This window comes from Schistocerca americana, chromosome 8 (assembly GCF_021461395.2).
Source record: "Schistocerca americana isolate TAMUIC-IGC-003095 chromosome 8, iqSchAmer2.1, whole genome shotgun sequence".
Taxonomy (NCBI): domain Eukaryota; kingdom Metazoa; phylum Arthropoda; class Insecta; order Orthoptera; family Acrididae; genus Schistocerca; species Schistocerca americana.
The window spans coordinates 60,202,549-60,346,727 of record NC_060126.1 but is presented as its reverse complement, the minus strand read 5'-3'; the positions used below and the strand labels follow the sequence as shown (position 1 = coordinate 60,346,727).

Below are 144,179 nucleotides of genomic sequence, written 5' to 3'. Positions count from 1 at the left end.
CCATCTTGGACTCGTCGTTGAAGGTCGTCCTTGTCTTCCATATCTGGGAGGCACCACCTGTCCGACACCTGGGGACGCGCCTTCAAGGGGTTACATGCGCTGCCGAGGGGATTCGGGCCTCCTATGGAGCGCCTAAATAACTCTTCTCACTTCCAATTTCATTCGATCAGAATACTGCTTCCAAACTTCTGACCACTTTTCCCCAGTTTTCATTTCCTTTTTCTTTTCTCTGGAGATTGGAATCTAATATAGCTTCTTTCGAGGCGGATCTCCGATCAGAATTTCACGTTCTTCAGTCTTTATAGCTATCAGATCACTTCCGATTTCGTGTTCATATGCTTAAAAATTCACATCCTTTCATCGGTTATATTCTTTTATTTTTTCTTCACGACATTAATGTGAACGTTTCACAATGCCCTAGCCGGTTTGACAAGCCAGTGGTCATCTTCGGACCAGAGACACGCACTGCAAGCGGTGTCCGTTTGACATGGACTAATTCGCCACCAGTTGCCCACATAGAGCACGCTGCATGGATTGACTCAAAAACTTCTCGTTGCCGCCTCTTTCTTCGTTGTTTAATTCTTAGAAGTTGTACTCAGTCTTTCGCATGAGAAAGTTTGGATTCATTTTCTTGAGTGTTCGTTGGCCAAACTGATGATGCCATGCCCCCACTCCTCCGCGCGCATACACCTTTTTCCCCCATATGCGTACGTGTGTGTGTGTGTGTGTGTGTGTGTGTGTGTGTGTGTGTGTGTGTGTGTGTGTGTAGAGGTTTACGAACGACTGCTTATGGCGCAGCGTAGTTGGTGTAGATGACTACAAATAAAAGGAAAGAAGATGATTAGCAAAGCCAGCACATAGTTCAATAGTTCACTTCTCATGGATACACGAGTTACTGCTATGGTTGAGACATTGGACTCTCATCTTTATACAGCGGTGTTCAAATTCGCATCTGCCCATCGAGATGTAGGTTCTACATACTTTCCGTGAACCAGTCAGTGCGAATGCCGGTATTTGTCGGTTGAAATATATAGGCAGAAGTTATATCCAAGATAACCAGTACCGAATCTTGGGAAAATAATTGTGTGTTAGCGGACTTTCCCCATGTAACTGCACAGAGTTTGTATTTTCGACTGAATATGATTCACGCTTTGAATACAGGTAAATCCGTGGAGAATCAAATATATAATATTCATTCTCAAAACTGAGAGTTATTGAACCAGTGAATCCAGAGAGGGGCATAAAGAATCTCTTCGACTGTAACATACTTTTCCTAAAAACATAAAACACTGGAATTATTTTTTTTACCATAACGGTAGGGTATCAACCCCTTGGATCACATCCAGTGACAGCCAAGCTGGATACATGAGGCCTTTTTGCATTCATGCCGAACTGAGCTTGTGTTAGTCCATAATATCCCCTACGTCGGCAAGACAAATTACAACCTGTCTTCCTTTCGAGTACCATTTCTGAAATCCCGATATCCAACTGAAAACGTTGTGAAATGAACACATTTTCTTCAGAGTTTTCTCCACAGAGCACCGGACGATCTTTCACTTCCCAGAACACTTCTTGTACCGTAGCTGGTGACAAGTGTGCACAACTGCGATTCCAAGTACCGCCGCGTGAGAGATTTGATTTCTCGGAAACAGGCCTTTATCAATAACTGTTTATACATGTTCCACTTGTCAAGTTTATCGCATTTATTTCCAAGAACGCCTCATCGCGTTGTTTGGTGATATTCAAAGAGGGATTTGTAAACATTGTTTGCAAATACACTCCTGGAAATGGAAAAAAGAACACATTGACACCGGTGTGTCAGACCCACCATACTTGCTCCGGACACTGCGAGAGGGCTGTACAAGCAATGATCACACGCACGGCACAGCGGACACATCAGGAACCGCGGTGTTGGCCGTCGAATGGCGCTAGCTGCGCAGCATTTGTGTACCGCCGCCGTCAGTGTCAGCCAGTTTGCCGTGGCATACGGAGCTCCATCGCAGTCTTTAACACTGGTAGCATGCCTCGACAGCGTGGACGTGAACCGTATGTGCAGTTGACGGACTTTGAGCGAGGGCGTATAGTGGGCATGCGGGAGGCCGGGTGGACGTACCGCCGAATTGCTCAACACATGGGGCGTGAGGTCTCCACAGTACATCGATGTTGTCGCCAGTGGTCGGTGGAAGGTGCACGTGCCCGTCGACCTGGGACCGGACCGCAGCGACGCACGGATGCACGCCAAGACCGTAGGATCCTACGCAGTGCCGTAGGGGACCGCACCGCCACTTCCCAGCAAATTAGGGACACTGTTGCTCCTGGGGTATCGGCGAGGACCATTCGCAACCGTCTCCATGAAGTTGGGCTAGGGTCCCGCACACCGTTAGGCCGTCTTCCGCTCACGCCCCAACATCGTGCAGCCCGCCTCCAGTGGTGTCGCGACAGGTGTGAATGGAGGGACGAATGGAAACGTGTCGTCTTCAGCGATGAGAGTCGCTTCTGCCTTGGTGCCAATGCTGGTCGTATGCGTGTTTGGCGCCGTGCAGGTGAGCGCCACAATCAGGACTGCATACGACCGAGGCACACAGGGCCAACACCCGGCGTCATGGTGTGGGGAGCGATCTCCTACACTGGCCGTACACCACTGGTGATCGTCGAGGGGACACTGAATAGTGCACGGTACATCCAAACCGTCATCGAACCCATCGTTCTACCATTCCTAGACCGGCAAGGGAACTTGCTATTCCAACAGGACAATGCACGTCCGCATGTATCCCGTGCCACCCAACGTGCTCTAGAAGGTGTAAGTCAACTACCCTGGCCAGCAAGATCTCCGGATCTGTCCCCCATTGAGCATGTTTGGGACTGGATGAAGCGTCGTCTCACGCGGTCTGCACGTCCAGCACGAACGCTGGTCCAACTGAGGCGCCAGGTGGAAATGGCATGGCAAGCCGTTCCACAGGACTACATCCAGCATCTCTACGATCGTCTCCATAGGAGAATAGCAGCCTGCATTGCTGCGAAAGGTGGATATACACTGTACTAGTGCCGACATTGTGCATGCTCTGTTGCCTGTGTCTATGTGCCTGTGGTTCTGTCAGTGTGATCATGTGATGTATCTGACCCCAGGAATGTGTCAATAAAGTTTCCCCTTCCTGGGACAATGAATTCACGGTGTTCTTATTTCAATTTCCAGGAGTGTAGTAGCACACAATAGTCGTTTATTTACTGCAATATGATTTGAAGCCATGATATTGGAAGCACAGGAATTTTTAATTTGGTCAAAAATTCAACGATGGAGAAGGCACGATGAGTGGGAGCATTGCCGTGGTGTAGCACCCGACTCATGTCTTTCCACGAGGCAGGCCTTTTTTTCCGCACCTTTCCGCGCAAACGCTCAAGGACACATGTGTAGTATTCCTGGTTAACTGTCTGTCCTCCTGGGGTAAATTCATGATGCACAATACCGGTAGAATCGAAAAAAATCACCAACATTGTCTTCACTTTCGACCGATTGTGCCGTGCTTTTTCCGGTCGTGGTGAACCTGGAGTCTTCCACCGCGAAGACTGCACTTTGGTTTCAGGGTCATATACCCACGAGTCGTCACCTGTAATTACCCTATTTACCAAATCTGGATCATTTTAGTCCGATTAATCAGTTCTTGGAACTCTTCGAGTCGGTATTTTCTCTGGTCACTTGACAAAGCTTCTGGAATGAATTTTGCGGACACTCGATGCATGTTCAAATCCTCAGTTAAAATTGACTGAACTGCATAGAAACTTAAATTAAGTTCATCAGCCATCTCCCTAATTGTAAGTCTACGATCAGAGCGCACTGAGTCGCGAACTTTCACAACATTTTAATCCGTTTCTGAGGCGGAAGGACGGCCGGACCGTGGTTCATCTTCAAATCATTCGCGGCCGTTTTTAAATCTGTTGAGCCAGAGAAAAACATTTGACTGGCCCATTAAAATTATCTCCAAAGGCTGTTTTTAATAGTTCGTAAGTCTCAGCTGATTTCCCGGTTTTAAAACATAAGTCCTAACACACCAGCTGCGACAATGAACTGAATAAAGGAAACGCAGTTCCCTGTCAGAGGGCGTTCAGGGACAAGGCAATGACTCACTCCCCACCCTCCGTCTACCTGCCAGCCAAACCAGAGTAAGCAGTAGCGAATCCATTCTTAAAGCTTTCCAGTAACACCTCGTATGGCCACCCGCTGACTTTTGTGATTTTGGCTCAGAGCATACGGCGCCCATGGACCAGATTTTCTTTAAGGTTTCCCATTGCATAAACGTCGTACGATGGTGGAATGATCACAGTTCTCCACATTTGCCAATTCTCGTCTACACTGACGTGGTTCGTTGTGGATTAATGTGTTTAAATTGTCTTCATCAAACATGAGAAGTCTTCTTGAACGTAGAGAGTCACTAATCTCAAAATGATCCGTCTTAAAACCATTTTCTTGCCCGCTCTCTCCAGTGGCAATATCGCAATGCACAACGCGAATGTTCCTGGCTGCTGCCTCCGCTGGTGTCACCCCTCTACTGAACACAAACATACATGTCGGAAATGTTCAGATTGCTTCGCCTGGCACTCCATTTTCTAGCGTCCACAGCTCTACTCACTATCTGCAAATGACAACCTTTAAACTAACATAGTAAAAGTGAAATACAAATAAAAAATGACAAACGATAAATAAACCCTTAGCAACCTGTATACCAACATGCGAAACAAAAACGCTATGAACTTATGCCCCTTTAATAACATAGGTTTGAAATATGGGTCTTAGCTAATGGAGCAGCAGTAGAGTAGTTCAGTATAAAAGTCTTACAACGTCGGTTATTAATGTGGGCGATCTATTTACAAAGAGATCAGTCGTTAGTTTGTTGCACCGGTCTTCTTGTGTGTGCCTCAGCGAGAGCGTGAGCGCCCCCCTCCTTATTTTTCTTTTTTTGTTCCATTAGTGACCCCAGCTGATAGTGCTCTGATACACATTTGTAAACAAACAACGTGTCCCAGCGGCTATCGTGGTCGGTCGTCGTCTCGTACTGTAAACACACACACACACACACACACACACACACACACACAGTGTTACAAAAAGGTACGGCCAAACTTTCAGGAAACATTCCTCACACACAAATAAAGAAAAGATGTTATGTGGACATGTGTCCGAAAACGCTTAATTTCCATGTTAGAGCTCATTTTAGTTTCGTCAGGCACCTACGCTCAATGGAGCACGTGTAATGTTGCATTAATTTGTTCTGAAAGCGGTGCTGATGTTCAAGACCATAAAAATGGGTTAAAAGCTGTGAGCTGTCTGGGGAAGTTAACCTTGCATTACTGAGCAACTGTTTCACCGGGTATCCAGTCTAGCTTACCAAATTCCCAACCAGACTAACATTAATTATAATCTTTTAATAGTCATACGACAACCGGTGATTTTATATATATATATATATATATATATATATATATATATATATATATAAAAGAGAATTTAAATAAAAAGAAATAAATCAGTTTATACTTGGAAATTTATTTCAACATTGATCATTGAAATTTCAGCATATTAAACTTGAGTCATAACTAAGCTGGTGCCTTATTTAGGACTGTGAAAATGTGAGTTTGTAATCTTACGGAACACATCAAATATGGAGCCAAGATTGGGAGACTGCATACAACACTGAATTCATAAAAACACACGAAGAACGTTGAAACATATGCAAGAGGAAATTAACCACAACCAACCGATTCAATTTTCACCCAAAGAAGTTACGTTCGTAGCGCAATCGTGTGCGTCATGTAATTACCACACACTGGTGTACTAAATTCATACTAACTCTCTGTGAAATCTTCCCGAAAAGAATAGCTGAGGGCTACTTTGATGATTACACCACATGCTTCACTTGGTCAACTTGGTTTACACAAAGAGCGTAACACCACAATAATTTTGATAATTAAAATAAATTATATCGAAAAGCAATTTACAAAAGAAAAACCTCGAACTGGTTACTATCGTCTTACTATTAACCTGATGGGTCAAACAATTGTATAAGCACGTGGTACTGGTCTCACAAAGTACACCCCACGTGGGTTGAACATAAAGAAAAGTTGCTATATTGAAAAATATTGCCAAGACGAGACGTTATAATCTCACGCACATTCGCATTTAAGATTGATGATCTTAGTTAGAGTTACTGATCAACACGTGGTTCCACTTTACTCACAAAGTAGTGACTGGAAGATATTCTGAACTTCACACTCGAAATACACTGCGTTGCGATTTAAGATAACATTAGATATTTTAGATCCAAACCTGAAATAAAGGTGATTAAATTTTCAGTTAGGCTGAACTTAAGAAATCCATTGTCCTACGGACTTAGCAGACACGCGCTTAGCCGGAGATCTTACCACTTCATACGCTCGCCGCGGACAGACCGCCGTGGTCCCTTCCTGAGGGGTGGCTCACAAATACAAACGGAGGTGACCAGAGAGGCAGCTCCCTGTACCAACATGACAAGGGACGGACAGGACCATACTAAGAATAGAAACCTCTTTGCTTCTAGAAAGCGTAGCTACCTGTTCCGACGTTGGTCCTTCTGTTCCCTAGCAGACAGGCTTGTCTGCTACCATCAAGCATGCAACTACAAATACATTTGATCATTCATCCTCTCACACAGAAGGGAAGGGGGATGACAGTATCCTATCATATACAGTATATAAAAGAAAGCGGATGTAGGTTCCGTATGAGACTGTGTGACATGAATTACATATATGAATTACATATAAACTGTGCTTTAAAGTGTAGTAGTGTGACAGATCGTTCTTGTTTATGTGTAAAAGTAACACGTTCCACTGCTCAGTCTCCTCCCAGATAGAAACACCACAGTAAATTTAGAAGAGGAATAAATGACAACATATTTAAGAAATTAACATGAAAGGAATCCAACAGAGACCTTTCACACGTTATCATGATTTCGTACGGGATACTCTACCTGTGCTGCTAGAACATGTGCCTTTACAAGTACGACACAACATGTGAATCATGCACGGTAGAGCTCCTGTACATTTGAGTCGAAGTGTTCGTACGCTTCTCAACAACAGATTCGGTGACCGATGGATTGGTAGAGGCGGACCAATTCCATGGCCTCCACGCTCTCCTGACCTCAACCCTCTTGACTTTCATTTATGGGGGCATTTGAAAGCTCTTGTCTACACAGCCCCGGTACCAAATGTAGAGACTCTTCGTGCTCGTATTGTGGACGGCTGTGATACAATACGCCATTCTCCAGGGCTGCATCAGCGCATCAGGGATTCCATGCGACGGAGGGTGGATGCATGTATCCTCGCTAAGGGAGGACATTTTGAACATTTCCTGTAACAAAGTGTTTGAAGTCACGCTGGTACGTTCTGTTGCTGTGTGTTTCCATTCCATGATTAATGTGATTTGAAGAGAAGTAATAAAATGAGCTCTAACATGGAAGGTAAGCGTTTCCGGACACATGTCCACGTAACATAATTTCTTTCTTTGTGTGTGAGGAATGTTTTCTGAAAGTTTGGCCGTCTTTTAGTGTCTTATTTCCTAAAGTACTGCCATCAGCGTCACACGATTTAATTCGACTACATTGTATTATCCTCATTTTTCTTTTGTTGATGTTGAACTTATTACCTCTTATGAAGAAACTACCTGTTTCTTTCAACTGCTCTTCCGAGTCCTTTGGGATGGGTATACGTAAAGCTGTAGCACTTGTGTTTCCCGGTCACGACAGCTGTCCGCCGTTTATTGGATAGCAGAAGAGCGGAGCAAGCACTCCAGTGTGTAAGCAGCGCTGACGGCGCAGCGACTTTGAAAGCAGGCTAGTTAAGTGCCGCCTCCACAGAGGGTGTTGCAAAAGCTGGGGCCGCCAAGCAATGGAGGCCGCGAATTGAATGCTGCTCGTTCCACACGCGCCCTGTCTGACGCCGGGGCGACACCGGGCTCGCTTTACGGTCTGCATACACTGCACGTCTCACAGGACAGCAAGGCGCTGCGGTTCAAACGTGTGTGAAATCTTATGGGACTTAACTGCTAAGGTCATCAGTCCCTAAGCTTACACACTACTTAACCTAAATTATCCGAAGGACAAACACACACACACACACACACACACCCATGCCCGAGGGAGGACTCTAACCTCCGCCGGGACCAGCCGCACAGTCCATGACTGCAGCGCCAGAGACCGCTCGGCTAATCCCGCGCGGTAGCGCTGCGGTATTCCATGTGTGGGCCACTTTCAGTGCTACAGCCAACGGTGCGTAGCAAAGCGAGCAGATTCATTTTTACTGAGAAAGGGCAGGACAGTAACGAGACGGTGTCCCTTGTAAATCGGTATGTACGGGCCGAGGAATAACGTCGGAGACTCCGCTAGACTAGTGGAAATAATTAACATACGGATGCGACGCAGCTCTGTACTGTGTTCTGGGACGATTAAGTTGTCATTGCATGCACACTGTCCATTTGCGGGCACACGTGCCTTGTCGTGAAGCAACGGCGCTGCTCCTCGTAGTTTAATTTCCACAACGGCGGTTTTTGACAGACACAGGCGTCGTGAGCACGGTGCTGAACGCTCTGCACTTCAGGAGCTGGTTCAGTAAACTCGGCGCCGTTGAGATGCCACAGAGGTAAAAGTCCAAGTGGTGACCTAGCAGACCACTGCCTCTGCGTCCTATCCAGTGTCCGGGGAAGGTGTCGTTGAGGTGTCGGCGAACTGTAATGCGGAAGTCAGGTGGTCCTCCGTCATGCAGAAACGACGTAACCTGTCGTACTGCCAAAGGCACGTTGTCAAGCAGCCCGGGCAGGGTATTCCGCAAGGAGCGGCGCAAAAACCATCGACAAAACTCTTCCCGTAGAGGGAAATCCGCTGCTGATAATCGTTGTACTCATAGTACGTGATAGGGATAGTAGCGGTTATCGTGGAGGGTACTCGTAATCGTACTTTGGCTTACACCATGTTGGTGGGCCACTTGCATCGAGCTCATAGTAGGGTTCATCTCAATATTGTGTAGAACCCGGTCCTTTAAGTCTGGTGTACGCACAGTCCGCCGCTTCCCTGTAGGTAAGTCTACCTGAAGGGACCCTTGGTAGTGTAAACGCCCAAAGATGGCTTGCAGTGTTGTGTCAAGTGGTTGGTGTCTGTGAAGATTGTTTCGGTATAGCCGTGCTGCCTCCCGGCCGTTTCCGTCTGCTTAGCCGTACACAAACACCATCTCGGCTTGTTTCCGACATGAATACCAGACAGTTCATCTACTTACAGTACTGTCAGTCACACACCCTGTAACGCACAAGGAACACACGGCCCGTGGTAGGAGGAGCTTTCATTCATCAGCGTTACCTACCGTGGCTGTGATGCGTTTCCAGACACATGTTCACAGTACCTTTTTGCCCCATTTCCAGTCAGGAATCCGTCCCTAAAGTTTGTCTGTTTTATTAATCTTTGTTCTGTATACAGAAGCAAAATAAGTAGTGTCAGAGTTCTGTTCTATGTATTTGTGAGTGGCTCATGCTTCCTGCCACATTATCATTACATTACGGGTCAAATCTGCCATATGGTATTGGTGGTTTCACTCAACGAGGCTGTTATTTTACGGATGATGTTGTTGTGTATGGGAAAATCAGAAGTACCATAAAATTTTAGCAAAATGTAAGAAGAGCTGCAGAAGATCACGTTTGATGGCAGATACTGCCAATTGACATTCAGAACGCAAAAATGTAACCTATTGAGGATAGGTAATTGTCTTCAAAGTGGAATTTCCAGTACCCTTGCAAATAGTGGTATAGGAAATATCGGTGTACAAGTGCCGCATTTTCAGCATTTACGTAGCGATATTAGTTATGAATATGAAAACGTCACTAATAAATTAAATAACTTTAAATATGTTTGTGAAGATGGTGCCAAACTGGTCGTGAGTATTTCGAGAACATCATAGTTCACTGCTAACAGCTCGTCATAAATACTTCTTTATTACAAGCAGTCTGAGTCCCCGACCATCAGCAGGTACCCTGTATAGCAAAGGTGAGAATACATGAAGTGCATTTCATATTTGTCAGTACAACGCTATCTGTTGTCAATGCTCACAACAGATTGCTTTATATTCACGGTTAAATGTGAAGTGCATTTCACGTCTTTTCTTCTTCACTATACAGTGTACCTGCTGCTAAAATTTTACAAGCGAATCTTAGACATTAAGTAAGAAAGACATAAAAATAATACAGTCAGATGAAAAGAAATTTGTAAGGAAAGCTGAAGAATAAACACGCAGTTATAAATAAAAAAAGTAGGGTCGAGCGAATATGATCAAGAGAATGGAAGAGGACAGATTAGTTAGAAAAGTTTTCGATCATAAACCAATAAGAAAGACCGAGAAACAGACGGGGTTAATCTATACGGGACAGGCTGTAAGACGCAGCTTCATGGGGTGAAGAAGACATATTGAGCACACACAGGTGGAGGATGCATTATTGTTAGATTACACGACTGTCGATGATTTCTTGGACACAGAACCATAATATATCTATGAGTACGTACACACAGTGAGCTGAAGTAGAACGATCAAATAAAACTGGTTTTAGGAAAAGTAGATGTCATTCAGCAGAAAAATCCTAGAGCAGTGTGATCACCCACGAATGAGCTGCCTCACAAAAAACTTGTTCAACCATATTTTTAGTACTGCTCATCAGTGTGAGATCTCTATCTCGCTGAATTAATACTAATTGCAAAACAATCATGACGCCAAGTCCGGAAAATTCGAACTGATACGAAGGCCTTTCGACGATGGTTCTGCCCATGTATCAGTCTCACACGAAAAATGGGAAAGGGGTAGATATTTAATAGTGATACCAGAAATATCCTTCACCACACATGATGTAGAGTTAAACATAGAGTTGATAAGCTAATAAACATGATTCCTTCAATTTTCTGTAACCTTTATCTATGTAAACATATTAATTTTTTACAATTGTGTTTAGTGTTATTAAAAACTTCCACTGCAAGTTTCAACAGTTCCTGTCATTAAGAGAGGGCAACATACACATCAGAGGCCGGAAAACCATTTCCTGCTCCTGACATATAGTCTACCATGCAAAACATGTTGATAAGGTGGGCCAATATTATGCCTTCAAAACACATCTGTCGTTCAGGGCAACATACATGGCAGGGGCTAAAAAATGTGTGTGTGCCCATATCACTGCCACAATTGAATCTAGGAAGTTATAAAGCTCACAGTGCCACTACTAGTGAAGTTTGCTGTTTGTGTGATAAATTTCATTGAACTCGATCCAGAGGTCGGGGAGGAGATCCTTGACATAAATTCATGCATGCATACATGCATATATACATACATACATAAACAACCTACTTTATATATAATGTGTTGGCAGAAGAGCCAACACCGTGTTGCTAGAGGAGGCCGAAATGCACGCTTTTAAGCTCATGCAGGCTGGCGTGAGGTCTGGAACAGTTAAGGGAATTTTTAGTAGCAAATAAAGTACGAAGATCTTGAAATACTTAACTTTAATCCATAATTGGAGAATATCGCTCTTGATGGTACATGTTTTATAATTTCAATATTAACTGGTAATGACGCCTTGCTAGGTCGTAGCAAATGACGTAGCTGAAGGCTATGCTAACTATCGTCTCGGCAAATGAGAGCGTATTTGTCAGTGAACCATTGCTATTAACGTCGGCTGTACAACTGGGGCGAGTGCTAGTAAGTCTCTCTAGACCTGCCGTGTGGTGGCGCTCGGTCTGCAATCACTGACAGTGGCGACACGCGGGTCCGACGTATACTGCCGGACAGCGGCCGATTTAAAGGCTACCACCTAGCAAGTGTGGTGTCTGGCGGTGACGCCACAATATATATGTTGATTATTATTAGTCTATTAAAAACTGTCACTGCATTAGTTACGGTTGAGGACTATTTTGAACTTCTCAGGTCCGCCAGGGGTCGACGGAGACCAGATTAAGCACCATTGGATAGCGCAGACACAGTAGTTCACTCACAGATCCAAAACAAACTGCTACGTACGTCATGTACTGTGCCAGAGACGGGCCCGCCAAGACTACCCGCTGCCAGGTACAGTGTGGTGGCATAGCGTGCTACTGTCCAAAGGCTGGGAAATCTTAGTGGTTGGGTGAGGTACTGTACGAACTTGACATGTACTCATGTGTAGATAAGTCATATGTCCATGATTTCCATCCAGCGATCCAGAGTTTCGCAGTGGTTTCCCTAAACAGCTTAAGACGAATGCTGAAATGGTTGCTGTGAAAGGGCACAGCCTACCTCCTGTCCCATTCTTCTTCAATACTGGTTCGTTCTCCTAATGATCTCGGCGTCGACGAGCTGTTAAATCCCAGTGTTTTTTTCCTTTGGATTTACCGAATACAATTGCCATAACTAATTGTAGTTGGTCGTGCTACTGCCGCAAAATAATCATGTACATATATAAGTTATGCTTTAAAATAGTTTGTATTCGAATAGACGACGTTCCATTTTTACGCGCGTTACTTGCTGGTGATCAAAATTATAAAAAAATTTTATCCTGGCAAGATTAGGGACATGAAGCCTTGTTTTACAGATAACGAGGTGTTCTACGTGTTTAGTACATGTTGTAGTAGGTCTTACGTCTGATGTGGAACCCAACACAAAAAAATAATTGTGACATAAATGGTGTGAGCAGGAGCAGCAATATGTGAAAAAAAATATCGCAGTTATAGCCGTTCATGAAAAGCTCTCATGACCATACTGTTAACCATTGTTTAAACACATGAGTAACATCTCTCACATAGATAACAATCAAAATTTCATTGACGTTACAGCAAAAGAAGTTAATAGCAAAAGAAGTATAAATTTTGTAAAACTGGTGTTTATACCATATACAGGGTGTTACAAAAAGGTACGGCCAAGCTTTCAGGAAACATTCCTCACACACAAATAAAGAGAAGATGTTATGTGGACATGTGTCCGGAAACACTTAATTTCCATGTTAGAGCTCATTTTAGTTTCGTCAGTCACCTACGCTCAATGGAGCACGTTATCATGATTTCATACGGGATACTCTACCTGTGCTGCTAGAACACGTGCCTTTACAAGTACGACACAACATGTGGTTCATGCACGATGGAGCTCCTGCACATTTCAGTCGAAGTGTTCGTACGCTTCTCAACAACAGATTCGGTGACCGATGGATCGGTAGAGGCGGACCAATTCCATGGCCTCCACGCTCTCCTGACCTCAACCCTCTTGACTTTCATTTATGGTGGCATTTGAAAGCTCTTGTCTACACAGCCCCGGTACCAAATGTAGAGATTCTTCGTGCTCGTATTGTGGACGGCTGTGATACAATACGCCATTCTCCAAGGCTGCATCAGCGCATCAGGGATTCCATGCGACGGAGGGTGGATGCATGTATCCTCGCTAAGGGAGGACATTTTGAACATTTCCTGTAACAAAGTGTTTGAAGTCATGCTGGTATGTTCTGTTGCTGTGTGTTTCCATTTCATTATTAATGTAATTTGAAGAGAAGTAATAAAATGAGCTCTAACATGGAAAGTAAGCATTTCTGGACACATGTCCTCATAACATATTTTCTTTCTTTGAGAGTGAGGAATGTTTCCTGAAAGTTTGGCCGTACCTTTTTGTAACACCCTGTATAGCTTATCTTTGTGCAAAATTTAAAGTCAGTTGCAACCAAAGGTGAGTTATTTTAACGAAATGTCCGCCTCCCTAGCGTACAGGTAGCGTTTCCGCTTATCACGCATGGGGCCCGGGTTCGATTCACGGCAGGGGACTGCGTGTTGTGTGTCCTTCATCATCATTTTCATCATCATTGAACCGCAAGTCGCCGAAGTGGCGTCAACTAAAATTACGGCCCCCGCATGGGGGCTTCCGGCCAACAATGCCGTACGCTCATTTCATTTTTTAACGAAATAATTGTGTGCAATTACACTTGATGTGTACGATATGCCTTCTGATGTACCGGGTGACTGGGATCCGCCCTCCTCTGCTCCCTCGGAGTGACCGCTGTCGCCTGTGGTTCTTATGTTGCCGGCCTTCTCCTCCTCCTCCTCCCCCCCCCCAACCCCCCCACCCTCCCTGCCGTATTCGCAGGGTCGGGATTTTGACGTGGCTGATTACATGGACACTCCTAATTCCTTGAGAGCTGTGTGTATGGTTTTATACATGCTAATGTTTGCTCTTGTCGAAAGTCTGCTACTTTTCGCGTCGCACCTCATTCGTATCGCCCTTTTAAATCGGCGAATGAAGTCCGTGTGCTGTCCCGTTGGATAACATGGAGTTCCTGAAGGTGCGTCTTGTTCAGCCAGCCGGCCGATGTGACTTAGCGGTTCTAGGCGCTTCAGTCTGGAACCACGCTACCGCTACGGCCGCAGGTTCGAATATTGCCTCGGGCATGGATGTGTATGATGTCCTTAGGTTAGTTAGGTTTAAGTAGTTCTAAGTTCTAGGGGACTGATGATCTCAGATGTTAAGTCCCATAGTGCTCGGAACCATTTGAACCATTTTTTGCGCACCTTATACCATTAGGCATAAAAACAAATTCTCTATATGACTCCCTAAACTGACGAATTAAATCATCAAGGTTCGGCTTATAATACCACAGTTTTTCTAACACAATAACAGCAGCAGAATAATTTATTTTGTTGCCATAAAAGGTAATAGCTAGTTCATCAATCCTCTGTTGATTGTTGGGAACTAGGAATGCCAGGCGCAGGTCGTCCGGATAATTTCGGATATGGTCCCAGTTGGCATAAAAAAACTCCAACGCAGACATTAGCTGTAAACAATAACCTTTATTCAGAAAGTAACAGTACCCTTCCTCTTACAAAATGTCATATACACTCTATTTCTTACAACATATGTTACATATTTAACTTCACTCTGAACATTATCACTTTTCTCAGGTTCATCACCAGCAATTTGTAATCCAATGTAAAACGGGTTACTACCTTGAAACAAACGATTCTTTGCTTTACACTGCGTTTCCAAATCAGTCCATGATTTAACCTTGTCTATATCAGCACTTGTTTCTGGTTTCGAATTTGTTACAAACTTAAATCTATTCCTCCTACTATATTTACGCCATGGAACACCTGCAGAGCGCTCCGGATTAAGATCAAATGAACCGATTTTATTAGTACAAGCTATACGAACTTTCTCAAGAGCACCTTGATCCTCAAATATTTTTTTGTCAGTCCTTTCATCCAAAGTCAAACGTTCTATTCTAACATTAATTCTATAAAAATACGTGACTACTTTATTAATTATTACTGAAGCATATTTATTAGAAAAAAACTTGAATTCATCCGTTATATCATAATGCTGCAATTTTGCAAAGTTCTTCGCCTTTTCGTCATGCTTCTCACTAATACCCATTTTACCATACTCGAATCTTACACCATCCGTTTGCGTAAATTCTGTACGCCATCTACACATACGACCAAAGTATGGCCTACTCAGATTCGTCCGTCGGCGTATCCAACACCTCGGGCTAGCAGCGCGAAACTTGCGGATCATCCTCATCCGACGATATACAAATGACCTCCTGCGGGGTCTCCACATCCGACCTGTCCGACGCATCCAGTTCCGCCTTCAAAGGACGACAATGCAAAATGTGACAGTCTGCGTGAACAACATTCAAACGTGAAATAAGAGCTTCGTCACCGATATTAAACTCGTTCGATACAAATATGACCAGTCCACGATGATTTGCCGCGGATGCCACTGTGGCTTTTGCCCAAGATCAGTGTTACTTCTTTTAGCCGAATTAGTAGCCTCTTGACATGCTGCGTAATTACATAAACGACTGGGTTTTTCCGAGATTATGACTGTTGCTCCGGAGTCGGTTAAGGTAATAATCTTGCCGTCAGTGCGTTTTCCTTCGTAGTAGGCAGGTAAGTTCCAACTTACTGTAAGCAGTGCACGTGTGAGGAAGGGGAGGGAGAGAAAGATTATCGCCATAGAACACAAGTGACGAAGAGAGGACGAGAGAGTGTAGCGCGGCTGAGAAGCCGAAAGAGGACCGAGAGAGACTGGCGGTAGAAGTGACAGTTGAGCTTGTTCGTAAATTTAAGGAGAAAGAGTTGGAGCAGCCCAAAAGACGGCCGCGATGTCTCATTCCCGTGCCCGCAATTCACGCCTCGGTGATTGCTGCAACACGTGGCAGACGGGCAGGTGCGCGCAGCGCAGCCAATCAGCCCGGGCGGGGGGTTCCCCCTGGTGGCTTTATCTGCCTGACCGCTGGACCCGCCACCTTTCCGACTATCCTCTCGCCCGTTCCCAGAAGTGGTCGGCGGCAGCAGATAACGTCCCATCTGTTGCAATTCCTCTCGCCGCACACAGTCACTTCTTAAAAATTTTCTGGACGTCTCCCTGTAAATTGCCCTAAATTGCATATATACGTAATCGTTTCAGAGAGGAGGCAACGACAGAGTACGCTGTCGCGGTGCCTGCTTGCTTCGTGGCAGCGTAATCATACTATGAAACAAATTAAACCTGTTGTAATTGTGTGGGCTCCCGCGGATACGTCTACATCTACATCCACAGGCCACTGTGCAAATCACACTTACGTGCCTGCCAGAGGGTTCATCGAACCACCTTCGCAATAATTCTCTGTTATTCCACTCTCGATCAGAGCGCGGAAAAAACGAACTCTGATTTCCCTTATTTTATTATTATTATTGTTGGCGAATTTTCCCTAAAAGGAAATCGTTAAGCTTATGACTTTGAAGGCTTGTTCTTCTTGTCCTTCCAGTACTCCTTCATTCTCTTGGAGAGGGCCTCTTTTCTCTCCTCAGACCATTCTTGTTTGGTCCGCTGTTTTAGCGCTTCTGACTTTACTTCCCAATTGTCTATGTGTTTTCGGAAGGTGCTTCTGTCTGTGGTGTTTGTGGTGCCAACTGCTTGTAGGTCTTTTCGGACTCCTTCCATCCAGGGTGTCGAGACTTTAAGTGTCTTGATGTGTTCTAGAATTTTCTTGGTGAGTCTTGTTTCAGGGAGTCTATCTAAATGTCCGTAGGATTTAAGGCGCCTTTTTCTCATATCGTTCTCGGTGTTCGAATATGCTTCTACTGTTGAGTTCTTCTGTAGTCTGTAGCCATCTGGTGTGGGTCTTCCTCCTAAAATTTTCCTCATGATTTTGCGTTCTTCTTTTTTGATTTCTTCAATTTTGATTTTCCTGTTGAGTGCTAGTGTTTCGCTGGCATACAGTACGGCGGGTTTGATCACTGTGTTATAGTGTCTGATCTTGGTGTTTCTGGAAATGCATTGTTTGTTGTAGACGTTTCGTACCATGCCTAGTGATTTCCGTGCCTTCTGTTGTCTGTCTTCGTAAGCCAGTTTCTCTGTTCCGGTCGGTTCGATGATTTCGCCTAGGTATCTGAAGTGTGTGACCCCTTTAATTTTGCCGTACTTGGTTGTGATGTCGTCGCCTTCTCTTGTTAGGACTTGCGTTTTTTCAAAAGAGATTTGTAGGCCGACTTTATTTTATTATGATCGTTTCTTCCTGCGTTGGTCGGAGTCAGCAAAATACTTTCTCATTGAAATTTCGTCAGAAGATCTCATCGCAACAACAAACGCCTTTGTTTCAATGATGTCCACACCGAATCCTGTATCATATACGTGACCCTATCTCCCCTATTTCCCGATAATACAAAACGTGCTGCTCTTCGTTGAACTTTCTCTATGTACTCAGTTAAACATACCTGGTAAGGATGCCACACTACGCTGCATTACTCCAAAAGAGGACGCACAGGCGTAGTGTAGGCAGTCTCTTTAGTAGATCTGTTGCATCTTCTAGGTGTTCTACTAATAAAAAGCAGCTTGGTTCGCCTTTCCCACAATATTTTCTATGTGTTATTTCCAATTTAAGTTGTTCGTAACTGTAATTCCTACGTATTTAGTTGAATTTAAGGCCTTTAAACTACCTCCCCGTGGTCTAGGAATAATGACTTCGATTAGAAATCAAAACTTAGCCGGTCCTGCGTTCGAAACCCGCCACCGCTTACATTTTGATTAATTACCATCATTGGCGGCCGTATTCCGGCATAAGAAGTCCGGCATTCTGCTAATGCCCTTGTCAGAGTGGGCGGAGGAGCTGACAGAGGTTCAGAGCACTCTTGTTCTTGGCGCGGGAAACTGCCCCTAAAGGCGGAAGAATCAGCAATGATCAACGGCGTGAGGATGCAGAACGCAATGGAAATATAACGTATACCCACAGGACATGTGGCCTGTAATTCAACAAGTGTCATGATGATCTCTCCATTGGCAAAGGATTCCGGAATAGTTCCCCATTCGAATCTCCGAGAGGGGACTACGAAGGGGGAGGTGACAATGATAAAAAGATTGAATAATCAACGAAAGGATAACTTTCTGTGAGTCGGGGCGTGGAACGTCAGAAGCTTTAATGTCGTAGGGAATCTAAAAATCTGAAAAGAGAAATGCAAAGGCTCAATATAGATGTAGTAGCGGTCAGTGAAGTTAATCGGAAAGAAGCAAGGATTTCTGGTCAGATCACTTTGGGTAATGTGAACAGCAGCAGAAAATGGTATAACGGGAGTAGGATTCGTTATGAATAGGAAGGTAGGGCAGGGAGTGTTCAAATGGCTCTGAGCACTATGGGACTTAACATCTGTGGTCATCAGTCCCCTAGAACTTAGAACTACTTAAACCTAACTAACCTAAGGACATCACACACATCCATGCCCGAGGCAGGATTCGAACCTGCGACCGTAGCAGTCGCGCCGTTCCGGACTGCGCTCCTAGAACCGCTAGACCACCGCGGCCGGCGCGCAGGGAGTGTGTTACAGTTCAGTGATAGGATTATTCTTATCAGAATCTACAGCAAACCGACAGCGACGACGACAATTCAGTATGCTTGCCGACATAGCAACCTGAAGATGAGGAGGTGCAGAAAGTATATGAGGATATTGAAAGGGTAATACAGCACGTAAAGGGAGATGAAAATCTAATAGTCATGCGGCACTGGAATGCAGTTGAAGGGGAAAGAGTAGAAGAGAAAGTTACAGGAGAATATGGGCTTGGGACAAAGAATGAGAGAGGAAAAAGATTAATGGAGCTCTGTATCAAGTTTCAGCTAGTAATGGCGAATACTCTGTTCAAGAATCACAAGAGGAGGAGGTATACTTCGAAAAGGCCGGGCGATACGGGAAGATTTCAGTCACATTAAATTAAGTCATGGTCAAACAGAGATTCCGAAATCAGATACTGGAATGTAAGACGTACTCAGGAGCAGATATAGACTCAGATCACAATATACTAGTGATGAAGAGGAGGTTGAAGTTTAAGAGATTAGCCACGAAGAATCAATATGCAAAGAAGTGGTATACGGAAATACTAAGGAATGACGAGATATGCTTGAACTTCTCTAAGCCTATGGATGTAGCAATAAGCAATAGTTCAGTAGCCAGAAGAGTAATGGATATCTCTAAAAAGGGCAATCACAGAAGTTGGAAAGAGAAACATAGGTACGAAGATGGTAACTGTGAAGGAACCATGGATAACAGAAGAAATATTTCAGTCGATTGATGAAAGAAGGAAGTAAAAAAATACTCAGGTAAATTCAGGAATACAGAAATACAAGTCACCGAGGAATTGAAATAAATAGTAAGTGTAGAGAAGCTACCACAAAATGGCTGCATGAAAAATGTGAAGAAATTGGAAAAGACATGATTGTCGGAAGGACTGACTCTGCATATACGATACTCCATACAACCTTCGGTGAAGTTAAAAACAAGGGTGGTAACATCAAGAGTGCAACTGGAATTCCTTTGTTAAATGCAGAGGAGAGAGCAGATAGTAGGAAACAGTACATTCAAGGTCACTATGAGGGGGAAGCTTTGTCTGATGTGATAGAAGAAGAAAGAGGAGTCGATTTAGAAGAGCTGGGGGGTCCACTTTTAGAATCAGAATTTAAAAGAGCTTTGGAGGACTTAAGGTCAAATAAGGCAGATGGAATAAATAACATTCTATCAGAATTCCTAAAGTCATTGGTGGAAGTGGCAACAAAACGACTATCCACCGCAATGTACGTGTCTGGCAACATATCATCTCTTTAGGAAAAATATCATCCACGCAATTCCGAAGACTGCAAGAGCTGACAAGAGTGAGAATCATCAAACAATGAGTTATCTAGCCACGGATTTGCCAAGCAAGCCTGTACACGTTCAAGACAACGTCTGTCAGTTTAACCTCACTTATGCAGACGCTACCCGTCTTCGTAAGTGTTTTGACAGTAGTGAGAACGGCCACAAATACAAACAAACCAATCCTGGCATTGATTCATCAGTGTGTTTAAAGAAGCAAAAAGCAAGACCCTGGTCCAGGGAATGGCTTAAAATGAGAGATTTGCCCATTAATATATGCTAAAGGAAATATTACTCTCAGAACTCGATGATTACGTCAACTTTCTTCGAATGGATAACTACAACAAAGCTTGTCAAATTAGCCTTACTTTCGAAGCAGTTTCGTGTATTCTATGTGTTGGCATTAGGGAGAATGGCTAAAAATACAGATAAAGCATTGTGTGAAGGAAGTCACAACTATGCAAAAATTTATTCTCTTCTACTCATTCCTCTAAGATAGTTCATTAAAATATCACAGCGTAGGAAAAATGGCTCAAATGGCTCTGAGCACTATGGGACTTAACTGCTGAGGTCATCAGTCCCCTAGAACTTAGAACTACTTAAACCTAACTGACCTAAGGACATCACACACATCCATGCCCGAGGCAGGATTCGAACCTGCGACCGTTGCGGTCGTGCGGTTCTAGACTGTAGCGCCTAGAACCGCCCGGCCACTCCGGCCGGCCACAGCGTAGGAACATGTAGTCCACATCATCTGTAGAAGAACCGGAGAAGTTCGATTTCTTTTGTCTCATTCCACTTGTGTGTGACTGTATGCATAAAATACTGATTTTGTTCATAACCTTTTCATTCGTAATATGTGGCTGGGAAAGATGCTATACCTTTACAATTTTAGTAATTGTCAGTGCTATTTTGTTTTTATACTGGACCGCAGTTTCCGTGGTTGTGGAAACTCACTATATAATGAGATAAATTGTAATAAAACAGTTTTGCTGTAAACATATGCGGCGAAACATCGCCAGAAATAACGTCCGCTACCTTGCCAAACTTTCTGTCAATCAAACTTCCTGGCAAACACGTAAAACACGACCCATGCTTGAGAAACACGTGAAACAGCACCGTACACGGTCAAATGTTTGGCAAGCATAGTTAACTTTGACAATAATGTTTGATCGTGTATGGGGCCTTAAGACAGGATGTAGTCTTCCGGTCCCACTGTTCAGTCTGTACATCGAAGAAGCAGTGATGGAAATAAAAGAAGGTTCAGGAGTGGAATTAAAATTCAAGGTGAATGGATATCAGTGATACGGTTCGCTATGAAATTGTTATCCTGAGAGAAAGTGAAGAAGAATTACAGGATCTCCTGAATCAATAAAGAGTCTAATGAGTACAGAATATGGATTTGAGAGTAAATCGAAGAAAGACGAAAGTGGTGAGAAGTAGCAGAAATGGGAACTGCAAGAAACTCAACATCAGGTTTGGTGGCCACGAAATAGATGAAGTTAAGCACTTCTAGTATCTCGGCAGCAAAATGACTAATGACTAACGGAGCAAGGAGGACATCAAAAGCACACTAGTACTGGCAAAAAGGGCATTATTGGCCATGAGAAGTCAACTAGTATCAAATACAGGCCTTAATTTGAGAAAGAAATTTCTGAGAATTTGCGTTTGGAGCACAAAACTATAGAAGGCAAAAACTGTAGAGGACGACAAGAGATTGGGATACATCCAGCAAGTAATTGAGGACGTAGGTTGCAAGTGCTGCGCTGAGATGAAGAGGTTGGCTCAGGAGAGGAATCCGTGGCCGGGCTCATCAAACTAGTCGGAAGGCTGATGGCTCAAAAAACACTTGATTGATTTATCTTGTAACCCAAGTTTGACGGATTCCTTTTAACATTCATGTGGATGACCTCATACTTTTCATTATTTACGGTCAATTGCCGATTTTCGCACCATACCGAAATCTTATCTAAATCCTTTTGTAATTCTGATGACTTGACTAGACGACAGTCACTTAACATAAACTTTTTCGGGGTGTGGTACCGCGTCAGTAGTTAAAATAACTGTAACCGAATAAAGCTTACGTTTCGACCACGGTTGCAGTGGCCTTCCGTCAACGGGGGACGTCTTCGAGGGTCGAAGGAGTTTACACCCTCACTAGCCATTCGTGGAAACTACTCTCCCACCCCAACCCCCTTTCCCCTGAATACATCCTCCGTAGATAGAGACTAAACGCTGGGTTTCATGTTTTTAAGCGCCTGAACCATTCGATATTCTGAACGTCCCCCCACCCCAACCCACTCACCCTTTGCCAATCTCATGCAAAATGCACGGGTCGCCGACCACCTACTGTCATCGGCTGTTCCATTTTTTAATTCCGGTCTTACAAACAGACCTCACGGCAATTGAATTTTTGTGATTTTTTTAAAATATTTGTAGTACATGAAGTCCAGTACTCACAAATATCAATCCACCAAAGCCTTCCGATGCAATTCCCAAAAATTCTCGAGAAAATCGGTTTGGAAAGTTGTCCGATTGTCATTAATACCCTAAAACATTGACCTTTTTTCCGACAGACCGTATGGCGCTGTGGTGGATCGCTCGCCTGCCATGTGTGGGGTCTGGGTTCGATAACTGACCAGTGCACACAAGATACATCAAGATGGGAAAAAATCAGTAGCTCTCGCGATTCTTGATAGCTAGATAGCTGATTTATAAAAGACTGTTTCGATTAAAGAATTTTTTTTCATGTATATGTATTTTACGCATCATACAAATGCTCGTGGAACAAGCAGGTTTGTTTGAACATTTGCCATTGCAGAGAATCGAATCCATGCCAACCACATGGCAGGCAAACATTCTGCCACAGAGGCATACAGTACCTTCGAGGAAAAAACGTTGTTTTATAGTATTAAAGACGCACTGAGAACTTCAAAGTCAATTTTCTCAAGAATTATTGAGAGTTGCGTTGAAGTGGTTTGGCTGATTGATATTTTAGTTTCGAAATTCACGTATCATAAACATGAAAAACACACAAAACGCTATTGTCTTGTGGGCTCTTCACTAAGATTTGAAGCGAATGTTTTTATTTTTATTTATTCATTTATTTTCTATAGTCAATTTTCTTGATTATAACGATGGACCGTTACATGTGGAATTACATGGACGTGACTTTTCATGATATTCTAGTTACTTTCATTTCACTTTTTCTCCGTTTTTCTGTTTTTATGCGACATGCAGAACTGGAGTGCGCACCCGTAAGGGTCGTCGAACCACTTGCACGTTTATCACTGGGGCGACACGATACGGAATGCGATTTGCAATACGACGCGGAAGCAACCCGCATCGGTGGAGCACATAAAAAGCTTAGTCGAAGCGACTCAGCTGCTTCAGCATGGGACAACAGCGACGCGACACAGACACGTTATCTCTGTCGTATCGCCCGGTGCGACACGCATTTGGTGGTCGCACCACACAACTTGTCTCGTACGGTACACGGCAAGGGAAAGTTCAAGTCATCCCATCTGATGTCCCTTTAAAAAACTGTTTAACTTAGATGAAGCAAAGCTACAGCAGCTTCTGTGCGCAGGTCGCCCATTGTGGCGTCGAATGTAATAAGACCTGCGCCAAGGCGGCCGGACCTGCCCCGCAAGGGGCCTCCCGGCCAATGACGCCAAACGCTCATTTCCATTTCAATTATTCTGATACTTGGCAAGTAAGTAAATCGACGGGTATGTTTTGAAACGTTTGCACTGATGTTATGGTTATGTTTATGGTTATGGCTATACGGAGTGTGGTGCAGTCTTGTATTTCTCTTCTTAGTATGCGGACGATACATACAGGGACTGCAAATGAAAATTGCTGAAATGAAAAGACACCTGGAGGCATCAGCCGATGATGCTGACTAGATATTTTTTTCAATCTATGCTCCCTGAAACTTCCTGGCAGATTAAAACTGTGTGCCGTACCGAGACTCGAACTCGGGACCTGTACCTTTCGCGGGCTGTGGCTAAGCCATGTCTCCGCAATATCCTTTCTTTCAGGAGTGCTAGTTCTGCAAGGTTCGCAGGAGAGCTTCTGTAAAGTTTGGAAGGTAGGAGATGAGGTACTGGCAGAAGTAAAGCTGTGAGTACCAGGTGTGGGTCGTGCTTCGGTAGCTCAGATGGTAGAGCACTTGCCCGCGAAAGGCAAAGGTCCCGAGTTCGAGTCTCGGTCCGGCACACAGTTTTAATCTGCCAGGAAGTTTCATATCAGCGCACACTCCGCTGCAGAGTGAAAATCTCACTCTATGCTCCCTGATCTTGGGAAACTTTGAGACAGTCATAAAACAGGTCTGAAAACTAAACTCCTGTTACTTCTGAATGAGGAGCAGGACGAAGCCGAGGGGGACACATCGGAATTTTTCTTACCATCAACGTCTTCTTCCATTTCTTCAAACGCATTGTGTGCTCCTATGCAGAGTTCACCACACAATGCTACGCCATCGATGATGAATGATCCAGCAACAGTTCTTCTGAATATTCCTCAAGCGTAATCGTATACTACTTTCCGAAATGGAACAGCTGTAGAAGTGTTGCTCTAGTCCTATTAATTAGTAACCGTTATTTATATATGTATTACATTGAATAAAGTACCATACTAGGAGGCCGTACAAGAAAAGAAACTTTTCATGGTGGCATTTTTAACGTTGGTCACGTGCTTGAAGCAACTTAATCTTATTGTAATGAATAGTTTTTCATCAGGAGAAACAGAAAATCGGAAGTTCGACCCTACTTTGTCAGAGAAGCTGAATAGTTGCTCCAGAAAGTGGGAACTGTTTGGGCTCATTCTGTAGAATTCGTGTAATTTCTCGTGTTGAGAAACCTCACGAGAAACCACAGCCTAACTGTTTGATATTTACAGCATTGTGCGACTGCTCCCAGTACTTATTTTTATTTTTCAGCTTTTTAACTTTAAATAACGGTCAGCAACAATAGGTCCTCATCAGAAAAGCCCATGATTGAAACTGAAACGTGATTCGTGCTGTCTTGGTTTTTGTCGTAAGGCGGGCGCGTTTGCAGGGTATATCGTATCATCCTAGTGTGATCCACGTCTACGTGTCATGGACTTTAGTTGGACTACCATTGTACTCTCTCAGATTGATGGTAATATCCTTAACAAGGGTCTTAAATTTAACATCCAACCAACATACGGGTCAGTGAGGATGAAAGACCCTTACAAGCAACACTAAAGTGTCACTTACGGGTCGGTTGACAGTTGAGCAACAGAGTGGAATTAGAAGTAAAGGGCGAACGATTATTTACAGAACAGCTAGAGCACGATGGGACTACTGGACAAAAAAGGGAGATAATGTGAACAGTGCTGTACGGCATTCCAACAGTAACTTGAGACTACATGAAGGTAACACATTACTCTGTGTGGACAGACAAGAGTATAATAACCAGTTACACGATTTTTTTTTTTTTTTTTTTTTTTTTTTTTTTTTTTTTTTTTTTTTTTTTTTTTTTTGCTAAGACTAATGTTGCACAGCTGTAAATAACACAATAATTAAATTTAAAGGTGTGTTTAGCAAAGCATGTGAAAACTGAGATTATGTTTCTGAATTTATTTTTCATGTTCAGCAGATTTTTCCTAACCATCGCAACTAACTTCCGAGAACCCAAAAGCAAAATACGTTTCTCCTCACAGACGTAAAGTTTCCTACTTCTGTGCTCCTTAAGTAACAAGTACGACACTCCAGCCAGAAACCTTCGTTCAAAATTATTTAATTCCTTAGTACCTCGTAACTTTTTTACTATTACGACTCAGTTCCATAGCTTCGAGGCCACAATACACACATTACATACACTCTTCGGTCAGAATGTGGCAGGCACGACCTTCACCTGTGGTTGGCTATGCACTGTTTTCGATTACTCCACTGGCGACTATCGATGTCAATTATGTACAGTTGTAATCCTGCGGGTTTTGGCACCCTTCCCTGCCTGCAATCGACTGTTACTGACTGTTTGACTGCAATTACGTAACATTGGATATTATGTTTCGAGGCATACTTGCGTTCGTAATTAATGGTTCAGACATGTTTATGTTAATGTGAATACTCAGGAACAAACACAATTTTCTAGCAGAAGTATTCGTCACTGTTTATGTGCGTTTCGCAACTAGTTTGTTCCTGTGCCATTCCCGTTTAAAGTTATTTACCTTGTTGTTGAGCAAAGCGATTTCGCGGAAAGAAAAAAATCACCAGGGTATGGCAAATTATGGTACTTGCAAACCCAAGAAAATGGAAGTACAGGATGGGAAAAACGGCAAAGCATGAAATAACAAGAAAAGCTGGGACAAGCCTTCCTTTGTTGTATACAGGCGTGTAGTTCTGGACAGGTAACTTCAGCGTGATATATAGTTTGGCTGAAGGTGCACTTAGTTGTATAGAGAATAAAATAATCATAGGTAATATACAGAAAGATGAAACTTCTTACATGGTGCCAAAGCTCATCTCGTGTACGTAAATTATCGGGAACGTAGGATTAAATATTGAAAAGAGAATACTATTGAAACTAAATTCAGCAGTGAGAAAATACTCTTCAACAGATTTGTGTTGATATGGTGATCGTTGCATTTTCAAAAAAGGAAATTGACAATAGGTTGCTATCTGATGCACAAAGAAAGAAAAACTTGCACATAAATGAGAAGAAAAGTATTTTACACACTTTCCTAACATTTCATGTCTCACAACCGTCATATTGCATCAGAACCCCAGAAGCTTGACCTCACAGACCTCGAAATGCCTACTGAAATACGATAAAAAAGAACATTCGTGAATAACGGCAAGTTTTTTTAATCATAGCTCGTATGTGAGACAGAATGTCGTCCGGCAGTAGTACTTGATCGCAATAATCTTCGAAGAAGGAGGAGGACCCGGGAACGGTTTCGTCACAAAGAGGCGGCGACTGTCCGCTATTGTAATTGTGTTTACGAGGCCGTGTCGCGACGCAGAAGAGAGATATGCAGTGTCCGGGGAATCACCGGGCAGTGCGGCGCGCGGCGTTGCCGCGTCGGCGGCCGCGTCTGCGCATGCGCGCCGCCCGCAGCTGCTCGAACCGGCCAGCTCATACCGCGTAAAGGCGGCGCATTTCTCGAAACTGGCCGGCTGTCCCCAAGGCCAGGGGCGGAGCCACCGTGCTGCTGCGTTATCAGCGGAGCTCGCTCCCAACTAGAACAGGACTTGTCTCTGTTTACCTGGGGAAGCAGCAGGACCCGCTGCGGCGTTGCTCTCCTCCTGCTCCAGCTGTCTGACAAATCGATCGATATTAAGCTTATGGGTGAGGAAGCACCGCTGCTGACGCAAGCGTTCGTGGCCTGCTTATATGGTTTTTAAAAAGAAAGGCCGATATATCGGTTTAGGTAAGTCGACTCCAGTATTCCTGTTAACGTACTATACTGTTCCGATACTGCGGTAATGTCCTATTATTTTAATTTTTAGAGCGAGCATCGTTGAATGAAGGAGCGATGGGCGGCAAATCACAATTAAAGGAACGTGTACTGCTAATCTCGTTTAAAACGAATATACTACATTAATGATGCAGATTTAATCGTTTCGAATGTGCCTGGGAACGTGTGCGCGACGGTTCGGGGGGGGGGGGGGGGGGAGGATTCGTAACATTACTAGTGGAAGAGAAGTCTATAAAATTTATTGCAGTCTAACATAAGAGAAATAATTGATCCGTGAACGGAGACAAGACTGTGCAAGGTATTTATACCGTTAGAAAGTAAAACAGAAATGGCTGCGTATGTTCCAGTTAGATAGAAAAACCGTTCTTTCCACTATCGTGTTGTATTCGCGTACTATTTTATGCTTCCAGGAACGGTACCAGGTTACTCGGCTAGAAGAGAGATACGCGAATGGTCATCTGATTTTCTATACGAAGTTTTGATGAGACCGGATTTCCAAAGGACTTCTTAAACAGAACGTCGGTAAACGGAAAGTAAACCGTTAGTTATTGAGTACAGAGTTACTGGACTAATCTATATTACTTAAATATGTGGATCGACGTTTCGAAACCATGTGTCGTAGAAGGCGGGCGGGCGCGCACACACACACACACACACACACACACACACACACACTCTGTCACTTGTATCAGTTTCAAATGGAGGAATGAGATCTAGTAGTGACAGAATTTAGAAATTCAGCTTATCTGCAAGGGTTAGGGTACGTACAATATCAAGATCCTTGTGGGGTAATACAATTACCGCTGTGATTGTAACCAGTGAAAATTAATTGTAACTTTGTCGGATTCCTCAGGAGAGTAGAAGCAATTCAGTTGGCGTGCTTGTTGGAGTGTTCTGCCAGTTAATGTTAAGAGGCTATGGGGGAATTACGTGGGATAGACGAGTGTGGATGAAATTACGAACATAGGCGTAACTCTACTCTTAGCTTTCGCAGTGGAGCTACGTTTTCCACTGAACTTGGTATTGCGTGGAATCCGGTGGAAACGTGGAGAAACAAAGTAAACTGCAAATGGGTAAGTTGGTACGAAATTGCATCGTAGATAGAGCTCTTAAAGCTCAGCACTATCCTTGGTAAAAGCGTTTGGTGTTTACACAGAACAGTTATAAAAACCAGACTGGCGCTGCGAATCGAGCTACGCTTACCAGGCGAAACAAATTCTACAGCGGTATTGATGCGTTCAGTGCTATAGCAAGTAAAAGGTCAGAAAAATCATCAAACAAACGTCGGCCGAAGAACCAGAGACAGAAACCAATAGGCGTTCCGTCAAGACACTAATTATTATATTTCCAGTTTTAATTAAACATGCTTTTTCCCGTATTAGCAATAGAATTCATTATTATTAACTTGAGTTAATAGTGAATCCCCCTCAGCACGTACTAGACACCGTGTAGTATCTCGACAATTGATGACTACCTGCCACGTTTACCAAAGTCGTGCATTATCTATCGTTGAACGCTTATAGATTCACTGAAATTTCCTTTCCGAAAATTAATCAAACTGCAATTTTACAAGACATCTGTCTATTCCCCTCTGCGTAATTTACCACCCATCGAAAATATTTTTTAAGCATGCCATCATAATATTCTAACGACATACTAAGAAATTTTCGAAACAAAAAATGTTCAATTTTCACTGCTATATTCGATGACAATTTTCTAGAAATTTCCAGTTTGAAGATTGTCACTTCCAGTTTCTAGCAGATCCTGGGGATTAGCAGATATATTATTCAGTATATCATTAAAAACTCATTTCGCTCGAGTAATGTTGATAGTACTGCGGTCGAGGTGGAGATAATGGTACGGACTGTCTGAATATGTGGATGTTATCGTTCGTCACAAATTGAGAGGGCTGCCAACTGCGATCAGAGTTGGCAGGCACCTGGGGAAGAATTGACTATGTTCTTCTCCATGGAAAAAAAAAAAAAAATCTTTGCTTCGATATGCTGTATGGAAAGCACGAGATTGTGTGACGGACATGAGAACTTGTCTGCTCCCCTACTAGCGGTCGTAGTGTCAGCCTTTGATCCGCTTCGCAAGGAGCCTTCCTGCGTTGTGTTCCCAGACAGCAACAACTGCCTGCTTTATAATTTACCTAACGGACAGCCTCAATATTATCTATACCGAATTTATGCGCAAATCTGTGGTCCATGCCGTTTGTGGCGGACATCGTGCACGTGTTGAAAACAGACGATTGGTAAGTGCGAAAATGGCATCAGATAAATATTTTAATGTTTGTGATGCTGTTATGGTGTTGAATCCTAACACTGATTTGGTGCAGCTCGCCGTGCTATCCTCATTTCTGTACAACTACCGCAACCTACATCCAGTGGAAGCTGCTTACCCTATTCGAACCATGATCTAGTCCTGCATTTTGTGCCCCACGAACTCATTTTCGTTACTAAATTGACGGTGCTTTGGTACTGGATTCGCATTCGTAGCACGACGTGCCAAATCCCCTCACGGCCCTAGTAATGTAGGTTTTCCGTGGTTTCCTTCAATCGCACAAGCTGCATGTCGGGGTAATTTCTTTGGAGAGGTAGAAAACGTGTCGAATGTCTTCCTCCATCTCGATCTTGTGCTCCGTCCTTAAATATTTCCTTGTCGTCCTACTTTGACCTACCATCTTCCTTTTGTATTAACTTAGTAAATAATCTTTCTCGTATTTCTGAAACGTGATGGTTAATTGGATGCGAAGATTCACGAGCAAAAATATTTTTTATGACATACTAAAACGGTGAATATCTAAGTTCCGTAAATATTACAAACTCAAATGAACAGGGAACGTGTAACTAATCCTTGCTTAAAAGCGAAAAGTAAGAATTCGAGTTGAGATAAGTGTGCAGCGAGAATAGGAATCGTATTGTACGGGCGTGTTTCAATTTGATGGCAGTGTCCAACACACAGCTGCTGCTAATAAAATGAAGAAATATAGCTTTGTCGTTATATACTCCTGCATACGATTGGCAGAATTGCTACCCTACATTAGTCTAATACCACATATTGCCAGTAATATTTTATCACATTTACTGTTCGACTAACGGAAGTAATCTGTAAAGAATCGTGCGGAGGTCAAAAGGCATACCGTAGACCCGTCGAAAACATATAATAGCGGGAGGACAGTCACACGCGATTATGTCTCCCTGTGAACAATCCTCTGAAGCTCACTAATTTTTATGTTTATCGTACTATCTGTGAACGTGAAACAAATATTGTCTGTGGTTGTTTTCCATATTTGTTACATATTTCCTTGCACGACTACATAAAATAAACGAACAATTCAATCTATGCCGGTTAACAGTATTTATAATCATGTCTAATGTTGTGAATTAAATTGATTTTCATGCTACATAGTACGGGCGTTTTTTATAAGTTTTCATCGCATTTTATCTGTTCCGCTCTGAGCGTAAATATCTGAACATTTAATAGTCATTGCAAAAGTTTGGTGACTGAGAAACTTGTGTGTGTCGGATGCTATATACTCTCACAACTGTGACGCCATTTTGGGAAATAGCGAATAACGCAAACAACCCAATTTCTTTCTTTATCGCCTTCGGTGTCGCTATCAGCTCTTCTTGCTATCGGCGGCAATGCTAAGAATTACCGCGGTTACACCTAATCATTGCAATTGCCGAAAAGTGCAGGTTGCTCATGCAACATATGCGCGTCATTGCAGAGGCGACGGTACATCTTTTTCTTCGTATTATTATTATTATTATTATTATTACTATTTTTGTTGCTAAACAGAAGTAACGCAAAGTCTGTGCTGCTACTTTAATAATATTTCGTGCAACTTGCCTCCCTCCACGATAGTTTTTACAATTGGCAAATGTCATCAATTTAAAAGTCTTGCTCCACAGTATTCGCCGGCCGGAGTGGCCGTGCGGTTCTAGGGGCTACAGTCTGGAACCGCATGACTGCTACGGTCGCAGGTTCGAATCCTGCCTCGGGCATGTATGTGTGTGATGTCCTTAGGTTAGTTAGGTTTAAGTAGTTCTAAGTTTTAGGGGACTGATGACCACAGCAGTTAAGTCCCATAGTGCTCAGAGCCATTTTTTTGAACCACAGTATTTAAGTCTGATTTTTGGACGTCCCAGTGATCTTTTCTCCCTTCTGAAGAATCTTCTTCTACCACTGTCTTGATTATTTTTCTTTCTTACGATCTCGTTATGTGATCGTTCTTCTTGCTTTTATCAATTTTACAATGTGTGTTTTTTTTTAAATACGTCAGATAATTCATTTTTTCTTTAAAGGGCACTTGCCTTGTGATAGGTTGACATAATCTCCGTGTATATTTTGAATAGATAACACAGCGTACCGATTCTGAACAATAATGTATTTTACTTTCTTCAGGTTTATAGAATGCTTTCAGCATTGCGGAAAGTAAAATACGATGCATTTTCGGCGTACATGAGGTCTAACAAAGTTCACCAATTCTTTATAAGATTCCACGTTCTTCCTTAAAGAAATTCCGATAGTTATCTGGCTCTCCTGCAACGTCTTACCGTGTCGCTACGGTAGTCTGTTTAGTTCATTTGACTGCCCGTTTTATTTAATTTTCTCGTTGCTGTAAAAAAAAAAAAAAAAAAGCAAAACAAAAACGTTGGCAGTTTCCTATCAAGTACTACATTTCCAGTTGGCTACTCGCATTACTGTATGATTACTGATCTTGTTTCACCTTACACAAAATTTCGTCCATGTTAATTTTCTTGGCGCAATCTCAATTGCATAGACTGCGGTGTAGTCTTGGTGACTGTCATCAGAGCACTGTAGCCCATCAACTGACGTCACGGACTAGTCGACACGACAATCAACTCTCAAGTAGAAGACAGCAGGTGGCATGCGGCAGTCCGACCGCTGTGGCCGAGCGGTTGTAGGCCCTTCAGTCCGGAACCGCGCTGCTGCTACGATCGCAGGTTCGAATCCTGCCTCGGGCATGGATGTGTGTGATGTCCTTAGATCAGTTAGGTTTAAAGTAGTTCTACGTCTAGGGGACTGATGGCTTCAGATGTTAAGTCCCATAATGCTTAGAGCCATTTGAACCATTTAGCATTCTGCAGGAAGATGTCTCTGGAAAACATATGTGTAGACAGGGCGTTAGTAGTCGGTCGGTACGGACGGAAGTAGATTTTCTCTCCAACTCGCCTTCTAAGAATAACCGAAGACATTGGTGCTCTTCTTAAAGGAAGTGCGGTGCGCTTCCCTACAATCGCGTTCATCGATCGCATGTAATATAACTGCCGGCCGCGGTGGCCGAGCGGTTCTAGGCGCTACAGTCTGGAACCGCGCGACCGCTACGGTCGCAGGCTCGAAACCTGCCTCGGGCATGGATGTGTGTGATGTCCTTAGATCAGTTAGGTTTAAAGTAGTTCTAAGTTCTAGGGGACTGATGACCTGAGATGTTAAGTCCCATAGTGCTCAGAGCCATTTGAACCATTTTGTAATAAAACTAAAAAAATATCGTATTGTAATACAGACATTGTTTCAACTGTTGACCACAAAGTTACCACTGCGGATATCCGCAGTAACCGCCATTAATGTAAGTATGACAGCAATATTTGTAAAGTCTCTCTCCAGCACAGCAAATTTCCTCATACAGGAACATCGTCTTGTAACATATGGTTCAAATGGCTCTGAGCACAATGGGACTCAACTGCTGCGGTCATAAGTCCCCTAGAACTTAGAAGTACTTAAACCTAACTAACCTAAGGACATCACAAACATCCATACCCGAGACAGGATTCGAACCTGCGACCGTAGCAGTCGCACGGTTCCGGACTGCGCGCCTAGAACCGCGAGACCACCGCGGCCGGCTCTTGTAACATAGCGGGACTGAATACCCTCATATTCGGCAACATCGCCTGCCTTCGTCAGGTAGAAAGTATGCTGCGAATCACAGCTACACCAGTGAGTCCAAATCTCTGGCAGCCCAAACAGCTCCCAAAATAAGGTGCGGAAACTGTTAGGATGGCTCATTCGCGAAGGACAGAGCCGGTTTCGTTTCCCAGTCGGAGATTGAGCTTCGTCCCTAATGACCTCGTCGTCGATAGATCATTAAACCCTAATCAGCCTAAACGTACAAAGTGTATGGCAGAGGTCAGAGTATCTCGGTCTGCGAAACGGTGAAAAAAGTTAATAGTATTCTTAACAGCCTGAAACAGTTTGATTTATGCGCTGCATGTTCTCAGCTGAGTCTGACAGTGAGACTGAAATTAACGCCAATACCAGATTTTTATTACGATAGACGTTTGTATTATTTTGCCTAAAGTAAAGGTTGCTCGTTTTCTGACCTATGAAGATGAAATGATTCCGGTTTCAGCGTAGGGATAAATCTGCGTGTTCTCAACGTAGGGATAAGTCTCCACAGTTTTGCGACAAGTTCTCGTTTGCTTCCTGCTCATTCGTCTCATAACAAGGAAGAAAGTACATGTTTATACAGAAATGTAAAGAAGTAACGCGCTACGCCGTTTTGCTACTCAGCAACGATTTCGCATTTAACGGGGGCAGACAGAAAAATCACTAACAGGGAACGAGGTATTTGGAAAAAAACAGTAAGGTTCTCGTTACACGATGAATGAAGAAGTAAACTTTTGACTGGCCCGCAAAAGAATAATATTCTAACTGGAATAAATAATTCAAGCTTCTGAAACGAACAAATAGGGCCTAAGCATCTGCAGTATTATTTCTCCGCACTTAAACACTGGGGTTGAATCTTTCTGTTGCTAATTGCTGAATAAATCCTAAATATGTGATCAACAACACATGATTCCTTTCTTCTATCTTTCCTGATGTGTTTGTGTTAATATGGCTTCGTTGTATCAGTTGTTTGTATGTCCGTATTTCTCTTGGTCTCGGCAATAACTGCCTTGTATTGCACAATATCACCCTTATATGGTACAATATATTGCGCAATATTGTGAGTGAACGTAAATAAAGATCTGCAGTAGTCTCAGTATATTGCGCAAACCGTCAATACGGTTTGCAGATGGTCTATATTATTGTCCAATACTCGTGTATACGGCGACGTATCGTTCTCTAAGTAGTGTAAGTATTAACGTAAATTGTTTCAAGAAAAATGTTTAGTTTTTTTGCCAGATAATACGTCATTTATGACTCTGCTGATGGAATTGTCTCCGTATTCTTTCTTCGAGGACTTATGCTTTCATAGTATTAGGAGTAATTGAGTTTCAAACTTCGATTATGCACAATGCACATCATTTTTATTCGCTTTCAGACCTCCTGGCACTTGTAGATTGCATCGGAAGGGGTTCTAGAACACATAATATGGAATTTGTATACTATGTATTCGGAGGAATCTTTTACGCAGTCGCAAACATGCAGCGGAAAGTGGTTGAGATTCCCCAGTTAAATGCTGGGCCACGGACGGTCTCGTGGCTGGTGGCCGCTTTGATACTCAGTGCACAGCTGCCAGATTTGCGCAGCAAGCAGCGCACCTAGACGAGCTCAACCCATATCTGCTGGTCGAAAAATACCGTCACCGTATGCGTTCCTCCCTCGCTCCTGAATGAGTAGCTGCTGCATCGGAATCTTCCACGGTGCGAACCTATCTGATTAGACAGTACACGTTAATTTCCCTGGTGGTACGTAACTGACGCAATAACTCATTTACGACGGACCGCGTGGAGGAGAGTGGAGGTTTGTACCGTACCCTGGTGACTCACTTGCCGAGCTCTTTGACCACAAGAGACAGGAAGTTTGACGGCAGTTGTAACCCCTTCTCGAACTGAATGGCTCATTCGGTAAGAGGATGGTCGGTTTTTGCGATGGGGCTTGCAACGTCCCACGCTACGCTTCCATAAAACTGGTTTCGTGAGCGATCGGCGCTGCTGATTAGTACTGGATACGCTTTCCGCAGTTCACTGGCGAAAAATTACTGCGATTTGATGCAGCTTCTGTTTCTTCCAAATTTTGCTTCGTATCAGAGATACATGCTAGCAAATCTTTTTTTGAAGGTATTTGTCTGGAGCGCAGCCTCGTATGGAAGTGAAACGCGAACGGACAAGACGAGAACAGAGCTTTTGAAATGCGGTGCTACAGAGGAATGCTGAACACTATGTGGTTGGATAGGATAACTAATCAGGAGGTACCGAATCACCTTGTGTAGAAACGTAATTTTGCGGCACAACTTGCATAAACGGATCGTCAATTTGGTAATGGAGGAAATTGGGGCAAGGGGCGGGGTAACAAGTGTAGAGGGCGACGACGGCTTCTCTGGAGTAAGCAGGCTGAAATGATGGATGTAGGTTGCGTTAGTAACAGATAAAGCGCCTTGTATAGGCTAGTGTAGTCTTTTTGCAAAAAAATGGCTGTGATCACTATGGGACTTAACTTTTGCGGTCATCAGTCCCCTGGCACTTAGGACTACTTAAACCTAACTAACCTAAGGACATCACGCACATCCCTGCCCGATGCAGGATTCGAACCTGCGACCGTAGCGGTCGCGCTGTTCCAGACTATAGCGCCTAGAACCGCTCGGCCACCCCGGCCAGCAGTCTTTTTGCATCAGATCGATTTTGGGACTGAAAATCACAACAGAGGCAGAGCAAGTATCTTTGTTGAATGGGTAGACAGATCCAATATCAAATAAACTCTCTCCTGACGTATCAAGAAGCGTCCCATCCCCCTTTTTTCAAAGTTTTACCGTAAAGTTATTTCTTCTCCAGTTCCATTTAGTTACTCGATCTAGCCATAGAATCTTCAGCGTTCTCCACACCACATATATTGAATTTTCGCCACCCCTTCCCCCTCCTCTCTCTCTCTCTCTCTCTCTCTCTCTCTCTCTCTCTCTCACACACACACACACACACACACACACACACACACACACATGCGTGTCATATCAACCTACCAGATAATGTAGCCGAATTCTGCCACAAAACTGATTTAAAACTCCCAGATTCAACTCAGTATCACTCCATTGAGTGTCCGATTTGCCCGTCCAATCTGCAGCATTGTTTCGTAAAAGGTATTTCGAAACTTTAATTTTCCTACCTCTGTAGAGTGTGTTGTATAATGGGATTCCCTCTCAGTACTCTCGATTGTAATGCTATGTCCTTACGAAAAGAAGCTGAGCACAAGGTAAGTGTGTTGCCATGTACGTGTGCTATGTGACGCAGAGCTCTTCCCGCCCTGCTCCCCTTCCTTCCCCTGGGGCAGGCAGCGGTGTCGTGCTCGCAGGCACGTGGTGACTCCCGTCCCAGTGCGTCGTGGAGTGGCGAACGTGCGCGTGGACAGGAATCTGGGCGCCAGCGTTGTCAGTTGCCGCCGCCTCTGCTCTCGGGGTCGCTTTGCTTCAAGCGGCATCGTCGCGGCTGTGCGCGGTCTCTCGACCCTACTGTTGCCAAGCGTCGTCTCCCCGTCTTATTCGAGGTCCGGTCAAAAAACTCCGTAACTTTGCCCACAAAATTTTTCTATGCGTGCCTTCTCCTTCGAAATACTCTCCACAATTGATATACCGGTCCCAACGCCATTCCCACTTCCGGAAGCAGTTTTGGTACGGCTCTTGCTGGATCGTGCGAGGCGCCGTTTGGGAATTTTCTTTTATCTCGCCTGTTGTAGCAAATCTTCGTCCTTTGAACTTTGGAAATTTAAAATATAGGTCATCTCTGGACAGTACGGATGATGAGGCAGCACAGTGATTTCGTTCTTGTGTAAGTCACGCACCAACAAGGACTTGGTTGGTGGGTTGATTGGTTGATTCGGGGGAGGGAATCAAACATCGGATTAAGTAAGGATGGGCAAGGAATTCGACCGTGCCCTTTCAAAGGAACCACCTCGGCGTTTGCCTCAAGCGATTTAGGGAAATAACGCAAAACCTAAATCAGGATGGCCGTACGTCGGTTTGAATCGTCTTCCCGAATGCGAGCCCAGTGTGTTAACTACTGTGCCACGTCGCTGGGTCTAACAGGGATGAATGTGCGGGTGCGTTATCGTGATGCAAGAGCCACGAATTGTCTCGACGTATTTCAGGCCGTTTCCTTCTTACATTTTCTCGCAGGTGTCCCAACACGTCCCTGTAGTACAGGGCTATTACAAATGATTGAAGCGATTTCATAAATTCACTGTATCTCCATTCATTGACATATAGTCACGACACACTACAGATACGTAGAAAAACTCATAAAGTCTTGTTCCGCTGAAGCCGCACTTCAGGTTTCCGCCGAGAGCGCAGTGAGACAAAATGGCGACAGGAGCCGAGAAAGCGTATGTCGTGCTTGAAATGCACTCTCATCAGTCAGTCATAACAGTGCAACGACACTTCAGGACGAAGTTCAACGAAGATCCACCAACTGCTAACTCCATTCGGCGATGGTATGCGCAGTTTAAAGCTTCTGTAAGGGGAAATCAACGGGTCGGCCTGCAGTGAGCGAAGAAACGGTTGAACGCGTGCGGGCAAGTTTCACGCGTAGGACGCGGAAGTCGACGAATAAAGCAAACAGGGAGCTAAACGTACCAAAGCCGACGGTTTGGAAAATCTTACGGAAAAGGCTAAAGCAGAAGCCTTACCGTTTACAATTGCTACAAGCCCTGACACCCGATGACGCTTTGAATTTTCGGCGCGGTTGCAACAGCTCATGGAAGAGGATGCGTTCAGTGCGAAACTTGTTTTCAGTGATGAAGCAACATTTGTTCTTAATGGTGAAGTGAACAGACACAATGTGCGAATCTGGGCGGTAGAGAATCCTCACGCATTCGTGCAGCAAATTCGCAATTCACCAAAAGTTAACATGTTTTGTGCAATCTCACGGTTTAAAGTTTACGGCCCCTTTTTCTTCTGCGAAAAAAACGTTACAGGACACGTGTATCTGGACATGCTGGAAAATTGGCTCATGCCACAACTGCAGACCGACAGCGCCGACTTCATCTTTCAACAGGATGGTGCTCCACCGCACTTCCATCATGATGTTCGGCATTTCTTAAACAGGAGATTGGAAAACCGATGGATCGGTCGTGGTGGAGATCATGATCAGCAATTCATGTCATGGTCTCCACGCTCTCCCGACTTAACCCCATGCGATTTCTTTCTGTGGGGTTATGTGAAAGATTCAGTGTTTAAACCTCCTCTACCAAGAAACGTGCCAGAACTGCGAGCTCGCATCAACGATGCTTTCGAACTCATTGATGGGGACATGCTGCGCCGAGTGTGGGAGGAACTTGATTATCGGCTTGATGTCTGCCGAATCACTAAAGGGGCACATATCGAACATTTGTGAATGGCTATAAAAGCTTTTTTTGCGTTTTTGTATGTGTGTGCATAGCATTGTGAAAATATCTCAAATAATAAAGTTATTGTAGAGCTGTGAAATCGCTTCAATCATTTGTAATAACACTGTACTATCGATTAACAATTTGTCCCTGTGGCGCGAAGTCGTGATGAACTAATCCTTCAAAGTGAGACAGACAATTATTAGCATTGCTTAACGTTTGACCTGAACTCACGAGCTTTCATTTTTTGCCTTGGAGAACCTTCCCTGACTCATTGTGAAGATTGAACCTTGGCCTCAACATCTTAACCCTAGATCCACGTCTCATCACCAGTTATGATTCTCGTAAGGAATATCTCGTTCTCGTTTCCCCGATCAAAAGCTCGTCACTGATTGCGAGACAGAAGTCTTTCTGACCAGAGACATAAAGCCGAGGGACGAGCTTCGCGGCAACACGATGCATTCCAAGATGCTGTGTCAGGATTTCATGACCTGATCCAACTGGAAGGTTACATTCTTCTGCAGTTTCTCGGACAGCCTGTCTTCGATTGGCAGGCAGAATTACGTTCACGTTCCTGACATGAGCGACCTCGGTATACGTCGAAAAGCGTCCTGAACGAGGATAATCTTTAACTTCCGTCCGGCCATTGTTAAACCGCGTGAACCGTACGTAAGGCAGAGTACGGCTTAAGCACACGTCACCGTAGACTTCATCCATCATTTGGTCTGTCTCTGTAAAGGTTTTCTTGAGTTTTACCAAAATTTACTGCAGGCGCGTTCCTCCTCTAACTCTACCATCTCGTAATTCGCAAACTGTAAGGCGCAACATTCTCCTGCCAACACCTTTGGCGCGAAATTATGAATATTCCGGAATTTTTTGAACAGGCCTTGTACAAGCGAGACGACAGGCGCTCTCTACTCGGCATATCACAATGTGGTTATTTTGAGTAGTCCAAGAGGCGTAAAGCTTTAAACATGGCTGCGTTAATTTTAATTTTCCCACTACTCGATTTATATTTTTTTCTCTTCCTGTACATCAAGCAAGCAGTTAAGGAAACCAAGGAGAAATTTGGAAAGGAGAGGACAAATAAAAACTTGTGACGTTTGTCGATAACATTGTAATTGTGCAGTAAACGTCAAAGAACGTGGAAGATAAGTGGAACGGAATGGATAGTCTCTTGGAAAGAGGTTATTAAGATGAACACCAATCCAGGGTAATAACGATGTAATCAGTTTAAATTAGAAATTGGATTAGGAAATGACACTGAAAGATCAGTTTCGCTGTTGTGAATTATAGTGGCCAAAGAAGGGGGGATATAAAGTGCAGAGTGGCGATAGCAAAAAAAAAAAAAAAAAAAAAGAGAAATTTTGTAACGTCGAATATAATTCGGAGTCTTATTTGAACGTGTCTCTCTGCAGTTTAGCCTTTTGCATTAAAGCCGACTCGATTCTTTGCTGCCCAGAGCTCTGAAGTTCTGTGCACGCCGCTTGATTTTTTTTCCCTGTAACATTTGAAATGATCGGTCATCTGCACAGTCGCTATGTCACCTGCACAGATGTCGACACGAGTTCGCGGTATCTCCGGTACGTCTGCGGTATGCAGTTTGATTCACAATTCCTGTTACAGGCTTCCAGGGGCTGTACGCGGGACTTGGTAAAGTAATTTTTGATAAGGAATCCGTATCCGGAAACGTACAGTTTGAATACAAAATAAGTTTGAAGATTGGGTTACTTTAAAATCTCCCGCGTCACCGTACGCTCACTGAGAAGAGCGCGCCGTCGTCAGTCACTGTTGTAATTAAGCCGTCACATACAATTTTTGTCCGATTAGAACGTTCGGAATTATGTTAGGAGGTCTGACTGTTGTGCTCAAAGGACGCGCCGCATTATCCTTCGTCATATAGAAGAGTTTTCAACGACGAGTTCTCGAAACAAAGTCGATGGCAACAACTGCTGTACAGCACACTGTTCAGAGCTCAGCTGTGTACTAATCGTGAAGCGGGAGATTTGAAAACGATCTCATCTTGAACCTTAACGTTACATTTCCAGACATGGGTCTGAGATCAAAATTTTGTCTACAGAGTCCCTTCCTCAACCTCTGGAAGAATGTAACACATCGGTGGAGAGGTAGTCCGTCAGTCGCTCACCGAAGGTGCGTCCTCGGAGTTTGCCATTAGTTTGACGAACGCACCTGAGATACCACATTCGTGTAGTTGATGGCATACGCCATCAAAAGCATCCAGAAGGGCGATGTAAGAATATCCTCCCCGCTTGAACGCTAAATAAGCTCCACCGTGTCTGTTGAGTGTTGATCATACGTAACCACATTCGTGGGGCGGATAAAATAGATATAGCGCCGTTCCCCTCTTCTCCTGATGTCACAGGAAGAGGGGGTCACCGTTTTATCAGTTTCCGCCGCATCAAGGTGGCAGGAGGCAAGGCGCATCCGCCAGTGAATGAGCGCCGGCTGGCAGTGGGGAGCCGGGGGGCGTGGCCTTCCGCGTCGACGAACTTGCAGCTCGGTCGGCGCGTCGCTCTAGGCACAGGGCGGGAGGCATCTGGCGCCCTGTCCGCAGCTGCCGCCTCACTACGTTCATCTTAAGAATAAACCTGAGACTAAACAAACACAAACGCGATGATTGGTCAGAAGCCGTAGCCCTCGCACCACTGGTGGTGTTCCGCTCTTGGAAGTAGGTCCATATTATGTATCAGCTATCAATTTTAACACGTTCTGATGTATTAACAACCATCAACATTTTTCTTAATCATACTTTAGCTACGTAATTTTCATTTCAAAAATCGTGTAGTCACAGCTTCTGTAAGCGCTACGTGTGCTCTGGTTGTCTCGCAGTTCATATGTACCGTAGAAATGGATGAGACCGCTTCCTACTTGGTAGTGAAACACGCGCGCGGAACACCGTTAATGGCTAGGAACACGTTGCTGTTATTGTTTTTTACAAGATTACAGACGGAAAAAACAGCTTTTACGGTTTTTGAGAAGATGTTACAAATGTAATGAGGAGTATTTTGATTATCTTCGTAGTAGCGTGGTAGATGTATAAACGAGAAATAACAAGACATTTAAGCTGCCAAACGTACTAGAACTAATACACGAAACTTTGTGACGCGTCACTGCCGAATGATGGCGAAATGCAGAACACCACCATGCATTTTTTCCTTCTGTTTAAAAATGAAATGACCTTCAAAGCTATATTATTCTCTGCTCATCGGTTTTTACATATCTACTGCAACTCTTCACATCATTGCAGATTAGTTGGTTCACTTGCCAGGCCCGTACTGTCCAAGTTAAATGCGCCGGAAAAGCTGTTGCCCCGTATTATCGCTGAGTCGATGTAACGCACAGCATAAAACGTATCCTCATTTCCGTACTTGCTGTACTCAGCTTGATTTTCTCTCCACGTGAAACTAAATCCAACCAGGTTCCAGCGAACGCGGAAGAATACATAGTGTAACGTTTACATGAGGTTTATTCTTACGATGAACGGAATACAGCTAAGGGGGGCACGCTTCCTCTCCACTGTAAGCAGCCAAGAGCCGATGTAGTGGCAACAACACACGGCAACCGAAGTCGTCGTCTTATATTTGGTCGCACGAGGGCTCTTAGTCGTCTGTAGACGGGTGAAACTAATCGGCAAATGGAAACCGCGTCGTAATAGTGCAAGGATACTGAGCTCTGAACCTGTCTTCTAATCAGTTACACGCGCGCGCTCGTGTGCGTCTGTAGTGTAACAATTTCTACAAGGATATGAAATGTGGAATGGATAGCTTCAGTTGTAGGTAAAGCAGGTGGCTAACTTCGGTTCAGTGGTAGAAAACTAAAGAAATGTTTGGGATAGAAATGAGACTGCGTTAAAAACACGGATATTAACGACACACTACAAGAATGCAAACTCCTTGTAGATAAAACTTAGAGCAGGACCGTGAATTTGTTCAAAAATATTTCCCAAGTCCAAAAGTACGCATCTGAGTCGAAATATCAGTTTAAACAACAAAAAAATGGTTCAGATGGCTCTGAGCACTATGGGACTTAACTTCTCAGGTCATCAGTCCCCTAGAACTTAGAACTACTTAAACCTAACTAACCGAAGGACATCACAAACATCCATGCCCGAGGCAGGATTCGAACCTGCGACTGTAGCGGTCGCGCGGTTCCAGACTGTAGCGCTTAGAACCGCTCGAAACAATAAATGTGACATTTTTTAATAACGTGTATCTAGAAGTTGATGGAATATAGGTAAGAATCTTTGTCCAGGCCTAGTAAATGCACAGAACAAAGTTCTAAACCAATAATTTGGTTCACAGTGTATTCCAAATGGATTATGTACGAAGACTGGTTTGGCGCAGCTCTATCCTGTGCTAACCTCCTCATCCTCGCACAACTTTCACAATCTACCGCCATTTCAAGCTGCCTACTGTAATCGAACACTGGTATACCTCTACGTTTTTTACCGATTGCCTAATGCCTCACAGTGTCTCCACCAACCCCTGCCTTTTCTCAGGTTGTGCCACAAAATATTTTTTCCCCCTATTCAATTTAGCACCTCCTTAGTAGATATTCGTACTACCATTATAATCTTCAACATTCTTTTGTAACACCACATTTCAAAACCATCTACTCTCTTCTTCTCGGCAATGCTTATTATCCGCATTAGCTTTAATGCAAAAGCCAAGCTGTCGTATGCACCTCAAGACGGCTACGAAACTTTTGGGAGGTGGGATGTCAAGTGGGACAACTTGGAGCAGGAAAGGCACCACAGGACATTTTAATTTCCAAATAAATTCACAAAACTTTGTCAGCATGACCAGAAGGATTCAGGATTCACACTTATAGCAGTGGAAATTCAGAAACATAACAAAATGAATATTTTTACATGTGAAATTCCATCATTTCACTTACTATTGGCTGCGTTTGTTCCTTAGGTACACTTTTCTTCATAAGTAAGAGAGAATCTTTGATGAATTTTGCACAGCATACAAACCATACTTGCAATTGTATGAAATTCTGGAATTCATTTAATTTATGAAAAGATGAATGAGCTGTTACATTTTAAACTTCATGTTTACAAAATACTCAAATTCTATAGTTAATTATCTCAATTTTTACCACAGTTCTTAATAGTTTTGGAAAATTCTGGATTTTCTTACACTTGTAGGTATGGTTTGTATGCTGTGCAAAGTTCATAGACGAATCTCTCTTACTTAAGAAGAAAAGTGTACGTGTAGCAACAAACGCAGCCAAATAGTAAGTAAAAAAATAATGAAATTTCACGTGTAAAAAAAATTATCTATTGAACTTCCACTGTTATGTGTGCGACTCCTGAACCCTTCCTGATCATGCTGACAAAGTTTGATGAATTTATTTGTATAAGTACAGACAGTGGACATTGAAATGTCCTGTGGTGCCTCTCCTGCTCCAAGTCTGCCCGTTTGACGACCTACCCCCCTTAAACTCTTCACTGCAGACGTACGATAAACTACCTCAGCGAAATACTGCTTAATTACTATACTTTCTCTGGATCTCAGCGAAGTATTTACGGGTAACAGTCGATCCAGGGCTTACTTTGAGACTACATATTCAACATCCTTCGTGTAAAACTTCACAAAGCCGCACCATTCATTCGTCTCATTATGGACGGTCTGCCCAGTCTGGAGAAATTCACTCGAAATCAACATTCACAAGGAGCAAAAAACTGCAAGAAAACACACGTCGTGGTGTCTTTCACGCCTTACGGCATTCCCTGCGACATACTTACACGACGCAGCACAAGAATCTGCAGTTGTAGAGAGATTATGCAAGTTAGCTGCGAACTTGTACAGATAAGTCGTGGGTTTGTTTAAGCCGCTCATCAACCAGCTAGGACAGACCAGCGAATATGAAGACTACTACAAAAGGCCATTGACACTCCTGAAGCTGTAACAGCAACGCCACCTGAAGAGAACCACACAGAAACCACAATGAGCAGATTAACAGGATAAACCCTGCAGGCTTGTCACTAGGCTACATTCAGGTACTCACGTCATCAGAGGCTGCCGAATCTTCTCTGCACGTTACACCGTCGGAGGTTTCGCGGCGTAAGTTTCCATACGACTCTCCGGTGGTCTAGCCACAATGTTGCATCTAACGAGATAAAAATCTGCCAAGGTAATTATTCGGGCCCAGAATACAGTGCCAAGACAGCATGATATGAGAGCTCGTGAAATTCTCCAAACACTGCGTTAGTGATGTTTATTACGAAATTCTTCTATTTTATTTTAGTAGCTGCGGGTCACACACATTGTATCTTAACCGGTCTCGGCATCTTAGTCATCAAGTGCGTTTTGCCAAAGTGTTTCAGTAGACTTGACTGTGACAATTATTAATATCAAATCAAGATTACAGTAACCAGTCATGTGTATTGTTTTCCCATCACCGATTTGATTTATGTATAATTAATAAAGAATAGGCGATTTATATGTACCAATTTTTGTGGCAAACCTGTGGCGCTGCCTGGTTGCAGGAACAAACAAAATATTGTAGGGACAAGGCTAAAATTTATATGGTTTGTGTTATTGTATAGGGTACAGTAATGTCATTGTAAACAAATTTCACTGGACATTGCTGCTTTTCATTTCATTAACTTGCTTCAGAAATGTCGGTGACTGCTAGACAAAAATATGTAAACACCACGGAAATGCATGTCTGAAGATAAATAAAGACTCTAGCCTAGCCTGTAGGCTGAGCTGTTGTAGTTGAGCAGGAACAACACGTTTACAGTGTTCTCAGTACGGTGTGTAAGTCGCGGTCAGAACAGTGCTTTTTGCAGTTGTGAGCGCTTTATGTCGGGGCTAACCGAATTCGAAAGTGGACAAATTGTAAGTGCTAATATGGTGTTAGCTGTTTCAAGAGGTACCCTATCGAAGATTTATACCGCAAACAGGGAAAGCGGAAGATCGTCATATGCTAAGTAACAACGCAGAAGAAAGTGTTTGTTGAGTGCTCGTGAGGGACGGTGATTGAAGAGAATTGTGACGAAAAGTAAAAGGATGGCAGCTGCAAAAGTCACTGCAGAAGGGAATTTCGCACTCGGAAACCCTGTCAGAACCAAAACAGAAAGGGTGCTCCATAAGCTGGAAATTGCATGAAGAGCTGCAATTCCGGAATTACTCACCAGTGACGCAAATCCCCGTAACAGGAAAATGTGTGCTTAAGCTGTAAAACGTGGACTGGAGCAATCGGAGAAAGTCGTTTGGTCGGACGAGTTTGTTTCACTCCGTCTCCAGAGTGGCAGCGTTTACGTCCCAAGATTGACGCACGGGGGAGGTTTGGTGGTGATTTGCACGCATATATACCGTGGTATTCCCAGGGCCCCATGGTTACACTGTGAGGTCGCCTTACTATCAAGTATTATGTGATTAGTTTGGCCGATCAGCTAAATCCCCTGTTCCCATTTGTTCCCCAATGGTGGTGCTGCATTTCAAGACGACAGGGTCACTCTTGACACAGCCCGCGCCACCGAGAACCGATTTTGTGTGCACATGAATGAATTGCCCCTTCTCCCCTGGTCACCATAATCACCACAACTCAATATCATTGATCTCTTGTGGTTTACATTGGAGACAAGGTTTCGTGATCGCTATCCATCTCCATCATCGGCACCTGGACTGTGAACTCGCCTGTGGCTCTTCACCTGATTCGCTTCGATGACCAATGAATCCGCAGTTACATTTACGTTCGGCCTCCTGTGGAAATCTGAAATTAGCTGGCACGGAGGACACGGACGAGGACTGCAGGTAGGTGGCGCTGTGTGGACATGTGAGACGGCTGGGGAGCGAGGCGACGTAATCCGCACACCGTATCTGGCTGGCGCAGTGGTTAACGCAGCAGCGTAGTAATCAGGAGATTTTTGGTCCGAGTCCAGGTCTGGCACTCGTCGCCGCTGATTTCGCACAAGGTCCCGACGCAACTGACATCGTTACCTCCCTTTTTTTTCCTCTCGCCCTCCCCCTTCTCCTTTTAATTTACGTAATATTCTGCTTTGGACTGGACAGTAATTATCAGTAGTAATGATACTTAGGCTGCACCAAAATAAGTCGTCCGTCATTATACAATTTACTAACATACTGTGAGACGTAGGCTAAGAATCATTCCATGGCTCATTGAAAATTACTAGGCTTAACCGGAATAGTCACGGAAATATTTACAGAACTTTTGAGTGTAGTGAAATTTATTTTTCGAAGGTTTCCTCCCAGCTTCCCTACGGTCCCAAATATACAAACCTGTTTTGAGGTGAACGCATGCAGCATCACCTTCATGCATATTAAACGAATCTTAAATATTTTCAGCCTTGTGACACAGATTACGAGAAAGCTTTCAACTCGTTTTCAGCAAATTTTCTTACGCTGAAAATGAATCCTTGACAAAACCGTCATTATTCTGTACTCATTGCACCATTCTTAAATTTGCTGCACGGCTTGCAGATTATTGGTTGTACTATATCCACTTCTACAACCGGCTTGTTCCTTTGACTGCTTAAATTCAATGCTATTTGTTTACGGTTCGTGATAAATAGTGAATAGAGAGGATTTTGATAGATCTTTAGTTTTTATCTCTCTCCTTTCTTGTCAAAAAGTAGTAGTACAGCACTGTTCCAGTTTTCTTTTCCGCGAATACTGTTGAGAGTTCCTTTTGCAGTGCTTTCCGTTTGATTTTAAACCATTTCTACTGAAAAAGCCTCATCTCCAGACGCACTTCATTTCTTCATACACAAAATCTAGAACTACTTGCGGAATGTCAATTTCTCATTATTAACAGCCTACGTTTTAGATTAATCTTTTGAACTGTACGTGTATATATAATAAACTTTGAATCGCTTCTACACGTTTGTGTTTTCAATAAGTTACAGTGGCAAATGCCGTCTTAACTGATGAACTGTGATATCTGTACTACATTATATTCTGTTATGTTTTCTTCATACTCTTATTGTTCTCAGCTGTTATTCTTCCCTAATTTTCATTGTTTCTTCACACGTTCTTTTGAAGACATATCCAAATTGTTGCTGGTTGGGACTTGTACCCAATTTCTCCCACGCTTCACTTAGTCGCTCACTTTTAAGGAAGCTATAATAGTCTGTGGATGATTTTTATTGCCTCTTTATTTGAGGGTAGTTTCCACCACTTCCTCCGCACCTTATTTGCTGCGATCACTATTTCGGATGTAAATGTAATGATTTGTGTTATCAGGATATCTCGATACTGGGAGATTATTCTTTACAATTCCCTAGAGATGGCTTACACCTTATTGGAAGGAACAGTGGAATATTGTGCCTTGTACGTGACGAGTTTATTACGAAAGAGAGAAAGATGAGGGTTTAACTACAAGCTCTGATCGAATAGGCATGCGGCAGAAGTCGGCCGTATACTTCTCTGAAGCGACCTCCGTGACATCCGCCTCAAGGGATTCAGGAAAACCATCGTATGTCAAAACTAACTGAAAAGGGCCCGCATTGCTTGGTCGCTTTTTCCATTTCTTTTCCGAGTTGCAAAAAAATTGTGCAGTAAATTAACTATTATGTTATGCTGTGTATTAGGTGTTGTGCTCTTAGATGCGGAGATGAATGAGTTTTGCGGTTGTTCACTACGCGAAACCCGACTCTTCCCCAATATTAGAATATTTGCCCTTGCGCTTTATTGGTAGACATACTGTGCGCTTATCTTAGCGGTAAGTGGAACCTTTCAAAGCTGAAGGGTAAGTTAGGGTTGCCAACCGTCCCGATGTATCGGGTCCGCCACCGTTATGGACCTTCTTGTTCAGACATCACTACAAAACCCAATTTCGTCCCAATTTTGCAAATTGCTGTTACGAACTTGGCTCAAGTACTGTAGTAACATCATCAACATGTAAATGCAGCCTCTGTTAGTTTTATTTATGTCAACAAATTCATGTTGACAAGGTCGTCTTACAGATGTTGTATGTCGCGTATCCTGCATCGACGATGATACAGCCACATTCCTGACCTAGCGCCATCACCAGACGTATCCAGTAGTACGGGGCTGGAACTACGTAAGCAGCGCCACGCGGAAGACTCGGGCAGTTCCCATTTGAACAGCGATCTGATAAGACTATTCTTTCAAAACGTAATACGAACAATGAATGCAAGTAATGTTTGGAGTGTAAACTGCGGATATATATGGCGTCAAGTGTGCAGTGACGTGTACTTCGATGACTGAATTGTTACTGTCTACTGTTGACTTATCTTGTCATAACTTACATTGTAATTGTGTCAGAGACAGCAAAGGACCTGGAAGAGCAGCTGAACGGAATGGACAGTGTCTTGAAAGGAGGGTATAAGACGAACATCAACAAAAGCAAACTGAGGATAATAGAATGTATTAAATCGGGTGATGCTGCGGGAATTAGATCAGGAAATGAGACGCTTAAAGTAGTAAATGAGTTTTGCTATTTGGGGAGCAAAATAACTGATGATGGTCGAAGTAGAGACGATATAAAATGTAGACTGGCAATGGCAAGGAAAGCGTTTTGGAAGAAAAGAAATTTATTAATATCGAGTGTAGATTTAAGTGTCAGGAAGTCGTTTCTGAAAGTATTTGTATGGAGTGTAGCCATTTATGGAAGTGAAACATGGACGATAAATAGTTTGGACAAGAAGAGAATAGAAGATTTCGAAATGTGGTGCCACAGAAGAATGCTGAAGATTAGATGGGTAGATCACATAACTAATGAGAAGGTATTGAATAGAATTGGAGAGAAGAGGAGTTTGTGCCACAGCTTGACTAGAAGAAGGGATCGGTTGGTAGGGCATATTCTGAGGCACCAAGGGATCACCAATTAAAGAATTGGAGGGCAGCTTGGAGGGTAAAAATCGTAGAGGGAGACCAAGAGATGAATACACGAAGCAGATTCAGAAGGATGTAGGTTGCAGTAGGTACTGGGAGATGAAGAAGCTTGCACAGGATAGAGTAGCATGGAGAGCTGCATCAAACCAATCTCTGGACTAAAGACCACAACTACTACTTACGAAAATGCGTAAGGATGGAAAGAGATAGTGTCACTTGTAGGGTGATTGCACAAAAGAAAGGTCTTCTATCAAGAAAGGACGTACGGATAATTGTGAGAGATTTGCAGCTGTTTCATCTCAGTAAGTCTTGGAAGTAAGGCAGATGTGAGGCATCTTATTCCTACTAAGAATCATTCTAATAGATTCGGGGGATCATCGACATCGAAGTCTATTTCTACATTCATGATTAAAGATCCCCAGGAAAAAATTGCTCGTAGCTGCTCCAGAACTAACAACAGCTTATAAAGTTGTCAAGCACCATCAATCCTTCAGATTGCACCGTAAAACTGAATGCCGCGCTGTATCCTGACTCTAAAGTCGCCGCAAAGCAGTCTACAGACAGGAACAAAATATTCTCTTACCACACTCCGTGTCCGAATTCATAAAACAATTGAAAGAAGTTCCATTTTGCGGCATAGGCAGAGACACATCGAACCACAAAGTTGAAAAGGAAGTTTCCTTTAGTTGTTCAATACTTACCTGAAACTGACGGAATGCAACAGAAATTGTTGAAGTTTGATTCGCTGAATAACGAAACATCGGAGACAATTGAAAAGGTCTGTGTAGGCACTTTCAAGATAACTTTAAATTCCATTAAATAAATTTTGTAGAGTCAGTAGTAATTCAAATACGAACATCGGAGTCCTTCATTGACGCGGCCAGTGGGACATTCGAAAACATTCAGGAATATTCCTAAAAACTTTAAAACAATCTCGAGTCTTTCCCTCGAGAAAAAAAAATACACTGATGCAAGAGCTAAAGGGACGTCCTTTTTACCTTATATTGATTTATTGATTTATCGAAATATTATAGCTGTTGCTTAGTTCTAACGGTCTCGGTAAGTGAGGAGAGGAGAAGACCATTACAGAATAGTTTAATTAAATAATTAGAGATTCGAGGAAAAATATACTTAATATTGCGCAAAAAAGTCATAATGTATAAGAGATTTCTATAGAATGAATTGTGAAGTGCATCATTTTACTGTTACTGAACTACTATTACTGAATCCGCTTTGAATTACATGATCCACTTTGAATTACATGTTGGGTAATACTTTGCGTTCTTCAGAAGTGTCGCTTAAACAGAAACGCAATGGAGATCTGTAGAACATTTCCATAGTTGTGTCACTTTTAGGTGTTGACTCGTTCGAGTGTTACAAGATTTGTACAAATGGATTATTGATTGGAGCGTGTTATCTGAACAAAGAGTTAATAGCTAACATCACAATATTAGGTATTCCCAACACAAATAACATAACGGGAGGATTGTTCAGCGGTCACGTGGAAGAGTCGTGGCCGGCTGACTCGCCACGATGTTGTCGCTGCCGGCCAACAATGTTGTCTGCTCGGCGCATCTTCCATTGTTGTGCAGGTCCTGACAGGATCCATTCGTTGCTCAAGTCTACCTTTTCTTTTTCCAGATTACCCCGCGCTGTGGGACAGCGACAACGTTGTTATCCGTAAGTGCTATTTATTTTTCGTTTCATACTTATTTTTCTTTCATGCTAATTTTTTGTTAACGCAGCTCAAACATTCTAAAGCAGAAATCAGCTAGAATAAAACTGTTTCTTCAATATTTAGATATACTTTTTGCAGTTATTTTGTTCTGTCCGTAAACCTAAATGGCTTCAGCGAAATTGGGCATTGTTTTGCTGGAAGCTCGATCGCACTGGTCTTTTCACAGAAATATTCGTGAAAAAAGAAGTGTTTCTAGAAAAATTTTCCACTGCGAAGCAGTCTCGCCTTGATTGGACTATGCTACGTGAAATACTGTACGTATGACTAGGCTTATGTTGTCTCGTCAACATTTTTTAGCTTTTGCTTAACTTCTCTTGACACTTTCTCTGCTCTAGTTTTTATATGGGAGAGAGGTAGGACCTTTGTTAAAAACTATTAAATGTGTTATTGCCTTAATTATAAGTAGTTCAGAGCTTGTTATAAACCGAATCAATGTTCTTCGCATTTATTATTCCAAACACAGGTGTATCTATATTTTAATGTGAAATGAATTACTATTTTTGGTGCGTGTTTCCACTTGACTCGAAATGTAGTAACTTGCATGGTGCGCTTTGCGTGTGGATTTCGTCAAAAACTCAAGTGTGCTCCCCCCTCACAACATATTACCAAGAGACGTAACGCTACTGAACTAAACTGAATTTTGGTGTTGAGCTACCGAAAGCATAAAGTAGGACTGCTGTTCGTGCTGTGAAAAACATGATCGGCGGCCTTCGTCTGATTCTACCAGTAATACTGACCAAGTGAAGAAGCAGTTGTAAAGGTAATGAAGATGCTCTCTTGTGTTAGTGCTGGTAAGTGGCGTGTACGTAATCGGCAGTAATCAACTCCTGGCTTAATTTTAATTATTTAGTTAAACATCAGTGGAGGTATTGGGGCCAATGACAAAGGTCGATGCATATGATGTATTTGATGCCTCAAGGAAGGCTAGTGACCAGCATAGAACGAACCCCTGGCTCAGTTGAAATGAGGACTGGGTCGGTGTGGGCATTATGAAACAAGTCATCCCTATATTCAGTTAAATTAATTTAGGGAAACCAAAGAGAACCTAATTGGTAACTGGACGGGGATGTGAAACGTTGTCCTTCCAAATATCGATTCCAATGCATTGTCTACCGCACCTATACACATGTGCCAAAAGATTATTGTTATTTTATATAAAACTCAATATGAATTAATTTGTTCGCTCGTTCCATTAAACACTGTTCAAAAGTGAGTAAGTAATCTGTTCGCTGTATTCTCATGCGGTGCAAAGATAATTAATTTTTCAACTTGTAATACTGTATTTTAAATTATTTCTACTCTGAGTTGAGTTGCGCCGCAGAGATTAATAGGGGCAACAATGCTTTCGTAATGCCTCTGGTACCGTGGGAAGTCTTACGTTACAAATGGACGAACTTGTTTCCTTACAACATTAAATAACGTACTGGTACTGCACATTACCTTACGTTTCAGTGTAAAACTATAATTTGTTGTAGAAGAAAACGCTGATTCGAACAAATCATCCCGCATTTAACTAATTAGGTAGGTATGCCTTGTGTGCTAATGAAACAGTTTGTGGTATGCGTCTTCTTGAAAATGTACAGTTAGAGGAATAGAAAGAATTGTCAGTTCGTCAATATCTGTTTGACAAACATACAGAAATTTGTTGAGTTGACTGGATCTGTGGTGGCTGTGAGGCAGTGTATCAATAGAAGATGTAAACACCTTTTTCTTACAGTAAGCTGCTGCTGTTTTTTAAAATAGACAGCTGTACTGCATTGCGTCGATGCGTCTAGTGAAGTGACAGAAATTAGGCTTGGGTAGTATTATGTTATTGTGAGCATATGGACTCTGTGCACTGTTTAATTATCGAGGCGTAGTATTAGTATGGAATATGTAAGCATGATAGATAGATTCTGGGCAAGTCTGTTAATTTAATCGTATACAAGACCGTAGAATTTTTCGGAGTCTGTATCAGATGGATGCGTTGCCAGGATTGTATCGTGTGAGATTCGCCAAAGTGAAAACGCTACACAAACGCTCAGGAAATACGCCGTCTTTGCGGCTAATTGGAAGGTGTTTCTTTGGTGTGCATTTTCACTGACGATTTTGTGAGATCATTTTCACATGTATGTCGCGATGGCGCTGTGGTTATTCTCTACAGGCAGGATGTCCTATACTTAACATTCAGTAGCTTAATTCACATATGTTGGCGTACATTGTGCCTTTCACAATTGGTTTTTACAGGTTGATAAACGAGTAAAAATACTAATTATATTTATGGATTCCTACCTGACGTCTCGGTAGAACAATGACATATTTAAGACTGGAAAACGGACAGACTGCTTTTTCGTTCTATTAATTTATTTCGATCCGATTTTTAGCATATTCATATTGGGCCATCGTCAGGAAACAACTGACTAGCATCCACAAGAGAGACTAGTGTGAAGGAAACCAAACATTAGAAACAAATACACTGTCAGCACGCACAGAATCTGTGGTCATGACATTGAGTAATGTCAAATAGAGCAATCATCACTCATGTTAAGTCTCACCGTTAAACTAGAATTTATAAGTGGTTAATATCAAAACACATACATAATCAAAACACATACATAATCAAAACACCAAATACTAAATATCCATCTTGTATGCACCTGTATTACCGAACCGTTGAAACTGTGAACTGCCACGATCTTACGGCTTCCAGGAGGAACAAAATAAATTTGATTTTCAGTATTTCACATAATTAATGGTTGAATTTAAAACGCTGCCGTAATCAGCTCTCATCAGATGTAATCGTACGTTAAACGTTTAACGCAAGTCAAGTATTAAAGTTAGAAACAATGTACGTATACGTTCTTGGCTGCGTAAGTGACGGTTTGCAAATTACTATGTACTACGGTCATGCACTATTTGAGAACGAGAGCACTTCGCGGCATCCAACAAACGTTACATATAATTTCATGTCATATCGAAACTTTTTCTCGCTGGCACTTTGAAATAACGAAAAGAAAAAGTTTGACGCTTACTTCATTTTTGCTGTTGCTCTATGAAACTTGAGCATCAGGCATGACGTTTTTATTTATTAGCACTACCCAGACCACATTTTGCAGACAATATGTACGTATGCCACTGATTGTACCTGCAAAAGTAAATCATTGTGTGACACACAGTTCAGGAGATATCATAAACATTGAGATGCGAGAAAAACTATATTTTCTTAAAACTGTCCGTGAGTTACGCATACTGTACTTAACGCAATTTTTCATAACGAGAGTACATAGCTATTTCCAACAAACTTTAAACATAAATTTAAGCTACTTCTAAAATACTACGGTATATTAATAATTTCTTCTAAAATTTTTCTCGCTTGTAGCCACACACAAAATTAGGGTTTTGAGTCTTCAGCCATAAATGCTTTACATGCTTAACGTCAAGTATTTAACTCATTAACTCATTTGTAAATTAGTCAGGCGTTTTTGAAGCTAATTTGTACATGGGCGTTTGTTTCTTCAAGATGTCGTAGGTGGGGGCGGGCATGGGAGGAGGAGTTACTGGTACGAATGTAATACTATAAAGGCAGTAGGAAAAATCGAAGTGCGGTATGTTACATGTCAAATGTTCATGCAAATTTCAAGAATAAGTGCAGAACCGTGACTTAATTTCGGCTGGAACTCGAAGGAACAAGTCGGCACCGGTAATTAAAATAATACGCCTGTATTAAATTGCAATGTAACTATAATTTGTCGCTGCGCATGCACCAGAGAACGTGACAATGGATGATCAGTGTTCTAAGATGAGGATGGGCCAGGTACTGTGTGTGTGTGTGTGTGTGTGTGTGTGTGTGTGTGTGTGTGTGTGTGTGTGTGTGTGTGCGTGTGCGCGCGCGCAGTATACCCAAGATAAGTTGAGTTTCGTTCCGGAATTGTGATCGGTACATATCGCCATTTGTTTACGACTGCCAGCAACTTTAGCTATCTATTAGCGCGACGAAGTTTCGTGTTACGTGTGTCAGTGAGAAATGAGCATCTGTATAAAGTGCTTTCATCAAATCCTTTTCCTTCTGTGATGCCATAGCTTCTGACAAATAACATTTAAAGCCTTTACTAAACATGTAACGCCGTGCCTCATGTCACATCGTGTTTTGTTTTTCCTAACACTTCGGGAAGTCGGATTTATAAGTGACCTCGAGGGGCCAGGAAAATATTCGTCGCCAAATCCTTTATTAATTAATTCGTTGATTAATACTGGACACTCGTTCACGTTCGCCGAGCAGTTAGCAACTGATTGAACGTGGCGGCTGGCAGCGCTTGAAAGTCACGACGACTACCGACGTGTGCCGATGTATATCGAGCAGAACCAGGGGCCAAAGTGACAGTGCTACGGCCATGAAGTGTAGCATCTGTTGTTCATATCAAAATTTTTAGTTTTAAGAAATTGTTGTAAAAACCTGTATTTCGGAACAGTATCTTGTAAAAGAAAATGATTTCTCATTGTAAATTTCGTCACAGATGTTCAGACTTCTAAATATGTGATTTTTATGGCTAAGGGGAGGGTTGGTTCTATGCTTTAAGAGGTGCGTGGCGGCACCTAAAATTTTAGAAATTATGCACAGTGCACAATCACAGTTACATTGCGATACATATGTGGAAAGCGCCACGTGAAGTCGCCTCTGGAGATGCTTCGAAGATGATAAAAGCTAAAGCCGAATATTTTCGTTCTGATAGATAACACAGTCGTACAAAATTTCTAAAATGACAGCATTGCAATCATTGACTGGCATCATTGTTTCATGTTCATTATTGGCCAGTGCACGAAAACAATCCACCCACTTTCTTCATGCATGCCAACTATCGCATGGAATGGCGTAATAGCCGAAATTGCCCAATTGTGGAAAATAAAGCACAATTACAGCCCAAGACGGAAATGTCATTTCAGAGCACAGATTCGTCTGTCAATCAGCCTTTGCCATGTCACTGATTGCGCCCCCCCCCCTTACCCCCCCCTCCCCCTCCCCTCCGCCTCCCTCCCGGAGGAGATTCGCTTCCTCCCTCGGGCGCGCGTGCGTGTGTGTGTGTGTGTGTGTGTGTGTGTGTGTGTGTGTGTGTGTTCTTAGCATAAGTTAGTTAAAGTAGTATGTATGTCTAGGAACCGGTGACTTCAGCAGTTTGGTCCCTTAGGAATTGACACACATTTGAACAATCAGCCTTTCACTTAATCGCAGAGACGGAATTTATACACAAGGCAGGTATTTGTTTAAAGGCTTCGTTTAAACGTATCCGAGAATAAGTTGCGAAACTTTTCCGGAACTGTGCTGCCAGCCACTGCGATTGATCGGCGTGCAGTGACGCATTGGCGAAAAAATTCAGTTTCGGGACCATCAGACAGTTAAGACAAGAAACTGTCAGTTGTCTGTGTTTTCAGGTTACTCCGCTCACAAGGGAAACTCCGCGTATACCCCCCCTCTCCCCCCCCCCCCCTCTCTCTCTCTCTCTCTCTCTCTCTCTCTCTCTCTCTCGCTCTCTCTCTCTCTCTCTCTCTGATTATTTAGGGCGAAGAGGGCACAGTGGAGCTGCCCGTCAAAACTGAACACAGAGCATTCATGAAAACGGGGAGATGGCGTACTGAACTGTGGAAAAAAAAAAGCAAAGTGGAAACGGTGAACGGTTCAAGGAGAAGAAGTGCAATATAGAGTAACCTGAAAGAACGACGGCGTCTTGGTTTAGTGGTCATGGTACTGGACTGTAAAGCGGGCGAACCGTGTTCAAGTCTCACTCGAGACAATTTTTTTCTCGCTGTTCACTGTATTCAGATTTGTGTCTGTGTCGTGATGTAACCTCCGTTTGCAACAACGAGGTAGAAGAAGGGATCTATAATGACAGTTGATTCCGCACACTACTGTTAGCAACCAAAAGGAAGTGGGTTTCGAATGGGAACCGCAAACGTTTGATGATGACAAGGCGACAAGCCAGCCGAATCCTCCACCGGAGAACACGTCTGGTGTGCCATACATGGCGTTACTGACAGCACGTGTATCATATGATAGGAATATCTTACCGGTACACCCAAATTGCACGCCTGGTGAGTAAGATATGCCTCCTTGCCCATTTAGGTGTTTGTGTGAATGTGATCACTCGTAAGGAAATTATGAAAACATAATAGTCCGTCACATAAGTTGCAACAAATGAACGCAACAGTTTCAGAATCACGCAGTTTCTCTGTGCTCTGTCAAAACATATGTTTCTAAAGTTTTTGGAGTTGCATTCCGCTTTGAAAGTTTTGACTCTCGAATTCATTTGTTGTAACATAATTAACACCTTTAATTTGTTGTTTTCATTTCTGTGAGACGTCTATGTGGTATGTCGCCTGCACTCACAATTCATGACGTCTACTTGCAACGGTAACGTATTATTACCGCAGGCCTCACTCATATGCTATAACCACTGCAGTATGACAACTGCCAAGACTACAGAAAGAGGAGAAACATTTCAGTGACCGGATGGGCAGTACATAATGTTGTGGGGGAGGAAAAAAAAAAGGCACGAGGTAGTCTGGAATAGCTCGGGCGCTCTAGAGTCCAACGCCGTGGCCAGTTATGTACGACGCCGTAGCTGCTCATCTTCCCTCAGTATTACACTTGTTAAGCTTGGTCCTTTTTTTTATTTTGTTTACAGTTCAGTTCACCGTTTTCCTGTTTTCATGCTTGATCCATGTTCAGTTTTTGGCGGGCTATCCACTGGGCCACTAAATCTGACAGAGGGTGTGCTGTGTGGAGTTTCCCTTGCCAGGTGGTTGCGGGAAGTAATAATAACGATCCTAGCCGAATAAAGCGCAACATTACTGTAGTTTACACTTCTTCGTGATATATATATCAGATGATTAATGATGCCGGAGTTAATGACCAAAACAGGTTATTGAAGAAATGATAAGATATTTATGAAGATCCAATCTGTAATTGGAAAATGTGGCGAGGCCAACCAGAAGATGCTAACGAAATGTCGAGCTTCGTCCCGTAAATACGAAAGTCATGGAGTTACGGCGAAAATAAATAAAAAGTACAAAGCGGGAAAACTTTGATATCTGAAAATAGGGTAAAAGGAACTTCCCAGATGGGCAATACCAGGGCACAAGGACCGTGCATTCTGACGTAGAGCGTGCCGAGCTTCTGACGTCATTGCGTGGAAAAGGGTAGTAGCCTATCCTCGAATTACTCTAACTGTACGTTGAGCAAGCAGTAAAGCAAACAAAAGCAATATTTGGAGTAGGAATTAAAGTTCTGGGAGATGAAATAAAAACTTTCAGGTGTGTCTGCAACATAGTAATTCAGCCAGGAATAGCGAAGAATTTGAAAGAGCAGCTGAAAGCAGCATGTACAGTGTCTTGGAAGGAGGATATAAGACGGACATCAACAAAAGCGAAACACTTATAATGGAATGGAATCGAATTAAATCAGATGAAGAGTTTTGTTACTGGGGCAGTAGAACAACTGGTGATGCTCGGAGTAGAGAGGAAATAAAATATAGACGCAATGATAAGAAAAGCGTTTCGGAAGAAGATATATTTTTTAGCATCGAGGCGTCAGGAAGTCTTTTCTCAAAGTACTTGTATGGAGTGTAGCCAGTTATAGAAGTGAAACATGGACAATCAACAATTCATACAAGAGAACAGAAGCGTCTGAATTGCGATGCTACAGACTACTGCGAAAGATCACATGGGTACATCACATAACCAGTGAGAGGGTACCGAATAGAACTCGGGAGAAAAGTAATTGGTGGCACAACCTGATCAGCAGAAGGGCTGGATTGATAGGACGCATTCTGAGCCATCAAGGGATCAATTTAGTACTGGATGTAAGTGTGGGAGGTAAAAATCGTACAGGGAGACCAAGAGATTAAGACAGTAAGCAGATACAGAAGGATGTAGGTTGCGGTAGTTAGAGATTGCCGGCCGGAGTGGCCGTGCAGTTCTAGGCGCTACAGTCTGGAGCCGAGCGACCGCTACGGTCGCAGGTTCGAATCCTGCCTCGGGTATGGATGTGTGTGATGTCCTTAGGTTAGTTAGGTTTAGTTAGTTTTAAGTTCTAGGCGGCTGATGACCTCAGAAGTTAAGTCACATAGTGCTCAGAGCCATTTGAACAGAGATTATGAGGCTTGCACAGGATAGAGTAGCATGGAGAGCGGCATCGAACCAGTCCTTGAACTGAAGACGACGACAACAACAACAGCGTGGGAAAAAGCACGTTGGCAAGTCTTTCCGAACGCGCAGTGCAGTATCTAGCATGTCACATGCTATGAACGTGTGTGTGAAAGCAGACCAATAACATGGAAGAACGCCACCTACATCCGTTGAAACCCATTTGTAATAAAGCGGTTTATAAGCACCAAAAAATTTCTGATGCCTCGAAAACTCGTCGTTAATTGCACTACTTGTTATAATAAAACGGCGGGAGACGTCATATTGGTGGTTAAAGAATTGTTTAACTTGCATATAATGAAAGCATGCCGTTTCAAGGCAATTAGATATTAAGGATCCACCAATAACGCATTGTACTTGGTAAAATATAACTAAACGTTAGTTAATATTGTATCTCCGATTAAAACTTTCGGGAGATGATAGCGTGTGAAGTGTGGGCGTTAATCGAGTACGGCAGACTTAGCATAATGCGTAGAGCTGCAGATTAGTACTGAAACCCATGATATGTCGCTGGTTCGTGTCCCACTGGATTCAACCTTCTTTTTTTCCCTAACCTCTGCGTTTTCTAATAGATTCCGACATTTTATTATTAGTTTAATAGGAGAATATTTTATAATATTCGATGTTGTCAAAATATAAGAGCGCTCTTTCTGATAAAGGAAACTACCCATCGTACACTCTTCACATTTAGTCGCAAGATGATCCAGTGGATAGCCCGTCAAAAACTGAACACAGATCAAGCATGGAAACAGGAAGGAGAAGTACTGAAATGTGGAAAAAGAAGCAAAGTAGAAACAATGAACGAGGAAGCTCAAGATGTGCAGCATTGAGCATGCTTGCGTAGCCATGGCGTCGTATTTGTGTGGTTCCGGTGTTGTAATGCAGAAGGGGAGTTTCTCATTCAAATGTCTCTCATGCCCTTTTTTTCACAAAATTATGGCCTGTCCGTCCGGTTATTGACGTGTCTGTTCGCTGTATTCAGATTTGTGCCTGTGTCGTGGTGTTACCGTTCGTTTGCAACGGCGTAAGAAAGGAATGTCCAGGCGTACGTACCTCCAATTTGTTCAACACAAGTGCCACATGTTGTGGCTCTTGCGTTCAGTATTGAAACTATTGACTTTTGAATTTCTTTTTTTGTAACACAGTCCACACAACGTTTATTTGTTGTTTTCATTTCTGTGAAAGGTCGATGCGGCATCTTGCCTGCTCTCACTATTCATCACATTTACTTGCGGCCGTAATACAGGGTGTACACAAAGTCTGTCATTTTGAAGAGAAACACTGAAAGGCTTTTTTTTCTTTTTTTAATGTATACCGCCACAGCGTAGTTCGATAATTTGCAGGTGCGGAGCGAGCTTTCTTTGTGTTAAGAGTTCATGAAATGGCCTCCCCAATCACCAGATCTCACTCTGTGTGACGTTTTTCTGTGGTGACACATTAAAGGTCTGGTGTATGTACCGCTTTTACCACGTGATATAGAAGAGCTTCGGGAGAGGATACGAGAAGCGACTGCCACAGTCGATGATGCCATGCTGGGACGGGTATGGCAAGAATTCGATTACCGTATTGATGTCTGCCGGGTCACTCATGGTTCGCATATAGAATGTTTGTAAAAAAGCTTTCAGAGTTTCTCTTGAAAATGCTATATTTACGACATCTGTACAATGTTTAGTTTGGAGGACTGATGATCTTAGCTGTTTAGTCCCCCCTTAAACATCCCAACAACCACCACCACCAATGTTTAGTTCTTGTGCAATAAATAATTGAAAGTGTTCCCGAACTTTATGTACACAGTGTATATTCTTACCATACGACATATTCTAAAACCAACGTACAGTATAACAATTGCCAAGACTATAGAAGGAGAAAGGACTCGTCAGCGACCGAACGGAAAGTTCATAATTTTGTAACACGAGCGAGATTTGAACACCGGTCTTCCCCTTCGCAGTCCGTGACCACATTACCACAACGCCACAGGTACACAACTATGCTCAGTGTTGCACATCTTGAGCTTGGACCGTTTACTGTTTCTACTTTGCTTCTTTTTCCACAGTTCAGTACACTTTCTTCCAGTTTTAATGCTTGATCTGTATTCAGTTTGAGGGGATATCTTACAACTAAATCTGGGGGGGGGGGAAGAGGGTACGATGGGGAGTTTTCCTTGTGAAGTGGATTTGTCCCACTGCCTTTATCAATAAGACAGCCTGCATCGCTAGCAATAAGATATCCCGCATTTTCAAGTTTTGTATTTCATATGTTGTGAAGATTTTGCTACTGAATAGGAACAGTAGTTTTACTAAAAAGTGAGAATGATAAAATATCTTTTATCTAACGTGAAGAATTATTGTAAATTTGCACTGTTCTTTCTGTATTGACACTTTTCATTAGCCGATGTTCTTATATACTGGATATAATAGGCCCTACCATGTTCATAGCGATATTTTTATTTATGTATACTACAGACAGAACAACGTGACTGCCATATGGAGAAGGGAGGAAATGTACGTTTTAATAAAGCTAACGTAGCTATTTTACGCCCATCCATTCCGTAAACCGGTGTAGTTTGTGAGTCATTACAGCGGATAGCTGCCACTGGAGCGCGTTACGATCGCGCATACCCCGGTGAGGCACACGTACCGTATGCACAAGTCGCGTTGTTTCTTAGCAGCATGTTAAACTCGATACGCTTGAAGTTGGCGTTCGAAAGCACGGTCCGTCTGCCGACGGTTTTACGTCTTGCTTGCACTAGACTGAGAAGCCAGTTTCTGAAACCGGGGTCGCTAAACTAGTTTCCTAAATGGCTGTCTACAGAGCGACAACAGACATTTTTTGAATGATGGAGCACCGCGGCGTCCTTTCAGAAATTAGGACTGGGCATTTAAATTAGTAGCGGCGGAATTCATTCTTCTCTGCTTGAAATCAGTACAAAAGGGAAAGCACAAACGTGTCTGGATTCGTGACTGGCTAAGTCATCAGCTCTGTTCTGTGACCTCGTTAAAAAAAACTATGGTATAACACTCCAAAAGTAGTTCAACCACCCGATAATGATGACAGAAGAATTCGCTGATCCTCTTTACCGTGTTCACGATACATTCGGAAATTAAGATACTAAAAGCGAAAAACAGTATCGTCGGAACTGAAACTGCAGGTAACACTGCCTTTTAGTTTGGCAAATGGATATTCTCATTCGTCTCTACAGTATTCATATGGCAATTGGCAAATCCGTTCCAGAGCGCGTATCGGCCTGACTAGCGAGTAGCGGGCGTCTGGCCCCATTTCCGAGACAATCGACTGACGTAAGGCACGGCGTGGAGCTGCGTGAAGATGTGGCAACGTGGCCGGCCTTCCGCTCCCCTCTCGTTTTCGGGGGCTGCTGGCTCGGCAGGTCAACGCGACGTTCTCAACAGCTGGCCGGGGCTGACGTTCAGCTACCAAACGTGTTATTCTCAGTCCGCTGTTGGCAGTGGAGCACGCCACATGCGATGTAGGTCGTCTGCCGTAGCTGTTAAAGAGGCTGCGGTTTGGCTGATGTCATTCCCCACTCCTAGTGTCATTTCGGCCCCATGTGGAATCTTGTTGTTGTTGTGGTCTTTAGACAAAAGACTGGTTTGATGCAGCTCTCGACGCTATGCTATCATGTGCACGCCTCATAATCTCTGCATAGCTAATGCACTCGACGTCCATTTGAGCCTTTACAATTATAACCCCCCCCCCCCGCCCCCCCCCCCCCCCCCCCCACACACACACACACTCACTCACGTTCATTCTCACACTCAGTCACTCACTCACCTGTTTTACCAAACTGACGATTTATTAATACCTCAGGATCCATCCTTTGAATCGATCTACTTTTTTAGTCAAGTTGTGGCATAAATATCATTTTTCTCAGGTTCATTCAGTAGCACCATTGTACACTACTGGCTATTAAAATTGCTACACCGCGAAGATGACTTGCTACAGACGCGAAATTTAACCGACAGGAAGAAGATGCTTTGAAACGCAAATGATTAGCTTTTCAGAGCATTCACACAAGGGTGGCGCCGGTGGAGACACCTACAACGTGCTGACATGAGGAAAGTTTCCAACCGATTTCTCATACACAAACAGCACTTGACCGGCGTTGCCTGGTGAAACGTTGTTGTGATGCCTCGTATAAGGAGGAGAAATGCGTACCATCACGTTTCCGACTTTGATAAAGGTCGGATTGTAGCCTATCGCGAATGCGGTTTATCGTATCGCGACATTGCTGCTCGCGTTGGTTGAGATCCAATGACTGTTAGCAGAACATGGAATCGGTGGGTTCAGGAGGGTAATACGGAACGCCGTGCTGGATCCCGACGGCCTCGTATCACTAGCAGTCGAGATGACAGGCATCTTATCCGCATGGCTATAACGGATCGTGCAGCCACGTCTCGATCCCTGAGTCAACAGATGGGGACGTTTGTAAGACAACAACCATCTGCACGAACAGTTCGATGACGTTTGCAGCAGCATGGACTATCAGCTCGGAGACCATGGCTGGGGTTACCCTTGACGCTGCATCACAGACAGGAGCGCCTGCGATGGTGTACTCAACGACGAACCTGGGTGCACGAATGGCAAAACGTCATTTTTTCGGATGAATCCAGGTTCTGTTTACAGCATCAAGATGGTCACATCCGTGTTTGGCGGCATCGCGGTGAACGCACATTGGAAGCGTGTATTCGTCATCGCCTTACCTGCGTATCACCCGGCGTGATGGTATGGGGTACCATTGGTTACACGTTTCGGTCACCTCTTGTTCGCATTGACGGCACTTTGAACAGTGGACGTTACATTTCAGATGTGTTACGACCCGTGGCTCTACCCTTCATTCGATCCCTGCGAAACCCTACATTTCAGTAGGATAATGCACGACCGCATGTTGCAGGTCCTGTACGGGCCTTTCTGGGTACAGAAAATGTTCGACTGCTACCCTGGTCATCACATTCTCCAGATCTCTCACCAATTGAAAACGTCTGGTCAATGGTGGCCGAGCAACTGGCTCGTCACAATACACCAGTGACTACTCTTGATGAACTGTGGTATCGTGTTGAAGTTGCATGGGCAGCTGTACCTGTACACGCCATCCAAGCTCTGTTTGACTCAATGCCCAGGTGTATCAAGGCCGTTATTACGGCCAGTGGTGGTTGTTCTGGATACTGATTTCTCAGGATCAATGCACCCAAATTGCGTGAAAATGTAATCATATGTCAGTTCTAGTATAATATATTTGTCCAATGAATTCCCATTTATCATCTGCATTTCTTCTTGGTGTAGCAATTTTAATGGCCACTAGTGTAGTTAGGACCCCCCGCCCCACGCCCTTTCTCTGTGGTCGAGTAACTAACGCATGGTTGTGCAGTAGAGCTCGTCGTTGGGGTAAGTCGATTCGAATCCTGCTGGTGGAAAAAATTGTCACTGCCAATATTTGTCTAGCAAGGGGAGGACGCACAAGTGGTAGCGTAAAGGAGACTTGGCGCCAATGCCGTGGTTTAAATACCAAACCTCTCCGCAGTGTCTCGTGCCACTGTTGGTGGTGATCCATCTGTCGGATGGAGACGTTAAGCTTGGCGGCGCCCTAGGTGCTTTTCGCGAGCAATAAGCACCGGGTTTACACACACACACACACACACACACACACACACACACACACGCGCGCGCGCGCGCGCGCGCGCGCGCGCGCGCGCGCGCGCGCGCGCGCGCGCGCGCCCGAGGGAGGACTCGAACCTCCGACAGGGGGAGCCGCGCGAACCGTGGCAAGGCGCCAAAGAGCACGCGCCTACCCTGCGCGGCCGTAGAGTTTTACCAGATGTTTATTACTAAACGCGGCATGTACACATAACGGAGATGTTAGTCACCAATAAAATATTGTCCTTCGCTATTTACAACAGATTGGCAACTCTGGGGTAACTTTTAGAACCCGCGTCTGACGAAAGCCCGTGGTTTTGTGGCGAATAACTAGTCGAACTTTGCTCGGAGAGCATTTTCATCCGGAAAGTATATTCCTCGAAGGTTGTTCGATAGAAAGTGGTAAAGATGAAGACTTGAGGGCGCAAGATCATGTGAATAAGATGAGTGCGGAATGACGTTCCAACCCAGCTCCTACATAGTGATTTTTGTCAGTCCAACAGAATACGGGCGGACTTTTTCGTGGAGTAACTTTGTCATGCAGTCTTCGTGATCGCTGTTCTTGGACTGCGTCTGGAAGACGTCTCAGTTGTCACAATAAATATCGGCAGTGATGGCTACACCTCGGGGAAGCCAAACGTACACTACATCGTCGCAGTTCCACGAGATGCAGGACATTACTTTTTTGTGGATGCGCGCAAGTGTTTGTACGGGGAGTTACTGCTTTGTTTGGGCTCAGCCATTCCTTTCTTGGTCTTGTATTAGCATAAAGACGCCATTTCTCGTGACCAGTAACGATATAAGATAGGAATGGGTTGGTGTTGTTCACGAACTAATTGATGACGAACAAGCAGAGATGCACAAATTGCCATTCGCAGATTTTTTTGAGCCTTCCCAGCTGTACGCATGATGATGGAATAGGCAGTCTATCGTATTCACCAGTCCTCGAGTACGCTGACGTGGATCATTGTGCATTAATATGTTAAACGATCTTCATCAGATCTCGAAGGTCTGTACGTGGAGAGTCACTAATGCCAAAACGAACCTCCTTAAAAAGGAAACATTTTCTTGCTGTGCTTTATCCAGTGCCATTATCCCCAGACGCGGCGTAAATGTTTCTGGCTGCCTCCGCTACAGTCACCCCTCTATTGAACTCAAGACAGAAGAATATGTCGGAAATGCTGGGATTTCTCCACTTGGCACTCCGTTTTCTAATAGGAACACTGAAAGTCAACTAACTTATAAAAGTGACAATTGATAAATAAATCCACAGCAACGGGAATATCAACATGTAAAAGAAAAACGCTACGAACTTTTGCACTAACCTAATAAACGTAGATGTTTATTGCCACTGTACTAGAGGCATTTCCTTCTTCGAGGACCCTGTTATTGGCACACCAGTCTTTGCATTTTATTTTCAGTGTTCTCTTCAAAGAGTGCCGATGATATTTACCCAAGCAAATTACGACCTCCACCCATAGGTGATACAAGTTATAAAGGTCGTAATTTAGGCATAGTATCACAGTTCCCATTCATAGAAATAGATGATATTGAAAACTCTGGATCTGCCAGGTTCACACTGACAAGCTGTTATTGACCGAAGTATGAAGAAAACAAGACAATTAGGATGGAAGAGGGAAGAGTATCGCGGGTAGCATTCACAGCATCCGTGGAGAGGCAGAAGGGGCGGACAAGATGGAGGAATGAAACCAACGGAGATTCGGAGTCGATGGGCCTCAGTGAAGAACAATAGACCACGAAAGCCGGGGAGAAAGATGATTGGTGGAGGAATGAAGAGCGCTCAACACTAAACGAGGAGGAGGAGGAGAAGTAGTTCTATAGGTTGGTACATGGGCGGATTAGGATGGGTGATAACAGGATTATCGACAATCCTTTTCCGAATGCTAACAAAAGCAGTGCCAACACATTTGAGGCAACATTGACCGTACCACGTTTTCCTGTATCAGACGCGCGCAGAACGTGATTGGCCGGTGCTGCTTCGTCTGTGCCCGGTCGGAGAGGTGGGCGTCTGGCAGACCTTGCTGTGGCGTCACGCGGCGACTATGGCGCCTGGCAGCGGCGGCGGGGGCCTCGGCATCTTTTCGCTTGCCTTGGGCAGCGCCACTCCTAGGACCTCTGTGTTGACACAAGGTAGAGGAATGCTGACTGCGACTCGAACCGCTGAGCTACCTCTCTGCTCCTCTCCCTAAATACGAGCGAGGCAGTTCCCTTCAAGTACCTTGATAGGTTATCCCTTTGATTATTATTGTTGTGGTCTTCATTCCGAAGACTGTTATGAAGCAGCTCTCCACGCTGCGTTCATCTCTTGGCCTCCCTCTAAAAATTTTACCTTTCCCCCCTCCCCCACACCTCCCTCTGAATCGAGGGCGTTGCGTAAAGCGCGTTAATGAGACCACTCTTTCCCTTGGGGCCTTGATTCCCAAACATTTCGCGGCGAGGTCTGGGGCGCCTTGCCACGGCCCGCGCGGCTCCCCGCCGTCGGAGGTTAGAGTCCTCCTTTGGTCATGGGTGTGTTATCCTTAGCGTAAGTTAGTTTTGAGGTAGATTAAGTAGATGACCTCAGCAGTTTGGTCCCACAGGCTTTTCCAAATTTTCCAAACATTTCGCCGTCGAGGAAGATAGTTTGCAGTGCAGTGAGCAACAGAAAGACATTCTTGACAACTGCTGCCTCCCCCTAGGCGTTTCAGCCGTACGCTGAGGGCCTAGTTTGGGCTGTACCTCCATTGAGCTTGATCTGACCCGTTTGGAGTGTAGTGCGACATCAACTTTTGTTCTGGTATATAGGGCGGAACCTCTAAGGACCGTCAAAAACCAAACGACGAAATCTGAACGTTGTTATGCTTTTTCAGGGCTCGTTTCGCGTCCTCCTCTGGCGTGATCACGGGGGTAGGGGGAGGTGCTAATTATCATGTGCTTGAATAAGATCTCAAAGGGTATATCTGAGAATCTCTACATAGTTCGGCAACACCCTCGGTAGCATCCACGCGTCTTTGTTGAACATTTTAAAAATGTAGCCTACGTGTCGGAAACTTTGACACCAATTTCGTCTCGCGGCTGCTCTAACGCCTTAGGACTACGCAACCACTTCGACACTCCTTAGGTGAATTTTGCCTACTTTCAGGCGCTACCGTAGTCGCAATTGGTATCAGTTTCCGACAGGTACACTATTAAAGTGCTCAGCAAAGGTGTCTGGGTGCCACTGAGGGTGTTACCGAACTGAAGGTCTTAGAGGGACCCTTTGACATTTTATTCGCCCCCCCCCCCTCTTTCCCTGACCCCAATGATCACGCCGCAGGAGAGCGCCAGAAACCCTGAAAAAGCGTAAAACCCCTTCGCTGCTTTGGATCACGTTCAAATTTCGTCGTTTAGTTTTGGACGGTCCCTAGCGGTTCCACCCTTTATACCAGAACAAAAATTGCTTTCTCACTGCACTCGAGACGACTCAGTTCGCGTTCAGTGTGGGTTGCAGCCCCACGATGTCCTTAGTGTAGGGCTGAAATGTCCAGGAGGTGTCGAACGTTGTCAAGAACGTCGTTCTGTTGCTCATGGCTCTACAAACTGTCTGTTTCGACGATGAAATGTGTGGGATAAACGCACCCAAAGACGAGGTGGCTTCATTGACGCCTTTTTGCCAGTCCCTGAGGGCCTTGTGTGTCCATTCTGAGCGACGGTCTCTCTGAAATGTTTCCCTAGGCCACCCAAAAGGAAACCGTGTGATTTCGCCAGCACTGGGTGTCGCGGTACTGACCTCCATCGCTGAGGCGTCAAAAGAAGGGATGAAACGTGCGTAAGAGAGGCTGTGACGAATTGTTTATCGTGCGATACGCCCACTGTGGCGTTGGGCAGAATGTTGTGAAACCATTAACCCACCTTACAGCTCACACGTACTTCCGATTTTTTTTCTTTTTTTTTTTTTCTTTCTTTCTCAACACTTTGCTGTTTGAAGCGTCGTCGAACCCAAAGGTGATATCGCAAGGCGTCACGCTGTCGTGCCATTACAAGGGCAGGTTGTAGGTACCTCTGAGCCAAATTTCAAACTTACGCGTCGGAATGAGAGACAATTACGGCGTTCGAAAGAATTTTTTTTAAAATTTTGTTGCGCATTGGAGCTCTAACAGCGATGCGCTGTTAATCTCATCTGTGCTTGTAAAAGATTGCCATTCATGCTTTTTTCCTATATCTGGAACAGAATAAAGTCACGTGGCAGATACAGAGGCTGGAGAATCATTACACTACAATTCTTTGTGTGAGCTGTATGTACTGTCGTGGTATAAATTCTAGCAATTGTTTTGCCACGAATCCAGGATTTTGTTTCCAAATTGCGTCATGCGAACGGTGTTGATCTTGTAAGTGGCATTCCTCACTGACCGTTCGACGTTGTGGTAAGAACTCACGTTGCACTATGCCGATAAAATAGAAGAATAGAGTGAGCGCAACCTGTACACCGCACTTGGCGAACTCATCTCGGTCTTGCCGATGCAGAACTCTTCCAGTGGCACGACGGAGCCTTAGTTTCGACATCACATCCGTGAACTCATGTTTTACGACCTGTTATCACACATTTCAGTAATTCAGCAGCGTTATTGACCTCATGTAGTGGCTCCTGAGAAACTTGCAATCACCGCAGTTTTTGTTCAAAATTCAGTAGTTTCGCTCTCACGTTTCACGCCCGAAAATTCGTGGGATCGGGAAGCTGATAGGCTAACATCAGCGGAGCCCCTGATTGTGAATCTGTGATCGTTTACATTAATTTCTTTCAATTTTTCAACGTTTTCATCGGTTGACGATGTCCGATCCGCGGTCAGGCCGCTTCACGGCTTTCTCCGAAGTGATTGTTACTGTCGTAAACGCTTGTTTTACTCAAAGCAGACTTAGGAAAAGCAATATGTAGCATTTCTGAAACTCTGCTGCACTCTGTTGCATTCTTATAGTACAATTTAATACAAATTTTCTGATCCATTTTATGCAAAATAAGTAACTCCAATACTGCCAAAACACGTGACATTTTCGACACCTGACACGGACTAAACGTGTGAACGCCTAACAATGAACAGATGTTTTTGACATGTTTGCCAACACAACAACGAAGTAGTCGCGTAAATCCGACTAATGCAAGGAGTGATATTACAAAAGTGCCTGTTACTTTCTGGTCGCACATTTCGTACCCACAAGTAATTTTACAGTATTTTTACTGTACGTCGTCTCACAGTGAAACCATTGATAAATCAGATGTTGTTCACTTTAGAAAGTGTTGTTGGTTTACGTATTCCAGGTGCGTGATGATTGGTTATCACAATCGTCATTCCTAGCAGTAATAAAAAAAATTCCTAGCAGCTGTGCATAATACTATGAGTTTTGAAAAGGCTGAACCTACACGTTACAGAAAGTTTGACAAACTTGCCTGCTTGAAAATCTGTAGGAAATTTTGCGCGATCGTTTGGCCTGTTCAACTTGCTCGAGACTTGATCGATTATCAGTCATGCAAGTTTGTGCGCGTGTACCAGCGTGGACATGGTTGACCGTGTGTGCCGATAATGTGCAGGCATGTAGAAGTAAATGTTAGGTGTGAGGCAGTCTTAGTAGCAGCACTAAGTCGAGCGATGTGAAGCAAATCAATCTACAAATAGCAGAAAATGTTTATTCCAGCATTTTTCAACGTTGTTTCACAAGGATTAATCGAACATCTGTCTAATGGTTCAATGGCTCTGAGCACTATGGGACTCAACATGTGAGGTCATCAGTCCCCTAGAGCAGGCTGTTGCAACCGAGCTCCAGGGAGCCGGAGCGCTCCGGAGCGCTCACTGCGGCAGCTCGGAGCCCGCGTGGAGGGGGAAAGCAAACTCTCTGTCCCCTGGCCGCAAGCAGCCGCAACTGACGCAATAATCCGTGTTCAACGACAGCTATCACTAGCCGCGGGAGCCCTGTACCTCAATTGGAGGATATCTTTCTATTCATTGAGAGGGATGGTCGTCCGCAGTGTTTTGTATGTCATAAAGTATTTAATTCTGCGAAGAGGTACAATATACGACGACATTATACACGTCTTCACGCAGCGCACTACGATCAGGTAGAAGGCGTTGCACACAGAGAACTGGTAGCCAGGCTTAAGAACGACATACCAGAAGACGTATGTTTAAAAACGGTTTCGTAATACGGAGGGTATCATAACATGCAACATAGTTCGTGTTCTGTAATGCGTTTATAATTTTCAGGTGAAATTCGAGCAAGCTACAGGGTCGCTCACATCGTTGCGACGAGTGGCAAGCCGTTTGCTGTGGGACCATGGTAGCAGTTGCAGAATGTTTGTTTCCAAGGGAGGTGCAGGTAATTGAAGGGGTTTGCCTGTCGAAGCAAACAATGTCTCGTCGAATCCTGGACATGGCAGAGGATTTAGAGACACAGCTCAGGAAAAAGGCGGAGAGCTTTGTTGCATTTTCTCTAGCGCTTGGCGAACGCCCCGACATATCGGACTGTGCTCAGCTTGCAGTCATTGTGCGTGGTGTCGACATGGATCGGCAAGTAACTGAAGAACTCTTGGATGTGGTACCACTCGATTACGCCGCAACAGGACGTGACATTTTTGAAGCTGTTTGTGAATCGGTGGACAATATGAATTTGCCGTGAGATAAGCTCCATTCTGTAGCGACAGACAGTGCACCACAAATGATCGGGTTTTGCTTCTCGTTTGAAAAATAAATTCAGGGACTAATTCGGGAAAGACATTTTGACTCTTCATTTTTTTACTACCGAGAGGCACTGTGTGCTGAAACAGTAGAGCTAGGTGGCATAATGATAGATGTCGTGAAGTGTGTGAATTTTGTGCGGCGTCACGGTGTGAATCATCGCCAATTCAAAGGATTCGTGAAAGGTATGGAAGTGGAATACCACAGTAGTTCGTTGGCTGAGTCGGGGAAAAGTTCTTGATGTTTTATTTGCCATTCGTGAGGAAATATCCCCTTTTCTCGAAATGAAAGGGGAAGAAATGCGTTGTCTGAAAGATATAAAATGGATATCAGACCTGACGTTCCTAGCTGACATAACTATGCATCTGAATAATTTAAATCTGTCATTGCAGGGCAAAGGGCAGCTAATCGTTGGCATACACGACCTGATCAAAGCGTTCATGGAAAAGTTACGTTTATTTGAGAGGCAGATGAGTAATGGACATTTGACGTTCTTCAATCGTCTTGCTTCGTTAAAACTTCCTGAAGGTACTCCTTTCGGCGATTACCAAGCACAGTTAAAGCAGCTCATAACGTCGTTTGAAACACGATTCCGAGATCTCACTAGCTTGGAAATGGAACTCAAGGTGTTCAGTACTCCTTTTTCAGTTTCCTCCGAGACTTGTCATCGTCACTTCAATTTGAGATTATTGATTTGCAAAATTCAACTTTGTTGAAAGAGATGTACTACAACACGTTGGATCTGTCACGATGGTATCGTTCATTACAGCAAAAAATATTTCCCAAGCTTCACAACAATGCAGCTCAGATCATGTGCATGCTTGGATCTACGCATTGTTGTGATCAGCTTTTCTCAGTAATGAAAAGAGTAAAAAGTAAGGAACGATCGTTTCTTCAGGATGCAACAATGAAGGCCATCCTCCGCATTAACGCTGCGAACATTTTGCCGCCTGATATTTCCGATCTGGTAATAAAAAGAAAGTGTCAGGCTACAGAGGCCCAACAAATTTAGTATGTATTTCTTGGGAAACAGTTGTTTCTTATTTACTTCCTGAACATCGTATTTCCTGGTGTAGCATGTCACCACGTCTTAGCAACTAAGAGTACGAGATTGTCGATCTTGTAAGACGCGGCTGGCACATCAAAACGCTTGCCTTGCCGCCTGCCTCAGCCAGCCGTGCCACGTGCCGGCGTGCCGACCCACTTGACTGGTCACAGCTAGTGACGCGGCTCCCTGGAGCAAGGAGCGCTCCGCGGCTCACAACGGAGCCGACGAGTTGGAACAGCCTGCCCTAGAGCTTAGAACTACTTAAACCTAACTAACCTAAGGACATCACACACATCCATGCCCTCGGCAGGATTCGAACCTGCGACCGTAGCTGTCGCGCGGTTACGGAATGTAGCGCCTAGAACCGCTCGGCCACTCCGGCCGGCGAACGTCTGTCACTGCAAGACAAGCAAGAATGTTGCATACGTTAAACATGTAACAAAATATAAAGGAACTAACCGTGCCACATAAAACATAAGTTTGTGTTAAGAGAAAAATTTATCCAGAGCAGGGAAAACAGAGAAATAAAAATTGAAGGTACTTTGTCTTGAGGGGGGAAGAGATGAAGTATGTAGTATAGATGGGTATTTGATATCTTTATAATCGTTTCGTCTCGAGATAAATCACAATATTGTTGTCAGTTTTCGTCATGATAACATCTTGCTTTTAATCAGAGTTGTGATGGAAGATTCAAGTATAATTTTATGTCATCTGTGTTGGACTATGGCTTGAAAATTGGTTCCGTTTAACAAAAAGGATAAATGAAAAAAATTGTGTGACTACAGGAACTTGGGATCACTGGTGGATATTTTTAACGCTACAGGAACGTAATTAAAATGTGACATATGAACATATTTACTCAAAATGAAATGTGATTAACAGGAAATATGTACATAAACAAAATGTTCGGAGTAATCAATCGTCACAATCAGAACAAGAAAAACTTTGAAGCATCACTTATTACACGTGTATCATACTCAAGTGACGCCGTACAACACAGCAGTTCTTCAGAAATCAAAACAATCATATGTCGTTCTTTCATGCTTCAATATGCCCTAAAAAGGCCAAAATAAATGAAAACTGAGTGCGCTCTTGTACACGGATTTACCACTATTTAATTAACATAAACATGTCGTATCAAATGTTCGTACTGACCACCGTATTCTCTGTGGCATAGCGCCGTAAATAATCAATTGCGACCCGTAGTTTCGTTACCCGAATTCCTTCTTTCGTTGCTTTTTGTTTTTCGCATTCTGTATGTAAATGTTTAGATCTTTGCAATTTTTTTCTTAAGATAATCATTGTGCAGCAAATAAAAAATACAAGACAATCTGACAGATATGTGTTTCAGCATATTTATTAGTTGATGTAATTGTTTGGTGATGTGTTCTCACGATGTAGATCACTCAGAAATAGAAAAGTTAACGGTGCATCATCTGGTATGCTTGAGAAGGTCCTAAAAAAGTTCACGCCGCTGTCTCAGCTTTGTCATTGAGTACATTGTGCCCATATTTTCTGTTACTTAGGTGTCTTTGTAGAGGTTCAATTTGTAGCCTTTCTTGAGTTTATTAGATTTTTATCTATGTTACCGTGTCGTTAATGTGATGTAATTGGTTGGGGTGTTGTTCCTAAATGCATTTGTGTTCCCTAAATCTAGTGCGGTCTGAACCACATACTGTGTGCTAGGTATTCGTTGCACTTTATCTTGTAGAGGCCTGAGTATGAAAATCTCTCTTTTGAATTTAATGTTGTGTGGCAGTGTGCTAAAGATTTTGTTGCTGTTGGAAAAAGCAACTCTTACATTACAGGTTGTCAGTACATTAGTCATTTCTGTGAAATCGCACCAAAGTGCGGAATGCATACTGTTATGGTGTCTGTCTGACTGTTGATTATATTTTTGCATCTATCTGTTCCCTTCCTAACTTTCTTAGCCATTTTGTCGACGAGTGCAGCAATCGGAGACCTGTGATGAACACAGCTTGCGCAGTTCAGCGTTCTCTTGCAGGACGTTGTAAATCTCAGGGTTAGACCGAATCGCGGATGGCACGGCATTTCTTTGCTCAGTGGCCAACATTCTGCTCGCAGCCAGATCCAGGTAGAGGGAGCGCCAGGGACGCTGGCCGGAGTCTTTCCCCAGCGCGGGAGTGCTCGGGTGCGTCCTTGAGGCGAGGCCAGAGCTGGTCATCGTCCGGCGCTGCCGCTGCCGCTGTCCTCCAAGCATTCTGCGAACGCGCGCCTCGTTCCATCTGTGGCGCTGGCTCCAGACGACGGACATGCCATCGGCTCTACCCGCTGGCGGAAAACGAAACACTAGAATTCGACAACTCCTCCCTAAGCGCCTCCTGAGTGGCACGCACGAACTCGGCGGCAACTTCTACTAGCTGATGGCGGACTAGCTGCACATTCTCGGCAGACTGTACCAAATCTGAACGGAGCAAGTTCAACACCGATTTAGAAGATATTGTTCGTGCGAAACACAACTAGCTCTTTACACACACGCGCGAAGTGTTGAATGCTATTGACAAGGGATTTCAAATTGATTCCGTATTTCTAGATTTGACACTGTACCACACAAGCGGCTTGTAGTGAATTTGCGCGCTTATCGAATATCGTCTCAGTTATGTGACTGCATTCGTGATTTCACGTCAGAGAGATCACAGTTCGTAGTAATTGACGGAAAGCCATCGAGTAAAACAGTGTTTTCTGGCGTTACCCCAAGGTAGTGTTATTGGCTCTCTGCCGTTCCTTATCTATATAAACGATTTAGGAGACAATCTGAACAGCCGCCTTAGGTTGTATGAAATGATGCTGCCGTTTATCGTCTAGTGAAGTCATCAGAAGATCAATACAGCTTGCAAAACGTTATATAATAGATATATGAATGGTGCAAAAATTGGCAGTTGACCCTAAATAATGAAAAGTGTGAGGTCATCCAAATGAGTGCTACAAGGATCCTGTTAAACTCCGGTTAAACGATAAATTGGTCTAATATAAAGGCCGTAAATTCGACTAGATACCTAGGAATTACAATTACGACCAATTTAAATTGGAAGGAACACGTAGAAAATTTTGTGGGGTAGGCAAACCAAAGACTGCGTTTTACTGGCAGGACACTTAGAAAATGTAACAGATCCATTAAAGAGATCGCCAACACAACACTTATCCGTCCTCTTTCGGATTACTGCTGCACGGCCTCGGATCCTTACCAGACACGATTAACGGAGTATATCTCTAAAGTTCAACGAAGAGCAGCACGTTTTGTATTATCTCGAAATAGGAGAGAGAGTGTCACGGACATGATACAGGATTTGGGGAGGACGCCATTTTCAAAGGCGTTTTTTTGTTACGGCGGAATCTTCTAGCGAAATTTCAGTCACCAACTTAATCCTCCGAAAGCGAAAATATTTTATTGACGTCGACCTATATAGGGATTAACGATCGTCTTAATAAAATAAGGGAAATCACAGCTCGCAAGGAAAAATAGGGGTGTTCGTTTTTTCCGCGCGCTGTACGATAGTGGAACAATAGAGAATTTTTGTGAAGGTGGTTCGATGAACCCTCGGCCAGGCACTTCAGTGTTATTTGCAGAGTATGCATTAGATGTAGGTGTAGAAGTGCATGACCTCAGCCACTATTTACAACGTTCTTAAACAATATTTTAAATACCGGAACAATGAACAAGATACAAAAAAAGAAAACAAATCGTACGTGAACACAGTGATTTTATTACAAGTTTTACATAGAAAAATATTTTCTGGAAACAGTTGCATTTCTGTTATCTTACGTTGTACTCACGGGTGCTTTGTGAGAAACTTCCTTCATAAATTTTAATTTGCCAGTTTCACCATTTCTGAGTGAATCTAATTTCTGTCTATGCTTGTCTCTTCCTGATTTTGGTGATATGGCCATTTTTTGCATAGTTAATGTAGGTATCAGTTTGTTCATGCTTCAGACTTTTCGCAGAATATGTTTGGCTGCGGAGATTCAAAAGAAGCATTGAAACGGAAATGAGTCTTCACTAGCTTCAGTTGTTCGCTGTGAGGAATCGCAATCTCCTTTCCATACTTCAGGAGGAAATAGCGCATCTTGGTCATCAATGTAATTTTCAGTTGCATAATCGGCGAATTTTTGATCTTGTGGCTGTATGTTGATCAGATCAGCAAAGACGTAAGGAACACCATGAGGATTTAAATAACTCTGCCCTAAGAAGTAATCTGGTCACTGACCTTATTCACTGTTCTGGTCTTTGTGCGTCGAAACAAAAAAAAGCGTTTGCATTTTTCGCCACCTGAGGCACGTTTGCGGAAATTTGAAGGCAAAACTTTTTTAAGGTCGGCGGCTTAAGCAATGGACACAACCCTTCGTAGCGTGGATGGTTTGATAATTTTAGGAATAACTGTATTCTGGAATTTTTTAAAAGGCAAACAGTATTCTATGTTAATTATGGCAGTTTATCGTTTTACAGTAATATGGTTTTCATGAAGTAACAATTTAATTTGTACGTACCAAATTTCAGCCAGGTGAAAACAACGGGGAGTAATCTTGATTAATGGTAAAGCAGCCTTGATACTCTCATGGATGGACTTTTTGAAGTCAGTTACTACAGTTTTTGTATTAGAAGACAGTTGCCTCTCAATACAATGTACAATTTTCAAACAAAATTCCTGTTTCTTACTATTTATTAGGCTAAACACGAATTGTATGTAAGAGGCTCCAGAGTAGCTGTGGATAGTGGAGAACTGTAGAAAGTGTTTCACTGCATATTGAAAAGTACCATCCACCAATATAGTTTCCTGTTGACATAAGTATTGTAGATTGGAGTCAGCTGAAAGAACATCATGGCTATTTTCCGTATAATTGTTGGGGACAAAGGCTTCGCCTTCTGTAGTTCTCACCTCCATTTGCTATAAGGCAATCTGAATTTTCATCGCTGATTCTTGGCGGTTTCGCCATACTCTTCGAACAAGCGTGCCAGAAAGTTTAAAGCGTGAGTAATATTGTTGAGCGAATATACCCTACATCCTCTCTCGTTAATGTGTTCACGGTTGTCGGACTGTTATCTACTTCTTTGCGCATAAGCTTTGCTGGTGTTTCGCTTCAACAGAAGTCTCTTGTTTAACAAGTGTTCTGGAGCTGGTGTGTGCTGACGAGTGCCTTCCGAACGCGAAAATGTTTTCGCTGCGTACTGGAAATAATTTAACGGAACATAGCGAATTTTCACTGCACCATCGCCATTCACGTTTTTCAATTCCTAAAACTCTTCTTTGAATTTATAACCACTGCAGGTTAAATGTATATTACCGCAATCACCTAAAATAGGTTGCAAATCGGGACTTTCTAACATATATTAGCTTCGATGACAACTTGAATTACAAAATGACACACTATGTGATTCTGCACAGATGTTAATCGTGTTACCGGCAGACTGCATAAATCTTCTGTTTTTGCTGACACTTGTAGAGTGGGCTACACTGTAACGCTTCTACAGCATATCTACCAAGATGGGTGTGACTGATCATGTTCAAGTTTGGAACAGTGGTCTGTTGTAATGCATTCCTCGATTTATATTGAATTGTCTGAAGTTCCGTAACACCTAAGTGACTTACCCCTGTTGTAGAGGGAAACAGTTCAAGCCTCTGGGCATCTTCAGAGCTGAGGCTGGATGATCATTCGATAGTTGCCCCTCATACTGTGAAAGAATTCCAGGCAGTGATGCTGGAGATGAATCGACATCGTCGAATACGTATTGGCAGCATGTTACTCTTGGAACAGGCAGTTGGCAGCTGCAGCTGTTAAGCTTTTCTACATAACAGCTCACTTAACAGCCACAAATAAGTTCTTACTTAATAAACTGAGAATAACTGCAGTACATAAACAAGAGCTCACTGAAGCTATTTTGTTTACTTAGAGGTGGACAGGGAATTTCATGTCCCGGAAGAACACTACAGTTGCCGTATCGGATGACTAAAAATAAATTTTTCCGTCACGTATAAATTTGTGAAGCCCCCTAGGTGCTTGTTGTGACGTAGTGGGGGGGGGGGGGGGGGAGAGAGAGAGAGAGAGAGAGAGAGAGAGAGGAATCACCTACTCGCTCTTCCGTTTGCGGACGTGTGAAGGAGGAAAGTGCGTGCATGACCGCAATCCCACGATCCACCTTCCCTCGCGCTTCTATTCTTAATCCTCCTCTCCACCCTGTTACACTCCCTAAACATAATTTATCCCTTAATTTGGCTCTACTCCACTTAGACGTGGTACACAGATTTAATATTTGACTTTAACCCACTCCATTTGAAGATAAATATTGATTTTATACCGTTAAAACAATATTTTTAAAAATTGCGGTTTCTCCCCCCGCTGCAACGCAGAAAGCTTTAGTCCTAGAGAAAAAATGTATAGGCTCTACTTCTTCTTCTCTTTTGCAGAAAATTTTCCGTTGTTTAATTTTGTACTGGGGAAACATTTTCGCTAGAAGCTGTAGTTTTTGAGTTATTCAAGAAAAAATAAAGAAGTGACTTTCAGATGCACCTACCCCAACGCTCACACACCATCGGTGTTACCTGAAAGGCGTTTCTTAGTAACTGTGGGCTGCTTTGCAGAATGTGTTACTATTTTTACCGAGGCCAAGTGGGTTGTCTGCTTGTTTCCACTTTGCTAACACAGTTCGTTTCTCGTCTAATAGTATTAAATTCCGTTTTCATTCATTAGTCTTACAGTTAACCGCAGGAATTTACACAGTTTGTTTTTCAATCTCTAGAGAAATGTCAATAACAGCATTGTTGATTACTCTTGCTACAATCAGTGACAGACAGAGTTCGGGCTTATGAAATGAAGAGAGACATAGCTTTACAAGTTCCTGGGAAGTACATCATAAAGAAAGGGAACTGCCAAGCTAGAAGTCCAGAACAAAATGAGAAAAGGATCTAAATTTTTTGACCAAGTGCGGAATCTTTTGTGGGAAATGGAAGTTCCTGTGAGAGACAAAGACGTCATATTTCAAATGTATCTCTTGTCGATTATGACATACAGCTTGGAGTGCTTTGTAATTAATGAGGCAGATTTGAGCAAGTCACAAGCATGCGAAATGGCGTTTCCGCGATCAGCGTTGCTGGAGACTGAAAGAGAAAATTGGGAATGAAGATACAAGGAGAGGTGCAAGTGACCGACAGACTGAGTACTGCACAGATCAAGTGGTTTGGAAATGTGAAGAGAATGAAGGATGACCGCCTGCCAAAACAGTACGTGGATGGAAATGTGCAGGTGAAAAGACCTATACGACGGCCGAGAAGGAGGTGGCTGGATCAGGTTAAGGAAAATCTGAAGACTAGAGGAGGAAACTGGGAGACAAGAAGTCTGTCAAGACAAAACAAAGCGGAGACAAATTGTTCAGGACACACTATCTGGGTCGCTGGAAGGATACGGAGATTATGGTGATGGTGATAAGTTTTGACTATAGTTGTATAAATAATTTACCCTGAAAGTTTTAATCAAAATGTCCACTTAATATTACAGTACGACACCATGTTTGGAGGTTAAATACAAGGGCGTTCTGGAATGTAATACCTCGATTTTTTCATGTGAAATATCTTAAAGCTTTTTAAATAAAACCAACGTTACCAACTTCCTGCTTCATTATACCCACTGTCTCCATTTTTGCATATCTCAGATGCTAGTGTGTTCCGAATTGTAATGCGTAACATGGCGCTGTGAAACGTAACTATGTGGGTTCGTGAGGAACAGCGTGCTGTAACAGTTTCCAATTCGAAGAGTTCGTCCACACGTGGAGCACCCTATCCTTGCGCATGACAATACCACACCACACCACAGCCGGCCGGGGTGGCCGAGCGGTTCTAGGCACTACAGTCTGGAACCGCGCGACCGCTACGGTCGCAGGTTCGAATCCTGCCTCGGGCATGGATGTGTGTGATGTCCATAGGTTAGTTAGGTTTAATTAGTCATAAGTTCTAAGGGACTGATGACCTCAGAAGTTAAGTCCCATAGTGCTCCGAGCCATTTGAACCAGACCACACATGAGCGCTGCGACATCTGCAACAATCCGACGCCATGGATTCAGTCATCGATCATCCTCCATAAAGTCTTGTCTTGGTCTCATCCGATTTTGATCTGTTTCAAAATTTAAAAGAACGCCTTCGAGGTCTTCACATTGATAGTGATGGGTGCGAGCAGAGGTGAGGTTGCTGCTCTGTCAACAGTCAAACATTCTATAATAACTGTATCAACAAACTGGTCTCTCGTGGGAGAAATGTGTTCATCACCATGGTGACTGTGTTGAGAAATAAGTGTCGTAGATATTAATAATGAAGATGTAGAATGTTAATAATGCTTATTTTACTGAAAAAGCTTTAAGAGTTTTTATATAAAAATTTGGAGCCATTTCTTTTCAGTACGCCCTCGTAATTTAATAATGCGAGTAACTGTGTAGTAAACAACTCGAAATCATCAGATGGAGCGCAGTGTATCATGACAATTACCACGAACTTCCCATCAGTTCTTCTAACCCACAAGTTTCAAAATGCTAATCACTGCAAAACTGCGGGATCTATTTTGTATTACTTCTTGATATATATGACAACTCCGGTCTCAACTTCGCTTCTGAGTGTGGTTCGTGGTCCATAAAACCACGCTTTGTGACTAGGCGGACGAGTCGCACCCATATTGCCACACATGGCCGCTATTCAGTCATGCGGCCATATCTTGTGTACGAATCGCTTGCGGTTCATCAGATTGCCAGGGATTTCCATGCGATCAGTGACCGAACGCTGCGATTTGTCCACACCATGTTCAGTCTACGAAGCGAATGACCGCCCTTTCGACGGATAGCTGCGATCCGTCGGTCGTGTGTAGGGCTCTTAGGTGTGCACATTGTCGATGGGATGCCCTTAAATATCCCTATGGTGAGAAATGCAGTGGATTCTTTGGAGGGGCCGTGCTACCGGACCTCCTTTACTGACCAGTCACCTATGAAACTTTCCGCCGAGGTACTGTCTTAGAAAATGAGGTGGTGCCCTATAAACCACAGTCGTCGTCGTTCTGCAAGGCTAACGTTCACCAATAACACTGGCAATTGGTCGCGCTTAGGACTGCAACAGTAAGACGGACTACGTCACCCAATACTAGACATACTCGTCACGGATAAAACTACCCATATCTCAACAAGTATTGATTTCTGGACGCATAATCACAGGAAGTTTTCCCTCTAGTTTTGACTCGTTATACCTCTTCTACAGAAGTACGTGAATTTTTTAAATATAGTTTATCTTTGCTGCCGCCATATTTTCACTAGTCAGGAAATGTAAGGAGGATTTGCAGATCGCACTCATGTCCAGTGGCAGTTGTATCGAGTTGACGAGAAGTTAGCAGTGCGATCGTATTTGTAAAAGCTTTGATCAGTTATATGGCGAGGCTTAAAATATTTGCGTATTTCCAGATTGCGCGTCAACTCAATCACTTAAGATTATTGGCAGCTGTCAGCTCAGCAATCCACGGAGCGAGTAAGACTGGGAGGAAAAGAGCTGTGTTCTGTATTACCGTACACAAAAATGGTTGTAGCTGAAGGAAGATATGCAGTCTGACATGGTCGTGGAGAAAAACGAGCGGAAAACAATCGACGTGCATATTACACAAGTAGGCAGGCCGTCGATGATTGCACCCGTAGCGCGGAGTAGCGTTACCCTTGCTCTGCTGTTAGCTTTTCAGGGTTTTGTAGAAGTGAAGGCAACAAATACGTCAAGGTAATAGCCCTGTCCTGCCCTCCCCCTAGTCCACAATGTGGTGGGAAGGGGCGGTCCCTATGATTGACGAGGGTCTCTGATTGGAGCGGCGCTAGTACGCGGCCTCGGCGGGCGGCGATGCTCGGCTGCGAAGCGAGGGCCGGGGACTCCCCTGGCCCCGGGCAGCGGATTGCAGTCGCTGGTGCCTTCCGCCGCCGCTGCTACGGATTAGATCAACGCTCCTTGGCCGCTCAACGAACCCAGAACATAGTCGCTAATGCAGTGTACTAATTTGTGTTGCTACAATTATGTTGTTAGGGATAAAAAAATTCAATAAACGAACTGCGCATTTTAATGGGCGACCGCCATTCCGTGGCGGGCTATTACGAGCTCAGGGGGGGGGGGGGGGAAGTGACGTAGGCGAGTGGCCTGTAGTGTCTGCCTGGGAAGATTTTGAGTGTTTATTGTGAAGTGCATCGATGGAGGAGGTGCACTGCTACGACAAACTGCGTTATGGACGACGCGTCTTCGCTCGTCTGCTCCGCATTTGCTAACTTTGGCAGCAGTTAGGAGGTAACACGCACTATGATATTTGAGCAGCGCCTCCTGCATTTTGAGAAGTTCTTGCGCACGTAGGCGCTGCTTATGGCTAATGAGTTTACTGCGTAGGTTTGCCTTTCTGTTGTATTTACGTAGGTCGATTCTGACCCGCTCCACTGGTAAGCAAAGCTCGAAACCCATTGCTTTTTTTTTCAGCAGTGCGTTCGGAAAAGGTAAGATTACGAAGACTGATAAGAAATATCCCACGGCAATACGAAACACTTTAATCTTGTATCTACAGTATCCTTTCTTGTTCCTTAATGTGTTTGCGTTCCACCTGTGATTTTACGAACCAGAGAAGTGTTCAGTACAGTATATAACTGCGGCTGTTAATTTCGGGACGTTGCAATCAAATCGTTAATACGTTGTCGCTCATAGCCTAAGTTCAAGAAGCATATCTGGCAATTTTTGAAATTTGTTGGCCTCTTCTGAAGAGTTTGAACTAAATCACAGAGCACTGGTATCTTTGAGTGTATCATCGTAAATAATAGCGCGTTTCTAAGACATACTGCGAATAAATGCGATACCAGGAAAGGCATGTGATTCACTTTAAGGTTAGTGTGCAATGTCACATGCCAAGATTTGTGCATCCATGTATGTTCATCGACGTTAAGTACTGTAAAGTTACGTAATGCAGTTTTCATTATTTCTAATAGGTCTGGTTGTTTATGTTAATATGCTGTCGAAAACTTACCACAGAGTACGTAATTCTTACAATTTTTGAATATTTGGATTTTAATACTTTCTAAAATGACTTTTCTGAAAAATTACTTTCGCTCTACGACCATGTAATTCCGCACCCATAGTAATTTCAGTAATTCAGTTTTCGAGTACCACTTTCCACTGTCCACTTTTCACATTTTAGAACTTGACTACTGAACAAATGAGTTATCTGACTGTGCCGTGGTTATGTGGCTTCAAATGGCTCTGAGCACTATGGGACTTAACTGCTGAGGTCATCAGTCCCCTAGAACTTAGATCTACTGAAACCCATCTAACCTAAGGACAACACACACATCCATGCCCGAGGCAGGATTCAAAAACCTGCGACGTAGCGGTCGCGCGGCTCCAGACTGTAGCGCCTAGAACCGCTCGGCCACTCTGCCGGCCGTAGTTATGTGACCTATATTCATTCAACACTAACAGCTACTTGTCAATACTTACTAATTTATTTATAAATTCTTGTGAGCGGGCATGGTCAAATTCTGTGACGGTACTGTAATTCAAACCAAAAGCTGGCAGTCAGTCTCCGTTTTAATCTGTCTACTCGAAACCAAATTTGACAAGAACACGTTCATCCCACGTGCCTGCGTTCATGTACGTAAGAGATGTTACCGTCCACTTCTCTGACGTATATGCAGTTGCACTAAGCCTGCTTTTTGGGTATATGTTTTATCTATGCATAATTTTTATTAATAACAGGTAAAAAACAGTTTTTCGGTTTCGTACATTGCTTAGAAAACCAATAACAGTGCCTCAAGAGGTTATTTTTTGATACAAAAATTGAATATTTTCGGAAATTGATTCTCACCTTATAGTCAAATGTTTTTAAACAACGTGAGACATTCAGAAACTACCATTGTAAATCAGAACAATTTATAAAGTTCTAAATTTTTGGTTGAAATTGGTTTGGCATATATTGAAGAAAGTATGTATGTGATATATTGACAGGTTACTGCTGAGCACGTCCCATTTTAAGTGTATGATTTGAAGAAAATGCCCACAGACCGCGACAGGACTATTGTATAGCAACCATACAAATATTTCATTTTTGATGGAAGTACCTTATTAAGAAACCTCGACGTAAAAGTTCTCTATTGAGGTTAGCGATCCATATCAAGAATACAGTTAAGAATGATTTGATAAGAGGTGGAGGAGGAGGAGGAGGAGGAGGAGGAGGGAGTAGTTGTGAAAATTGGGTCTGGCCTTTCGGGGTAAGACTACCACGCCCAGTAATTACAATGGATCATTCTTAGCAGACATTAACATTGGTTTATAATTGTGCGACTGTATTGGGATTTTTGTGCAGGGACTGCTGTTTCAGTTGCAGCCGAGCAATTACCGTAATTTTTCGCAAACCTTGGTAGATAGTCTTTACTGGAAAGAGAAGGCGAGCCATAGAATTTCGCTTGAAACTTCTGATAAAACTTAAATTTTGGATAAAAATTTCGAATCCGGAACTGCTGTATGCCTCTTCTTTGGGATGGACTGTAGCCAACAAGAACCCGAAAGATGGAGATAGTATTGCCATAGAACTCGATGGCATTTGTTGGTAGGCGACGTACATTGCCACCAAAGAAATGCGAAAGGAGGCAGTAGTGTGTGTATTGTCAGGTTACGGATTTGTATTTTTCCAATGTTAATTCTTTCGCTATGATCTGCTGCCTTCTAATATAGCAACATAGCAATTTTTGGGCCAGGTGTGACCATTATAATAGCCGCTTGCTTACCTGCTACGATAGCACACAGAACACCAGAGTATCGCACATAAGGCATAGCGAGTCGCAAGTATGGCATTACATAAAAGATCAGTAGTGGCTATATACATTACTAGCCTAGCTCTCTCTGCTTCACTCGCGTAGACTGTATGGTCTGCATAGATTCTTTATTGTTTAGTCGAATTCTTATGTTGTTCATAAATTCAACACCTTCTAAACTTTACCCGCTAATCTAAGTCATGGAAGGCATAGTCTTTTCCTTACATGCTTGTGGCCAAAAAGCGATTCTGGTTGCTGGAGTTCAAAGTTTTTGCTGTTCATGCATTTTGCGTTCTTGTGGAGGTATTCCATAAAAACTTACGTCACCTAAGACATATTTCTTTATATCTAACCGAGGAGTAAAATAGCATAGATTTAGCTTTAACAATTTTTTTAATGTAACGAAGTATCTTCTTAAACATTTTCATCCTGTTTCTCGCTCCCTTAGGGGTTGAAGTTCCAAAAATACTGAAACATATCTTCTTTGTAAATACCAGTTCAGTTTTCATAGATGTGGCGTTGAAAACACTTTAGTAGTTCTTTAATGATGCTTTGTTTAAAAAAAAACTTGCATCCACTATTTACCCCCCATAGTGATCGAATTTCCAAAAATGCTGAAACATGTATTTTTTTTCATTTCTGACTGGAAAACCACTTTTAGTAGTTCTATCTCCATTATAGCGACATTTTTTAAAACAAAACCTTTCTTCCCCTATTGCACGCCCTTGGGGGGTTAAATGTCAGACAATCCTTTGCTTAATATATCACAAATTTTGGCCTGGCTTGTGTGTTTAATATTTTGATACATTCATGTTTTTTAGCAAATTTGCAGGATAGGAGCACAGTAATTAAACACACAAGCCAGACCAAAATTTGTGATACACTAAACACCCAGACAAACAGTAGTTTGGCAAAAGACCAGGTCCGTAACGCACATATTCCACCACTTATGCCTCGTTAAACTATGGGGCAAATTTCTCGCGACATGATTTGTTGCCCACTTTGAACTGAGATTACGCCAAATGCATTGCTTTCTGAACTCTACTTGCAACATTTGTGTGTAGAGTACACACAGTTGTATCACTATACCCAGAAGCAAGAGTCTAGCTCTTTTAAATGCGGAATATTGGAATGCCAAACTTAACGATATCTTCACGACTTTTCGGTCTCTGTAAAAGGCTCTAGCACCTCAACCAAGTTACAGGTGAGCGTGAAAGTTCGCATAAGTTCATGTAGGGCCCTCAGGTACATCCTGTACAAATTTCATCAAAATTGAAGATGGTCGAGCTGGGAGCCCTAGGACACTTCACGTGGAATAGCTGATGATGAGTCACTCAGTACATTGCGTTTTATATACGTAGATAACAGAAATAATGTAGATCAGTTATTTAAATACTAAATTTTCGACTCGTATTTGCAAACTTATTTCCAAGTTTTCCCTCTCGACGTGCCATACTTACGAATTTCCCCCTGTATCACAGTTGATTGGGAATGCGCTGTAGCTCGCATATTATAAGGACTCCTTTCATGTTGGGGAAGAATTCATATGTGCAATTTTCAGTAGTCGCTACCATTTAAAGTTGGTAGTGAAGGCAGTGATATTGTTAAAGGCGTACGGACGTGAGAAATATACTCAGTAAATTAAATTTTTATAGTTGTGGTACCACTCACAGTACGTGCCTAAACATTTGCCTTTTGTTTTTTTAATTATCATGCTTACCACACAAGTATGGTACAGAAGAATTTTTTCCGAGGACATGCAGCTTTACTGTATGATTAAATGATGATGGCGTCCTCTTGGGTAAAATATTCCGGAAGTAAAATAGTCCCCCATTCGGATCTCCGGGCGGGGACTACTCAAGAGGACGTCGTTATCAGGAGAAAGAAAACTGGCACTCTACGGATCGGAGCGTGGAATGTCAGATCCCTTAATCGGGCTGGTAGGTTAGAAAATTTAAAAAGGGAAATGGATAGGTTAAAGTTAGATGTAGTGGGAATTAGTGAAGTTCGGTGGCAGGAGGAACAAGACTTTTGGTCAGGTGATTACAGGGTTATAAATACAAAATCAAATAGGGGTAATGCAGGAGTAGGTTTAATAATGAATAAAAAATAGGAGTGCGGGTTAGCTACTACAAACAGCATAGTGAACACATTATTGTGGCCAAGATAGATACGAAGCCCATGCCTACTACAGTAGTACACGTTTATATGGCTACTAGCTCTGCAGATGATGAAGAAATTGATGAAATGTATGACGAGATAAAAGAAATTATTCAGGTAGTGAGGGGAGACGAAAATTTAATAGTCATGGGTGACTGGAATTCGTCAGTAGGAAAAGGGAGAGAAGGAAACATAGTAGGTGAATATGGATTGGGGGGAAGAAATGAAAGAGGAAGCCGCCTGGTCGAATTTTGCACAGAGCATAATTTAACCATAGCTAACACTTGGTTCAAGAATCATAAAAGAAGGTTGTATACCTGGAAGAATCCTGGAAATACTAAAAGGTATCAGATAGATTACATAATGGTAAGACAGAGATTTAGGAACCAGGTTTTAAATTGTAAGACATTTCCAGGGGCAGATGTGGACTCTGACCACAATCTATTGGTTATGAACTGCAGATTGAAACTGAAGAAACTGCAAAAAGGTGGGAATTTAAGGAGAGGGGACCTGGATAAACTGAAAGAACCAGAGGTTGTAGAGTGTTTCAGGGAGAGCATAAGGGAACAATTGACAGGAATGGGGGAAAGAAAAACAGTAGAAGAAGAATGGGTAGCTCTGAGGGATGAAGTAGTGAAGGCAGCAGAGGATCAAGTAGGTAAAAAGACGAGGGCTAATAGAAACCCTTGGGCAACAGAAGAAATATTGAATTTAATTGATGAAAGGAGAAAATTAAAAATGCTGTAAATGAAGCAGGCAAAAAGGAATACAAACGTCTCAAAAATGAGATCGACAGGAAGTGCAAAATGGCTAAGCAGGGATGGCTAGAGAACAAATGTAAGGATGTAGAGGCTTGTCTCACTAGGGGTAAGATAGATACTGCCTACAGGAAAATTAGAGAGACCTTTGGAGAGAAGAGAACCACTTGTATGAATATCAAGAGCTCAGATGGCAACCCAGTTCTAAGCAAAGAAGGGAAGGCAGAAAGGTGGAAGGAGTATATAGAGGGTTTATACAAGGGCGATGTACTTGAGGACAATATTATGGAAATGGAAGAGGATGTAGATGAAGATGAAATGGGAGATAAGATACTGCGTGAAGAGTTTGACAGAGCACTGAGAGACCTGAGTCGAAACAAGGCCCCGTAGAAATGTTGGAACACGTGAGGCAATACTAACCTTACGACTTATCTTAGAAGAAAGATTAAGAAAAGGCAAACCTACGTTTCTAGCATTTGTAGACTTAGAGAAAGCTTTTGACAACGTTAACTGGAATACTCTCTTTCAAATTCTAAGGTGGCGGGGGTAAAATACAAGGAGCGAAAGGCTATTTACAATTTGTACAGAAACCAGATGGCAGTTATAAGAGTCGAGGGCCATGAAAGGGAAGCAGTGGTTGGGAAAGGAGTGAGACAGGGCTGTAGCCTGTCCCCGATGTTATTCAATCTGTATATTGAGCAAGCAGTAAAGGAAACAAAAGAAAAATTCGGAGTAGGTATTAAAATTCATGGAGAAGAAGTAAAAACTTTGAGGTTCGCCGATGACATTGTAATTCTGTCAGAGGCAGCAAATGACTTGGAAGAGCAGTTGAACGGAATGGACAGTGTCTTGAAAGGAGGATATAAGATGAACATCAACAAAAACAAAACGAGGATAATGGAATGTAGTCAAATTAAATCGGGTGATGCTGAGGGGATTAGATTAGGAAATGAGACACTTAAAGTAGTAAAGGAGTTTTGCTATTTAGGGAGTAAAATAACTGATGATGGTCGAAGTAGAGAGGATACAAAATGTAGACTGGCAATGGCAAGGAAATCGTTTCTGAAGAAGAGAAATTTGTTAACATCAGGTATAGATTTAAGTGTCAGGAAGTCGTTTCTGAAAGTATTTGTATGGAGTGTAGCCATGTATGGAAGTGAAACATGGACGATAACCAGTTTGGACAAGAAGAGAATAGAAGCTTTCGAAATGTGGTGCTACAGAAGAATGCTGAAGATAAGGTGGGTAGATCACGTAACTAATGAGGAGGTATTGAATAGGATTGGGGAGAAGAGAAGTTTGTGGCACAACTTGACTAGAAGAAGGGATCGGTTGGTAGGACATGTTTTGAGGCATCAAGGGATCACAAATTTAGCATTGGAGGGCAGCGTGGAGGGTAAAAATCGTAGAGGGAGACCAAGAGATCAATACACTAAGCAGATTCAGAAGGATGTAGGTTGCAGTAGGTACTGGGAGATGAAGAAGCTTGCGCAGGATAGAGTAGCATGGAGAGCTGCATCAAACCAGTCTCAGGACTGAAGACCACAACAACAACAACCATACAGAACCGAGAAACGCAGTTTTCTCCAAAGGGCAGTATTGTTCCACGGGTGGCTGATTATATTTAGTCGATCAAAATTTTTCGCCAGTCAGCGTATCTTTGTATCACTTGCCACTTTTGTTTCAAATGCCTGCTGTTCCGGCTACTTGCGTTATTTTGTACTAATACTAACAGTTTTATTGCCCCTGCGTTTTCTGCTCAGTATTTCAGTTGTCTTTCCAACTTCGTACAAGCTTGTAGGCTACTGATTATCCTTTAATTGCATCAGCTGTGAAGAGTGGTTATGGCGGCATTGTTTGAAGTTGAACAATGCCAGGTCAATATAAATACCTTTATGTTTCAAAGTAACCCTCCAGTACTGAATTAATACTGTTTGTTTTTCTTCCTATTAACGCCTGATTTCTTTCTGGCGCGATGTAAATTTACCCAGACATTAGCTAAAGAAAAAATTATTTGTTTTTTAATACTGGTCGGAATTTAACATGAATGACAGTGTAAATTTGTACCAGCATTAAAATTGCAATTTTTCTCTAGTAGCTCATATGTAGTTTACATTTTCACTTTTCCATGCACTCAGTAACTATAGGTGTAAAATGTTACAGTGCCTGTTGTGATGTGTAATTTACTTTGTGTCCAGTATTGAAAAAAAAAAAAAAAAAAAAAAAGAAAACGCATCGGACTTAAGGAAGACGACAAAAAATTTGTGGGTACACGCAGCGTATAGCTAATAAAAGTATCCATAACCCAACATGATTTGGGGGATCAATATACCACCGTGAAATATGCTGTGTCCCCCCTGATTGACTGTCTCGTCCCCGTATTTCTCATTGCCGCGTAGTTTTGGCCTTGAAGACATTTCAGACATCGTGATTTGTTTCACGTCAAATCATTATGAAAAATGAGCTGTTTTCTACATACCACTCTCTGCTCGATTATATTTCTGGGTGCAGATTTACACTGCTGTGAAGTGGTTCTCGCAAGGGACACACAGCATATTTCACGGTGGTATATTTATCCCCCAAATCATGTTGGGTTATGGATACTTTTATTAGCTATACGCTGCGTGTACCCACAAATTTTTTGTCGTCTTCCTTAAGTCCGATGCGTTTCATAGCTACATCTCGATTGTCAAGAACTACATTAACATATTTTTGGATGCTAAAATCACGTTTACACTAAATTCACGACGGAGGCGCCTAAGATGAAATTAACGAAGAAAATATTGTTTACATAAATAGGTGAAGTAATGAGCTGCGGCACTTAAACTTTATTATTATTATTATTGTTATTATTACTCTCTTGCAAAGACTGCACGAGATTTACTGTAGTTATTTGCATAGCGTGTAGCTCAAATTATTAATGCCTGCGTAATATTAGAGAGTGTGTGTGATCCAGAAATATTAACGTGCTGTTTTTCATTCATGAAGACGGATGAAGTGAAACGAAATGGATTACGTGGAGAAGTCAAATGTACTTCAGTATTTGTGGATACATGACTTCATGTTGTGGCGCTGTGTTAAAAAAATGGTTCAAATGGCTCTGAGCACTATGGGACTCAACTGCTGAGGTCATAAGTCCCCTAGAACTTAGAACTACTTAAACCTAACTAACCTAAGGACAGCGCACAACACCCAGCCATCACGAGGCAGAGAAAATCCCTGACCCCGCCGGGAATCGAACCCGGGAAGCGAGAACGCTACCGCACGACCACGAGATGCGGGCTGTAGGGTCGATAAGCCACCGCGGGTCTTCCCGATCCAGGGAAATATGAAACTGCTGCTGTGATTCCTTTTTCAGCAAGGAGACGTGGTGTTCTTTTGTGAATTTGCGGCGCATGACGGTCGGTCTTTTGTGAATTTGCGGCGCATGACGGTCGGTATTAATTGTACTGCTGCCGTGTTCATGTTGTTCAACGAGGCCACGCGTCAGTGTGTCAGACCTGTGCCAAGCTGCAGCTCGTCAACAAAGGCCTATCACCGCTACCACCTACCTACCGTTGCGTACGTCCATGCGTCGAAGTAGTACATTGGGCACAGTGAAGTATAGCTACAACAAGAACTAGACAGACCTACAAGGTACGCCGCGGTAAGACCGACCGCCGATAGCTGCGGGCCGTGCTGTTATGATGCACGAGTTCTCCAGATAACGCTAGTTGCCCCCTTCTCTTCCCCATTCGCGGATGCACGGAGGAAAACAATGACTTGACTGAATGCATTCACAATTACTTAATCTCGCTTATCTTGTTCTCACAGTCTTTCCACGAAATACGCGACGGATGCAACAGAAATGCTCAACAGTTCTTCATAAACGCTCTCCCTAGCTTTATCTACCGTCGCCGCCTGCGATACGACTCGTGTTTAACGTCTTCATAATATTTTTAGCCTTTCTATCGCTCCCAACGGTTTATAGGGTACACGCGGATGTAATTCTATGTCGTTTGACTCCTGAGACTTCGATGTATTGATATTTTATTTCGCACTATCGATTTATGGACAGCCTGTCTCATCATCAGATGTGCATGAAAGCTGAAGTACATCAGTCGTAAATAAGGTATGTTTAGTTATGAATTCGCCTATTCGTCGGGACCGATGACCGTAGCAGTCTGGTCCCTTTATTCCCACAAACCAACCATCGCCTATTCGTCAACGTAGTGACGATGTTGCAGGTCTCTCAGTGATGACAAGTTCCATAGTCGGATTCCCACACTACACATGCCTAGTCAAAACTACAGCACATGTTTTGAGGTTCATTTGATGATGACACATAATGTCCCGAAATCATGCATGTGAAAAAAAAGTAAATAAATACAGCGTAGTCTCAGGGGACAACTAGGTTAGAGAAGCACCTTAAGAGTTATGTCCAAACGGCGCCATCTAGAAGCCAGAGCGCAATCTTCCTTTCGTCAACCTCTCGCTTCCGGCCGTCTAGATAACAAACGCTAAAGGATTACCGAACCAAAGGTCGCATGAGGTGCTCGAATACGGCATCCAATCAGAAAGCACTAAACATTCACAGATGCGTCCAATAAATCTAAGCCCGCCTTACCAATGCGCTTGCGCATTCTTCTCACTTCGTACTGTTACTGGTCCCCTCCCCCAAAACAACCAAGCCACCAGTCGTACCGCTGTGCACGGTTGTCCCTACCCTACAGCCTCCAAAGCGACTCACGAATTCGCTCCGTGTGACATTAGGTTAGGGCAAAGAGGAACAATGATGCAACACAAAGGTTTGAACGAATGCTTTCCACCGAGAGAGGTGGTGCACTAGTTAAGGCACAGAATTCACATTCCGGAAGTCAGTGGTTCAAATCCACGCCGAGGGATCTAGATCTAGGTTTTCCGCGATTTCTGTACGTAGCTTAAGGTAAATGGCGGGATGATTGCTTTTATATAAAACGCAAACTTTGTCCGTTCGGCGCTTCTGTTCCGTCTGTAACGACCTTGTTGTCGATAAGAAGTCCTCAACTTTTGTATGAGAGTATAATCCTAATAGTGCTCCTTCGGTACCTCATGCTTATCTGGATCTGAAATTAATAAATATAGCTAACTCCCTGACATCAACCGTTTTAGGTGTAGATCTATTCCCCGAAAGGGATATATGAAGTTATGCCGGACCGGGACTCAAACCCGGATTTCCCACGTATTACGAACTGTCGCTATCCGTGCACGCTCCCCGGATCGACCCAAACATTCAGTGGACTACGGTATGACATGTGGAAGTTTGGATCGGTCCGGGTTCGAATCCCGGCCCGGCATAAATTTTCATATGTCGCTACTGGGTAATAGATCTGTACCTAATACAGCGGAGTATTGTCGAATTGTTTCATATAGTTCTGGATCGTCAACAGTGTGTTTCAGACATGCATGTAAGAAAAGTAGGTAATTTCACTAATTCATACACCTGTAACGTCGACTTCGCAATCTGTGCAACCTCCCATATTACCTCGTAAGTGGATGCATTCCTTCACAGTTACTACATACAAGGCTTTCGGTTTCCTTCGTATTTATTTTCATGTAATATCTTTCTAAAAATACCTTGTTCGTGCTTTCTATGGCCTCTTGGGGACTGTTTTCAAATTCGGCTAACACTTCTACATCATTTGCAAATCTAGACGTTTTTATTTTCTCCGCGTATACTTTTTTTTAGATTCGTTATTTGTCTCCTCAGTGTATGTGTTGAAGAGTAATGGGGAAGGGCTACGTTCTTTCTGAACACCTTTGTTTACGAAACTTCCTGGCATATTAAAGCTATGTGCCGGACCGAGACAGGTTGCATTTGCGGGCAGGTGCTCTACCGACTGACATTACCCAAGTGCTACACACGACCCGTCCCCACAGCTTTACTTCCGCCAATGCTTCGTCTCGTACCTTCCAAACTTCACAGAAGCTCTCCTGCTGTCAGGAGGGGTCGTAAGTGTAAGTCGTGCTTGGGTAATTCACTCGGTACAGCATTGCATGCGAAAGTCTAAGGTCCCGAGTTAGTCTCGATCCAGCATCCTGTTTTAATCTGCCAGGAAGTTTGTCAGCGCGCACTGCTGCATAGCGAAAATTTCGTTCTGGAAACCATTGTTTACAAATTTTTACCGTGATGAGCCTATATTTATTAACCGCGAACTGCTCCAATGACAGGAATTGTACTACCTCGAATCGTTAAAGTACCTCTTAAGAGACTTCTGTTTGCACAACATTAAGCTACCATGAGGGGGGGGGGGGGGGGGGAATGAAACACGAACCTCTTACATGCCAATTTCATAACTGTGTTCCAGTATATCCCGGCTACTGTTGAGGTTGAGGGGAGATAGGTATCAATAGAGACGGAGCACGCTATTGGATTAGGGAAGTTTAAGAGTGAAACCGGCCGAGTATTCACAAGGGAACATTCCAGCATTTGCCCTCAGCGACGCCGAGAAGCTACTCGTATTCGAATGTCCAGATGAGGCTATGAACTGCTCTTCTCTCGTATACGATTTTAAAATCTTAAGACTGCGTCACAGCGGTTGGTATACTGTCTGGAGAAGCAAGTGATGCATTTCTGTCATCAGGTAACCCCGCAAATGAATAAACATCTCTTGTTGCGTACAACTAGAAACGTAAGTTCGACCTACAATCTCCAGCAGCACGTCTGGTTCACCTCTACCTTGATGGATCTACATAATATTTGATAAACTCGGTCTTATTCTGCCTGATTTCCTAGAGGTCCAGCACGCCTTTGGCACGTGTTCGAAGTGAAAGGTAGGCTGAACGCTGCGTGGTTTACCTTTGTGACCATTAAGAGAATGAACGAACAAAAGATCGAATGGCGTGTGCCTTCTTTCCTGGAGCGAATCTTTTCATTTGACTTCACTTCATCTGCTTGCTTGTCAGTTTCGCTATGTTTTTTTAATCAGGTTCTCATTTGTATTGAAGAGGCCGATTAGACCCCGTTCCAGACCTTTCTTACATAGAAGAATCTGAGATAATTACTCGGAATCGAACCCGGCTCTTCGTGTAAACAGTCAATAACACTGAACCAAGGAGACGGCTAAACCCTGTCACGTAAAGGATTTAGAGAAGGAAATGTATGTGGTGCATGTTATCAACAGGTCCCTCACATAGTACAGTACCTCGCATGCTATAGCATGTTTATCTCGCGTATGTGCTCATGGGAGACGCGGTCATCGGGAAATCACCCGCTACTCTCGTGCAGAAGCTATCTCTGAATGTAACACGAACGCAAGGCAGTGTGGTTTGTCACCAGATAATGGACGAGCACAGAAAAACCTAAAAGATACGTAAGAGCCTCAGCCCACAGTTTCACTATTGAGATTACCTAGAACCAGGCCCTGTGCGACTGCCCCTCCACGCAAGTAAATGCCGTTGACCAGCCGCAGATATTTAAATTTCAAAATTTGAATTCTACATCTAACGGTATTACTCTAAAACATCACCATGCCTCAGGTTAAGTAATTAATTTTTCGTCCGTTCACATGTATACAGCAGTCCTAGTAGATTCTGTAATCCCCGGACCACAGTACCTTGTCGCACAGCCTGAGGAGGCAAGTGGCGGTCCCCTTCGATAAAGTGTAGGTGGGGTATGGTTATCGAAGGAAACGTGGGGAATAAAATTGTAGGGTAATTTGGTCACAGAAAGCGGGTTCAAATGGGTCTAGCTTGCAATAATTATTCAGAGATCAGGAGACTTGCACGGTAGGGGTTAGAGTGAACAAGTCTTCGGGCTGAATAAAAAAAAAATGTTCAAATGTGTGTGAAATCTTATGGGACTTACCTCCGCCGGGACCACGGGCTGAAGACCAGAACACCAGGTCAACATATATACACTGAGGAGACAAGAGATGCCCGCTGATATCAAGTCAGACCTTTTGCCCGACGTGGCGCAGCAACTCGACGTGGCGAGGACTCAACAAGTCATTGCAAGTTCGCTGCATAACTATTAATCCATGTTGCCTCTATAGCCGTCCGTAATTGAGAAACTGTCGCCGGTGCAGGATATTGTGCACGAGCTGACCTCTCGATTGTGCTCATAAATGTTCGATGGAAATCATGTTGTACGAACTGGGCAACCAAATCATTCGGCCGAACTGTCCAGAATGTTCTTCAAACCAATGGCGAATAATTGTGACCTGGTGACATGGCGCATTGTCATCCACAAAAATTCCATTGTTGTTTGGGAACATGAAGTGCATGAGCGTCTGCAAATGGTCTCCAAGACGCCCAATGATCGGTTCGCTTGGACCAGAGGACCCAGTCCATAATGGAGCCACCACCACTTGCACAGTGGCGTGTTCATAACTTGGGTCCACAGCTTCATGGGGCCTGCGCCACACGATTTTCCAGTAATTTAGGGTCCAACCGATATGGTTAGGAGCGCAGGACAGGCGCTGCAATCGATGCCGTGCCGTTAGCAAAGGCACTCGCGTCGGTCGTCTGCTGCCGTAGCCCATTAACGCCAGATTTCGCCGCAGTCTACTAACGTATGCGTTCGTCTATGTCCCATAATGTTTTCTGCGGTTATTCACGCAGCACTGCTTGTCTGTTAGCAGTGACAACTCTACGCAAACGCCGCTGCTCTAGTCGCTACGTCAAGACCGTCGACCGCTACGTTTCCCGTGGTAAGAGGTGAGGCCGGAAATTTGTTATTTTTGGCACGCTTGCGGATCTCGTAATATTTAATTCCCCAACGATTTCCGAAATGGAATGTCCCATGCGTCTAGCACCAACTACCATTCCGCATTCAAGGTCCGTTAATTCCCGTCGAGCGGGCGTAGTCCCGTCATGCGGACATAGTCACGTCGGAAACTTTTTCACATATACCTCCTGAGTACGAATGACAGCTCCGCTACCGCCGTCCGTTTACGTGCATATCGCTATCCCGTGAATTTTGTCACCTCAGTGTGTTTTGTATTCTGACTTTCCAGACAAGGACATCTAAAACAGCCGATGAAACACAAGTAGTTTTGTTGCACATGTGCCAATTTCGTGTCCTTGTATGTAGGAAGTCACTACTGCACACCTGTTTCTTTTATGCTTTTCTTTAAAATTTGTACTTAGTCGGTCTTTCACGGAACTGGCCCATCCAGCGTTAGAATGAGACACGCTCAACGTTGAGAACTACGAGGAGTTTTGAAGATTCTTATATGTTCTGTCGCTATTAGAGATGACCGTTAATGTGCTGTCGACACCCAATTGCACCCAACTGTATGGTAGCTTTAGGACATTGTCTTCCCGTTTTCTTCAGCGAACACTCAGCGTTTCACTACTTCCCAGTCACATTTGGGGATGTCTGTTCAACGCATTCTGTAAAAGTATTATCCGAAATTGCTATGATTTAACTCTGTGCTAGTAATTGTTGCATATAACGTTCCTGAAACATTCCTCCTCGTAAACAAGTGTTTTGCACTACTTAATGATGTACGAGGCGTGTTTTTTTTAAGTACAGTTTTGAAATTAAAAAAAAGACGTGCTAAGATATCTCAATAATTTTATTTTTACATGAAAGCCTATACCTTAATCTACGCACTGACGGCATTACAGTCTGATTCTTCCTTGTTTACGTTGTGTATTGAGTGTTTAAGATGCCTCCGATGTTCGTGAGTCCCGCCGACTGTGAAGTACGGGCTGTTATAAGATTTCTTAGTGCTGAAGACCTAAAAGCGATAGATATTCATCGTCAGATCTGTGCAGTTTACGGAGAAAACATTATGAATGATGGAATGGTAAGAAAGTGTGTGAGAGCATTTAAAGATGGCCGCACAAATGTGCATGATGAACAACGGAGTGGGCGTCCTTCGGTCGTTAATGAAAGTTTGGTGCAGGAAGTGGACAATAAGGTGAGAGAAAACAGACGGTTTACGATTTCCTCCTTGCGGGATGACTTTCCTAATGCTTCTCGTAGTGTTTCGTATCGCATTGGGACCGAGCACTTGAATTACCAAAAGTTGTGCGCACGTTCGGTACCGAAAATGTTGACGGATGTGCACAAAACCAAACGTTTAGACAGTGCATTGACTTCTCTTGAGCGATACCACAACGACGGTGACGATTTCTTAAGCCAATTTGTTACGGGCGATGAAACATGGGTGGCCTACGTCACACCAGAATCAAAGCAACAGTCCATGGAAGTTGAGCAAGTGCAGCATTTTGCTGCAAGACATTGCCCGTCCGCATGTGGCGAATCAGACCAAAGATCTCATCACATCTTTTTGATGGGAAACTAGATCATCCTCCGTACAGACCCGATCTTGCGCCCAGTGACTACCATCTGTTCCTGCACTTGAAACACCTGGGAGGTCAGCGTCTTCAAGACGACGACGAAGTCAAAACAATGGTGACACAGTGGTTAACATGTCAGGCGGCAGACCTCTATGAGGAGGGTATTCAAAAACTGGTACAACGTTATGACAAGTGCCTCAATATTGACGGAAATTACGTAGAAAAGTAGATTAAGGTACAGGCTTTCATGTAAAAATAAAATTGAGATACCTTGGCACGTCTTTTTTTAATTTCAAAACTGTACTTACTTAAGAAACCACGCCTCATATTTACCTATAATGTCTGCCTAGTGCGTTTTAGAGGCCTTCAGTAGTTGTATCTGAGGTATGGAATCTACCAACTCTAAAATCGTCGGATAAGATGTACTGACGTAAATAGGCGCTATGGAGTGTATATTAGAAATAGAAACGTAGTGTAAGACTGGTATAGGGATTTTCAGCTTGCTCTCGTATTGCTAATGTCGCTTTATTTTACTACGTGTGCAACCACTGCTACAGGCCCTTACTTGTACACTTGCAATCGCGTTTGGCGCCTGTTTATTCTGGTGTGTCTTGATAATGCTGCCTGTGTAACGGGATTTCTGTGCGTGACGAAGCTCCCGCGAGTCCCCTTTATCGCGACGACTACGGTGATTCCCCGACTTTCACAAAGTCTGCCCTTGTGCTGCCCATCTCGTTGGTCGTAGCTAGTTTAGTTCTCGTGCGCGCAGAGTAGCAATGGCTCGTCTGCGGTGTTCAGGTACGTCAAAACTCAGAGTTGGCCCAGTGCAAGGCATCAGAAGGGGTTGGATTGTCCGACCGACTGGGAGGAAGGTGCCCTTGCAAAGCACTGAGATTTTACATATATCATCGTGAATACTCAGAACATCGCGCAGTAGTGTGCAAAAAGTGTGGAACCTCACGTTAAAGTCCGCGTAGATACGACTAATTTAATAAGTACTTAGGTTTGTTGCTCGTAAGATCGTATTCACGTTGAACGTTATTGAGGCAATCTCGCCAGTTAAACGACGGTTCCACACATCATCTAAAAATACTTTAAATATATTTTATTTAAAAGTTTCTGCAACACATGTGAGTGAGTTGCCAAGCAGGAACAAGTTTAATCTCCGTTGGAAGACTTCACTGTGGTCGTGTGTTTTATTTCTAATGGTGGCTGTGTATTTCATTCCCATTGTCTGTACGACAGTGAAGACCTATACAGGGTATAGCATATCACAAGCCGTAGAATTAAATTTGTGAATATTGCTTGTGCTCTCTAACGCGATATCGATTGCAGACAATCAGTTTCATGATGACTAAATTTAATAAATTTACTGTGCAGCAGTAGAAAAACTTCAGTTACTTGCTCGCATGCCTAAAGTATTTTGCATATGCGAATGTCAGGCAGAGTTCTGATTTCCTTTTTGAGCAATTGACCTTCATTATTTAATTTTGTGCAACGAATAGTTTTTATTTAAGTGAGGTGCTACTCTAAAAATATCCCGTGGGGAAATCTTCGAATGAACATATATTAACATACTGATTTCTTGGTCTCCGGAGTTGGCAGTTGTCCCTATGGCAGTGCTAAATGTTTTGGCATGTCTACTATATGGCTTTTAGGTTTAACCGTTCATGTGTTCGCCAGAGACCTTGGAAGTATCTCACCTGCTTACCAGTTTTTGTTAGTCGCTAAATTTATGGGAAGTGCAATATTTTTAACAATACGAAACTGAGATGTTTAATAGTTCCCTCCTTTTTTGGCTCGAACTTTAAAGCTGGCAATTTATGCAAGACTAAATTTTCAAAATCATACAATTTATTATTTTGATTATTATTAGTTCTTTGGTCGAGTAGATAACAATACTTGGATCATCTTTAGCAAATGGTAAGAGCCGGAAAGGACCCTGAATTTTCCAGCTTTTGATATTCAGGAATGATGAGTACCACTGCGCCACCTCGCTCGGGTGTGGTTTTCCGATAAATACTTTTGTTGTGGGGCCTTTCAGCACTTAAACCATCCGTGAACACTTCTCAATTTGTTATACTATTTTTCGTAACGTTCGAAGTAGGTTTTTATAGTGTCGTGAATATTCCAATGTTTTTCCGTCTTCGCTCTTGTCCAGTGTACTTTACGTTGGTCCATGTCAGTCAAGCAGCTATACGAAATGCTAAACCTACGTGGAAAAACATACTTTCATTTTGATAACGAGCGGTGCAACATGACCTACTGCTTTGCAGAGATTATTTTTCCATCGTAAAAAGTTTTCAATTGAAATTCTCATGTATTTTGTTATGGTCTGACTGATGCCTGCAATTCTGGTGTAGATAGAGATCCCCACGCCGCTGAAGTACTCAAAAGTAAACTGTGCATAAAACTGAAAGTGTACATGAGCTGCGCCATTTTCGTTTGGCCCTCCAGCGGAGTGTTTCAGTACTGTGCCACTGGGATTTCCATGTGCGTCGGGATTGCGGGCACATATGTGGCAACAAACAGAAAAATAATTACGTAACTGTTTCGAGCTATTAATGAAGAAATTGACTAGTCCTCTATAGCCGTTTTGTACTCCTTCTGGTGAGAACTTCGGCAGGGAAAGCGATGCTTTGATTCTGCCTTCCTGTTTTCATTAGTCGGTGTGTAGACCTTTCGTAGTGTGGTATCATATACGTCGAAACATGGGGGTAAAGTAATGCTTAGTGCGCAACTGGCGTATACTGATGCTGCGAAGTCCCATATAGAGAGGGTTGCAGTCTCCAATGGGAGCAGCTACAATTAGGTGAATTTTCACCCTAAAGCGGCCCCTTGGACTTCGTGACATTCGGCAGTATATTGACTGTCTTCTTCAGAAAGCCGATCGATGTTGCGCGAAATTAGTGTAAAAACGTGGACGTGCAAATATGGCTGATACGAACTCCAGCTGTTATTTGGTCCTCGGCCTGGGATTGCACTCGCGTAAAAGGAAGTGGTGTAAGAAGAAAGGAAGATAGTTGCATGAAAGTTTATTGAGTGACTAAGGATAAGCAGCGAAATGATTATCGGAACTTTGCGGATAGATGCTCGTTCGTTCATTAGATGTACTTTTCGCGTATGGTTACTCCTGTATATGTGATTATATATGCGTAATATCTACTTATTTATTTAGATACAGTTTTAAAAACAAGAAGTAAACACAATTTTTATTTAAGCTGTGTTAGTAAATTTTTTCACCGTAGCAAAAAGTTGATGGCATCGAAGTACTGAAGCTCGTCAGCACTAGCTCCGCTTCTCGATGCACTCGTAAGTCTTTGCTATAATGCGTCCATAATAAATTTAATTTCGTTACTAATTGAAGCCCAGCTGCTTCCGGGTTCATTTGCACTGTTTTCTTTTGGGGATTACTTATTCGTTTCATTTAACGTACCATAACGCTGGCAAATCCCCTGAATACTTCATAAAGAACAAACGGTCCGCTGATTTAGAACCAATTTTCGTTTCGCAACACAGCAAATCGCGCAAAATAAACAGTTCAGCAGACTAGAGTGATCTGACAAATACAATATTAGCTAGAAACCATACACACCAAGGAGTTTGCTCAATAAAATCTGATTTCAGTAGACTCGTCAATATGTTGTAAAATCTGTAATATTATGTAATATAACACGACATACTGCACAGTATTATTCACAGTCCAGGGCCCGCTTAAAGCAAGGAGTTTGTGTGAGCATACCGATGGCTGCCGTAGCTGTGTGGTGTAGTTGCAAGTCAGCAGATGGGGCTGAGAGCCAACACGAGTCGGGGAATCACCAGAGTGAAGGGCCTGGCCGTTTTACGTAATAAGCGACGTCGCAGTCAACATACCGTACAGTGCGACGTCTACTCCGGTGCTACAAGAGATGGCAACATTTCTCACGTATCACTGTATTGACTCTTTCGGTGAATCGTCTGAATGCCGTCGACGCTGACTGTATATCGAAGGTAAAACAGCGTTAGTGTAGATATATCTGTTTTGAGAAATCAAAAAGAATGGTCCTCGTTTGAACGAAGATGTTACCTTTAGAACAGGCGTTTCTGTCAAGATAATTTGTGTAGGTCGAATAAAACATTTTACCATTTTCATTGCTTTTAAAACAATAGTTCATGAAGACATTCAGTTACACTAAATATTCGAGGGGGGACCTTCAGAATTCTGAAGGTGGCAGGGGTAAAATACAGGGAACGGAAGGCTATTTACAATTTGTGCAGAAACCACATGGCAGTCATAAGAGTCGAGGGGCATGAACGGGAAGCGGTGGTTAAGAAGGGAATGAGACGTGGTTGTAGCCTATCCCCGATGTTATTCAATCTGTATATTGAGCAGGCAGTAGAGGAAAGAAAAGAAAAATTTGGAGTGGGATTTAAAATCCACGGAGAAGAAATAAAAACTTTGAGGTTTGCCGATGACATTGTAAATCTGTCAGAGATAGCAAAGGACCTGGAAGAGCAGTTGAACGGAATGGACAGTGTCTTCAAAGGAGGATATAAGATGAACATCAACAAAAACAAAACGAGGATAGTGGTATGTAGTCAAATTAAATCAGATGATGCTAAGGGTATTAGCTTAGGAAACAAGACACTTAAAGTAGTAAACGAGTTTTCCTATTTGGGAAGCAAAATAACTGAGGATGGTCAAAGTAGGGAGGATATAAAATGCAGACTGGCAATGGCAAGAAAAGCGTTTCTGAAGAAGAAGAGAAATTTGTTGACATCGAGTATAGATTTAAGTTTAAGAAATTCCTTCCTGAAAGTATTTGTATGGAGTGTAGCCATGTATGGAAGTGAAACATGGACGATAAATAGTTTAGAGAAGATGATAATAGAAGCTTTTGAAATGTTGTGTTACAGAAGAATTCTGAAGATTAGATGGGTAGATCACATAACTAATGAGGAGCTATTGAATAGAATTGGGAAGAAGAATTTTTGGTACAACTTCACTAGAAGAAAGGATCGTTTGGTAGGACACGTTCTGAGACATCAAGGGATCACCAATTTCGTATTGAAGTGAAGCGTGGAGTGTAAAAATCGTAGAGGGAAATCAAGAGATGAATACACTAAACAGATTCAGAAGGATGTAGGTTGCAGTAGTTTCTCGGAGATGAAGAAGATCGCACAGGATAGAGTAGCATGGAGAGCTGCATCAAACCATTCTCTGGAGTGAAGACAACGAGGGGCGTTCGATAAGTAATGCAACATTTTTTTTTGCTGAAAGAAGGTTTTGTTCAGAATTCCAATACACCGTATTATTCCCACTCTTTTCGCTACAACACCTGATTTTGCAACATAATCTCCGTTCAGCGCGACGGCCTTCCGCCACCTTACTGAATGGCCTTAATGCCCACTTGGTACCACGGCAGTAGGCGACGTCGGAGTGAACGTCCTGATGCATCAATAACCTCCCCATCATTCACGTACTGTTTCCCGCGGTGTGCAGCTCTCATTGGTCCAAACAGATAGGTCATAAGGGGCTAGATCCGGGCTGTAGGGTGGATGGGGAAGAACAGTCCAATGAAGTTTTGTGAGCTCCTCTTGGGTGTGCAGACTTGCATGATGCCTTGCGATCCCGCGGAGAAGGAGAACTTTGCATGTTTGAGGGACGAACGCGCTGAAGGTAGCCGATTACACTCCAGAGTTGATCGTTACACCATTAAGCGGAATAAACCCTTCAGAGTCACAGAAGACCGTCCCCATGACTTTACTTGGCAGCATAACTGGTGTGGCGTTGTGCCAGTTCGTTTCCGGTTCAAAGTGATGGGCACATGTTTCATCGCCCGTGACGATATTCGACAAAAAGTTGTGACACGTTTACGTAAAAGAATCTCAAAATAAAGCAGAAATCTCTTCTTTAGATAAAATGGCTTTATCCCACTACATATCGGCCAATACCATACTATCGAATAGACTTTCTTTATATTATGGAACATAAAAGTACTTCACTAGTCCAAGGTATTGTCTACTACAATAATTCCTGGCTGTGTCCGTTAAATTTAAAACAGGCAGAGCAAGTATATTTATCTGCTGTTTTTCCTTGACACTTGCATTAAATTGCTTCACAAGAACAGCTTTCAGGATTTTTGGGCAGTGTGCGTTCATTGACTGGAGGAGCTAATTTTTATTCGAGAGCGTAACTATCGGTTTGCAGCTTCTTGAACTTTTCCCAACTATATATTAAACAGTATAGGCAGAGACTACGATCACATGAATACTCTTCAATTAACAAATGGTTCAAATCGCTCTGAGCACTATGGGACTTAACTTCTGTGCTCATCAGTCCCCTAGAACTTAGAACTACTTAAACCTAACTAACCTAAGGACATCACACACATCCATGCCCGAGGCAGGATTCGAACCTGCGACCGTAGCAGTCGCGCGGTTCCGGACTGAGCGCCTAAGTGTTTGACAGAGGGTGCATAGAACCATTTTCAGACTAAAGTCTGAAGTCTAAATAAACGAATGCTGCTGTCATGTAAAATGTGGAGATCCAATGCGTCCCCATGCCCAGTACAATTTTTATAGTTTCTTTCTCGAGAATTCCTCGAATTATTCGGTTTCAGATGGTCTTTGGCATTTATTGAGCGTTTCATGAGTTTAACAAGCGCTGTATTCTTTATTAAGTGAGATGTTCATTAGTGAGCCAGAACATACTGATTCCTTCTTAATATCGTGTTGCCACACCCCTGGAGGGCAATACAACAGCTGCTCTGCATGACGTGGATTCAATAAGTCCGTGCTAGGAATTTGGCACCAGATGTCTACGCGCAGGTCACGCAATCGTCGCTAGAATCATTCCCCATACGTCTCTGCGCCGCTTATATTGTAGACTTTTCTTTCACACCGTCACCAGGCGGCGTTTCGTCTCTCGGCGGGTACTGGTCATAAATGTTTTGTCTGATTAGTGTAGATGCAGATTTTTCTTTTGTTATTGCGGGGATCGATGATACACTGTCGTGTGACTCCGGAGGACTGAAAACCGTTGGGCTACGCATCTCGTGCACACGTAGGGGTGTTTCCCAAAGCAGTAGAAAGTCTGCCTTGTCGACTCATACATAGGCACTCACGTTGCCCAAAAATGGCTCTGAGCACTATGGGACTTAACTACTGTGGTCATCAGTCCCCTAGAACTTAGAACTACTTAAACCTAACTAACCTAAGGACATCACACACATCCATGCCCGAGGCAGGATTCGAACCTGCGACCGTATCAGTCGCGCGGTTCCGGACTGCGCGCCTAGAACCGCTAGACCACGTTGCCCAACCACTGGAATCAGTGACAGAAATGGGAAATTGGACTCTGCCCTGAAGTCACTGATCTAAAAACTAATGCGAGACGTAGTTTAGAGGGATTGAAGCAACGAAGTTACTTCTCTGTAGGACATTGACAAAATTTTATCGAGAGATGACTTTTGGCATTTACCGATGTACTCAAAATGATCGTGTGTTAGCCCGGCAAACCACTTTGCGTTGTCCTAGTTTGAATTAGTTCCATTAGTTTTGATTCGCGAAAAAATGTGTCACTGAAAATATTTTTATTAATACGAATACCAGCAGCCGCCATATTAGATTCCCTAAAGAGTCCAACTCCCATGTATAAATCAGCTTGAAAAGTCTGATTATTTTACAAATGTGTTAAATCGAAGACAAGCCCCCAGGCTGTGCAGCTACCACGAAAACACGAAACTTCAGACAAGTAGGACTGTGTACTTTTAGTATAAATTTTTTTTAAATTAATAGCAGAAACGTGATCAATGCTGGTCGCTGGGCTGCTTGGTGGCTCTTCCTCAAGTGGGACTATGGCCACTTTGAAACGGCACAGTGGCCGAAACTGGCAAACAGTGGAAAGTAACAGCAATTCCTGACGGAGGCGGACGTGTCCTCTTTTCCGAAATTTTAGATAATATACTTGCCGCACTGTAGTAGTATCCCATTTATTTACTTGTTCGGCATTTGCAAAAGCAGTCATCACATTAAATGCTTTTCACAATGTATTAACTACTGTATTGTTAAAATTCTGTAGTGAATTATAGTATTCGTCACAAATTTTCTTAATTCTATGCTACATTACAAACATCCTTTAGCCCCTATATGGTGAGCCAGTGTGTCTGTATATTCCTCAGTTCACTCTCATACCCAAGTACTTCACACACAAGTAAATGGTCCATTGATTGGATTTCATCGCATCCACATTCAGTAGTTTCTGATAGGCCCTATTTGTTCATCAGCTGCTAGCATTTGTCAACAGTCGTTCTGACATAGATCAAAGTTGTCCCCAGTTTCCTCGGGAGGTTGAATCCTTCGTCGGTATTCCAGAAAGGTGGGGTAGATTTAGTCTGTCATTACGTGCCAGGTCTTACCGTATAAGGCTTTCTGGGTTGTCTAGGATTTTTGTTTATACTCTGTGGTTGATCGTGATCGCCTAATTTCGAGAGGGTCTGTTTTTGCTAGAATGTGCAATCAGGCACTCGGGCTGTCCCGGAGTGTTTCAGAGATTGATCGCATTGTGTCCTTCAGTTAGACGTCCGCTGTCTTTATCCTAACACAGTAGCAGTGATTCTGCCCAAAAAACAAGGGCCATAGCACAGTTGTCTCGTAGAAAATCAGGTATGGTTGTTGGACTGGCCACTCAAATCTCTGACCTATACGCCATAGAAAATTTTAGTGTGGCCGAGAAAATTGGTTCCACGACGCTGTTTCATTTTTGGTTTGTACACTCGCATACCATCTCTCCTGTTACGGGAAACGCTTTTGTTTACGCGCATATTTTCAATTCCCCCCCCCCCCCCCCCTCACTCACTCACACTCTCTCTCTCTCTCTCTCTCTCTCACACACACACACACACACACACACACACACACACCAACACCAACGTAGGTTCACGATGTATTGGTCGAAGGTGGTAACCTATTAATTCTACAAAGACATACAATATCATTTATACAAACAAAAGCGTAGTTAAGTTTACACATTTCATTCGTAAAGATGACTGTTGATAAATGTAAATAAAACTCTTTAGTGTGGCAGTCGTTTGACAAGTGAATGACGCAGTACACTGTTTTATTTATGTAGTGATGTTTAAGATCTCGCCCACGCCTGCGCAAGAGCTAGTCACTGCCAGAAATCCAGTACCACTGCCACAAGACAATGGGACATTAATTTGAGAATCTTGATGCCAGCTGTTGCTAGGAGCGTTTTCTCCGTGAATAGTTCGCTATGCCCCACGTTCTTCGACTGCATATGTAGGGTTACGTCGGTTGTTTATGACACCCAAGTACCACAGGGTTAGAAGTGTTATTACACTCCATATCCACAAAATTGGGGGACTGTTCGTACTAGTTGGTGCAGTTGTGTTTTGCAGCGCACAGGGTTACGTTTTGGTGGTGTTTGAGTGTTAGTCAACTCGTCCAGGAATCCAACCGTTTATCTTGTTTTGGAAATATGAAAACAAATTTCACTTTCAGTGTATGAGACAGTCGCGCAAATTCTTTATCTATTAATTGCTGCAGTGATGTTGCAGACAGTTATATGGGCTTGTGTTTCTGTTACGAACAGCGATGGGTGTCCGATTTCTGGCCACATACTGTATTTCGTGCTTGTACTAAATAAATACTGAGTAGAAGTGTGTTTGGATTAGTTTAATTTGGAAACTGCTACTGGCTCTTCGAACTTTGTTAGTCGCGCATTCCAAGCAAGACACCAGTGGAAACAATGAATAACACAATGATATAATTGTTTGCAATTGTATGCTTGTATACGTTTACCGTAGTCACTGTCACCCCTGCGCTTTATGTCCGATTGTATGTAGAAATGAAAACGTTAAAAAATACAAAACATTTTTACAAGGAAAAATGGCAGAGAAAATCAGACGCAACAACAGTACCTTTGTGCTAGATTGAGGGGTGTGGGTACCCAGGCTTACGACTTGAACAGTCTGTATTGTAGACATCGTAAGACCGGATACAGACGTCATCTCGTAACCTGTACTGCATGCATCCACCTCCGACTCGGGAGACTATGGTATTCTGTCGTGCAGGCGTTGAACTGTGTCGAAGAAAGTTCGCAAAAGTGAGAAGACACCCGCAGAATTCTGCACTGGTCGCGGCAGGGAACCCCCGTTCCGAAACTGCCGTTGCACTCCCACGGCGGAGTGCTTACCGCTAGACGACGTGTAACGGGCTGGGAACTAAATTGTTAGTGTAACCTGCTTACTGCTGCAGGGTCTGAGAGTGTCGTCATCAAGATCTGGTCATTGCTGGAACAGAGCTCTGCTGCTGGCGAGGACTTATTAGCAAGTAAGCCACAGCGTGTACCACAATTACTGTGCGTAGGCACGCCTTAGATGTACACACATCAAAAAAAGTCTTGTATCACCTCGGTTCCGAGAGTTCGGAACCCTTTTATTGCTCATGAAAACCACACATTGCATGTTGTACCACCTTACAGCGAGACGTTCAGAGGTACAGATTGCTGTACACACCGGTACCTCTAATACCCAGTAGCACGTCCTCTTGCATTGATGCATGTCTGTATTCATCGTGGCTTACTGTCCACAAGTTCATCAAGGCACTGTTGGTCCATATTGTCCCAATCCTCAATGGCGATTCGTCGTAGACCCCTCAAAGTGGTTGGTGCGTCACGTCGCCCATAAACAGCCCGTTTCAATCTATCCCAGGCATGTTCGACAGGGTTCATGTCTGGAGAACAAGCTATCCACTCTATTCGAGCGAGCCGACCGGGGTGGCCGAGTGGTTCTAGGCGCTACGATCTGGAACCGAGCGACCGCTACGATAGCAGGTTCGAATCCTGCCTCGGGCACGGATGTGTGTGATGTCCTTAGGTTAGTTAGGTTTAAATAGTTCTATGTTCTAGGGGGCTGATGACCTCAGAAGTTAAGTCCCATAGTGCTCAGAGCCATTTGAACCATTTGTGACGGCCTACTTCTGATTTTTACAAATATTTAATTAAATGAAAAATATTATTTCAGGCATTTTGTTTCTCGATTAAAAACCTGGACAGTTATATGTCCCGAATGATCTTCTCGGGACACCATCATATGTGAAAACCGGACTGTCCCCGCAAAACTGGGACGTCTGGTTGGGCTAGTGTTGGGTTACAGTTGTTAACTTTATTAAACTCTTCGCGGCGGCGGCGGCGGTGCTGCTGGTGGTGGTGGTGATGCTGGTGCTAGCGGGGGATGGGGGTCTGCATAGTTACATTTACAGTGAAATTAATCGCATTAAGGGGGCGAGGAATGTAAGTAACAGGTCAAGGCTGCTGACATTACATAGGATCGCGGCAGAAATAGCAATGTATTATATATCGTTCCAGCTAACGTCAAACACCTATGCTTCAGTTTTGAAGGACTCTCCAGCGTTGGTAAGAATAATTCTATTAAGACAAAAACATCACGATTCTCTCAAAATAGCCGCGCGGGATTAGCCGAGCGGTCTAGGGCGCTGCAGTCATGGACTGTGGGACTGGTCCCGGCGGAGGTTCGAGTCCTTCCTCGAGCATGGGTGTGTGTGTTTGTCCTTAGGATAATTTAGGTTAAGTAGTGTGTAAGCTTAGGGACTGATGACCTTAGCAGTTAAGTCACATAAGATTTCACACACACATTTCTCTCAAAATATCGGCAGGTAAGAGTCGTCAGCACGAACCAAAGAGCAAACACCTGTCACTTTTCTAAAATGTCGTTTCGGGTGATTGACTCATTTATGAAATACTGCGAGTACACCCTGTTATCGTCTTCTTCTCTGACGACGCTAGTTTAATTTTTATCGCTAAGTAATGTGTGTGTTCCTACTGTCATGTCCCGTGACGTTAGAACTGGTGTCGCGTGATTGTAGCCTCTAGTTTATTTTCGTGTTCTTGTATTTAACCGTAGCGTGGGCTCTCATACACACACAGCTTCCTGTTATTACTTCGCTACGGCGATTCATAATTTCTAATTTTTTGTAAGTGTTTGAATGATGACATGTTGTTCAGTTATCAGAGCAGTTGAGTTCCCTGGTAGTATTAGTGATCTCCTATTACGAATTGTCAGCGACATTTTCCGCTTAGTGTGTCATTTTTTTCTGCAATACAGTGCGCCGAATACATCTGGGTCACTTCGCAGTGACGCTCTCAAGGTTCTTGACTCCAAGATGTTCAGTGACGTGAATAGGGTGTGTAATAAAAGTACCGAAAACGTTGAGTGCTTTCTGCGGAACAGGAAACCCATCATCTTTCAAGGGAGAGCCCCTGTCCAGAAGTGCATAGTCTGTGCTCTGTGGGGTGTAGAGATTTGAGAATGGTGGTGTCAGAATTTATTCAGTTTGTGTTTAATTCCCTAATTAATTGCACAACCCATTAGGCATCAGTATAACTGGGTTATACGGACTGTTTCTAATTGCTATCCTTTGCATTCCCAGCATCTTTCCATAGTCCATTTGCTTGTTATAATTTGGTAGCTGTGTTGTGCACCAGTGCAGTAATGTTGTTGATGACATTACTACTTGTTCACCAAACAGCATCTCCAAAATCAGTAGACATTGGATGTGCCCTTGTCCTTGTATGGTATAAACGATCTGCCATTGTATGTCCAACAAGTTAAAGTAGTAATCTTTTTTTTATGCAGATAATTTAATCATATCCAATGGAGAAACTTACGCTTCAAAGTGTTAATAAAATTTTCTTGAGATTTATTAACTGGTTCTCTGCAAATGGACCACCAGTGAGCTAAAATAAAATACAATACCTCTATACCGATTTTGTGCTGCGCACGGCCTGAAAACACAACGAGAAATAATGCATCAAGAGTAATCATTAAATGAACCAGAATATTCTGGGTTCTTGGCTGTTTCTATTGATAAGAATCTGATCTGGAAATCTAGGATCTGCGACTTTTGCATTCGGATGTAACATTTTGAACATGAAAATGTCAAAGTTCACTTACTTCTACTTTCATCCCCTGTGGTCTTATGGATTCGTATGCTGGAGTAACTAGTCGTCGAGGAAGAAAGTGTGTTGCAGAGAATCGTGTAATAAGTGGGAGCCCACTGCAGAATCTCCTGTTGTGTGCCCTTCGTCCGTTTGACAAACTGACAACGGCTTCGTAGTATATTTTCTCTTTTACGAAGCTTGTTGTCAACAATCATTCACAATTCTAATATTCAGAAATATAATATTACGAGAAACGACTTGCACTATCCTTCACTGTGTTAGTGCGGCGCTGGAAGGAATGGCGTAGTCAGCCATAAAATCTTTTGACTATCTACGTAGTGATGTAAAGAACTAAACAGATAGTAGAATTAATTTGAAACGTAAACTACTTCATCTCAGAAGAGTTTATAAATGTCTAACAAAATAGAAGGTAGGTTTACTTAAACCGTGGACACAGAATGTTTTTATTCAGACAATTTGTGCCGGTTGCACATGCTTTTGCAACCATATTAAGACGTAGCTTCGGAATATAATGTGCGTCAGACTCGTAGCGATTGCATCTTTGATCCTTTAAAAGGTATGCTCGTAAATTGCCAAGATATTCCTCGTTCACCCGTCCTGCTGTTAAATGAAACGTACAAAGCAGGCGGAAACGTGCTGTCCGCTGAGGACATTAACAGGGGAAGGCCCGCCAAATAGACAGTCATGCTGGAACTTTCTTGTTCCTGCCCCTGGCTCCGCAGCTATACCGCTGACCGTTCGTGAATGTGCAGTCAGTAACGACCATCTCGTGGAAATGCAATGGGCTCCTTCTGTCCATGTGCCCAGAGGCGACTTATTTTAAAACGTCATAGTCCATTTGTCATTTCCTGACCGCCAGAACATTTTTATTTGTCTTAAAACGTCATAGTCCATTTGTCGATCCCTGACCGCCAGTACATTTTATTTAGTGTGACATCCACCTGTGAACTACTTCTAATCATCGGTGCTGCGGTCTTCAGTCCGGAGTCTGGTTTTATCCAGCTCTCCACTTTAATCTAACCCATCAAGCCTCTTCACGTCTGCATATCTACTGCAACCTACATCCATTTGAAGGTACATAGTTCTTGCCATAGCAATTTTCAATATGTCCACCTGCCTTCTCTCTGCTTTACCGCGTTTCTTTTCCCAGTTTCTTTGCGGCAGCAAGTTGTCACCTCAAGTGACCGTAACTCAGTTGCTGCTTCTCCGTAGTATCACGGGCAATTTTATTTATTTATTTTTGCTTAAATTCCCATTCTCATCTTTATTGGCGTTGTCATAAATTTCATCTTTCTTCTTTAATCCTTCTCTGAGCCATAGGTGAGCGCTATTCGGAAATAACCTGAACGTATGTATCTTTTGTCTTCTGCATGTTGGTGTTCCACACGAACGAGTTTAGCTGTGATATTACAGAACTTGAATATCAGAATGGATTTAGAATGAGAGAGCCTGTGTCAATAGCCTGTTCGTCCCAACGAACGTAAGTCATAGAATATCGAAAAGAGCGACGCTTGATAATGTAATACATAAAAAAAGCGTATGGTGGTGTTTTACTAAAATAGTGTGTGTAGTTGAGAAATACTCATAATTTTTCCATTGCTTTCCCGTAGGTAGAGGCCTCAGACATGGTTGCCTTTCACGTACGTTATTGAAACTAAGCAGGATGTCTTTTCTATGTGTATAGAAAATCAAACGAGTAACGTGTGCCGGCCGGTGTGGCTGAGCGGTTCTAGCCGCTTCAGTCTGGAACCGCGCGACCGCTACGGTCGCAGGTTCGAATCCTGCCTCTGGCATGGATGTGTGTGATGTCCTTAGGTTGGTTAGGTTTAAGTAGTTCTAAGTTCTAGGGGACTGATGACCTTCGATGTTAAGTCCCACAGTGCTCAGAACCATTAGAACCATTTTGAAGTACATTTTATTTCCAAAAAGTAATCGAAATGTTGTGCACCATTTTTCACACAGACCAGTATTTACGGAGAAGTCGCTAGTTTTGTATAACTCATAAACGACAAAGGGGACGACCGTAAAACTAATACGTACGAAAATAATCACTTTGTGAATATTTAATGGAGCAGCTTTGGTCGGCTGATCTGGTTAAAGATATTTTACTGAGGTCGCTCGTGTGAATAAGAAACTGTTGTTAGTTATTAACAAAAGCGTTGACTAAAACAAACAGATGGAACGGAAATTTTCTCGTTAAGATTGGTGGCACTTTGAACTGCCGACATTGTGGTGTGTGTCGAAAAGCCCCTCTCTGTCATGGAAACATTGGTCTAGAAATTGTAGCCAGATGACTATCAAACTTGGAAAAGTTATACGTAAATTACAGTTTGATGGGGACGATGTTGTCTTAACAGAAGATCGTGAGGTTATTGAGTACGTGGTTAAAATAACTTGTGAATTAATAAGAAACGGGAAGAAGGGAGTGTCTGGATATAGAATAGAGAATAGTCAGAATGATCGGCTTTTGGGATTGAGGTGTTGCATTTGTTCATTGCTCTTGTATTGCACAACTTTCCACAATATCACGTCAGGTTTCAGTTGGATAAAGCGACATAGCATACTTTTAGGCGGGCAGAATTACCCCGTAAAGATTTGATGCCATTAGTACGGCTTTCAGGAACAAACACGATTGTGACTTTTTGTATCGGCTGCGTGGAGGAATGAAGGATAGGAAAATCAGTTTATAGTTCGTGAATTTTCTGGTGGTACAACCCGAATATTATAATTTCTCAATCTGTATTCCGAGGGGTTCTTTTTGAAGGCGAGAGACACAGGTCTAAATGCAATCCATCGTTATTTGTAAAGAATTAAGTTATTTGGCTGTAATCGTGAAAACTAATTTTTTTTATGGTCTAAAATTTTACCGAGCCACATGGTCTCGTTAAACATGAATATCCGAGCTTTCGACATGTCCACCTTTGTCATTGTCAGGTAAACAACTACCTTTGTCATTGTCAGGTAAACAACTGACAGTGGAAGAATTAACAGAATCACACAGCTCCCACGCACTGCTGAATGCGAATCCAGTGTTCGTTAAAATTGTACATGCACCATATCAATAAGGAAGTTGGGGAAGAACTTTAAATGACGGCTGTAGTAGCCTAGCGGTTCTAGGCGCTTCAGTCTGGAACCGCGCGACCGCTACGGTCGCAGGTTCGAATCCTGCCTCGGGCATGGATGTGTGTGATGTCCTTAGGCTAGTTAGGTTTAAGTAGTTCTACGTTCTAGGGGACTGATGACCTCAGCTGTTAAGTCCCATAGTTCAAATGGTTCAAATGGCTCTGAGCACTATGGTACTTAACATCTCACGTTAACACCAACGAGGCAGGATTCGAACCTGCGACCGTAGTGGTCGCGCGGTTCCAGACTGAAGCGCCTAGAACCGCTCGGCCACCTGCGGCCGGCAGAGCATCGCTATCGTTTTGGTTCTGTTACTTCTGCTTTCTTAAAGATGGCAGTTGTGGATACTGTCCAAAGCTCGCATTCTCATAGAGAATTAATGCAACAAATCGAGAACATTTACTGTAACAAGTCTGACGCGAAAGACTTCGTGGTTATGTTTTTGATGGATTTCTTCAAGTTTCGTTATTTTTTTCCCAAACTTCATATTGTTTGCTTATTACGTTTTACTGGGTATGCCGTATTCAATTTGGTTTCTTCGGTAGGTCACGATTTATTTCTTTAAAATGCTAAGTTCATCGTTGGTTTTCTTTTTTAGGCCAAAAAATACACCAAGAGCGTAGTCTATTTTTTTGTCTTTGCTGACTCGGAAATACATTAAATGTGAAGATGCATTTGTACAGTTTCGCTAGTTTTTATGACTTGACAGCATGTCACCTTCAAAGTTGTTTGAAGAATTTGTTTAAAAGAGTTATTTTCGAATAGTTTTTTCAAGAGTAAGTGGTGGCGGTGGTCTGTACTTACACATCTTCGGTGTGTTTTCCTTGTTGATTATAATTACAAGCACTATTGTGACTAAACAACAGAAAAACAGTGCTGTAATATTCAACATCATTTAAATATTACAGCAGTGTTCTGATTATGGGCTTTTTTTTAATGTAGAAAATATTCTCCAAAGTACCAGCGGAGAGCAGTTGGTTAATACATATTATAATGTTTCGGCGGAGTTATATTAGGTGAGAGTGAAGTATATAGAATGACAGCCAACAAGGAAAACACTCCAGAGATGTACAATACAGCCGAACGTGAAAATACAGAATATACGGCACTACCGTACTACTCGGAAAAAAATATTCAAAAATAATAAGTTCTTAAATCTTCCGATTGATTTGCAGACGACGTGATGTCACCCCAAAAAAGCAAATCAAGTGTTGATATACACTTTCACAATTAAAGTTGTTTCAGGTGAGTAATCAAAGGGAAATGAAAAGTTCACTTATACTTTCTAGGCGATCAAGAGAAAAAGTCACGGATTTTGTGTAATATTTTTACAGAAACAGCCTCACCGATGATGGTAAATAGAAACAAGTGTTTTTCAGTAGACGAAAAAACCGAAATTCAGTAAACTTTACCGGATTGTTGGTGTACAGCGCCACCGACAGATTTGTGGCTGACTGCTGTACGCAACAATAATTTATTTCACAGGGCCTCCAGCCGTGTTCTAATTTGACAAAATTGCATTCAACTGTACTGGCTATTTGGGAAGCTGAATGACGAAAGACCTCGATGCATTAGGCAGGAGTTACTTGTGTAGGTGGTTACCGCGGGTGATACGGACGCCGGCAAGTAGAAATCAAACACGGAAGTGTGACGTTGTGCAAGGAAGAGCGCGTTGTGAAGTACACGTGCGGCGCGGTGTGGCGCAAGTGCGGCCGAGCCGGAGGTTTTTCCCCGGGAGGCGCGGCGCGGCGCTGCCGTCGCCACGGCGCGCTGGGGGCGGTCAGTCGTGGCCAGACCGTCGTTTGGACCGGGTCGCTTTCTAGCGCGCTGAGCAGCCGTGGCGCCCCTTGAGTTTCCAGCGCAGCCTCCAGCGGAGGCTCCCGCCGCCCGCGGCCGCCGCGCCATGGTCGCCCTGCTCCCCGTTCCCGGCAGTGTCATCGTCATCGCGCGCCGTTCGCCGACGTCCAGGCGAGGAGGTTCGTCGCTAGCATTTTCGTACCGTCGCAACCCGTCCCGTTGTCGGACGTTCAAAGTTGCTTTGTTGGTGTAGTGAAATGTCCAGTGCGCGTTTCTCTGCCCTCTGCTCTTCCCGTATTGTGTGCGCATTGTCGGGTAGTACGTGAAGAGCACGGCGACAGACTGGCGTCGCGGATTGTGAGAAGAATCAGTGAGTCGAACCCGGCACGCTTTGGTGCGGCGATACGGTGCCACGTTCTCCAGCTACGCTCCAGTTAGCAAGGTAGCGTTACTTTGTTCCGAACTAGATTGATGGAACATGCTGTGTAGCATTAGCGACAGTGATTTTATGGATTTTGTTTCTGTTTGTAGCATTAAATGCAGAATGTGGAGTGGTAAAGAAAGGCTAGCCTCATTGAGGAAGAGCTTCGGAGTGACAGGTGTATGCTCCCGTTAGTTATATCCATCTTCGACATTACCCATTGGCACGATAAATTTACATGATCCCAAATGTTAACTACCAATGTACCACTAAATAGGGTTTATTCCCGATGCATTTGATGGAAGAAAGGTAGTTTAAAAACCTGTATACGTTCATTAATCCCTGCTAGTCGAATTTGGTATGTGTCACGCACACTAGAGCGATATTCTACGATGGGTCGCGCGAGTGTTTTGTAAGCGATCAGTAGTACTATTGAACATCAACTGTCGGTAGTGAGAGAGAGAGAGAGAGAGAGAGAGAGAGAGAGCGAGCGAGCGAGCCAGCCAGCGCCAGCCAGCCTGCCTGCCTGCCTGCCTTTCGCTTTCTTGTTGTTGTAGTAGTAGTAGTAGTAGTAGTATCTGCTCTCGGGACGCGGAACCAGCTTCTTTAAGGACAGGAAAATAATTTCTTACAGTGACTTCAGTCGTGGTTCTACCTCTAAGACCTACCGCCATTTTCCAGGTAGGGAGCGAAAGCGCACCGGCCCTGTTTGCAACGATGCTTCCACAGCATCAGCGTCAACAGGACGCGCCGCGTCACGTCACATCTTGGCAAGGACGTGTCTCGCAATCTGTGTGTTCGTGACGTTAAAGCGTGACTTTCTTTTCGATGCATCCCTGTTCCCGCTCTTGCAATAGACTTCTTTCTGACCGACTGCTAGTAACTTATCGCAGACGCATGTTGTCCGGTATTGGTACAGGGACGACAGGCGTGCACAATTGTGCCCCGTCGACATGTGGAACACCTGAGACATTGGTTGTATCTGCCACCGACAGAAGGTTGGATTCTGCTCCTGCAGCTTCTTTCAACAACAGGATTATAATTCGCGTCCACTTAAAGCGGTGTTTCGATAAACATGGTCGTATCGACTTTTAATTTCATAGATTTTGTTACTGGGAAAATTTGCAAGCGAGGTAACCGTAGATGAAATATATATTTATACGGATGGCGATAAGTCTGGCCGAATTCTAGCATCCATGTCGCGCACCCGACTTTATAGTATCTATGTGGGCCAACTAGTATGCATTCACGCGTTTATCAGCTACAAACAGTTTAAAAATTGTTGGCACTATCATTAAAAAGGTTTTTATTAGTATGCCCGTGGTAGCATTGAAAATACATGTTTAAGGTGTGTACGCAACTACAGATAATTACGTAATGACGTAACAATCACACGTCAATTTATTTTGTAGCGGACTGTTTTACATCTAGAAAGCAATCCAAAATTCTAAATATTAGTTTCATGTTCCATGGATCACTTTGCACGGTAGATCGTAATGTTGTGGAACGAGTCATATTACATTAACATTTCAAATTAATTTGTACAATTGGTTACATTCAGAACACTTCTAAGGGTCTCTCTCTCTCTCTTTTTTTCTCTCCAAAACAGAAAACTATACACAGAAGCTGCGAGTTAGTGAGTCTTGCCCACAACCTTTTGCGCTTTATAGTAATGAAAATGCTACGGAACGGGAGTTTTCAAGGAGAAATTTTCTCAGGTTGTTTTCAGACTTTTACTTTGCTGCCTGTCAGACATTGTATATTGCTGGATAAGTGATCAAAATTTTTCGTTGCTACATTGTTGATTGTAATTTTTCCTTTTGGCATTGTTCCTTTTGAACTGTAGTGGATTATTTGTTAAACGTCAAGGGAATAAATATACTGTGAGGCAGTAGTCAGAATGCCCAACTCCATAAATAGCATGGACGCTTGTGACCATAGCTGTTTTGCGCCCTAAAACGTTATGAAAAAAGGAAAAAAAATCATAAACAGCTGTCTAAAAGATAATTGTGGGCCAGCGCCAAATATTATTCTTCAGCACCTTTTTGCGCAATGAACACTTTCTTTCTTAAAGATGAGTTACTCCAGAACATTATTCTATAATAAACTATGGAATGAAAATATGCGATATATGTCAACTTGCTGATCTCTCTCTTCCCAAAATTTGCAGTGATTCTAAGTGCAAATGTGGCTGAACTGAGTTGTTTTAGGGGTTCCAAATGTACTTTTTTGCAATTCCAATTTTCATCAATATAGACACCTAAGAATTTTCAAGTTTCCACTCTATTTATTATTTCCTCTCTATGTATCACACTTACATTGGCGTAGGACTCGTGCAGAACTGAATATACTGCGCCTTTTTAAAATTTAATTGCAGAAAACCAGTCATAGATACTTTGGGACTAGTGCAGCAGGGGATACAACCCGTCGGCTTTGGACAATGACGTCACAAGTGGCCAATCGAGAAGCGATTCTTCTTAGTGTTGTAGCTCCCTTCAGTGGCTGATAAGTGTTTTTTGACTTAAAAAAAAAAATCTCACGAGATAGAATAAACAGATCCACTTTATTAAGCAATCAGTAAAAAAACTAAACTGAAACATAACAGCAAAAGCGAAAATGGTAAACTGCTCTCTGGCGGCTTGTGACGTCCTTGTCCAAAGCCGACGGGTTGTATCCCCTGCTGCACTAGACCCGATACTTTAAGAATTTTGTTTACCATTTCATCTGTTTCTATGTGCATGCTTGGAGTAAGTACAACGTTGGCGTCATTTGCAAATGGAGCTAATTCTGATTGAAAGATCGCATACATATGAGGCACAATAGTGGGTCTAAGATTGAGCCTTGGGTAACCCCATACGTGATTTCTCTCCCCCCCCCCCCCCCCAGTCAGGATTATGGTTTAATTAGTAAGAACAGCTTCCTGAATTCTTTTGAGTAGATGTTACATATATTTGTTGGCTATACCATCAATCCCATGACACTTAAATTTATCTGAGAGAATACTGTGATTCACACAGTCAAATGCCTTCGATAAGTCGCAGAAAATACCATCCGGCTCTATATTATTTAATTTTTGGTGAGTGAACATGTAAATGGTATTCTCAGTAGAGCAACCGTTTTGAAATACAAACTGTGATTCTCTAAGGATATTGTTGTCAAGATAAGATAGTATTCTAAAACATCCTAAAACACATCACCTTCTCAAAAATTTTGGAGAAGTCGGCAGGGAAACATTTCAGACCACAGAGGACGTTTTACGTTAATAAAACGAGATGAGCATGGTATTACAAATAACGTTTAATATTTTATCCATCTTAGCGTAATTTGTTGCCATTTGCCGATTATAGTGCATGCCTTAGTGCGCAAGTGCACAGTATAGTAGCGTTTTGTGGAGAACGTGTGTACGCAACACAGTTTGTTTACATTCCCCGCCGCCCGTACTCCCCCCCCCCCCCCCCCCCCCCCCCTCGCGCACGCATCTGTAGCACCACGGATAACCCCAGCTGCCCCTGCTTACGTCGACGGGTGTACAGCGAAGTGTCGCAACACGGCACGTTTGTACGCGGACGGCGACTCGCGTAAAATCCGCCGCTGGCATAGTACTAGCTCAGATTAACCGCGTCTTTGTGCTATGGGCTATGTAAAGTAGTTAACCGCGTGCACTTTGCACGGCTCCGTCCAGAGATTCCGTCACATTGGCATTCAGTGTTTTATTTTGCCATGAGTTGAAGTTTCTAGGGATTCGCATAGTTTGTTCACGCATGCGTATTGTTCCTCTAGATCCATCAACAGCTTGACATTGAATACGAAGACGGGAACAGTTTCCATTCGACACTGCATGGAAATTTGTCTGCATTTCTACTATTTTGTTTACTGAATGAAATCCAGGATATATTCAGACACGACAGCTCCGATGATTGCTTTTATTTTACAACCAGTCTGGAATTTTCAGAGCGTTTTCAGGTACAAAGCTATGAGTCCTGTAATATGTAAAAGCGGTATCGTTATTGACTTTTTGTCAGCGCTGAGTCAGTTGACGAGACAAGAATCTGCCCGGGTTTTGTGGGAAAAAAGCCTCCGGATTGATTTGAATGTAAATGTACGGATTATCCTATATGATGAAATCGTGTCAGACGAGTGTGCAAATTGACATCAATGTGTGTCATTTAGGAGATAGTTGGTAGTTTAACTAGTCAGATACAGTGAATATACACTGAAGAGCCAAAGAAAGTGGTACACCTGCCTAGGGCCCCCGCGAGCACGCTAAAGTGACGCAACACGACATGGTACGGGCTCGACTAATGTCTGAAGTAGTGCTGGGGCAATTGACATCATGAATCCGTAAGAGTACGAGGGGGGGTGGAGATCACTTCTAAACAGGACGTTGCAACGTGTCCCAAATGTAATTGTCTGTGGAGTTTGGTGGTCAGCCGAATAGTTTGTCAGAAGAATGTTGCTGGAGCCACTCTGTAGCAATTCTCGACGTGTGTGTCTCATTGCTCTCTTGGAATAGCCAAAGTCCCTCGGAATGCACAATGGACATGAATGGATGCCGGTGATCAGACAGGATGGTTACATGCGTGTCACCTGTCAGAGGCGTATCCAGACGGATCAGGAGTCCCACATCGTTCCAACTGCACACCATTACTGAGTTTGAACAGTCCTCTGCTGCCATTCAGGGTCCACGGATTCATGAGATTATCTTCATATCCGAACACGTCCATCCGCTCGATATATTTTGAAACGAGACTCGTCCGACTGGGCAACGTGCTTCCAGTCGTAAACAGTCCAATGTCGGTGTTGATGGGCCCAGGCGAGGCGTAAAACTTTTGAGTCGTGCAGTCATCAAGCGTACACGGGTGAGCCTTCGGCTCCGAAAGTCCTTATCGATGATGTTTCGTTGACTGGTTCGCACGCTGACTCTTGTTGATGCCCAGCATTGAAATCAGCAGCAGTTTGCGTAACGGTTGCACTTTTGTCATGTTGAACGGTTCTCTTCAGTCGTCGTAGGTTCCGTTTTCAGGATCTTTTTCCGGCCGCAGCGATGTCGGAGATTCGATGTTTACCGGATTCCTGATATTCACGGTACACCCCTGAAATGGTCCTACAGGAAAGTCCCCACTTCATCTCTACCACGGAGATGCTGTGTCCCATGGCTCGTGCGCCGTCTATAACACCACGTTCAAGCTCACGTAAATCATAAAAACCTGATATTGTAGCAACAGTAACTGATCTAAAAACTGCGCCACACTTGTCTCATATAGACTTTGCCGATCGGCGTGCCATATTCTGCCTGTTTACCTATATCTCTATTTGAATACGCATACGTATACCGGACTTTTTTTTCTCCTTCCTCTTTCTGGCGCTTCAGTGTATTTCTGACAACGATGGTCACTGAGCTCGCCCGAATTTTGTTAAATCCCTTCATACCCAAATAGCGGTAAAAGTTAACATAATGGACCCTCTTCCATTTTTCATATTTTGATATATAAAGACAGAAAACATAAGAAGACTAGCCGGACACTTGCCCATTATCGAAGTTTTCCGAATTTACCTTTTTTTTAATTTTTATAAGGAAAGGTGCTTTAAATAAGGAGCCAACGTAAACATTAGGGACGCTATAAGTCAGTCTAGTTCCCCATGTATTCGCTGGCATGTATGAGCTATTAAGTTTGAATTTATTTGTACGTACAGTTTTTGAGCCAGGTTTCGTTACCCGTGCATCCTTTTCTTCTACCTTCATTCAGTTTAATTCTGCAAATATTGCCAGAAATTATTTATTTATACACGACAGAATAATACAATGCATGACGCCGACAGAATAATACAATGCATGACGCAAGTATCAGTTTTTCAGAACCCAAAGGAGGTAATTAAGAAGGTGCAGGTTCTCATGTGGGAAGTCGGCTGCCAGTTGCACACGTCATATTAACATTTTTTAAGAATAAAAAAGCCCCGCAACAGATGGCGCGTTGTTCTTACTCTGTCTGGACCTAGGATCAGTTTCGAATTAACTTTACCCGTTAGTTACTGTATTGCCAGATGCAAACCTTTGCTATTTAGCGTACGAGGTAGCTCTCTCTCTCTCTCTCTCTCTCTCTCTCTCTCGAACACAACAGCAAATAAGATTGTCAGTGGAAGGTGTAGTACTGAATTTCGTGCACATTACTCATTTTATAAATTCGCTGCTTTTTAAATATTTTTTTTTCAATTAGCCACAAATCTTTGCAAACGTATTACTCTTCCTTTGCACGCAAACTTTGGACACCGATTGTAGAATGCGGTCAAATAAACATGTTAACATACTATTGGGTTGTTTTGAAAATCGCCTTATGCAAACACAGTTAGGTTATTTTTTATATATTTACCCAGACATGTTTCGACAACGATGTGTCATCTTCTGTGGGTCATATTTTTCGTAAAATTACGTCGCTAAATGAACTGCATTATTATACACCGGTTTTTTGTTCTCTCTCTCTCTCTCTCTCTCTCTCTCTCTCTCTCTCTATCTCTCTATACAGAAAAATTTGCCGTCCTGTTTCGTGTGTCTGGTTGGCGTCTCGATCAACTGCTGGTCAGTGCACTGTCTCCACACAGTTGACAGAATGTGAAAGTTCACTAGTTCACCTCCCATGCACTTTTCACACATTGTGGCGAAGCGTAATCTGAACACACACACACTTGACTCCATGCAGTATGCGCATGGGAGGTGAGCTAGCGACAGAAAAAAATTCTGTGAAAAACTGTGTGGAGACAGTGCACTGAACAGCAGTTGATCGAGACACGAAACAGGACGGAAAATTTTGCAGATGACATGCTGTCAAAAGTAGGTCATTTAGCGATGTAATTTTAATAAATGAAAATTTGACCTACAGAAGATGACACACAGGTGTCGAAACGTGTCTGGGTAAATATTAAAAAAAAAAAAGAAACTAATTGTGTTTGCATAAGGCGGATTTTCAAAACAACCCCGTTTTAATATCTCAAACACGGAAGAACATAAAGGGAGCTTCAAATCTTAGTAAAATGTTACATACTATTGAGTCAAAACTCGTGACGTCAATTGACATCACGTCAGCTGCAGACCACTGAGAATTGCATCACATTCTTCTAACACTAGCCCATCTGCTATGTAAAAAGCGCAACTGTGGAAAAGAGCTGTTTAAATTCTGAAACTTCCGATGATGGAACCCAAAGATAGCCCATATCATTATTGTTGAATTTTTTATATAGTTACAAGTGGTAGCAAGCCGCATAAAAAGTGAAGAAATAGTAGCAGTCATTACTCGAAAGAAGCGAATCATTCGTTTCCAGATATTTAAATAAATTAGGATACATTCTTCCGTAGCCACACACGTTCGGACGGCCCTGCGTCTTTTAAACATAAATGTGCAGATTATCACACGGACTATGACAGTTACATCCGTTTACAAAACTGTTGGCGTACAACAGACCCCTAATCAATGTGAAGCGTTTTTTGTAGGAAGAAGTTGACGAACTCCATTAGGTTGTCACGGCTTTGCCTGTGTAGGAAAATCAGTCCATTCTTGTTCTATGCTATTTAAGATGGAAGAGAACTGGATATTATCGACACAGCCGACAGAGCGCGCCACTACGGTGTGTTTTATATTCAGTAGTAGTATATTCAAGCAGTGTTCAAAGACTAAATTTTTCAGTTACATGTCACTGTAAATTTTGCTGATGGCTATCTGTGTAGAGACAAATGTCTGCGGACAGTGTAGTTGATTCATTTCTTGCTGAAACACTGATGATTTGATTTAATTTGCGAATAATTTTACAAAGACTAGTAATATATAGGCAAGAATTGAATTTTAAGCCTTTTTCTAGAAAAAGTGGATGGGATGACCTTGATTTCATTCCGATAGCGTTAAGTTTTCCGGCCAGTGAATAAAAATGTTTAATTTCACGCCCGTACAAAGTCCGAATTTTTACACAGTCCAATCACGATACTACATTCAGCCCTCTCTATCTTCATCTGGTGATTGGGTGGAAAAAATCCTAGACCCGGTGGGGAATCGAACCCGGGACCCCGTGATCCAGAGGCAGGAACCCTTGCCACTAAACCACGAGCTGCAGAGGGATTTTTTGGGTGATGGGTGAGGGGGGGGGGGGGGGCGGGGGTACGTTCTAACGTCCCGTTGACGAGCATGTCATTAGTGGCGGAGCAGAAGCCCTTATTGGGGAAGGACTGGGTGTTGTCCTCATCATCGCATCATTGTTCGAGAAGTGCCGAGACTGGAAATGGGAAGATCTGGAACTTGACCGCTCTGCAGACTATCAGCATCAGCATCATCATCATCATCATCCCGCCCCTCACCCCCTCTCCTCCCCCCCCCCCTCTGTCACCGTGACGGGGGTGTATTATGGACTGCTCTGTTCATCAGAAATCGACTTTCTCTTTTTACGTATTTTGGTTCTTCCATCACTATGAGTGTCTACCTTATCTTTGTTGTCCACTACGTGTTGTAAACTTTTGGAGCATACACAGAATCCGTTGTTGTATATTACAATCAATACTGCAGTAGTGTCGTTTATAAAATAGCCTAATGTGGTGTAACTGTACTTAAAGAGTTTACAAACAGTGGACAACGAAAGTACTGACGCCACCGTAATGCTTATATTTCTGGTGAATAGAGGCTTCAACAACATACGCAGAGACAGTACACCAATAGCATAAGATCAGCGTTTTGTCGTCTGTTTTTAGGTTTTATTCGCGGTATTTACTGGATATGAAATCTAAAAACAGAAATATCGACATTCTGTGGACTTTAATTTGTAAAATACACGTACCTTGCTTCATTGCTTCATTGTTTTAAGTGTTAGTCTAGCCTTTATCCGAGCCTTCTGTTGTGAGGGGCAAAGTGTGAAATTTTTTTGCAGGTATGACAGTTGCCAAATTCTTCATTTCTCACATATCTCTGGTTGTATTTATGTGATGTGTGCCAGCAACGTTTGTAAACTTTGTTAGAATTTGAAATGAGTGCCATACGCGTACATGTCATCTTTCATGCTACATACATAAATAAATTAATAACTTTTACACGAATGTCTCTTTTTTATTTTGCATTTTGGTGTATTTTCTGAGTCAACTAAAAATAATCACGTTGTAGAGTTCACGGATCATTTTATTTAATAATGGTGGAAATAGCACAGTACTAAATTTGAGGTCCTCTTAACTTCTGCCAGTGGCTAGAAAGCGTAACGTAGCTAATAGCCCCTTCTCGCAGCTTCTAGCCTGTCCCGTGATTGCATTCCTTTTCATTGAGAGTGGTTTGATGGGGTTGTATGCCTTCCCATTAAGAGTAGTTTGATGGGGTTGAGCAGCCCCGGAATGCTTATCGCGTTATTACCTCAATAATAGCCAAGACAAAACCCCGTTTTTAAAATCGGTCGGGGTCTCGTAGAGCGTAAACGCAGTGAAGTTAATTAAGAAGTAACAGAGTGGCGCCGTAATCGCAGAGTGGAGTGGGTCGGGACTCGTGTAGGCTGACAGATGGTTGTTCGTGTCTTAATCGAAGTCTCGTCGCCTCTGCCCGCAGGACCTGTGTCGTCGTCGCCGCCGCCCCAGACGCACCGGACGCCGTCGCCGAGCTCGAGGATGCCCGCCGCCGGAGACGTGGTGGGTTCGCCTCTGGCCGCCGCCGCCGCCAGGCTCGGCAAGCACCGCCTGCCCGCCGACCCCAGCACGGGCGACGCGGGCCCGCCGGCCAAGCGGCCGCGCGCCGCTCGCGACCTGGCGCTGCGCCTCTTCGCCTTCCGCGACTGGGTCTGCTGCCTCGAGCCGGACGACCAGGGCAACGTGTGAGTGTCGCGCACCCGCTTACCCTATTCCTGTCTCGGTCTTTCTCTGCACATTTTACCACCCGCACCTCCCTCCCGGTACTGAATTGGCGTCGTATCGACCTGTCCGTTTCTCTGGTCGAGTCGTGGCACAACTTCCGTCACTACGTACTTATCGCTTACGTCGTCTACCCGTGTAATCTTTGGCACTCTTCTGTAGCGCCACATTTAGGAAGCTACTGCCCTCTTCTCGTCAGAACTTTTTACCGTCCGCATTTCACTCTAATAAGAGGCTACACTCGAGACAGATATACCTTCGCGACGACTTCCTGACCCTTAAGCCCGTCTCACACGGAGCAGGATTCGCTGAGTTTCCTTGCTGGCTCGCGCGGGCTACCTTGCTGGGAACCTTGTAAGATTTCCAGGATAGGTCCGGTGCTATTTTTCTTGCAAGATTCCCTGCGTGCTACCTGCGTTGGCCAATCGTGAGGCGTTTAGTTTGTGACGTCAGACGCCGAAATCTTGGGCGGGAAGCCTTTGTTGATAGTTGCTTTTCTGCTGTTGTGAGGTGCGGTAGGGAGTTCTTATAATTATTAAATAATGGCACTGCAGTGGTGCAAGGAAGCGATTGAAGCAGTGATATTTACTTATAGGGAAGAACAGTGTCTGTAGTGCAAACTATTATAATAAACACTTGCGTGCAGAGGCACTCGAAAGAGTTGCAAATACCAATACATCCATTCGTATAAAATTTGCAAAGGATGTATGATCTTCTATCCTATAAAATAGTCATATATAACAGTCATATTTATAAAATCAAACAGTAATGAAATGGTGATACTTTTCAAACAAAAGTAGGTGTTATGCGAACTAACATAAACTCTTTATGAAGCATGGAGAGCACACCTTTTCCAGTGTTTCTCCTCTTAATCCAGTTTTTCATCCATTCTTTCTTTCTTCTTCTCTCATTAGCATGCATTTCTACATTGCTTAGCACCAAAACAGCTAATAACGCCAGTTTGTTCTGAACATCTGTACCTGAAGCAGCCGTCTTCGTTCGATACAACGTGCAGCCGATCAGAAGACAACTAGCTGCCGCTCTTGCACCACGGGAGAGCTTCGGCACGGAAAATAGCCAGCTCCTTTTCCTGCGAGCCGTCAGGCATGCACGCCATTTCACAAACTTGCGGGGAACCTTGCTCCGTGTGAGACGGGCTTTGGTGCCTGTGTGTGTGCAGGACTGGCATGTATCGCACAGTTGATGGGCACGGGCAGGTAGTCGCAGCGCCAGCACAAGGAGCAAACGCGCTGTACTCCATGAAGGCGCTACATCATTCGTTATTGAGAACAGTTGAATGTTGTTAAAGAAAAGAAGACACTTACTTATTCACTTACTTTCGTGAGGTCTGGATGGTGGACTTGCTAGAGCATTCATTGTATTTGTTATAAAGTATGTAAGAGTATCTGTTGGACCAGTAATTGTTGGGCTTACAAAAAATGAATCATTTATATGGTGTCTTGTTTGTGGAATTGAAAATATAGTGAGATTGGTTTAAAAGTATTCTGAGTGTACAGAGTTATTTTAAGAGTATACAAAATTCCTCCAAAACAGCATCTTATCTTCGGGGAAGAAGTTGGGCAGACAATCGCAGCCGGCTATCCTGAAAAGATGATCGACAAAACAACTCCACGAAAGCTCAATAATAAAGTGGGAGTGTGAGTCTGGCACACCAGCACCAGCACCAGAATGTGTGGAAGAGAAGAGTATGTTAGCGGCAATGTGCAGATCGTACTCGCACACACAAACTTGTTTATATTTTAGAGCTTTTGAAAAGTAGTAGTATAGTACTTCGTGGACACAAAGTACTTTTCACATTCGCGCATTTGTCTGCAACCACATTTGCGCCACCCGTGGACTGCTGGGAGAGATGACTAATTATTAATCTCTTTAACTAACCAGATATCCACATTAAATGCTGGAAGTACAAAAAATCATATTTACGTAAGTGAACACACACAATTATGAAAATCTATCATATGTAGAAATAAGCTGTTTATCCACTTCTCCGTGAAATAAAATAAATTATTCGTATCTAACGCCCAAACCTCCACGTGCCATTCAGATCAGTACCAAACGTTGTATGTAGATGGAGAATCGACCAAAAAGAGATGTGGAAAGAGAATTGAAGCTCAGCTCAATAACTACTTTGAGCTTTGCTACTGATACTGTAATTCTGTCAGTTGCCAGAAAGGACATGAAAGAGCAGTTGAATGGAACAGTGTTTAAAACAAAGTTAATGGAATGTAACTGAATTAAATAAGGAAAATGAAATTAGGAAATGAGACACTAAAATAGTAATTGAGTTACGTTATTTGGGCAGTAAACAGATGGTGGGCGAAGTAGAGGGGATATAAACTGCAGACTACAAATCAAAATTTGGAGGACTGTAGAGTGATTTATTTGACCTGTCAACTTCCTGAATGTGAATCCATTGTCTTACCACCATGCCACCCCACTAGTTAGAAAATGAAGTCTCTTATTTTACCATTGTCCATTGCTGTGTACCGTCTGTGAGTGATGTAGGCTTTATTAGTAGGACTGTCATATTTTTCATCAGACTTTGCAGTGCTAACCTTTCAGTTTGAATACTGTTCCATCAATTAAACAGAATTACCACCAAATTGGATAATTATAGTGCTAAATGCAGATAGGTGAAATTTTAAGGGTGTCGTCAGATTTTACCTATATTTATAATCATTGTGTAACTGTGGTTAGCTCACAATTGTTCACTTTTCCATGCTAAATATTTTTTATTAATGTTTTTTACTGGTAGTTAAATACCTTGCATTGACCTTATCTCTGAAAGTCTGACAATTTTCATCGTTACAGTCCCCTCCACTGCGCTGTACTGGCAGGTGATATCAACCGAATCAAGCGGCAGTGCTGTGTCCTGAGAGCTCGCGACTACTCTCTGGATATCTGCAATAACGAGGGAGAGGTAAGGACAACTTCACTTTACTTTTACATAGTAAGTTTTGATGATGGAACCAATTTAAAACTATGTAAATAAGGTAATGAATTTTGTCATGTAGAATAAAAATGCTACTTTAGTTTTTGCTCTTTTGTTAACGTGTTCTATATCCAATTGGATAGTGACCTTAAAATGTTTTCTTCCCATTAATGGAATGATTAGAACTGGGTGTGCCTATTCTTATGTCCTTCTGAAATATAGTAATGCTATACATGCACATTGTGAAGAGCAATACTTTAATGTTTTTCTGTGAGTAAAGTACCTGTTAGTAATGTTGCTTTAGTGTGGACCAGGCGCATCTCATTATTTCCATGCAACACTGATCAATTGGAACTAACCTACACCTTGGGCTATGCTACAGAACTGCAGGTCACCGCAACAAATATATCAGTGGGCAGGGGGCAATATCACTCTAGCCAAACAGTTTACGTACTGTCATCTTTCAATTTCATGGTGAACTACTAAATAACGTCGAAAGCTAACCCTAAGATAAAATCTTAAAGTAGCTTATTTATCCCCTGCCATCGTATTTCCCGGCAGATTACCACAACAAATAATACTAAAAGACGTGTTTTGGAGAGATCTCTAATGCAGTATATGTTAACTTCGCTACACGCTTAATGTTTCTAGTGTTTTTATTTAAAAATCTTGGATGTTTTATGTGCTCAGACTGTGGCGTTTTGAGTTAGTGATGAAACAGTGGTGTCTGTGTGACATAACAGGTCTTGTGCTGTGACTGGGTGACATGACCAAACGCCATGTTAATTTACAATACCATATTTGTGGTACTATTTATATTTGTGTATTACTAATTTATGCATTTTAAGTGGTCTAGTGCATGAAAGAACTCTCCTAAATGCATAGCTTTTAGTACGTTTCGTGTGTTAAAATGTCGGCAAATTTGAATTTAGGGCAAGAAACTGTCCTATGAATGAGGATGCATTTTGGAAAATGTAACTTCAGTGGCTAAACATATCACTACCCTTTTTTATGCACTTAATTTTGTAAGCTAAACTGATAGTCACAACAAAGGCATTGCTTCTTATCATCTATTAATGCACTTTTGCTTGCCTTAATTCATTTGTTTGTAGATGAAATCAGCTTGTCTCCTCTTCTGCACTGCAAAATGGTCTATGACTATTTCCTTAAAATTTGGCTGATTAAGTAGTTCTTTTTCGAGAGAATGCATCGCAAGTGCACAAAGTGCATGAATGTTTTCACTCACTGTAATGTAGAGAAGCAGCGTTCCGCATCTCCTGTTGTCATTAGAAAGATTATTATTATTTGCAGAAGTTTGACACTTTCAGTAAATACTTTAGCCAGATTCCTTTCATAAAGAAAGTTAAACGACGTCAAAGCACCTGACACTTTCATAAAATCATTTCAGCTGTTTAGTGCGTTCAGTTCATATTGTAAGTCTAAACAGTGTAATTTGAAAGCTACATTCAGTAAATCACTGATCTGAGTCATGATTTGGTCATAGACATCTTGCGCACACGCCATTCTTCATTCAGTGAAACAATCGTCTTTTGCAGTTGTCTTTTCCTGTTCCCAGTTATCGTCAGTGTCTAGTGAGGCCCTAACGTGCTGGACAGAAGTTGCTAACTGAAATGCGTATTAAACAGTTTTCGCAGCATCAATATTCCTTTGCTGGAACTGGTTGAAAAGAATGTCACAATGAGGCATGACAAAAAACATAGCCAGAAGAAGAAATCTTCGTCTTGCAAGAAACCATTGAGCCCCATAGCCTTGTTTATTGTCTTGTAATTATTACTATCACCATCAATGGCTTTTTCCATGCACTCTACAATATTCTTCTGGTATTTGTGCATAGCTGTTACACTCTGTGATTTGAAATTCCATCTGATGGACGGAGGACAAGTAGGAATATATTTCATCACTATCTCGTGAAGAATGGCTGTGCGTTTAGGAGACTGGGTAAAAGGTACCAATTCCTTCCAAGGTGCTGAAGAAGATTCATGCTTGCTTATTGCCTGTCACACAGCATGCAACAATTAAATTTAACTGGTGTGTGCAACAGTGAATGAGGTGATCATTTTTATACACCTCTTTAATCCTGGTTTGAATTCCACTTTCATGACCACTCATAACAGGTGCATCGTCATAACACTGAGCTATCAGTTTCTCAGGTATTCCATTTATGTTCATTTTCTCGGGCTCGCCGAGAACAGCTGAGTAACATCTTCCGCAGTGTAACATTTTAGTCATTTAAAGGAAATAAATCTTTCCTTAATTTTGCTCAACAGCTTTCAGAGAATTATTACAACCAGTTAGTGACAAAATTGCACAGTCGGTAGTTTCATCAACTTCAATAACAAGGATATTTGCCTTAGACAGTTCATTCCTAATCAGATTTTGGCATACCTTGTAAAATGATTCCAACAGTTAATTTTGAATTGTTTTGGAGAGGCCTAAGGAAACCGTTTTCCAATGTGCTACTTCAAGGTGCTGTTAAGTTCTGCCATCAGATCAAGTAGTCCTCGAAAAATTCCCAGGTTCTTGGACTTTTCTGTTTCGTCATGGCCCCTTAAGGCCAGCTTGAATTTGCTGCAAAATTTAATGTCATTTATCAGTTTACTCAAGGTATACTGGTGTTTTGAGACATTTTAGTTATATGTGTTTATGTCAAGGCGGTAAGCACTGTCTGGCTGGCATATAATTTCCACTTTCCCTAACATTGAAATTCAATAAAACCATTTAAATGTTCTTCACTAGAATTGTGTTTCTTCACCTTTGCGTGAAAAGTTTTTTAAGTCCGTCATACCATCCTCAGTCCAGGCATTATCACTACGGTTTGTCACAAGACAGGTGAAACACAAAAATGCGTTTTTCACTTCACAAACGGCCAGTCAGCTGCATTGTATGTTGTTCTGTTGACATTTTGTGTATATCATTGCCTGGATTTACACTGTTTCTGTTCTGGATTGATTTTCAGGCCTGGTCTGAGTGTCCCAAGTTCCTTCACTTTTATCCTACTGGCATGTTCCATATTTCTACCTAATAAATTGCACACCAAATCCATACTGTGCTGTTTTTGAACTCGTGATATGTCAGTTACTTCGGAGATAGTATAGCTTACTTCACTCAGGCACAGTACCCTCACAAAAAGAAGCACAATCACAAAAGTATGCCAGTTAACCATGAACACCGTTAGCAAGCAAGGAAACTAAAGTAATGGATCATATTTCACGCACTTTGTTCTACTAACTGTTCATCAAACTCTTGCTAGGAGGTGATACTTATGTTACCTTATCCTAGTGCAGTCTGGTGAGAGATTTCCAAACTTATTTTAACAGTGGCTAAAATAGTCAATAGAAGAACAAAAACAAGTATATAAAATTATTTCAAAACAATAATAGTGAATGTCGATTAGTGACACACCAAAGCATGACAGATATATACAGAGACAGGGATTTGATAGCAAATATTAGCAATTCTGTTCCTTTTCATGTGGTATAAGATGTGCGGAGGTTGGTAGAACACGCTTAGGCTGAGTGACTAGAGCCTACGGGCTGGCCATAAGAGCTGTACTCTATAGAAGCTATGCCCCCAAAACGACTGCTACATAAAGTGGCATTTCAATGCGCAACCTTAAGACTAGCTACTACCTGGTTGAAAAAAATCCCTTGATACTGCATATCAATGGTTCCAAAAACATCGACCAGCATTATTTAAACGCATGTTGGAAATATGCAAAATGTATCTTGATGATGTAAATCTGTAACATGTAGTTCAGAAATTTCTTTTAATATATATTTTGGGGTGGCTCTGCCTCAGTGCCTTTAAATATTAACTGTGCCTGATGTGGACACTTTCCCTCCCCCTTCTCGCAGGGCTGGCAGCCCGTACCCACGATTTACGCTTCGGAGCCAACTCGTGGCTATGGGGATTTCAAAATAAGAAAGTAACCAATGCACAACATGAAACAAACTGAACTCAACGAAGCATTCCATAATAAGTAACAGGTTCCACACAAATTCTTTCTGGTATTGGTGGTATTGTAAATGATGTAGTACGGGCTTGAACTCCACCGTTACCTTATACAATCATATTTTGAAACCATCCCACCTAACTCTGCCACCAAGTTGCACTGTGAGCCAGATTCCACACTTAACTCTAAATTTTCATGTAATTGGCTGAATGAGCCAGTTTCAAACATTAGTTTTTCTGTGTACAGAATGGACCTAAAATTTGTATTGATTGCCAAGCATTGAAACAAAATTTCTTATCTCCCCCCCCCCCCACACACGCATACACACACACCGCAGTACCATGTTTTTATCATTTTTCCTGCAAATTATATCAATATGATCTGTTTGAAGATACCAGCAACTGATAAACAGTTGTTATTTTGGTTTAGTAATAACAGCTGTGTTCTTGTAAAGGGCTGTTACTGAGAAGAAGTGTTGGTGGGTCCAAGTCGCGTATTTTTTCTTTAAGAAATAAGTATTTGTTAGCAGTAAACAATGGTAAACCCAGAATGGGAGAAAAACAATATTACGAAAGGATTGGACTGCTATTCTTCATATACAGGAGATGTTAGATTTCAGACAGGCACAACTGAGTTGCAGCCACTGTGCTGCTTTCTATGTTGGCATGACAACCAGCAAGTTGTCTACCCACATGAACAGCCACTGACAAACTGTGGCTAAGTGACAATTGTGCCACGCAGTTGCTGGAAATGCTGCGCAACATAGTGTACTTCACTTCAGTGACTGATTCATAGCCTGTGGCATCTAGATCCTTCCAACCAACTACTACATTTATGAACTGGGCAGGTGGGAACTCTCTCTGAAATATATCCTTCCCACACTCCTGCCCTGCCACAGCCTCCTCCTCACGCTCGCTACCCGTGGATTGCTTCTCCCACCAAGTGCAGCTGCTGGCAGTCCAGATTTGGTGGCCAGAGACTGTGTGTGTGTGTGTGTGTGTGTGTGTGTGTGTGTGTGTTATGCTCGCGTCTCGCTTCGGCAGCTGGAGAGAGTGGTCATATGTGTACCAGTGGCATTGCATTTGTGTGAATGTACGTCATCTAATCCAGGAGGCGGCCTTTTGACCAAAAGCTTACTTGTTTAGCACTCTTTTTTGTTGTATCTGTCTGTGACTCAACATCTCCACTATGTGGCGAGTAGCAATCTTGCCTTTTCATAATTTTTTTTGCAGAAAAATGCTAGTTTTTTTTCCTCTACAGATTTGTTGGTGAAAACTCGTATAAAGCGCTTTGGACCTGACTATTATATTACTTTGTTGCAGACTCCATTGCATCTTGCTGTTATACATAAGATGACAGAAGCTGTAGACATACTGATCAAATTTGGAGCAAAGCCACAATTCAGGGATAAAGCTGCCAACACTTCATTTCATTTGGCTGTACAGAGGGATGCACATTGTCCAGATATTCTGTGGCGCTTGCTGACAGCTCCAGGTCTTCGGAAAACTGATCTAGAACTGTTCAATGATGATGGTAAGTGTAGATAGCATTGTAGTCGAGAGTATCATTTCCGTGGTGTTTTTTTGTGCCACGTGTATAATGATTTGTGAACTCGCAAGACACTGATGGTAATTTTCCATTTTGCAGGTTACGCGCCGATGCATCTGTGTGCTATGTATGATAAAGTGGAAGAACTTCGGGCGTTGATTTCCAGTGGCGCCGACGTGAATTTAAAGGTACAATCTGTAAATATATGTGTGTAGTGGAAACTGTTTCTAAACTCTTTCCAGAAAATTTTTTTAAAGAGGAAATAGTTTCTCTAGGAAGTTCATCATAAGAATAAACATGATGCAAACAAACACAAACGTGATGATTGGTCAAAAACTGTAATGCACATACATTGGTATTATGCTCTTGGAAGTAGATCCTACATATGCATCCTTTTACCAAGTGTCATTAAATGAAACTTTAAGCTATTCGAAATGTATTAAAAGCGATAAACTTGTTTCTTAAACACGCTTTAGCTATGTAATGCTTATTTAAAAATTGTGTACAGTCACAGTCTCTGTACTGTTGTGCTCTGATTGTCGGGCTGTTCATATGCAGTATAAAAAGGGCTGATGCTGCTTCCTGCTCCATAGTGAAACACAGTTAAAAAGTGCCAAGAAATAGGCTGTTCTTAACGTTTTTCATAAAATTACAGAAAAAATGGGCTTTGAAAGTTTTCTGAGGGACTCTATTTGATACAGTTCAGATATTCCTGCAGATTGGATGGATATCAGAATCGGTAGCATAATAGACTGATAATCTTGTACAGTTCGTGAATGACTGCTTCAATTTGAATTACGTACATCATCATTTTTATGAATACTGCACATTTTCTTGTTTCAAATTACATGTTGCACGTGAAATTTGCGTTTTCATTTCAAATATAAATTCTTACTTATCACGATATTTTATGAAAGTTATTAACAAAGATTGCTTAAATTACGAATCGTAACAATTTATTTTTTTAGGAGAAAAATAAAAACCAAATACTCTTTATTTGGGTTACATCCATTGTTTTACACCATAGATGTAGTCTTACACTAACCAGAGTGATAAGTGTTGTAGAAACTAGAAAAACAATCAATTTCCCAGCATCAAGTACACTATACAAATGCTGCATTTTTACGTTTGCCACTGTACCATTACAACATGAACTCAACATAACTGATGTGGAGCCAAACTAAGGGATTTGTCGCGACAAATAACAAGACTGTTAAGCTGCCACATGTACTGGAACTAATGCAAGCATCTTTTTGAGATGTCACTGCCGAACACTGGTGGGATTTAGAATGGCACATCATAAAGGAAGAGGAGGAAATGCGGCACCTGGGTGGCTTCGCGGATTGTGTTGTTGATCGACTCGATAGTAACGTAATATATGATAGTTCCAGAACTGAAATGAATTATTGGATTCAGATAAGTAAGGAGCAAAGAGATTAACAGAGGACTAACTGTAATTAATATCTTCAGTGGCTTCAGTATTCAACAATACAGTGAAATCCCTGCAGTACGCTTTTGCATCACACAGACCACTAAGAAAAATTACCCTGTGTCTAAGCTAGGAATTTTCATCACTCTTGTTTGTAATTAGAATACTATGTTAGGTGAGAAAGAGAACATTTTAAGCTTTCCGTGTGGTCACCTAAGAAGCATGCAGTAGTGCTAGAGTTTTGCTGAACATTATTTCATTCTCTTTAAAACTTAAATGACATTTTAAGCGATATTGTTTCTCTGCTATCTTTTTGTGTCTGAACTGCAGCTGCTTACATCATTGCAGGTTAGTGGGACCAGCTGGCTGGCCACTGTCGTCAAAGTTAATGCACCAGTAAAGATGTTGTCCCCACATTATCTCACAGTCTTTGTGTGTGTGTGTGTGTGTGTGTGTGTGTGTGTGTGTGTGTGTAACACAGCAGAAAACTTACCCTTATGATTGTACTTGACTGTACTGGACACAGCTTGGCTTCCGCTCCATGTGAAATGAAATCCAATGGGATTCAAGCTTATGCGGAAGAATACATGGTGTAAAGTTAAATAAAGTTTATTCTTATGATGAACATTGTATAGAACAGGAAGGGGTCATTTGACCCCTAATGAGATTTGCATTAAAAATCCACAATATGGCAACACAGTTAGTGTCCATTCATATGTATGTTTTATACACATTTCAATCAAAGCTTTACCTCGAATTTCTAACACTTTCAATTGGATACAAATTTTGTTGCATGTGTATCCAGAAAAGTGACCTATCTCTTAAATTCCTAACATTTCCTCATCTATTTCATTTATTCATTTCTAAATGTTAAAATCAAAATGCAGGCAAATTATTGGTACTTTCCAAACAAGTTTTCTGCAGACGGCTTTATACATGTTGTTCACTTGGTTATTTCACCAGGCCTGCAACCACTTATTTATTCCATTATTTTTCTTGCTTTTGTCCTATTCTTTGTTTTTTCCTATTTATGAGAGAGAGAGGCACAAAGAGAAGAGGTGGCAAAGAATGAAGTGGATCAGTGGAATCCAATCTGGAAAGTCTTCGGGAGATGGGGCAGCCCAGAAGTAATTGTTGTTCTAGTTCACAGGGTCACTAAGAGTCAGAATCAACTAGACAGACAGATAAATAGTTTGGGAGGGGGGTAAAGTGCTCGCCTTTCATATTACTATATTATAACCAGAAACAAATGCAATTGGGACAAACAATTTGGTTACGCTAAGATCACTGCCAAAGTGTTAGAGAAATTGTTTAATTTGAGGGCAGTATATAGTGGTCTCAGTTTCTATTGAAATATGCTAGAAAGCACATCCTAATATAAGGGGCATTCAAAAAGAAAAGAGCTGGAGGCAAAATTACAGAAACCAGTACTTGTATGTTAGAAGTATTGACCCTGGCTGTCGAGATGCTTGTCCCACTGTGACACGAGGTGGTGAATGGCTGTCTCTTAAAATTCCTGAGGCTGCAATGTTAACCAGTTCCACACATGCAGCTATATGTTGTCCAAGGTGAATAGTTTTCCCCTATGCTGACGTTCCGACCATGATGGCTCCCTTCTGATTCACTTCCTGCAGCACGGGACAACATTGAATTCACAGTGTTACTTGCAAACCTTGACCACACTTCGCCAAGCGATCAAATCAAAACGACCTGGTAGTTTCACCCGTGGGGCCAACACAGTTGCTGCACTCCTGCAGAAATTCAAATGAGAGGTTCTTGGCCACCCTCCATACATTCCGGAACTCTCTCCCTGTGACAAAACCATTTTTGGTCCCCTTAAAAAGGCTCTGAGGGGGCAAACAATTCACCTCGGATGACGACGTCCAGCTGTACGTATGGAGCTGGTTAACATCGCAGCCCCAGGAATTTTGTGTGTGACAACCATTCACCACCTTGTGTCACAGTGGGATAAGTGTCTCAACAGCTAACATACAGGTACTGGTTTCTGTAATTATGCCTCTGGCTTGTTTCTTTTTGTACGCCCCTTATAATATTGACTAACCTTGCTGAACATGTTTGAGCATACGATGAAATTGATCATGTAGTTACATCATACATTTACATGAGGAACTTATCCATCTCACTTTGGGGCAGAGGTGCCCATGTTCAACAATTGTATGTGCTTGCCACACCTGTGACAGAAAAAAGTGTTTCATGAAGCCATAAGATGCTAGGTGTTTGTAACTCCAGTCCTCACGACAACATAATGTTGTTCCTGTTCTCTCAGCTGCCGTGTGGTCATCTTATAAAGATACCATTTCAGAATGCTGTTTTGTGTCGAAAATTCACATATTGGGACTGTGGCTGTAATACTATAAGGTTTATAATAGAAACATCAACCAGCTGGTGGCGGAGCGGTTCTAGACGCTTCAGTCTGGAACCGCGCGACCGCTACGGTCGCAGGTTCGAATCCTGCCTCGGGCATGGATGTGTGTCACGTCCTTAGGCTAGTTAGGTTTAAGTAGTTCTAAGTTCTAGGGGACTCATGACCACAGATGTTAAGTCCCATAGTGCTCGGAGCCATTTGAACCAGCAACCAGCCACAGGTGTGTTTAACAAGATTTGTTTGGATCACCCCAGGATTGGTTTCACAAATTCATCTTCAGATGGTTTTTGCCCGTTTCGTGTTGGTTTCTTGCTTGACCCTCAGTTTGTATCCATTATTGATTTGCTGCACTAGGATGGACAGAAATGTTTTGTTCACTCCTTCATAAAGTTTATGATAGATTTATTTCTTATGACCTCTATCGAAGCATTTATGACATTATTAAAATGTGAAACGTGGTGAAAATTTTTGTGATGTATGCTTGTGTGGGATGAAATCGCTGTGTGTTTTCATTGTGAATTTTGAAATTATCCCATTTGTGGCCGTGCACTATGCATGTGCTGTTAAATTCCTTGTAAAACACCTTACACCACACCATTCTCTGTTTAATGGCGGCACACAGGATGAACATTTACAAAGTGTGGCAGAGCTTCATGTGAGTAACATAAACAATTTTCAAAGATCCCACAGTCGTAAAGAGGTTATAGATGCTGTTTGTATGTGTATGGGCTTAGTTTTCCTTGCCTTTATGTCCAGTGGTAAACACAGTATACAGATTGGAGTACAGTAGAAGCAGAAAACTGAAGGATTTTCTTGCCACTTACTAAAAGTTTGCAACTACTTACAATTGACATCCATGTACTACCAACAGTGAGATTTACCTCATTAGCTATTGTTAATCCTTGTACTAATATCCCAGTAGAAGAAACTTTAACGCAATTAAAAAACCTCCTAAAACATAAAACGCTCAACCGACCTGAAATATAAGAGATTCTCACTCTTGTACTGTCTCACTTTTAATAATAGTCTCTAAACAAAATGCTGGTTTGCAATGGTAAGCAATTTTGCTGAATTGCAAGCTACCTGCATTAACCATCTGGAACAAAAGTTCTTCTCATTTGTAAGCCAAATAAGCAGTAAAATTATTTACCAAGAGAAATATGTAGATAACTCTCCTACTGCTTGAAAGATCTGAGCAAATTAAATGACATAATTAAATTCACTGCCACATGAAATAAACAGTAGCATTTACTTGCTGGATGTTAAAATATGTAACATAAATTACAAACATCACCTTGGCATATTTCATAAGCTAACAACTACGGATGTTACCATCGGTAACACATTCTGCCACCCAAACCAGCATAAGAGGGCTAAGTTTAGATCAGTGCGTCACCATATGCATCAAGTACCTCTGAGCTACAAGGAACAGCAAAAGGAAACTAGCGTAATTAAATCAGTTGCTTATAATAAGGGATATGATGCTTGAATTGCTGACAATAAATCTCTCCAAGAAACATCTACAGCTACTGTGAAGGACATGAAAACAACAAAGTATTCTGTCATACCATGTTTAGGCCTACTTTCGTATAAAATTTGCTACCTAATCAAAAAGAAGAATGTTAAATTCAGCTTTTCTGCTAATAATGAACTTTAACAATAAGTTGTACGCACACTTTCACACATTAGTAACCCCCAAAAAAGATCAGGAATCTATAAATTGAACTGTAATAAGTCCCAAATTCTACATCGGCCAAATGGGCAGAAAGTTTGAAATTGGCAGAAAGATCGAAACAAAGTTTAAAGAACATCTGTATGTCCTGCAACTGAGGAAATCAGCCTTTGCCATCTATCTCGCAGAAAATAATCTTACAGTAGACAATATACAATATAACCTCCAAATCTTACACTTTACAGATAAGGGTGGGGCAATGAATCTTCTAAAGGAGATTGAGATTAATATGTGTAAGAACACTTTCTCTGATCTCATTCTGAATGAACAGTCAGTCATCCAACACCTCATTCCTAAATAATTTCAGAGAGGTCTTCTAGTCGTCTAAACCAACATTTTATTCCCATACTTAAAGATAGCCATAGTACTTTAAAAGTTATACCTTTACTGTTAAATATGTACTGAAATAACTGTAGGCTGATGTATTAAAACATTAGTGTTTATTATGTAAAATGCAACCATAAATTCATGTTTTTCAAGGAATTTAACAGCACTTGCATAGTGCACGTCCCCAAATGTGATGATAAAAAAAAAAAAAAAAAGAGCACAGGATGATCCCATCACACAGATGCATCCAGCATGTTAGTTTTCACAACATTCCACATTTTAATAACTTTTAAAATCTTTTCGTAAATGCTTTGATAGAGGTCACAAGAAATAAATCTGTCATAAACTTTGTCAAATAGTGAACAAAATACTTTGTCTATCCTGGTGCAGAAAACAGATATGGATAGAAAACGAGGCCCCAGAAAGAAAAGAAAGTGAAACATGTAACAACCATCTGAAAACGGATTTGTAAAAAATCTGAAGCAGTGTCATGATCTGATCCAAATAAACCTTTTTAAACCATACTTTTAGTTGATTGCTGTTTCAATTATAAACCATTTTAGAATTTTCAAAGCATTTTCCAAACAGTGGGCTTGTTTATAGTTTGTACAGTGCTTGTCATGTCAACTATCGTATCAGTAGCGATTGTATGAATTACCTGTATTAAACTACTTGGTCTTTGGAAAAGAATGTATGGTGATGTAATCCTTTCACGTAATGTTATTTTTTCTGTGGCACTATCAAGAAAGCTTTAGCAATAATATCTTGAAATCCTTGTGACAACCCCTTGTTTATTCTTTGCCTGCACTCTTGACTGGTACATGATGTTATTAACATCTGTGAATGATGATGATACTTGGGTGTCTGGTAAAGAGCTAAGTCATGAACAGTGAAAATATTGCAGTTCATTTCCATATTGTCACCAAGTTTGACACTCTTACCTTAGCTTCCTTTCTGAATGAATAGAATTTGTCTCTTGGATTAGAAACATAACATTTGCTGAGACAGGAGGGAATGCTAAAAGACTGACAGGAGGGAATGCTACAAGACTATCACCCACACAGGACACACATTGAATAAGCTCCTCTCACAGCTTAAATGTATTCCATTTACCTCAAATATCAGAGGAAAATGTATTTGCTTCACCCTGACATTTACCTTGTTAGGCTAAATTTTACTTAAGGAGTTTGCGTACAGAATATTGGAAAATATGAAGCGCAGTTCTTGTAAAATAACTATGTGCTATGTTAATGGGGATACTTATAAATGTTGAAAACCTCTAAAGTATTATTCTGTATATATCACAGACAAAACTTCTGCTGTATTGTTACAGGATACAAAAAGTGGTCGCACTCCACTGTTCCATGCTGTGGAGACAAATTCTGCTACATGTTGTCGTGCCTTGCTGCAGAGTGGTGCCAACTCCACAGAACAGAATTATGCTGGGCACACGCCTATCATCGCAGCTTCAGAATTCGCAAATCCAAATGTTGAGGCTGCAATGATAAATCATAAAGAAGTACATGAGGACATTATTGCACAACTTGAACGTGGAAGACACCGTAACAGTATAATGGAAAATTGACTTTCTTCAGGTGTACTGAGAGAGAATTGAACAAAGCATCCGTTTTGAGGGATGTAGTAAGTTTTATTGTGATCATAATTTTAACTTTGGACTGGAACATGGGACACATAGTAAATGTATGACTGTGTGATTATGGGAAATATTTTTCTCATATAACTTCAGCCAGTGTGATATTTATTGAAAGAAGTAGTAGCTCACGACATGTCAGCTTCATGAAATTACTGCACCACTGTGGTCCTGTTAATATTGTCATATGTTTTTTTAATTTTTGGTCACAACTGAAAATTAAATGTCTAGCAGTTCTGCTTATGCAGATCGACTTGTTCCAATGTGTGTTATGCTTCTCCTATGCAGTTAATAATTAACAAAGTAGCTGTAAACATTGCAGTGGTTACAAATAAATAGGGCCAAGGAGCTTCTTGAAATGTGTGTTCTGGATGTTGTTGTAAAGAAACACAATTGTAAACATTGCGGTGGTTACAAATAAATAGGGCCAAGGAGCTTCTTGAAATGTGCATTCTGGATGTTGTTGTAAAGAAACATACCACCATTGGAATTGTTCCTGTATATGATGATTGAATGTTCTGAAACTATTAAATATGAGTGAAAAATATCAAGGCAGTAGTTGAAGCTCGGGTGAAAACATCAGTTGAATATGCTGTCACCATTTAAATAAACTTTTAGAGTTGTATATATATGAAAGGTTTACCTACAAATAACATGTGTTCTGTCAATCACCCTAACGTGATAGTGATTGTTGTACTGTAAAGAGTCAAATGAGAAATTTCGCTAAGAACTTCGTGTTTTTCAATATTTTTTATTTTTACTCTGGCAGTTATTATAGAAGTAAAGTTGTGGAATTGCATAGCAACATGTTATTTTTATGTAGTACATTAACTTTTGTCCAATTAGTTACTATTATTTGAAGTGTGATTCATCTTGTGGGTGTACATTAACATTCTAGATTTGTGTGAATGTTAACATGAATGGGGTGTAAGACCTTGTAGTCAC

The 144,179-nt window shown here is 42.7% G+C and overlaps 1 protein-coding gene across 1 annotated transcript; it reads left to right on the top strand.

Moving 5' to 3' along the window:
• Positions 1-99,826: 99,826 nt before the first annotated feature.
• Positions 99,827-143,863, top strand: LOC124545480 (B-cell lymphoma 3 protein-like). The gene is made up of 6 exons (XM_047124413.1): positions 99,827-99,848; positions 126,937-127,198; positions 130,068-130,176; positions 135,484-135,694; positions 135,809-135,897; positions 142,917-143,863. The coding sequence occupies exons 1-6, from the start codon at positions 99,827-99,829 to the stop codon at positions 143,166-143,168; spliced, it is 945 nt and encodes a 314-aa protein (XP_046980369.1). The 3' UTR covers positions 143,169-143,863.
• Positions 143,864-144,179: the final 316 nt, after the last annotated feature.

Excerpts from the sequence above, each read along its gene's own strand:
- LOC124545480 (XM_047124413.1), top strand. The coding sequence starts at position 99,827 with ATGGCTCGTCTGCGGTGTTCAG. Across the intron at positions 99,849-126,936 it reads GGCTCGTCTGCGGTGTTCAG|GACCTGTGTCGTCGTCGCCG; the intron begins GTACGTCAAAAC and ends CTCTGCCCGCAG. Across the intron at positions 127,199-130,067 it reads CCGGACGACCAGGGCAACGT|TCCCCTCCACTGCGCTGTAC; the intron begins GTGAGTGTCGCG and ends TCATCGTTACAG.